The following is a 144,179-nucleotide window of genomic DNA, read 5'->3' as shown; positions in this document are numbered from 1 at the left end:
GAGGCTTCTATTAAAACCTCACTGTTACCTCTTTCCCTGCTGTGATAGCTTACATCTGCCTAGTTTAGTGGTGAAGGAGTACGGTAGTTCTTTTTTTGTGGCAGTCTGTTAGTGTCTTCTCTAGGAGTTATCTACATGGTTTGGTTGTGTAAACATATTGACCGTAGAGTTATTAAACTGTGCTCTCAAATAACTATTCCCAAATAATCAGAGTGGGACCACAGAATATTGCACATTATCCATATCTCATATCTCAAAACTGCGTCAGTGGAACTCAGGGCGAGAAATCCCACCATCATAAATCCCACCAGACAAAACCGCAGATCATTGCATCTACCGTGAAACTAACACCTCTGTCACATCTGAAACATCACACGAGGTGATGAGCAATCTGCTCGGTACATATTACCTGAATGAACCCGCTGCTCCCCTGCCTCGTGGCACGCTTCGCTGCACCTTGACTACCTCGACGCGCGTTTCGCATCTGTTTCCTCCTGGGAGGTTTTGTCTGGTGGGATTTTTGATGGTGGGATTTCTTGCCCTGAGTTCCATTGACGCAGTTTTGAGATTATGAGATATGGATAATGTGCAATATTCTGTGGTTCCACTCTGATTATTTGGGAAAGGGATCGGATTTGGGTTTTGGGTATATCCCCTCTTGTTTTGGTTAATGATCTGTTTTTTGACTGTTTACAAATAATTTTGTCAGCACACCTGTAGGGAATCTGATCCAGCGGGAAGCATTTTTGTAGTGCCATTCATTGACTTATGATTGATCATTTTTGCACTGTCACTTTAAAACTTTGAGCATTTACCGTAGGAAATTCATAGGGGTATTTGATGTTTATGTACCCTTTAAGAGCATTTACGGGTATATATGCAGCAGCAATTTTGCAAATGTCACTGGAGAATTGTGGTATTGGCTGCAAGGGAATTCTCTTCTGGTGACTATTAAAATTTTAATAAATAGCACAAATCCTGAATAATTATATTTGGATACCTGAGGCTCCTTCCGCTTACCTTGTTATGAAAGTTTGATCTGATTTTGAGGCACTGTTTTTAATGTTTTGTATTGTTTATATGTGAATAAATGTTTCTTTTTAGTATTAAACACTTCGTGACTGAGTACAGTTTAATAACTCTACGGTCAATATCAGGGGCGGACCTACCGCCGGTTCAACCGGTGCAGTCACACCGGGGCCCGGAGGTGGAGGAGGGCCCTTGCAGGCAGGGGCATACAGGGCCCCGGCTTTCTGCTGCTGCTGTAGATCGGTGCTGGCCCCGCACTGTATTAGCAGTTTACAAGTGCCGACCGGCATCCTCCTATTGCAGACACAGCAGGCTGTGTGTCTGCTGATCTGATGTCACCTGCGCGCCTGTTTCACTCTGCCGGAGGCCTGGAGAGGAGAGATGAAGTTAGTAGAGAACCATGGGGTCCCGGGGCAGGAAGTATGTGATGGGCTTCATCTCATTCCTGTTTTCTTATCTGTACTGTGAGATTTATTGCACCATCTTAAACTTACAGACAGATAAGGTCCTGGCTCCAGCGTCACCCGATCTGCATGTAAGCTGAAGCTGCAGCAATAAGTCACAGTGATCCTCACCCTTCACTGTGTGACCCTGAGCCCGGCTCCAGGACATCCCACATTATATATCAGATCAGATATATATTATAATGTGAGTTCCTGCAGCCTGGTCAGTGCTCAGTGCGTGTAACACTATACATGTGCACATAGTACAGTACAGTGGTGCCAATATACAGTATGGAGCATCATGTGCGGTCATTATACAGTATGGAGCATCATGTGCGGTCATTATACAGTATGGAGCATCTTGTGCAGCCAATATACAGTATGGAGCATCATGTGCGGTCATTATACAGTATGGAGCATCATGTGCAGCCAATATACAGTATGGAGCATCATTTGCAGCCATTATACAGTATGGAGCATCATGTGCGGTCATTATACAGTATGGAGCATCATGTGTGGTCATTATACAGTATGGAGCAACATATGCGGTCATTATACAGTATGGAGCATCTTGTGCGGTCATTATACAGTACGGAGCATCTTGTGCAGCCAATATACAGTATGGAGCATCATGTGCGGTCATTATACAGTATGGAGCATCATGTGCAGCCAATATACAGTATGGAGCATCATGTGCAGTCATTATACAGTATGGAGCATCATGTGCAGTCATTATACAGTATGGAGCATCATGTGTGGTCAATATACAGTATGGAGCATCATGTGCATCTAATATACAGTATGGAGCATCATGTGCAGCCAATATATACGGTATGGAGCATTTATACAGTATGGAGCATCATGTGGGGCCATTATACAGTATGGAGCACTATGTGGCCTTTATACAGTATTGAGCATCATATGGGGCCATTATACAGTATGGAGCATTGTGTGGCCATATTTTTTTGTTTATAATTATTATTTATGAAACAGTGTGATCAGCAGTGCTAAATGGGTGTGGTTGGGACGTGGATATGGGTGTGACTAGTTATGAATAGGTGTGACCAGAGGCGTGGCCTAAAATTTGCCGCGGCGCGCGTTGCACGCCACAAACTTTGGCCCTGTTTCCCATCTTCAACAGTTGGGAGGTATGATGCTGGGCAGGGAGGGGGGCCCAGACACATTTCTTGCACAAGGGCCCAAAGCTGGCAGTGTCCGCCACTGGTTGGAAGGCTGCTGAGTGAAAGGTGAGAAAAGTGGCTATATTGGTCACTAATTTGGGGGGGTTTGTTTTTGCATGTCAGAAATGTTTATTTCTAAATTTTGTGCAGTTATATTGGTTTACCTGGTGAAAATAAACAAGTGAGATGGGAATATATTTGGTTCTTATTAAGTTACCTAATAATTCTGCACAGTAATAGTTACCTGCACAAACAGATATCCTCCTAAGATAGCCAAATCTAAAAAAAAACACTCCTACTTCCAAAAATATTAAACTTTGATATTTATGAGTCTTTTGGGTTGATTGAGAACATAGATGTTGTAATCCCAACACTATTAACTATCTAATGCCCTGTGTAGTGCAAGCTATGTTCATATACCCGGTGGATAGACCTTCCTCATTCCCAGGGATGGCCTTCAGGCAAAGCCTAAAGGAGAACCGAACACAACACCGGCCATATGAATATAATCATGCCTTTTATCACATTCAAGAACATGTTAAAACAGTAAGCCACATCTTACAACCTCTAGCTGCTACGACGTATTCATCGACCTTCCACCTCCCTACTCTCTCAGAAAATAGAGACGCAAAAACAGTTCTTTCTTTCTATGAATTAGTTTTTATTGTGTAAAAGCAGCAAAACACAAAAAAATTATATAGATGTGGTATCGCTGTAATCGTACTAACCCAAAAGATAAAGCTGCCTTTTACTTTTACCATATGATGAGCAACATTAAAAAAAACAATTCCTGAATTACTGTTTTTTGTTTATTGTGCCTCCCAAAAATCAGAATAGAAAGCAACCAAAAATTGTTGTACCTGAAAATGGAAATAGTACCAAAAAATGTCAACTTATCCCGCAAAAAACAAGCTCTCACATGACTCATGAAATATAGAAAAATTATAACTTTCATAATATGGTAATGCAAAAACTTCTTTCTGCAAAAATAGGGTCTTTTGACAATGTTAGGCCTCATGTGGCTGAAGTGTGTCAATAGTTGCTTCATGATGAAGGCATTGATGCTATGAACTGGCCAGCCAGTTTCCCAGGCCTGAATCCAATCGAGCACATTTGGGACATTATGTTTTGTTGCACCACAGCCTGTCCAGGAGCTGACTGATGCTTTAACACAGGTCTGGGAGGAGATCCCTGAGAAGAACATCTGCCACATCATCAGGAGCATGCCCAGGTCTTTTAGGGAGGTTATACAGGCATGTGGAAGCCACACACACTACTGAGCATCATTTCCTTGTTTTGATGTATCTCCATCGAAGTTGGATCGGCCTGTAATTTTATTTTCCTCTATGATTTTGAGTATCATCCCAAATCCAGACCTCCATGGGAAATTAATTTTGATTTACATTGACCATTTTTTTATATTTTATTGTTCTCAACGTATTCCACTATGTAATGAATAAAGATTTGCAACTGGAATATTTTATTCAGGGATATCTAGGATGTGGTATTTTAGTGTTGCCTTTATTTTTTTGAAGTGTATGTAAGATAATTGTAGAGGTAGGCCTCCTACACATCCTATAAAAATTATGAAGGAGGGCATCATACACACCTTGGAAAAATTAAGAGCGAGGACAGCATGATGACCCTTTAATAATTTAGAGGGAGAACCGCATGATCACTGTGGTGAAGTTGACAGGATCAAGCCTTGCCGTCAGAAGATCCAAGTGATGCTGGAAAGGCTATATTAAAGATGACACCGGTTTTGTGATTGGAAAGAATTGGTGGTTATCTGTGGGCTGGACATCTTGCCGTCATCTGAGCCCAAGATGCCCACGGAATCAACTTAAGGTGGGAGAGAGGGATCAGTGACTGCAGCCTGCGAGATTCAGATTTGGCTCAAGTCTGTGACCCATAAAAATAAAACTGCCCTTATAGAATAGATGAAAGGCCCAAATGTATCTCTTGAGTCGGAAGCCAGAAGATCCTTGTTGTGCCAGTTGTACCCTGAGTAGCCTTCGAATTCAGAACTCCTTGTTGCTAGGCACAGATGGTCCAAAAGTTTGTTTTGCCCTTTTGTAAGAGGATGTGACAAAAACAATGATAATCCTCAGCACTGTGCGGTATTTGTGCATGAGTTCTGACATCTATTGTCCAAATGGGACCCTGCAGAACTGACCGGAAGAGAGAGCGTTTCAGGAGGGAAAGGTTTTGATAAAGCACCGGGTCTGATGACCTTGATAAAGCAGTTCCCTGGTATAAAAATGTAGCATGCCAAAACGGGAGGAAATTTGGTACCAAGACAAGGGACGGTTAGGACATGTGTCGAGGATGACACTGAGGCTGGTGTGATTGGCCGCGATAGTAAGACAGAACAAGAGGGTTGGGGTGAGCCTGGAAGGAGAATCCAAGTGGCGCCAGACATGTTCCATAATCCAGACACCACCGATTAAGACCCAAAGATCTGCGCTGGTCAAGATCCGGAGCCCAAACTACTCCAGTCAAGAGCCAAGGCCCAGCCCTCATTCTACCAGGGTACGAGAGACACCTGTGGTTGGTCAAACACTGAAGATCCATGGTAAATCCACGCTTGAGGGTGAACATATCATTGGTGCAACCCGTACGGCTGCACAGGGGCCCAAGAGGTTAAGGGGCCCCTTTCTACTTCCAAAGTAAAGCATACACACTATGTGCAAGGACAGCCAAAAATTGGAAGGAGCTACTGCAATACACTATGAAAGAGACATAGAGGAGAGCCTGAGAACATAATTTTTCACCATTTAGAAAGAGTGGGACTCCTAGACTGTTAAAGCCAATGCACTATATGCAAGGGCTGAAAAACATTTAACCCTGTGTGGTATACACATTTATGTAAGAGGAAGTGTGAGAAAGGCGTTTAAAAATTATAAAGTAGGGATATCATACACACTATCACAATTTTACCACGACAGAGAGGGGCCAGAAGACAGTGGTGTCTTATTTCATATACTTATGCACTAATTAGAAGTACTTCACCACCATAATAAACAGTGCTAGCAGTGCAGGGGTTTATCTGTTCAGCTGAGAGCTCCTGGAGCTTTCCTGCTTTGATGGTTTTAGCTGTTCAGTTTTGGCCACTCCCCTCTGCTATATACTCATCTCTGGTAATCAGGGATTGCCAGTGTCAATTTCATACTGCCTGGTTGTGTAGTTGGATGTTTGGTTGTTTGAGGAGGCGTTTGGATTGTTCTTCAGAAGACTGTTGCTTGGAGATTTGTCTGTGTGCTTATCCTCATTCCTTCCTATTTGTTTTCTCCTTCTTTTACTTCCCAGTGTGCCACTCGGTTATTTGTGAGTGCATATTTGTATGGTTGGTATTTTCATTTACAGTGGGTATGGAAAGTATTCAGACCCCTTTAAATTTTTCACTCTTTGTTTCATTGCAGCCATTTGGTAAATTAAAAAAGATCATTTTTTTCTCATTAATGTACACTCTGCACCCCATCTTGTCTGAAAAAAAATGTTGTAATTTGTGCAAATTTATTAAAAAAGAAAAACTGAAATATCACATGGTCATAAGAATTCAGACCCTTTGCTCAGTATTGAGTAGAAGCACCCTTTTGAGCTAGTACAGCCATCTTCTTGGGAATGATGCAGTAAGTTTTTCACACCTGGATTTGGGGACCCTCTGCCATTCTTCCTTGCAGATCCTCTCCAGTTCCATCAGATTGGATGGTGAACGGTGGTGGACAGCCATTTTCAGGTCTCTCCAGAGATGCTCAATTGGGTTTAGGTCAGGGCTCTGGCTGGGCTAGTCAAGAATGGTGACAGAATTGTTCTGAAGCCACTCCTTAGGGGTATGTGCACACGTTGCGGATTAGCCTTAGGAATTTCTGCTGCAGATTCTTCCCTCTCTTGCCAGAAAATGCAGGCGAGGTTTTGTCGCGTTTTTGCTGCTTTTTTTTTATGCGGATTTGTATGCGCTTTTGAAAGCTAAATAAAGATCTAGTATTGACAAAAAAAAAAAAGATTTGTGATGTCATTTCTTGTCCAACCTCCTCTTTTACATTTGTCCAACCCACACTCCATTACACACAGATAGACAGACAGATAGATAGAAAGAATGAGATAGATAGATAGATAGATAGATAGATAGATAGATAGATAGATAGATAGAAAGAAAGAAGGAATGAGGCTGGCGTCACACTAGAGAGTTTTACGGACGTATGAGAGGCGCAATAACAACGCATTGCACACTGACCAATGATTCTCTATGGGGCAGCTCCTATCTGCCGTATATTTCACAGCCGCTTTTTACTGGTGTAGAAAATCGCAGCATGCTGTGTTTGTCAGCGTATTGCGCAAAAATTCTGCCAATGAAAGTCTTGCCAACCTTGCCAACAGATTACATACAGAACACTGTTTTGAGAACATTTCTGCGTATTACGCCAGTAAAAAACGGACCGTATTTTCCAACGCCAAGTGTGACGCCAGCCTGAGATAGATAGATAGATAGATAGATAGATAGATAGATAGATAGATAGATAGATAGATAGAAGGAATGAGATGGATAGATGTAGATAGATATATGGATAGTTAGACTACTTTCAAACATCAGTTTCTTTCCGTCAGGCAGGATCCGCCGAATTTAAAAAAAAACGGATCTGTTGCAAATAGTGAAAAACTGATGCAACTGATCCATTTAAAAAAAAAAGAGAGAGAACGGAAAATGTGCATGATTTTAATGGAAACATGCATGAAAAAAAGGATTCGGAGGCCGGATTCAAAATTTAAAATCCCAGTTTCATACGTTTTACGCCGGATCTGTCGCTGTGCATTTTTTCGCCGGACAGAAAAAACATTCCTCTGTATGTGTTTTCCGTCTGGCGGAAACAGCTTTTTTGACGGATCCGGCAAAAAACGGATGAAACGTGTGGCCATCAGGTGCAATCCGGCGCTAATACAACTCTATGAGAAAAACGGATCCAGCAGAAAAAAAACTGATCGTTTTTTTTCAAAACTCACCAGATTGTGCCTGACGGCAAAAACCTGATGTGTGAAATTAGCCATAAACATCTATGTATCTACTATATAATTCTTTCTGTCTGTCTGTCACGGATATTCATTGGTCGCGGCCTCTGTCTGTCATGGAAATCCAAGTCGCTGATTGGTCGCGGCAAAACAGCCATGACCAATCAGCGACGGGCACAGTCCGGAAGAAAATGGCCGCTCCTTACTCCCCGCAATCAGTGCCCGGCGCCCGCATACACCCCTCCGGTCACCGCTCACACAGGGTTAATGCCGGCGGTAACGGACCGCGTTACCGCCGCTATTAACCCTGTGTGACCAAGTTTTTACTATTGATGCTGCCTATGCAGCGTCAATAGTAAAAGGATCTAATGTTAAAAATAATTAAAAAAAATAAAAAATCATTATATACTCACCTTCCGCCGCCTTTCCCGCTCCTCGCCATGCTCCGGTAACCGTTCCATGCAAGCGGCAGGTTCCGGTGGCAAGGATGGTATGCGACAAGGACCTGCCATGACGACACGGTCGTGACGATGGAAGGTGAGTATATAACTATTTTTTTTTTTTTTTTTAGACGGGGATATGGTGCCCACGCTGCTACATGGTACTTGGGCTGTGTTATATACTACGTGGCTGCTACATACTACGTGGGCTGTGTTATATACTACGTGGGCAGTGTTATATACTATGTGGGCTGCGTTATACACTGCATGGGCTGTGCTACTGTATATACTGCGTGGGCAGTGTTATATACTGCGTGAGCTGTGTTATACACTGCATGGGCTGTGCTATATACTATGTGGGCAGTGTTATATACTATGTGGGCAGTGTTATATACTATGTGGGCAGTGTTACTGTATATACTGCGTGGGCAGTGTTATATATTAGGTGACTGTGTTATATACTATGTGGGCAGTGTTATATACTGCATGGGCTGTATTATATACTGCGTGGGCTGTGCTGTATACTGCGTGGGCAGTGTTATATACTGTGTGGGCTGTGTTATATACTACGTGGGCAGTGTTATATACTACGTGGGCTGTGCTGTATATTACGTGGGCTGTTATATACTACGCAGCTGTGCTATATATTACGTGGTCAGTGTTATATACTAAGTGGCTGCTATATACTAAGTGGCTGTTATATACTACGTGACTATGCTATATACTACGTGGCTGTGCTATATACTACATGGCTGTGCTATATACTACGTGGCTGTGCTATATACTACGTGGCTGTGCTATATACTACGTGGCTGTGCTATATACTACGTGGCTGCTATATACTACGTGGCTGTTATTTACTACATGGCTGTATTATATACTACGTGGCTGTGCTATATATTACGTGGCTGTGCTATATACTACATGGCTGTGCTATATACTACGTGGCTGTGCTATATACTACGTGACTATGCTATATACTACGTGGCTGTCTGTGTTACGTGGGCTGTGCTATATGCTATGTGGCTGCCATATACATACATACATATTCTAGAATACCCGATGCGTTAGAATCGGGCCACCATCTAGTCCATAGATATATCTATAAAGCCGACGGCCGGGGGCCAATATTTGTAGCCTGGGAAGGGGTTAATACCCATGGCCCCTTTCCAGGCTATGAATATCAGCCCACAGCTGTCTGCGTAGCCTTTATTGGCTATTAAAATAGGGGGACCCCCAAAAAAATTACGTGGGGTCCCCCTATATTTTATAGCCAGAAAGGCTACGCAGACAGCTGCGGGCTGATATTCATAGCCTAGAGAGGGGCCATGGTTATTGCCCCCCCCCCCCGGCTACAAATACCAGTCCGCAGCTGCCCCAGAAATGGCGCATCTGTAAGATGTGCCAATTCTGGCACTTAGTCCCTCTCTTCCCACTCCCAAGTAGCGGTGGGATATGGAGTAATAAGGGGTTAATGTCACCTTGCTATTGTAAGGTGACATTAAGCCGGGTTAATAATGGAGAGGCGTCAATAAGACGCCTATCCATTATTAATCCTAGAGTAGTGAAAGGGTAAAAAAAATAAAGACACAGCCAGAAAAAAGTATTTTATTATTCTTAATTTAACCATACTTACCATGCTCCAGTGCCTGCAAAAAACGTAAAATAATAAACCGTATACTCCCTGTCCGACGCAGTCCAATTAATAACGAGTGTCCCACGACGATCTCCCCTATAGAACAGTGACTACTGTCCCATCATTGACTAATGTGTCAATCACTGTCACTGTTGCAGGCATAGCCCGATGGGACTTGCAGTGCCTGCACGCACACACACCCCCAAGGACCTCCACAACCCGGCACAGACCCTCGACAGCCCGGCGCAGACCCCCCAAAGCCCGGCGCTGACTCCCCACAGCCTGGCACAGACCCCCCAAAGCCCGGCCAGACCCCCGACAGCCCGGCGCAGACCCCCCACAGCCCAGCACAGACCCCCCACCGCCCGGTGCAGACCCCCCACAGCCCGGTGCAGACCCCCCACAGCCCGGCGCAGACCCCCAAACAGCCCGGCACAGACCCCCCCACAGCCCGGCACAGACCCCCCAAAGCCCGGCGCTGACTCCCCACAGCCTGGCACAGACCCCCCCACAGCCCGGCGCAGACCCCCCAAAGCCCGGCCAGACCCCCGACAGCCCGGCGCAGACCCCCCACAGCCCAGCACAGACCCCCCACCGCCCAGTGCAGACCCCCCACAGCCCGGCGCAGACCCCCCACAGCCCAGCGCAGACCCCCCACAGCCGGCGCAGACCCCCCACAGCCCGGTGCAGACCCCCCACAGCCCGGCGCAGACCCCCAAACAGCCCGGCACAGACCCCCCACAGCCCGGCGCAGACCCCCCACAGCCCGGTGCAGACCCCCCACAGCCCGGCGCAGACCCCCAAACAGCCCGGCACAGACCCCCCACAGCCCGGTGCAGACCCCCCACAGCCTGGCGCAGACCCCCAAACAGCCCGGCACAGACCCCCCACAGCCCGGCGCAGACCCCCCACAGCCAGGCACAGACCCCCCACAGCCGCGCACAGACCCCCCACAGCCCACCACAGACCCCCGAAAGCCCACCGCAGACCCCCGACAGCCCGTCGCAGACCCCCAGCAGCCCCGTGATCTCCGCAGACGCTCGCGGTCGCCGCACACAGACACGCACATCTTCCCCGCACATACACAGTCTCCACCCATGCACAGCCCACACTCCGCCCATGCACTATTCCCCCCTCCCGATCGGCAGCGTTTCTCACAGCAAAACCGCAGATCTTATTTAGATCTGCGGTTTTGCTGCGGATGTGCCCGACGCAATGGAATTCAATGGGTGCAGAAACGCTGCAGATTCGCACAAATAAATGACGTGCTCCTTCTTTTAACCCGCAGCGTTTTCAGTGCGGAGTTTTCCGCACCATTAGCACAGCATTTTTTTTTCCATTGATTTACATTGTACTGTAAATCACTTGCGGATCTGCAGCGTTTCTGCACGGTAAAAAAACGCTGCGGATCCGCAGGAAATCCGCAACATGTGCACAAAGCCTTATTATTTTAGCTGTGTGCTTAGGGTCATTGTTTTGTTGGAAGGTGAACCTGTGGCCAAGTCTGAGGTCCAGAGCACTCTGGAAGAGGTTTTCATCCAGGATATCTCTGTACTTGGCCGCATTAATGTTTCCTTCAATGACCACCAGTTGTCCTGTCCCTGCAGCTGAGAAACACCGCCATAGCATGATGCTACCACTACTATGTTTCACTGTTGGGATTGTATTGGGCAGGTGATGAGCAGTGCCTGGTTTTCTCCACACATACCGCTTAGAATTATCACCAAAAAGGTCTATCTTTGTCTCATCAGACCAAAGAATCTTATTTCTCATAGTCTGGGAGTTCTTCGTGTGTTTTTTTTAGCAAACTCTATGTGGGCTTTCATATGTCCTGCACTGAGGAGAGGCTTCTGTCGGGCCACTCTGCCTTAAAGGCCCGACTGGTGGAGGGCTGCAGTGATAATTGACTTTGTGGAACTTTCTCCCATCTCCCTACTGCATCTTTGGAGCTCAGTGATCTTGGGGTTCTTCTTTACCTCTCTCACCAAGGATCTTCTCCCATGATTGCTCAGTTTGGCTGAACGGCTAGATTTAGAAGACTTCTGGTGGTCCCAAACTTCTTCCATTTAAGAATTATGGAGTCCACTGTGCTCTTAGGAACCTTGAGTATTGCAGAAATTATGTTGCAACCTTGGCCAGATCTGTACCTTGCCACAATTCTGTCTCTGAGCCCCTTGGCCAGTTCCTTTGACCTCATGATTCTCATTTGGTCTGACATGCACTGTGAGCTGTGAGGTCTTATATAGACAGGTGTGTGCCTTTCCAAATCAAGTCCTATCAGTTAAATTAAACACATCTGGACTCCAAAGAAGGAGTAGAACCATCTCAAGGAGGATCACAAGGAAATGCACAGCATGTGACTTAAATATGAGTGTCTGAGCTAAGGGTCTGAATACTTATGACCATGTGATATTTCAGTTTTTCTTTTTATTAAATTTCCAAACATTTCTACATTTATGTTTTTCTCTTTCAGTCAAGATGGGGTACAGAGTGTACATTAATGTAAAAAAAATGACCTTTTTTAAATTTACCAAAAGACTGCAATAAAACAAAGAGTGAAAACTTTAAAAGAGTGTGAATACTTTCCGTACCCACTGTAAATTAAAATACCAACCATACAAATATGCACTCACAAATAACAGAGTGGCACACTGGGAAGTAAAAGAAGGAAAAACCAAATAGGAGAGAATCCATACAGAATAATACATTCCCCATATTCCTCCATATAGTATAATACACTCCTCAGTCACCCATCTATATATATATATATATATATATTGTAGGGGTTCCACTCACTCAGCTGCGACGGCTGACACTCAGGAGGCGTGTTCCTTTAAAGTTCACTGGGTTTATTCCTTCATAAACCATGTGGCAAAACAACAGAAAGCAAATAGCCTTTGGTTCAGGCAAAGAAAAAACAAGTGTCCAGTTCATCCGGCTCAGTCCTGAAGCCGTAACACACTCAGGAGGGTTCCACCTCCACACATATCTGCTGTGTAAAGCATTAGCCAGTCTTATATAGAGCTAACCACACCCAGTAACCCATCACATGATTAGCCATGTGGTCTGACATCACCACAGGTCCTGAAATACATATATATATACAAGATTATGTGCAAGAAAGAAATACTCCGGGCTACATTATAGCAACAAGGCACTTATGTGGCACATACCTCCCATCGACTACACACCCTTTAGCCATGCTACAATATATATATATATATATATATATATAAAGCTGAGTGTATGTGTGTGTGTATGTATCAAGCCACGCCCACTCCACATAGCCCTATCAGTGCGTGGCAGGCACAGGCCACATCTAGCCCCGTTGTGTCTAGAAAGGAGTTGCTCCTGTGCGGCATGACATCAAGGGCAAGGGAGGAGCTTCATTGATTACACTGCTGTGCTCATAACAGGAAGTTGCTGTGCACATGTGAGGGGAAGAGAGGAGTGAGGTGAAAATGAATGGAGTGAGGTGAAAATGAGAGAAGTGAGGTGAAAATGACAGGTATGAGGGAGAAAATGAGAGGAGTGAGGGGGAAAATGAGAGGTGTGAGGTGAAAATGACAGGTATAAGGGGGGGAAATGACAGGTGAGAGGGAGAAAATTATAGGTGTGAGGGGGAAAATGAGAGGAGGGGTAAAATGAGAGGTGTGATAGTAAAATGAGAGAAGTGAGGTGCTGCTGCAGTGTGAAGCTGTGTATAGAGAAGAGTGAGGCACTGCAGGTGGAGGCTGTGTATACGGCCACATTCACACATTCAGTATTTGGTCAGTATTTTGCCTCAGTATTTATTAGGCTACGTTCAGACTAGCGTTGTGCTAAACATAGGGGCGACGCAGCGGCGACGCACGCGTCATGCGCCCCTATGTTTAACATGGGGGACGCATGCGTTTTTGTTTGTTGCGTTTTGCGACAAATGCGTCTTTTTTGCCGCAAGCGTCAGACTAAGAAAACGCAACAAGTTGCATTTTTCTTGCGTCCGATTTTCGGCAAAAAACGACGCACGCGTCGCAAAACGCAGCGTTTTTGCGTGCGTTTTGCCGCGTTTTTGCGTGCGTTGTGCGTTGCGTCGCCGACGCAGCGGCGCACAACGCTAGTCTGAACGTAGCCTAAGCTAAAACCATGAGTGGGAGAAAAAAGTGATGACGTGTTTCTAATATACTTTTCCTCTGATTGTTTTACTCCAAGTTTTAGCTTACAAATACTGAGGTCAAAATACTGACCAAATAATGTGTGAACAAGGTCTAAAGGAGAAAATTGTGGTGCTGCAGAAGAAGTAGGCTGTGTATACGATACGCTTTATTGCAATTAGTGCAATTTCTCTCGGGATTGAGGCCATGTTCACACAGTGCGTTTTTTACTGCGGAACCGCAGCGGTTTTGCCGCTGCGGTTCCGCAGCTGTTTTCCATGCAGGGTTCATAACAATGTAACCCTATGGAAAACAGTCACTGCTGTGCACATGATCCGTAATTTCGTTTAAAAAGCCGCGCAGAATAGCTGCGGCAAAAAAGAAGGAGCATGTCACTTCTTTTTCCTGAACCGCAGCGGTTCTGCACCCATAGACCTCCATTGTGAGGTCAAAATCGCAGTAAAACCCGCAGATCAAAAATATATCTGCGGGTTTTACTGCGATTTGATGTGCAGAACCGCTGCAGCAGGAAGTGCGGGGGAGCGGGCGGAAGTGCGTGGGCGGAGTGTGGCTGCCCCCCCGTGCTCCGATCCCGCCCCCCGTGCTCCGATGCCCCCCCCCGTGCTCCGATGCCCCCCCCAGTGCTCCGATGCCCCCCCCCCGTGCCCTAATCTCCCCCCCTTATACTTACCCGGCGTCCCGGTGTCCGTCCGGCCGTCTTCTCCCTGGGCGCCGCCATCTTGCAAAATGGCGGGCGCATGCGCAGTGCGCCCGCCGAATCTGCCGGCCGGCAGATTCGCTCCAAAGTGCATTTTGATCACTGAGATATAACCTATCTCAGTGATCAAAATAAAAAAATAGTAAATGACACCCCCCCCACTTTGTCACCCCCATTGGTAGGGACAATAAAAAAATTAAGATTTTTTTTTTTTTTTTTCACTAAGGTTAGAATAGGGGTAGGGGTAGGGTTAGGGGTAGGGTTAGGGGTAGGGTTAGGGGTAGGGTTAGGGTTAGGGTTAGGGGTAGGGTTAGGGGTAGGGTTAGGGGTAGGGTTAGGGTTAGGGTTAGGGGTAGGGTTAGGGGTAGGGTTAGGGTTAGGGGTAGGGTTAGGGTATTTTCAGCCATTTTAGCCCTAAAAAGCTTCCTAGGAAACACACAGTCTCTGCATAGAAAACTGCATAAAAAAAGGATAAAAAAAGGCATCAAAAAAGGACAAAAAAAGGACCTGCGTTTTCTGCCAAGAGCTGCAGTTTTTTAAAAAAACTGTCCTGAAAAAAAAAGGATGGAAATCCTGAACGTGTGAACATACCCTGAGTGTTTCCAATTGTATATGGAAGAGGACGTGAGGTGCTGCTGGAGGAGGCGACTATAAAGGAGAAAATCTGTGCTGCAGAAAAACGCTGTGCATAAACGAGGAGCGTGAGAGGCAGGAGGAGGCTGTATAAAAAGAAGGAGCATGAGGTGCAGGAGGAATAAGGCCTCTTAACTGCCGCCATTAAAAGTCGTATCGGCAGTCGTTAAGGGGTTAATATTGTGTTAAAAATAACCTTTTGCTTCTACAAAATGGCACCAGTTGTGTTCCGTGTACCAATGCGGGAGCGTTGCTATGTTCAACAGCAACATGTTCAACAGTTCATCTTGAAAATCTGTTCATCTTTGCACTGGAAGGAAAAACCAAAAATGTTGTTTATTTAAAGGTTCTTGAATGAGTTGAAAATAAAATACTATCAATACTTGGGCAATCATTTAGTTAATTTGTGTTGCAAATCTGTAGTGTTGAATATGTGATGTGAAATGCTTTATGTGCAATATAATCATTATAATTTGTTATAACTAACCACAGTTAGTTACTATGCCCGGGAAACGCCGGGCTATTCAGCTAGTCCTCATTCCTCCATATAATATAATACACTCCTCATAGTCCTTCATATAGTATAATACACTCCTCATATTCTTCCATATATTAAAATACTCTTCAGTCCTCCAAATATTATAATACACTCTGCATAGTAATCCATATAGTATAATACACTCCGAGACATAGTCCTCCATATATTAAAATACACTCTTCAGTCCTCCATATAGTATAATACACTCCTCAGTCCTCTAGATAGTATAATACACGCCTCATGGTCCTCCGTATAGTATAATGCACCCCCATAGTCATCCATGTATTACTATTCACTTCCCATAGTTTAATGCACCTCATAATTCTTCATATAGTATAATGTATTCCCAATATTCCTCAATACAGTATACTGTAACCTCCATATAGTATAATGCAGCCACCCCATGGAGTAAAATGCAGCCACCCCACAGAGTATAATATAGCCCCCTCACAGAGTATAATGCAGTCCCCCATAGAATATAATGTAGCTCCGTCACAGAGTATAATGCAGTAAATGCACATATGGGTATCGGTGTGCTCAGGAGAAATTGCACAACAACTTTTGAGGTCCATTTTCTTCTGTTACTCTTGTGAAAGTAAAAAGCAATGGGTCTAAAGGAATATTTTTGTGAAAAAAAAAGTTAAATGTTTATTTTTTCCTTCCACATTCCATTAATTACTGTGAAGCACCTGAAGGGTTGATAAGCTTCTTGAGTTTGGTTTTGAGCGAGCCCCTTGAGGGGTGCAGTTTTTACAGGGGTGTCACTTTTGGGTATTTTCTGTCATATAGGTCCCTCAAAATCACTTTAAATGTGATGTGGTGTCATGTCAGACGCTATTCACACTAGGGCGTCCGACAGACAGCAGTAATTCCACATTTGTCCACTATACGCTCAGTGGCGTCGGCTAGATATTATCCAGGTTATCCAGGGTTAATCTGGCTGGTAATCTGGTTGGAGGCTGGGTCACGCCCGTGGCCTTTAAATAGTCATTCTGGACTTTGGGCGTCGCCGATTATAGCTTGTGTCTTGTGCCTGGTGATCTCGGTCTGGAGTGGTGGTCTAGGAGTTGAAGTATCATATCTGGTGGTGTATTATCCTTTGTCATATTTCTCCTTCCTATATTTGTGTTTATTTTTGCCCTGTGCACATTATAGTGTTTTCCTGTGTGTCTTCGGCGTGGTGCGTTTTCAGTTTTCCCTGTCTGTACTTTCTGTGTAGGTTGGTGTGTGGTCTTATCACTGGGTGGCGGGTGGAGGTTTCAGCAGAGGGCTGAAACAGGAGTTAGGGTCAGGCCTGGCGGCCCAGAGAAGCACACCATCAGTGTAAATTCTGGGAGAGGGACAGACAGGGTTTTCCCTAGTCTGAGGGATATCGCAGGGGCCCGGGTAATCAGCTTTAGTCTACCCAATACCCCCGTGACATGTGGTCAATAAAAAAATGGTTTTGTAAATTTTGTTGGAAAAATTAGAAATTGCTGGTCAACTTTGAACCCTTATAACTTCCTAACAAAAAACTATGTTATCAAAATTGTGCTGATGTAAAGTAGATATGTGGAAATGTTATTTATTAACTGTTTTGTGTGATATGACTTTCTAATTAAGGGCAAAAAATTTGAAAATTGCAACATTTTCAAACATTTTTATTTTTTTCACAAATAAATGTAAGTCATATGAAAGAAATATTACCACTATCATGAATTACAATGAAGTACAATATGTCACAAAAAAAGATGTCAGAATCAATGGGATCCGTTGAAGTGTTTCAGAGTTATTACCTCTTAAAATTACACTACTCAGAATTGAAAAAATTGGCCTGGTCACGAAGGTGATAACAGGCTTCAGGGTGAAAGGGTTAAAGAAAAAACAGGTTTGTGAGATCCAGAATTCTTGCTGGTTTATAGGTGATCATATACTTATTTCATACAATGCATACGTACATACAATTTTATTATGTAAAAATCATACAATATGATTTTCTGTTATTTATTTTTAGATTCTGTCTCTCAGGGTATGTGCACACGTCAGGATTTCAAAAACCAGAAATTTCTGCCAGAAATCCGCATGCGTTTTTACCGCGATTTACCTCGATTTTGATGCGTTTTTGACGCGTTTTTGGTGCGTTTTTTCCCAAATGCATAGAATTGCGGGAAAAACGCAGAAAATCCGCAAAAATAATGAACATGCTCATTTTTTTTACCGCGATGCGTTTTTTTCGCGGAAAAAAACGCATCCATGTGCACAAAACATGCAGAATGCATTCTAAATGATAGAATGCATAATGTATGCATTTTTAATGAGTTTTTATAGCGTTTTTAGCGCAAAAAACGTGAAAAAAACGCGAAAAACCTGTACGTGTGCACATAGCCTCATAGTTGAAGTGTACCTATGATAAAATTGCAGATCTCTCCATTCTTTGTAATTGGAAAACTTGCAAAATCGTCAGTGTATCAAATACTTATTTTTCCCACTGTATGTAAACCTATGCCTTTATACAATAATTATGCTCCCACTGTGAGTCCCTAAACATACATTTAGCTCCCTTTTGTGCCCTCATACAATAATTATGTTCTCCTTTGCTTCTGTATAAGAATAATGCCCCCAGTTTGTTCCCTCATACATATGATTATGCCACCATACAATTATTTTACCTCTTTTTGTACCTACATACCTACATATTTTCTGCTTCCATAGAACTGTTATGTCCCACTTTATGATTATGAACAATAATTTTGCTCCCTTCCTTAATGTCTTGCTTTGTGTCTCCTTTACAACAATGTCCCAAATTGTTCCTTACATGCTCCAATTTTCAATAAAAAAACAAACAAAATAAAGTCAATCTCATCTCTTCTTATCACGACTCTGTTGTCAGGTGTCCCTGGGACCAGGGCTCATTCCCCATCCCTAATACTAGGGGGCATCCTAGCTCGTCCTGCTCCCTGGATTACTTCTCATGGTGAAGACGCCGGGGCCACGTACTTTGCATTAGCTCCCGAATCCGCCTTCAGTCTGTACCCTTCCCCCACCCAGGAAAGAGGGGAGTAGTAGTGTACCGTACTACACCAAGCAGACTTAACAAGGTAATACGAACAGGTGTAAATGAAAATACCAAACTAACAAATATATTCACACATACAACACAGGAATGTCCCAGGGAGTGGAGGATGGGGTTAAACCAAAGTAGTAGAAGGGAAATATCACACACTCAAAACCAATCAACAGTTATATATAAATCCACCAACCGCCTACTCAAGTAACCGCCAACAACTTCCAAGCCATGGAGCAAAAACGACTTTGACAATGAGTGTTAGGCTGGTTTCACACTTGTGTTTTAAAACGCATGCGTTTAAAAAAAAAAAACGCATGGTGAAAAAACGCATGTAAACGCGTGCAAACACTGCATTTTTAGACGCATGCGTTTTTGCATGTGGTGAAAAATATGCGGTGTTTTGACGCGTTTACATGCGTTTTTTCATGCGTTTGCATTTTTTAAACGCATGATGAGAAGTGTGTGACAGCTGCCAATCATCAAAATCAAGTAAAAACCCCCACTATAAACAGAAATAGCTAGGGTTAGGGTTAGGGTTAGGGGTAGGGATCCTAACCCTACCCCTAACCCTAACCCTAGGGATCCTAACCCTAACCCTACCCCTAACCCTAAAGGGATCCTAACTCTAACCCTTAGGGTTAGGGTTAGGGGTAGGGTTAGGGTTAGGATCCCTAAGGTTAGGGATAGGGTTAGGGTTAGGATCCCTTTAGGGTTAGGATCCCTTTAGGGTTAGGGTTAGGATCCCTTTATCACCTTTATAGTGGGGGGTGGCATATCAGTGTGTTTTCTGTTTTTTTTTCTATAAAAACGCATGCGTTTTTAACGCAACCAAACGCATGTGCTTAAAAACGCATGCGTTTACATAGACAGCAATAGGTTTTTTGCCGCAAAAAAACGCCGCTAAAAATTAACTACATGTTGCATTTCTGCAACACAACGCATGCATAGAAAAGACGCATGTGGCTGCAAAAAGGGGCCAAACGCATGCAAAAAAACGCATGCCTTTTTAATGTTAAGTATAGGAAAAAAACGCATGCTTTTTTTGCGCAAAAACACAGCGACAAAAAAGGCAAATGTGAAACCAGCCTTAGTGCAGCGCCCCAGAGACCTGGTCGTTGCAGTATGACGCTCTGCCGCTAAGGGGAGTGATGGTACGTCTGATGGCACTAAAGGAGTTCTTCTGACCAGGTATCGCCAGCACACATTACACTTCACACTCCGGCCACTAGGGGGAGAAAAAGGCTTTATTTATTGGGCCACTCCTCACACTGGTAAAACTAGGGGTTGGATAGGAAGTCAGCCAGAAGCTGATTGGGTTGGATTCAGGCAACATCCCGTGGCAGGGGGTGTTGCAGGGAGAAGATTCATGGGGGGTCCCTGTCAGGCTTGGGAACCTGGCAAGTACCTAGCAACCAGAATAGAACGTTACGGAACCGCGCCTGCACACCCCGCGGCGGTATCCTAAGAAAGAGACACGAAGCGAAGGATATTGTGGAACAGTGAGAAACAAGATCAAGCACAAAGGAGAGCCAGTAGGAGTCATGCCCCGAGAACGGCAACATCCTACTGAGGCGCGTAGCCGGTGGCCGGAACACCGAGGAAGTAACTGACTCTATGCCTTACTTCAAACTCCGCAGGATAGTTAATTATAGGTTGGCTGTCTACCTTAAATTTCCTACGCAGACATAGGGGGCAATGCGTGGAGTGGGGCGTCTCTAGGGTCCCGGAAGAGCTCCGAGCCTTCCCGTCATATGGGTGCGTCCTAGCCATAACATACCTGGCGGACGAGAAACTAGAAACATCTGGAACGAAAGAGAAAGAATTAGAAAGAACTAGAAAGAACGAACGAGAACAGAAGTTGTGAGGACTATTCAGAATGCTCAGCAGGGTAGCACTACAACACACAGGCGCTAGTGGTAGGCAACGATTTCCACCTGCAAAGGGAACTCTGGATGTGCCATTGGACCGGCCGGTCTCAGACAGCCCTGTTAACTGTGCTCTGGATCCTGAAGTCTTCAGTAAAGAGGTAGAGACTGCAACCTTGTGTCCTCGTTATTGTCTGCACCTCACACCATCACCATCCACCTTACTGGGAAGCCCTGGGGACATACTTCACCTGTGGAAAGGTATACCATCTAGCTGCCATCACATCACCCCAGTGGACCCCTAAGCAGCGTCGGTCACCCTGACCGAACACCACAGGCGGCGTCACAAAACCTTGACAGACTCCCATAACCTTTCATTGGACGCCCCTTAGCAGGGTCACGGACCGGGTCCAGCCACCGTGACAACCCCAGAACTGAGACAGAAAGGACCGATACCGAGTAACCTGTGGCCCTGTGTCTGGGGGCGCTCCAACTTGGCGTCACGAACAGGATCGTACTTAAGCCTGAAGAAATGGGTCATGTGTGCCTTGGAACTGTGATTGAATTGTTTGAACCGTGATTTATTGCAAGGACTGTGAATTGCTGATTGCCGCAAGATTCCCGCCAAAACCGCCGACATTACAGCGCCACGAGGAGCGCAGGAGAAGAAGGGCGTGGAAATGGGCGTGAGCAAGCAGACCATGAAAGTTAATGGCCGCCCAGTCCAAGTATTGCTGTATCCATGTCCGTCAGCAACTGAGGTCCGCCTTCTCATCCTCTATGGGGGGTGGAGACGGGGCCGCCCCCGAGAAAGAGCCCGGGAATAAGATCCGGAGGAAGAGACAAAGATGGCGACTTCCAGGACCCCGCATGGGGACGTCCCGGCCCGGCGCAGGGCTGTATCACCCGTAGCAGCCCCGGAATCACCGACGCTGCAGGGATGGACTGGCGTGGAGCTGATTGGAGGGAAACCCGGCGGTCGGATGCCTGAAGGCTGAGTTCCCGATTGGGCCACCCGACGGAGATTCGCCTCTCGCCCTTGTCTCCTCCTCCACCCGCTCCGACCGTGGTGGACCCCCGAACCCGGCCAGGGGATGGTGCACCGCAAGAGCCGGACCTGAGGATCCTGCCGTTGACGGAGCATCAGCGGCGCCTGGTGGCAGCCTGGAGGAAGCAGCCCCGACCTGTGACCATGATTGACCTCACAGAGGAAGTGAAGGTCTCGCCCTTGCACTGGGGAGTGGTGGTCCTCTTCAACGCCAAGGAAGAAAGGGGAATTATACAGGAGATCGGGGAGCCCCTACAGGTCCATGTCACCCAGAGCGAAGTGGAGCCCTGTTATGGAACGGTCGATGAAGATCGTGACTTGAAACCTGGGGATGCTGTGACCTACACCCGATGGCAGAGGGGGACCGGCTGGATGGCCAGGGGCGTCCAGCGGTGCGCAGTCTTTCAGTTGGCAGCTGAAATTCCAGAGGGTGAGGTCCCCGCTACAGACCATCAGACTGACCAGGCCCCTCGTGTGACTGTGGGTCCCACCCGTTCCCGGCCGAGAGGGGTGGTCTGCGAGGTAAGACTGCAACCTTCGCCGCAATAAACCTCGGAGGCCCGATGACTGTAAATAGTTAACTGTTTCCTGTTTTGCTGCTTTAAACCCGTCCAGGGTTATTTCTTAAAGGGATCCCTTTGTTGACCCGGGATCCCTATTGTTTTACATCTTTTCTATTTTTCTACAAGTTCATCAGTGTTCTAAAAGACTGCCGGATCATGAACAGTGAATGATTCCAAAACTGTGTTGTATATAGTTCGCGTCTTATTAAAGGCGCCCTCTACTGGTTTTACCTTGAAAGAAGGCTTTGCGAACAGACTGCTTTTGAACACAGCGCAGAAGGTCTTGCTTTCAACAGACTTGCAGACAGAGAGAATCTGCACTACCTCAAAGAGACTTGGTTCCCTCTTAAAGGGAATGTTCACATGTTGCACTGAAGTTATAATGTTACTTTAGGAAAGTTAGAATTGTAATAATGTTGAGATTTAGAAACTGTTGATAATGTTACTAGAGATTGAGTACAGGAAAGATTGAGAGTGAACCCGTAGGGGTTAGAGAGAGAGTCCTCCTGAGAACCGTAGAACGATAGTTGGTTGCTGATAGAAAGACAATGACAGTAGGCCCAGCCCAGGAGCTAGGCGGTTCTGCATTGGTGAAGTTAGAAAGAGAAGAAAAGTTGAGATTGTATTGTAGTACTTTATAGTAGGCCTTTAGTGGGTTCAGCTTATAAGCCCTTAAAGGATAAGTTAAATTATTGTTCAGAATTTGCACTTAGTAGAATACCCGGCAGGGTACCAGAAGTTATTTATAGTCAGAATCAGGGCCGGCTCCAGGTTTTTGAGGGCCCCAGGCGAAAGAGTCTCAGTGGGCCCCCCCTTTAACACATACCCCGATTCATGATCGCATATAAACACAGCCATGTAGTATATAACACTGCCCACGTAGTATATAGCAGCCCATGTAGTATATAGCAGCCCACGTAGCATATAGCAGCCCATGTAGCATATAGCACAGCCCACATAGTATATAGCAGCGCAGCCCACGTAGTATATAGCAGCGCAGCCCACGTAGTATATAGCAGCGCAGCCCACGTAGTATATGGCAGCGCAGCCCACGTAGTATATGGCAGCGCAGCCCACGTAGTATATAGCAGCGCAGCCCACGTAGTATATAGCAGCGCAGCCCACGTAGTATATAGCAGCGCAGCCCACATAGTATATAGCAGCGCCACTCACTCAGGCACTGGTAGGACTAGGAGCTCCTCCTGAATCTGCCTCATAAGTTCAGCAGCACGGCAGCCAGCCAGGGGCGGAGATCAGAGCAGAGAACGTGCTCTCTCCGCCCACAAACAATGTCACATTGGCTGCCTTCTCTTAACCCCTATGTGTGCCTGCCTGGCTGCACTGACTGAGTGAGAAGATGCTTGTGTCAGAGCTGGCACATAGGGGTTAAGAGAACGCAGCCAGCAGTGACTTTGTGGGCGGAGAGAGCATGTTATCTCCTGCTCTGCTCTCCCAGCTGTATCTATGACAGCATGAGTGGGCCCCCCTCTCTCCCCAGGGCCCCGGCATTTGCCCAGGTGCGCCGGGTGCTGACGCCGGCCCTGGTCAGGATGTTATTTAAAATATTTAACCTTGTTTTTGTTTGTAACGTTCAAGTGTCCTCACCTCCCATAAAGGAAAGCCTTGTTATATTTACTTGTTTCAAGCATTCCAAAATTTTGAATGTCTTTTGCTGATATATGTTGTTGTTCTTCTTCCCAGTCCAGGAGTACTGGATTTAACCGGGGGGGAGTGCAGCGCCCCAGAGACCTGGTCATTGCAGTATGACGCTCTGCCGCTGAGGGGAGTGATGGTACTTCTGATGGCACTAAAGGAGTTCTTCTGACCAGGTATCACCAGCACACATTACACTTCACACTCTGGCCACTAGGGGGATAAAAAGGCTTTATTTATTGGGCCACTCCTCACACTGGTAAAACTAGGGGTTGGATAGGAAGTTAGCCAGAAGCTGACTGGGTTGGATTCAGGCAACTGTTGTGAATTCAGCTTTTGGGCTCCCTCCGGTGGTTGTAGAGGGTAATGCAGTTGTGCCTGGATTGCAGGAGTGGACATGTGTATCTACTAATTGCAGGACTGACTGGGGTATATAGCTTTGCAGGATCCTTTAGTCAGTGCCAGTTGTCCATTGTTCTTGAAGGATTCACTTCCCTGCTTGTCTCTCCAGTTTGCTGTGTTTTTCTACAAAGATAAGTCCTGGCTTTGTTTTTGCTGTCCACCTGCAGTGGACCTTATAGTTCTGTGCATTTTCATGTTTTTGTCTTGTCCAGCTTGGTCTGTGAAGGATTTTTTGCAGCCTAGCTATTTCTCTGGAGATGCAGATATACCCCCCATGTCTTTAGTCAGATGTGGTGATCCGTATTTTCTGCGGTGGATATTTTCTAGTGTTTTTATACTGACCACATAGTACTCTGTTATATCCTTCCTTTTTAGCTAGTATGGCCTCCTATGCTAAAATCTGATTTCATATCTGCGTATGTTATTTCCCTCTCCTCTCACAGTCAATATTTGTGGGGGGCTATCTATCCTTTGGGGATTTTCTCTGAGGCAAGATAGGTTTCCTGTTTCTGTCTTTAGGGGTAGTTAGATCTTAGGCTGTGCCGAGGGGTCTAGGGAGTGTTAGGTACCCCCCACGGCTACTTTTAGTTGCGCTGCTAGGTTCAGGGTTTGCGGTCAGTACAGGGACCACCTTCTCCAGAGTACGTCTCATGCTGCTCCAAGGCAACCAGATCATAACAGTACAACTGGCCAACAATGAGTTAATTGCATCTCAGAAGAAGGGTGGAAAGATTTTGAGCCATTTTTTTTCCTTAGCCTGTTTGGTCTGTTCCTCCCTCTTTACCTCTGGGTGGCTACGGAGTCTTGTATTAACATGAATGTTCAGGAGTTAGTTTCTCGGGTGGATCAGCTTGCTGCTAGGGTACAGGGTATTTCAGATTATATTGTTCAAACTCCTGCATTAGAACCTTAGATTCCCACTCCTGATTTATTCTTTGGTGACAGATCCAAATTTTTGAGTTTCAAAAATAACTGTAAACTGTTTTTTGCATTAAGACCCCGGTCTTCTGGTGATCCTATTCAGCAGGTTAAAATCATCATATCTCTGCTGCATGGTGACCTACAGGATTGGGCATTTTCCCTGGAAATTGGCAATCCTGCTTTGCTTGATGTTGATTTGTTCTTTCAGGCATTAGGGTTGTTGTATGATGAGCCTAATTCTGTGGATCAGGCTGAGAAAATTTTGTTAGCCCTGTGTCAAGGTCAAGAAGCGGCAGAATCGTATTGCCAGAAATTTAGAAAATGGTCTATACTGACTAAATGGAATGAGGATGCCTTGGCGGCAATTTTCAGAAAGGGTCTTTCTGAATCCGTTAAAGACGTTATGGTGGGGTTCCCCACGCCTGCTGGTCTGAGTGATTCTATGTCTCTGGCCATTCAGATTGATCGGCGTTTGCGTGAGCGCAGAATTGTGCACACTGTGGCGTTGTCCTCTGAGCGGAGCCCTGAGCCTATGCAGTGTGATAGGATTTTGTCTAGAGCTGAACGTCAAACATTCAGGCGTCAGAATAGGTTGTGTTTTTACTGCGGCGATTCTGCTCATGTTATTTCTGATTGCCCTAAGCGTACTAAGAGAATCGCTAGTTCTGTTGCCATCAGTACTATACAACCTAAATTTCTGTTATCTGTGACCTTGATCTGCTCATTATCATCATTTTCTGTCATGGCATTTGTGGATTCAGGCGCTGCTCTGAACTTAATGGACTTAGAATTTGCCAGACGTTGTGGTTTTCCCTTGCAGCCTTTGCAGAACCCTATTCCTTTGAGGGGCATTGATGCTACACCGTTGGCTAAAAATAAACCTCAGTTTTGGACACAGCTGACCATGCGCATGGCGCCAGCCCATCAGGAAGATTGTCGTTTTCTGGTGTTGCATAATTTGCATGATGATATTGTGCTGGGTTTTCCATGGTTACAGCTACATAATCCGGTGTTAGACTGGAAATCCATGTCTGTGACTAGTTGGGGTTGTCAGGGGGTTCATGATCAGGTTCCTTTGATGTCAATTTCCTCTTCCCCCTCTTCTGAAGTTCCTGAGTTTTTGTCAGACTTTCAGGATGTATTCGATGAGCCCAGGTCCAGTTCCCTTCCACCGCATAGGGACTGTGATTGTGCTATTGACTTGATTCCAGGTTGTAAGTTCCCTAAGGGTCGACTTCTCAACCTGTCTGTGTCTGAACATGCCGCCATGCGGAGCTATATTAAGGAGTCTTTGGAGAAAGGGCATATTCGGCCATCTTCTTCACCGTTGGGAGCGGGGTTCTTTTATGTTGCCAAGAAGGATGGATCCTTGAGACCCTGTATTGATTATCGCCTCTTGAATAAGATCACGGTTACATTCCAATACCCCTTGCCTTTGCTTACTGATTTGTTTGCTAGGATTAAGGGGTCTAGCTGGTTTACTAAGATTGACCTTCGAGGGGCATATAATCTTATTCGTATCAAGCAGGGTGACGAATGGAAAACTGCATTTAATACGCCCGAAGGCCATTTTGAATACCTTGTGATGCCATTCGGACTCTCTAATGCCCCATCTGTGTTCCAATCCTTCATGCATGATATCTTTCGGAGTTATCTTGATAAATTCATGGTTGTATATTTGGATGATATTTTGATTTTTTCCAATGATTGGGAGTCTCATGTGAAACAGGTCAGGATGGTATTTCAGATCCTCCGTAATAATGCTTTGTTTGTGAAGGGGTCAAAGTGCCTCTTTGGAGTGCAGAAGGTTTCTTTTTTGGGTTTCATTTTTTCTCCCTCATCTATAAAAATGGATCCGGTTAAGGTTCAGGCCATTCATGATTGGATTCAGCCCACATCTGTGAAGAGCCTTCAGAAATTCTTGGGCTTTGCTAATTTTTATCGTCGTTTCATTGCCAGCTTCTCCAGTGTGGTTAAACCTCTAACCGATTTGACCAAGAAAGGCGCTGATGTGACGAATTGGTCCTCCGCGGCTGTTTCTGCCTTTCAGGAGCTTAAACGCCGATTTACTTCTGCCCCTGTGTTGCGTCAGCCAGATGTTTCTCTTCCATTTCAGGTTGAGGTTGACGCGTCTGAGATTGGGGCAGGGGCCGTTTTGTCTCAGAGGAATTCTGATGGTTCCTTGATGAAACCGTGTGCCTTCTTTTCTCGGAAGTTTTTGCCTGCGGAATGCAATTATGATGTCGGCAATCGGGAGTTGTTGGCTATGAAGTGGGCATTTGAGGAGTGGCGACATTGGCTTGAGGGGGCCAAGCACCGTATTGTGGTCCTGACCGATCATTAGAATCTGATTTACCTCGAGTCTGCCAAACGGCTGAATTGTAGACAGGCTCGATGGTCCCTGTTTTTCTCCCGTTTTGATTTTGTGGTCTCGTACATTCCTGGTACTAAGAATGTTAAGGTGGATGCCCTCTCTAGGAGTTTTTTTCCTGATTCCCCTGGGGTTCTTGAGCCGGTTGGCAGTTTGAAGGAAGGGGGGATTCTTTCTGCCATCTCCCCTGATTTGCGACGGGTTCTTCAGGAATTTCAGGCTGATAAGCCTGACCGCTGTCCTGTGGGGAAACTGTTTGTTCCTGATAGATGGACTAGTAAAGTGATTTCTGAGGTTCATTGTTCTGTGTTGGCTGGCCATCCTGGGATTTTTGGTACCAGAGATTTGGTTAGTAGGTCCTTTTGGTGGCCTTCTTTGTCGCGGGATGTGCTTTCTTTTGTGCAGTCCTGTGGGATTTGTGCGCGGGCTAATCCTTGCTGTTCCCGCGCTAGTGGGTTGCTTTTGCCATTACCGGTCCCCGAGAGGCCCTGGACACATATTTCTATGGATTTTATTTCCGATCTTCCTGTTTCCCAAAGAATGTCGGTTATCTAGGTTGTCTGTGACCGATTTTCTAAGATGGTTCATTTGGTGTCTTTGCCTAAATTACCTTCTTCTTCTGATTTGGTTCCGTTGTTTTTTCAGCATGTGGTGCGTTTGCATGGTATTCCGGAGAATATTGTGTCCGACAGACGTTCCCAGTTCGTTTCTAGGTTTTGGCGGGCCTTTTGTGCCAAGCTGGGCATTGATTTGTCTTTTTCTTCTGCATTTCATCCTCAGACAAATGGCCAGACTGAGCGAACTAATCAGACCTTGGAGACCTATTTGAGATGCTTTGTGTCTGCTGATCAGGATGATTGGGTGGCTTTTTTGCCATTGGCCGAGTTTGCCCTTAATAATCGGGCCAGTTCGGCTACTTTGGTTTCGCCTTTTTTTTTGTAATTTTGGTTTTCATCCTCGTTTTTCTTCTGGGCAGGTTGAGCCTTCTGACCTTCCTGGTGTGGATTCTGTGGTCGACAGGTTGCAGCAGATTTGGGCTTATGTGGTGGACAATTTGGTGCTGTCTCAGGAGGAGGCTCAACGTTTTGCTAATCGTCGTCGGTGTGTTGGTTCCCGGCTTCGGATTGGGGATCTGGTTTGGTTATCTTCCCGTCATGTTCCTATGAAGGTTTCTTCCCCTAAGTTTAAACCTCGATTTATTGGTCCTTATAGGATTTCTGAGATTATTAATCCGGTGTCCTTTCGCCTGGCGCTTCCGGCCTCGTTTGCTATTCATAATGTCTTCCATAAATCTTTGTTGCGGAAATATGTGGAGCCCATTGTTCCCTCTGTTGATCCTCCGGCCCCTGTATTGGTCGATGGGGAGTTGGAATATGTTGTTGAGAAGATTTTGGATTCTCGTTTTTCGAGGCGGAAGCTTCAGTACCTTGTCAAGTGGAAGGGTTATGGCCAGGAGGATAATTCTTGGGTTTCTGCCTCTGATGTCCATGCCGTTGATTTGGTTCGTGCCTTATATCGGGCTCATCCTGATCAGCCTGGGGGCTCTGGTGAGGGTTCGGTGACCCCTCCTCAAGGGGGGGGGGGGGGTACTGTTGTGAATTCAGCTTTTGGGCTCCCTCCGGTGATTGTAGAGGGTAATGCAGTTGTGCCTGGATTGCAGGAGTGGACATGTGTATCTACTAATTGCAGGACTGACTGGGGTATATAGCTTTGCAGGATCCTTTAGTCAGTGCCAGTTGTCCATTGTTCTTGAAGGATTCACTTCCCTGCTGGTCTCTCCAGTTTGCTGTGTTTTTCTACAAAGATAAGTCCTGGCTTTGTTTTTGCTGTCCACCTGCAGTGGACCTTATAGTTCTGTGCATTTTCATGTTTTTGTCTTGTCCAGCTTGGTCTGTGAAGGATTTTTTGCAGCCTAGCTATTTCTCTGGAGATGCAGATATACCCCCCATGTCTTTAGTCAGATGTGGTGATCCGTATTTTCTGCGGTGGATATTTTCTAGTGTTTTTATACTGACCGCATAGTACTCTGTTCTATCCTTCCTTTTTAGCTAGTATGGCCTCCTATGCTAAAATCTGATTTCATATCTGCGTATGTTATTTCCCTCTCCTCTCACAGTCAATATTTGTGGGGGGCTATCTATCCTTTGGGGATTTTCTCTGAGGCAAGATAGGTTTCCTGTTTCTGTCTTTAGGGGTAGTTAGATCTTAGGCTGTGCCGAGGGGTCTAGGGAGTGTTAGGAACCCCCCACGGCTACTTTTAGTTGCGCTGCTAGGTTCAGGGTTTGCGGTCAGTACAGGGACCACCTTCTCCAGAGTACGTCTCATGCTGCTCCAAGGCCACCAGATCATAACAGGCAACATCCCATGGTAGGGGATGTTGCAGGGAGAAGATTCAGGGGGGTCCCTGTCAGGCGTGGGAACCTGGCAGGTACCTAGCAACCAGAATAGAACGTTACAGAACCGCGCCTGCACACGGCGGTATCCTAAGAAAGAGACACGAAGCGAAGGATATTGTGAAACAGTGAGAAACGAGATCAAGCACAAAGGAGAGCCAGTAGGAGTCGTGCCCCGAGAACGGCAACATCCTACTGAGGCGCGTAGCCGGTGGCCGGAACACCGAGGAAGTAACTGACTCTATGCCTTACTTCAAACTCCGCAGGACAGTTAATTATAGGTTGGCTGTCTTCCTTAAATTTCCTATGCAGACATAGGGGGCAACGCGTGGAGAGGGGCGTCTCTAGGGTCCCGGAAGAGCTCCGAGCCTTCCCGTCATACGGGTGCGTCCTAGCCATAACATACCTGGGGGACGAGAAACTAGAAACATCTGGAACGAAAGAGAAAGAATTAGAAAGAACTAGAAAGAATGAACGAACGAGAACAGAAGTTGTGAGGACTATTCCGAATGCTCAGCAGGGTAGCACTACAACACACAGGCGCTAGTGGTAGGCAACGATTTCCACCTGCAAAGGGAACTCTGGATGTGCCATCGGACCGGCCGGTCTCAGACAGCCCTGTTAACTGTGCTCTGGATTGTGGATCCTGAAGTCTTCAGTAAAGAGGTAAAGAGACTGCAACCTTGTGTCCTCGTTATTGTCTGCACCTCACACCATCACCATCCACCTTACTGGGAAGCCCTGGGGACATACTTCACCTGTGGGAAGGTATACCATCTAGCTGCCATCACATCACCCCAGTGGACCCCTAAGCAGCGTCGGTCACCCTGACCGAACACCACAGGCGGCGTCACAAAACCTTGACAGACTCCCATCACCTTTCATTGGACGCCCCTTAGCAGGGTCACGGACCGGGTCCAGCCACCGTGACAACCCCAGAACTGAGACAGAAAGGACCAGTACCGAGTAACCTGTGGCCCTGTGTCTGGGGGCGCTCCATTAGCAAGGACCCAGATTATATAGGAGATGTGAGTGGTTAACATTGTACAACTGAGAGCCTTTATCTTTCTCAGACACTGAGCTTACACTTGTGAGGATGCCCACATTCTAGGGTCCATGGTATGTGCACTCAGCCAAATACATTGACTTGATTGTTATTTTATTATTTATGGCTGGATTGTTATAATAATAATTTTTATTTATATAGCGCCAACATATTCCGCAGCACTTTACAATTAAGCGGGGACATGCACAGACAAATTCAGTACAAGTTAAGACAATTTAAACAGTGACATTAGGGGTGAGGTCCCTGCTCGCAAGCTTACAATCTTGTTATTTCAGGTCTGGCAATTATAATAAATAGGGATTTTCATATAAAGCTGCTTGATCCGGTCATCAGCCCGTGTGTTTAAGTGCAATAGTCAAGTATCAAGTGCAGTTATCGTGTGCATGGACGGTGTGGAGACAGATGAATAGTAGGGTGCAGATTCACATGCAGATAATATTTGGAAGGAGGGAACAGGACAAAGTTAGTTTACTGAGTAGTTGATGTGGTAGGCTTGTTTGAAGAGATGGGTTTTTAAAGCACGCTTGAATAGGTCGGGGCTAGGTATCAGTCTGATCGTCTGGGGAAGTGCATTCCAGAGAGCTGGCGCAGCACGAGAGAAGTCTTGGAGACGGAGGTGCGAGGTTCGGATTACGGGGGATGTTAGTCTTAGGTCAATTGTAGAACGGAGGGCACGTGTAGGGCGATAGACGGAGATGAGAGAGGAGATATAAGGCGGTGCAGAACTGTGGAGAGCTTTGTGGGTGAGAGAGATGAGTTTATACTGGACGCTGTAGTGAATGGGTAGCCAGTGTAATGACTGGCACAAGATGGAGGCATCGGTGAAGCGGCTGGACAGAAATATGACCCTGGCTGCCGCATTCAAGATGGATTGGAGAAGAGAAAGTTTGGAAAGAGGGAGACCGATCAGAAGAGAGTTGCAGTAGTCCAGACAAGAATGAATAAGAGCGACAGTAAGAGTCTTAGCAGTTTCAAATGTGAGAAAAGTTCGGATTCTGGAGATGTTTTTAAGATGCAGGTGACAGGAGCGAGTGAGTGATCAGATATAGGGAGTTAAGGAAAGTTTGTGTCGAATATGACCCCAAGACAGCGGCCATGCTGCTTGGGAGTTATGGTTGAACCCTCCAGGGTAATTTCGATGTTGGGTAGAGTGAGGTTAGTAGAAGGGAGAAACACAAGTAGTTCAGTTTTGGAGAGATTTAGTTTCAGATAGAGGGAGGACATGATGTTAGAGACAGCAGACAGACAATCCTTGGTATTTTGAATTAGAGTGGGGGTGATGTCAAGGGAAGAAGTGTATAATTGGGTGTCGTTAGCATAGAGATGGTACTGGAACTCAAATCTGCTGATTGTTTGTCCAATAGGGGCAGTGTATAGAGAAAAAAGGAGGGGGCCCAGGACTGGGCCCTGCGGAACCCCGTTAGTAAGGGGATGAGGAGAGGAAGTGGAGCCGGCAAAAGATACAGTGAAGGAGCGATCAGAGAGGTAGGAGGAGAACCAGGAGAGGGCTGTATCCTTGAGGCCTATGCAGCGGAGCATAGTGAGAAGGAGCTGGTGATCCACAGTATCAAATGCGGCAGATAGATCCAGGAGAATCAGCAGAGAGCAATGACCTTTGGATTTAGCTGTTATTAGATCATTAGAGACTTTAGTGAGGACAGTTTCAGTGGAGTGTAAAGAGCGGAAACCAGATTGTAAGGGGTTGAGAAGGGAGTTATCCGAGAGATAGCGGATTAGACGGGAGTGGACCAAGTGTTCCAGGAGTTTAGAGATGTAGGAAAGGTTAGAGACAGGTCTGTAGTTAGCCATGCAGTTCTGGTCCAAGAATGGCTTTTTAAGTAAAGGGGTAATGATGGCATGTTTAAATGAGGAGGGAAAGATACCTGAAGAAAGAGAGAGGTTAAATATTTTAGTCAGGTGAGTGGTGACGACAACTGGTGAGAGAGACTGCAGGAGAGGTGAAGGAATGGGGTCACTATTGCACGTTGTAGGCCGAGCAGAAGTGAGGAGCTTGGAAACTTCTTCTTCTGAAACAGGCTCAAAGATGTCTAATGAGCTTGAGGTGCGGCAGGGAAGGGGATCCAGGCACTGAGGAGATTGGGCTGAGATATCCTGATGGATGTGGTTGATTTTTTTCTAGGAAATAAGTGGCCAGATCCTCACCACTGAGATTGGAGATGGGGGCCTGTACTTTAGGTTTCAGGAGGGAGTTTAAGGTTTCAAAAAGTCGATTTGGGTTGTTGGATAGTGAGGTGATGAGGGTGGTGAAGTAGGATTGTTTGGCCAGAGAAAGGGCAGAGTTATAGGTTTTGAGCATGAACTTATAGTGGATGAAGTCTTCTGCTAAGAGAGATTTTCTCCACTGCCACTCTGCACACCTTGAGCAATGCTGAAGAAAGCGTGTTTGTATAGTGTGCCAGGGCTTGCGTTGTCTGTGTCGGGTCTTTCTGCGTGTAGAAGGTGCTGCTTCATGCAGGGCATTCTTCAGTGTAATATTGAAGTGTGACAATGCTAAGTCTGGACAGGAGAGGGAGGAGATGGGGGCTAAAGATGTGTGGAGGTTGTCCATAAGCTGCTGGGTATTAATGGTACGTGTATTCCGATAAGTGTGGTATGTGGGGGTGTCCTGGGTGAGGAGACAATTCTTGACAGAGAAGGAAAGAAGGTTGTGGTCCGAGAACGGGAGAGTGGAGTTAATAAAGTTGTGCAGCGATCCTGGACAGGAGAAAACCAGGTCCAGAGTATTCCCGTCCTCATGTGTAGGAGAATTAGTAAACTGTGAGAGGTTGAATGAAGAAGTTAGAAAGAGAAGATGAGAGGCAGATTGGGAGAGGGGATCATTGATGGGGATGGTAAAGTCTCCCATGATGAGGGTGGGGATGTCACAGGACAGAAAGTGAGTAAGCCAGGTGGCAAAGTGGTCTAGAAACAGGCGGGAGGAGCCTGGAGGGCGATAAACAACCGCCACCCGCAAGGAGAAGGGCTTAAAGAGTCTGATGGCATGGACTTCAAAGGAAGGAAATGTAAGTGAGGGAACCGGGGGGATGACCTGGAAAGCACATTGTGATGAAAGGAGCAAACCAACACCTCCACCCTGTCTGTTCTCAGGTCTGGTGGTATGTGAAAATTTCAGCCCACCAAACGAGAGAGCGGCAGCAGCGGTGGTGGATCCAGGTTTCTGTAATAGCCAGAAGTTTAAGGGAATTAGAGAGCAAAAGATCGTGAATGTAAGTTAGTTTGTTACACACAGACCGTGCATTCCAGAGAGCACAGTGGAAAGCAATAGGAGAAGGCATGCACTGAATGTTAACAAGATTAGCAGGGTTTCTATATGAAGCTGGAGGAGAGTAATGTATGCTGGTGGAGGGAGGTCCAGGGTTTGGGGAGATGTGACCTGCAACTAGTAGAAGGAGAAAAAACAGAAAGAGCAGGTGGTGGGATGATTTGTATGAACATTTTGAGTGCTGCATGGTGGTAGTGGCTGGTTTGGAGTGTGTAAGAAATGTCAGTAGAGCCTCAGTTATACATGGGAAAGGGGAGAAGGGAGGGGTGAATATAGAGAGAGTGGCCAGAATGTGTTAAAGGGTGGGCGAGTTGTGAGAAAGCAGAAGTCAAAGCAAGTAAGAAGCAAATTGATATGATCAATGCCTAATGGCATAATGTAGTATGGCTGACCAAGAAGCATGAATGTTTGAAAACTTATGCACCTTACCTGTCTCCTGCCCTGTCCAACTGCCATTGTATAACTGCCAAGCACTTTATACTGTTGCACTTAATATCTGTTGCACACGCGAACCCGCACGCGTCCTATCCCAGCCAGACTAAGGCTATGTGCACATGTTGCGGATTAGGCTTAGGAATTTCTGGAGCGGATTCTGCCTCACCTGGCAGAAAACGCACCTGCGGTTCCGCAGCGTTTTTTGTTCGGTTCTGCAGCGTTTTTTGTGCATTTTTGCTGCGGTTTTCTTGCGGATTTGCTGCGGTTTTTAGCCCTTCGGTTTTCTATAATGGAATGGGTACAAAAACGCTGCAGATTCACAAAAAAAAGTGACATGCTACTTCTTTTAAACCGCAGCGTTTCTGCAAAGTGTGCACAACATTTTTTTCTCATTGATTTACATTGTACTGTACATCAATTGCGGATCTACAGCATTTCTGCACCTCAAAAAACGCTGCGGATCCGCAGAGAATCCACAACGTGTGCACATACCCTAAAATATATATGAAATGAAATGACTGCTAGTTTCAGGAACCAAATGGCCACAATCAGCAATTAACCAGTTAGCATAGGGCCCTAGCAGGCGTTACTATGCAGGGTAACCAACCAATGCTGAACAAGGCCATAAAACAGTGGGAAAGAGGAAGAAAGAAAAAAAAAAAAAGCTTTGAACACTTTAAATCAGAAACCAAAAACAGAGGGAAAAAACAACAACACAGGAGTGATGGATTAAAATACCCTGAGCAAAGTTTGCTAGATATGAATCTGTTCACACTTGCAGTCAGCACGCAAATGGATGATGGATTAAAATACCCTGAGCAAAGCTTGCTAGATATGAATCTGTTCATAGAGCGCCCCCAGACACAGGGCCACGAGTTCTTGGTACCGGGCCTCTCTGGTTCGGTTCTGAGGCTGTCACGGTGGCTAGACCCGGTCCGCGACCCTGCTAAGGGGCGTCCAATAAAGGTGGTACAGTCTGTCAGGGATTCGTGACGCCACCTGTGGTGTTCGGTCAGGGTGACCGACGCTGCTGTGGAGTCTGCTGGGGTGATGGAATGGCAGCTGGATGGTATACCTTCCCACAGGTGAAGTATGTCCCCAGGGCTTCCCAGTAAGGCTGGAGTCACACTAGTGAGTTTTACGGACGTATGAGTGCAGAAAATAAGTCAGTAAAACTCACCTAACAAACGTCCCAATGATTCTCTATGCCCCTGCTCCTATCTGCCGTATTTTACTGATCAGTATTATACGGCTTTCTACGGCCGTAGAAAATCGCAGCATGCTGCGTTTGTCACCGTATTGCGCAAAAAAACGCCAATGAAAGTCTATGGAAGCCAGAAAAATACGGATTACACACGGACAAGCAGTGTGACTTGCGAGAAATACGCAGCGGTGTTAGAGAGAAAAGCCGGCAATTCACTGCGGTGTACAGTAAAATCACACTGACAGCTTACAGTAGAATAGGTGGAATAAATGTGTACACATAGAATAGTTATATATATATATATATATATATATATATATATATGTCAGTGAGACACATATATGTATATATATTATTACTTCATACAGCGCTAGATAGCTTTAAAGCCGGTAATTCAATTGCCGGCTTTTGCTATCTCCTTCCTAAACCCGACATGCTATGAGACCAGTAAACCATCTCATGTCACCTTTTTTTTTGCATATTCCACACTACTAATGTTATTAGTGTGTATATGCAAAATTTGGCCGTTCTAGCTATTAAATTAAAGGGTTAAATGGCGGAAAAAATTGGTGTGGGCTCCCGCTCAATTTTCTCCGCCAGAGTAGTAAAGCCAGTGACTGAGGGCAGATATTAATAGCCTGGAGAGGGTCCACGGTTATTGCCCTTCCCCCCTGGCTAAAAACATCTGCCTCTCCATTATTAATTTGGCTTAATGTCACCTTACAATAGCAAGGTGGCATTAACCCTTCATTACCCCATATCCCACCGCTACACGGGAATGGGAAGAGAGTGGCCAAGTGCCAGAATAGGCGCATCTTCCAGATGTGCCTTTTCTGGGGTGGCTGGGGGCAGGTGTTTTTAGCCATGAGGGGGCCAATAACCATGGACCCTCTCCAGGCTATTAATATCTGCCCTCAGTCACTGGCTTTACTACTCTGGTGGAGAAAATTGAGCGGGAGCCTACGCCAATTTTTTCCGCCATTTAACCCTTTAATTTAATAGCTAGAACGGCCAAATTTTGCATATACACACTGCTAACATTAGTAGTGTGGATTATGCAAAAAAAAATGGTGTTATAAGATGGTTTACTGTATGTAAACCATGTCTCATATCATGTCGGGTTTAGAAAGGAGATAGCAAAAGCCGGCAATTGAATTACCGGCTTTAAAGCTATCTAGCGCTGTATGAAGTAATAATATATATACATATATGTGTCTACTGACAGTATATATGTTTTGTTTTGTTTTTACACATGGATCCCTTGTATAGCCGTATGTTGGTTTTGCAAGCCTGCGAGAAAAACGCGCAGTACGGATGCCATACGGATTACATACGGAGGATGCCATGCACAAAATACGTTGACACACCCTGCCTATGGAGGAGCTACGGACCACTTTTTTGGGGACTTTTCAGCGTATTACGGCCGTAATATACGGACCGTATTGTCTTACGCTGAGTGTGACTCAAGCCTAAGGTGGATGGTGATGGTGTGAGGTGCAGTCAATAACGAGGACACAAGGTTGCAGTCTCTTTACCTCTTTACTGAAGACTTCAGGATCCTCAATCCAGAGCACGCTTAACAGGGCTATCTGAGACCAGCCGGTCCGATGGGCACATCCAGAGTTCCCTTTGCAGGTGGAAATCAGTGCCTACCACTAGCGCCTGTGTGTTGTAGTGCTACTTTGCTGAGCATTCGGAATAGTCCTCACAACTTCTGTTCTCGTTCGTTCGTTCGTTCTTTCTAATTCTCTCTCGCTTGTTCCAGATGTTACTAGTTTCTCGTCCCCCAGGTATGTTATGGCTAGGACGCACCCGTATGACGGGAAGGCTCGGAGCTCTTCTGGGACCCTAGAGACGCCCCTCTCCACACTTTGCCCCCTATGTCTTTGCGCGCCTCAGTAGGATGTTGCCTCGGTCTCACTGCACGACTCCTACTGGCTCTCCTTTGTGCTTGATCTCGTTTCTCACTGTTCCACAATATCCTTCCCTTCGTGTCACTTTCTTAGGATACCGCCGCGGGGTGTGCAGGCACGGTTCCGTAACGTTCTGCTCTGTTCGCTAGGCACCTGCCAGGTTCCCATGCCCGACAGAGACCCCCCTGTGTCTTCTCCCTGCAACACCCCCTGCCACGGGATGTTGCCTGAATCCAACCCAGTCAGCTTCTGACTAACTTCCTATCCAACCCCTAGTTTTACCAGTGTGAGGAGTGGCCCAATAAATAAAGCCTTTTTCTCCCCCTAGTGGCCGGAGTTTTTGTGAATGAGAATGACGTCGCGGCTTCTGATTGGTCGCGTGCCGGTCACATGGAAGTGACCTGGCTAGCCGGCGCCTGCTGAGAGCAGGCGCTGGAAGCCAGCTAAGCTGCCTGTGCTATGCACAGTGTCAGATCAACGATCTGATCTAATACAGTGATGTCCCACCCTGGGACAATATTAGAAAGTAAAAAAAAAAAAAAATAGAATGTGTAAAAAAAAATAAAAAAAAATACCCAAATTAAAAAAAAAAAAACATTTCCCAATAAATCCATTTATTTATGTAAAAAAAAAAAAATAAATAAATGTACACATATTTGGTATCGCCGCGCGTCCGTAACGACCCGCTCTATAAAACTATCCCACTAGTTAACCCCTTCAGTGAACACCGCAAAAAAAAAAAAAAAAAAACAAGGCAAAAAACAACGCTTTATTATCATACAGGCGAACAAAAAGTGGAATAACACGCGATCAAAACGACGGATATAAATAACCATGGTACCGCTGAAAACGTCATCTTGTCCCGCAAAAAAAAAGCCGCCATACAGCATCATCAGCAGAAAAATAAAAAAGTTATAGCTCTCAGAATAATGCGATGCAAAAACAATTATTTTTTTATATAAAATAGTTTTTGTGTAAAAGCGCCAAAACATAAAAAAAATTACATAAATGAGGTATCGCTGTAATCGTACTGACCTGAAGAATAAAACTGCTTTATCTATTTTACCACACGTGGAACGGTATAAACGCCCCCCCTAAAAGAAATTCAGGAATTGCTGGTTTTTGTTCATTCCGCCTCCCAAAAATCGGAATAAAAAGCGATCAAAAAATGTCATCTGCCCGAAAATGTTACCAATAAAAACATCAACTCGTCCCGCAAAAAACAAGACCTCATATGACTCTGTGGGCCAAAATATGGATAAATTATAGCTCTCAAAATGTGGTGATGCAAAAACTATTTTTTGCAATAAAAAGCGTCTTTTAGTGTGTGACAGCTGCCAATCATAAAAATCCGCCAAAAAAACGCTATAAAAGTAAATCAAACCCCCCTTCATCACCCCCTTAGTTAGGGAAAAATAATAAAATGTAAAAAAATGTATTTATTTCCATTTTCCCATTAGTGCTAGTGTTAGGGCTAGGGTTAGGGTTAGGGTTAGGGTTGGGGTTAGGGTTTCAGTTATAATTGGGGGTTTCCACTGTTTAGGCACATCAGGGGCTCTCCAAACGCGACATGGCGTCCGATCTCAATTCCAGCCAATTTTGCTTTGAAAAAGTAAAACAGTGCTCCTTCCCTTCCGAGTTCTCCTGTGTGCCCAAACAGTGGTTCCCCCCAACATATGGGGTATCAGCGTTCTCAGGACAAGTTGGACAACAACTTTTGGGGTCCAATTTGTCCTGTTACCCTTGGGAAAATAAAAACATAGGGGATAAAATATCATTTTCGTGGAAAAAAAAATATTTTTTATTTTCACGGCTCTGCGTTATAAACTGTAGTGAAACACTTGTTGGTTCAAAGCTCTCACAACACATCTAGATAAGTTCCTTTGGGGGTCTAGTTTCCAATATGGGGTCACTTGTGGGGGGTTTCTACTGTTTAGGTACATCAGGGGCTCTGCAAATGCAACATGACACCTGCAGTCCATTCCATCTAAGTCTGCATTTCAAACGGTGCTCCTTCCCTTCCGAGCTCTGCCATGCACTCAAACGGTGGTTCCCCCCCACATGTGGGGTATCAGCGTACTCAGGACAAATTGGACAATAACTTTTGTGGTCCAATTTCTCCTGTTACCCTTGGTAAAAAAAATTGCGGGCTAAAACATCATTTTGTGGAAAGAAAAAATGATTTTTTAATTTTCACAATGCTACATTCTAAACTTTAGTGAAACAATTGGGGGTTAAAAGTGCTCACCACACATCTAGATAAGTTCCTTAGGGGGTCTTCTTTCCAAAATGGGGTCACTTGTGGGGGGTTTCCACTGTTAAGGCACGTCAGGGGCTCTCCAAATGCGACATGGCGTCCGATCTCAATTCCAGCCAATTTTGCATTGAAAAGTCAAATGGCACTCCTTCCCTTCCGAGCTCTGCCATGCGCTCAAACAGTGGTTTATCCCCATATATGAAGTATCAACGTACTCAGGACAAATTGCACAACAACTTTTGTGGTCCAATTTATCCTTTTACCCTTGGGAAAATAAAAAATTTGGGGCAAAAAGATCATTTTTTGTGAAAATTAATAAAAAAATTTTTTTTACGGCTCTACATTATAAACTTCTGTGAAGCACTTGGAGGTTCAAAGTGCTCACCACACATCTAGATTAGTTCCTTACGGGGTCTACTTTCCAAAATGGTGTCACCTGTGGGGGTTTCCACTGTTTAGGCACATCAGGGGCTCTCCAATCGTGACATGGGCTCCGATCTCAATTCCAGCAAATCTTGCATTGAAAAGTCAAATAGCGCTCCTTCCCTTCCGAGCTCTGCCATGTGCCCAAACAGTGGTTTACCCCCACATATGGGGTATCGGCGTACTCAGGACAAATTGTACAACGACTTTTGTGGTCCAATTTCTCCTGTTACCCTTGGTAAAATGAAACAAATTGGACCTGAAGTAAAAATTTTGTGAAAAAAAAGTTAAATGTTCAATTTTTTTAAACATTCAAAAAATTCCTGTGAAGCACCTGAAGGGTTAATAAACTTTTTGAATGTGGTTTTGAGTACCTTGAGGGGTGCAGTTTTTAGAATGGTGTCACTTTTGGGCATTTTCTGTCATATAGACCCCTCAAAGTCACTTCAAGTGTGAGGTGGTCCGTAAAAAAATGGTTTTGCAAATTTTGTTGCAAAAATGAGAAATCGCTGGTCAACTTTTAACCCTTATAACATCCTAACAAAAAAAAATTATGTTTCCAAAATTGTGCTGATGTAAAGCAGACATGTGGGAAATGTTGTTTATTAACTATATTATGTGATATAACTCTCTAATTTAAGGGCATAAAAACTAAGAGTTTGAAAATTGCTAAATTTTCATAATTTCCGACAAATTTTTGTTTTTTTCACAAATAAATGCAAGTCATATCGAAGAAGTTTTACCACTATCATGAAGTACAATATGTCACGAGAAAACAGTGTCAGAATCACCAGGATCTGTTGAAGCGTTTCAGAGTTATAACCTCATAAAGTGACAGTGGTCAGAATTGTAAAAATTGGCCCTGTCACTTAGGTGAAAACAGGCTTTGGGGTGAAGGGGTTAATTGTTTTTAACAGTATTTTGTAAGAGAGTGAAGCGCCAGGTGAGGCGGAGGGGATTGATGACGGGGGGGGGGGAGGGATCTCATCTCCGTGGTTGTATTTCCTCTGCCTCCCTAGACGCTCACTCACTGACCCGTAGAAGCGCCAGGAGGGCGTGAAACGGCCGTCGTCAGGCTTGCCGCACTGTTTGTTCAGTACCCCCGGCTGTGATGGCTTTTTAAGCAATAAAGTAACCGCTCGGAATGGATCTGTGAGTGCCGCCTTTCCTTTCTTCTTCGTTGTTTGATATTGGACTTGTTCAGTGGCTGGAGCACCTCAGATCTGGCGGTCAGGACTCCCATCACAGGTGAGCAGGCACAAGTTATTTCCCTAGTACGGTGGTGCTGTCAGCTGAGTTTCTTCTGGATTGACTTTGGTTGTCATCTCTGTTTGCAGTATCTTGCTTTCCGGCAGGGCCTTGCTTTCTGGCTTCGGAGCGCTGGAACTTCTTTCTTGCTCCGGACCAGACGAGGCTGCCGACAGACGTCTGGTGAGGCCCCCGATGACTGTCTCCTTCCACCCGGCCTCAGTGCTCAGCTGCGTCCACCGGAGTTGATCGCTGAGCTCGTCCACTCCGGCCTGCAGGAAGTCGGGACCAACAGGTGACGCCTGGCCGCGGTATCTCTCTGGGTAGCTGGGGGAGTCCTCGGCTCCGACCCCACGCTCCGATCCCGGTCGGCTGGCCATGGCGTCTCCCACGTGGTTCACGTCTTCTCCCTCCTTGTCCTTTTCCCGCTCTCTCCTTCGTGGGCGGTTTCGCTTCCTTTGTCTCCGCCCTCCACTGAGGATCAGGAGGCAGATCTCGGCCGCTGACGGACACGTCCTCAAGGTGCAGAAATATTTAGACTGGGCGGCCATTACTTTTCGCACTCTTCAGCTTGTTCACGCCCACTTCCATGCCCTTCTTCTCCTCCTGCGCTCCTCGTGGCACTGCAATGGCGGCGGTTTTGGCGGCAATCTTGGCGGCAAATAGCAATACGCAGTCTTTGCAATAAATCACAGTCCAAACACGTTTCAATCACATTTCCAAGGCACACATGACCTGCTTCTCAGGCTTAAGTACGATCCTGTTCGTGACACTAAGTTAGAGCGCCCCTAGACACAGGGCCACGAGTTCTCGGTACCGGGCCTCTCTGGTTCGGTTCTGAGGCTGTCACGGTGGCTAGACTCGGTCCGTGACCCTACTAAGGGGCGTCCAATAAAGGTGGTACAGTCTGTCAGGGATTCGTGACGCCACCTGTGGTGTTCGGTCTGGGTGACCGACGCTGCTGTGGGGTCCGCTGGGGTGATGGAATGGCAGCTGGATGGTATACCTTCCCACAGGTGAAGTATGTCCCCAGGGCTTCCCAGTAAGGTGGATGGTGATGGTGTGAGGTGCAGTCAATAACGAGGACACAAGGTTGCAGTCTCTTTACCTCTTTACTGAAGACTTCCGGATCCTCAATCCAGAGCACGCTTAACAGGGCTATCTGAGACCGGCCGGTCCGATGGGCACATCCAGAGTTCCCTTTGCAGGTGGAAATCAGTGCCTACCACTAGCGCCTTTCTCGTCCCCCAGGTATGTTATGGCTAGGACGCACCCGTATGACGGGAAGGCTCGGAGCTCTTCCGGGACCCTAGAGACGCCCCTCTCCACGCGTTGCCCCCTATGTCTTCGTAGGAAATTTAAGGTAGACAGCCAACCTATAATTAACTGTCCTGCGGAGTTCGAAGTAAGGCCTAGAGTCAGTTACTCCTGCGGTGTTCCGGCCACCGGCTACGCGTCTCAGTAGGATGTTGCCTCGGTCTCACGGCACGACTCCTACTGGCTCTCCGTTGTGCTTGATCTCGTTTCTCACTGTTCCACAATATCCTTCCCTTCGTGTCACTTTCTTAGGATACCGCCGCGGGGTGTGCAGGCGCGGTTCCGTAACGTTCTGCTCTGTTCGCTAGGCACCTGCCAGGTTCCCATGCCCGACAGGGACCCCCCTGTCTTCTCCCTGCAACACCCCCTGCCGCGGGATGTTGCCTGAATCCAACCCAGTCAGCTTCTGACTAACTTCCTATCCAACCCCTAGTTTTACCAGTGTGAGGAGTGGCCCAATAAATAAAGCCTTTTTCTCCCCCTAGTGGCCGGAGTGTGAAGTGTAATGTGTGCTGGTGATACCTGGTCAGTAGAATTCCTTCAGTGCCATCAGACGTACCATCACTCCCCTTAGCGGCAGAGTGTCATACTGCAACGACCAGATCTCTGGGGCGCTGCATTCACACTTGCCGTCAGCACACAAATTGTTATGACCTTATGATAACTTTTTGGTGTTTGTCTACATTATTCATGCATATTGAACTTCCATTATGAGTGCCTATCTTGCTATGGTATCATGTCCTAGGGTCACATAGATGTATTATTGTACATGGATGGGGGTGTTATTGTTTTTAAATGTTTTTAATCATGTTTTTGCTTAAGGTGATGATAAAGTAGTTTTTGATATTTTTTGTACTTCGGGTGGGCACTTATTTCAAATAAAGGACTTTATACTGGCCACAGTGATCTTGGGGTTCTTCTTTACCTCTCTGACCATGGCTCTTCTCCCATGATTGCTCAGTTTGGCTGGATGGCCAGGTCTAGGAAGACCTCTGGTGGTCCCAAACTTCTTCCATTTAAAGATTATGGAGGCCACTGTGCTCTTAGGAACCTTGAGTACTGCAGAAATTCTGTTGTAACCTTGGCCAGATCTGTGCCTTGCCACAATTCTGTCTCTGAGCTCCTTGGCCAGTTCCTTTGACCTCATGATTCTCATTTGGTCTGACATGCACTGTGAGCTGTGAGGTCTTATATACAGGCTCGGACTGGCCCACCGGGGAACCGGAGGATCCTCCGGTGGGCCCTGGCACTGACACCTACTGGCAGGGCCCCCACTGCTCCAGGGCCCACCCCCGCTCCAGGGCCCCCCCCCCGCTCCAGGGCCCCCCCGCCGCCCGCCTTGAATACTCACCCTGTTCCAGCGATGGTCTCGGCGTCTGCACTGCAGCTCGTCCTGAACGAGCGGTCACGTGGCACCGCTCATTAAGATCATGAATATGCGCACATTCATGATCTTAATGAACGGTGTCACATGACCGCTCAAGCAGGAAGAAGCTGCTGCGCCGGCGCCGCCGCCTGGAGTCGGGACAGAGCGCGAGGGATGTCGGCACGGCCGTGCAGTGGAACAGGTGAGTATAAGGGACGGAGGGGATGAAGGAGGACATAAGCCGGCGCGCCGAGCAGGAGCAGGAGCTGGTGCTGGTGCAGAGAGATAAGCCGCCATGCAGGGGGGAATATAAGCCATGCAGGGGGAAATATGAGCCATGCAGGGGGGAATATAAGCCATACAGGGGGGAATATAAGCCATACAGGGGGGAATATAAGCCATACAGGGGGGAATATAAGCCATGCAGGGGGGAATATAAGCCATGCATACGGGGGAATATGAGCCATACAGGGGGGAATATAAGCCATGCAGGGGGGAATATAAGCCATACAGGGGGGAATGAGCCATGCATACAGGGGGGAATATGAGCCATACAGGGGGGAATATAAGCCATACAGGGGGGAATATAAGCCATACAGGGGGGAATATGAGCCATGCAGGGGGAATATAAGCCATGCATACAGGAGGGGGGTAATATGAGCTATGTATATGGGATAGGAGTGGGATGAGCCATACATACAGGAGGGGGGTCATTATACAGTATTTAGCATCATGTGTGGCCGTTATACAGTATGGAGCATCATGTGTGGCCGTTATACAGTATGGAGCATCATGTGTGGCCAATGGACATAATACAGTATGGAGCATCATGTGTGGCCGTTATACAGTATGGAGCATCATGTGTGGCCAATGGACATAATACAGTATGGAGCATCATGTGTGGCCGTTATACAGTATGGAGCATCATGTGTGGCCAATGGACATAATACAGTATGGAGCATCATGTGTGGCCGTTATACAGTATGGAGCATCATTTGTGGCCATTATACAGTATTGAGCATTATGTGGGATCATTATACAGTATGGAGCACTGTCTGGCCATTATACAGTATGGAGCAATGTGTGGCCATTATACACTATGGAGCATCATGTGTGGCCATTATACAGTATGAAGAACTGTGTGTGGCCATTATACAGTATGCAGCATCATGTGTGGCCATTATACAGTATGGAGCATCATGTGTGGTGGCCGTTATACAGTATTGAGCATCATGTGTGGCCATTATACAGTATGGAGCACTGTGTGGCCATATTTTTGTTTAATATACAATAATTATAAGCAAACAGTGTGATAAGCAGTGCTAAACGGCTGCGGTTGGGACGTGGATATGGGTGTGACTAGTTGTGAAATGGGTCTGGTCAGAGGCGTGGCCTAAAATTTGCCGCGGCGCACTACGCGCGCCGCAAACGTTATACCTCCTTCCCTTCTTCAAAAGTTGGGAGGTATGGTACCACATTTGCCAGATCACGGCAAGTGCCGCAAATCCCATAGGGAATGAATGAGGCCGAACGCAGTGTTGCCGTAAGTAATCCGTTACGCGGCAGATGCAGAAAAACTGTAGGATCTGCTGCAAAAGGCGACTTTCACAACAGCGATTCTTGCCAAAGTCTATGCCGATAGTGTCATACTCACCAAAGGGGGAGGCGGCACTAAAAGTGCCTAGGGCAGCAGAAACTCTAAATACGGCCCTGGGGGGCTACATTATATTCTGTGGGGGGACTGCATTATACTCAAGGTACTACATAATATTATGGGGGCTACATCATACTATATGAGGGGGCTACAGTATACTCTATGGGGGGGCTGCATTATATTCTGTGGTGGAACTGCATTCTCTCGGGACTACATTATATTCTGTGGTGGGTGGCATTATACTATATGGGGGGCTGCATTATACCCTATGTGGTGCTACATTATATTCTATGGTGGGGACTGCGTCATACCTGAGAGGGTTGCATTATATTTTGTGGGGTGCTGCATTATATTCTATGAGAGGGGACTGCATTATATTTTATGAGGGGGCTACATTATATTCTGTGAGGGGGCTACCCCAACCCTTGCTACATTATTAAGACGTGAACTACCTTATATTATACCCTGATATTAGCGCTTTTTACCGCACAATTGGTGGTCTTGTATCTATTTCTATGTAGCTACATAGTGGGCCCCAAGAATGATTTTCTCTGGTGGGCCCAAGGTGCTCCAGTCCGACGCTGCTTATATAGACAGGTGTTGCCTTTCCAATTCAACTCCTATCAGTTTAATTAAACACAGCTGGACTCCAATGAAGTAGAACCATCTCAAGGAGGATCACAAGGAAATGGACAGCATGTGACTTAAATATGAGTGTCTGAGCAAAGGATTTTTAAAAATTTGAAAAAAGTTCTACATTTCTGGGGGGGGGGGAGGTTCAGTCAAGAAGGGGTGCAGAGTGTACATTAATATGAAAAAAAAATGAACTTTTTAGAATTTACCAAATGGCTGCAATGAAACAAAGAGTGAAAAATTTAAAAGGGTATGCAAACTTTCCGTACCCACTGTATTTAATAGGTTAAATAATGCTAAACACCCTGTAGTGCCACATGAAAGGCAATAAAAGGTCCTGTGAAGAAACCGTGTTATATCTTAATTACCCAGACTATTTTTAGCAAACCAAGATGAATATGCTCTTATCTATACTTTTGTTTGTGTAAGCCTGTATTAGTAAGCTGACTGAACAGCAATCTAGTCTGAACTGGTGCATAACCAAAAAAGACTTGTATAGCAAATAGATCAATGGCTGCACTCAATTTTACTGTACTAAAGCAAGGAAATGTGCAATACATGAAATGTGAATAGAATAATGGCTAGTGAAATCTATGAAAAAACACATGAGATGCTTAGCACAAGATTTGGCCAAAAATTGTGAGCCCATCCACCAAACGTCAAGGTAATCTCAGATCGGATGGGTACCTGACCTTACTGCCTAGTGTGAACACTTACCTATGGCTAATAACATGGTAAAGCCTGCATTTATAGGAAGGTCGGAACCAACTGTGTTTGGATGTAATTAAAATCACAGCATGGTGAAGGGCGGGGCGTTCAAGTCAGAAAAAATAGTACATAGTAAATATAGGAAAACTGACTGAACAGCAATCTAGTCTGAACTGGTGCATGCACCAGTGGGCTCACAATTTTTGGCCAAATCTTGTGCTAAGCATCTCATGTGTTTTTTCATAGATTTCACAAGCCATTATTCTATTCACATTTCATGTATTGCACATTTCCTTGCTTTAGTACAGTAAAATTGAGTGCAGCCATTGATCTATTTGCTGTATTAGTAAGCTGATATTTCATATGACATAGTGTGCTCTTATCTTTGATGACTAGTGATGTTTGCCGATTTGCTAATTATGCATTGTATTATGGAGCCAGTTTGTTGACTTATACAGCAGAGAAGGAAAAACTATGCAACTAGAGTAAATAATCAAGTAATGCTACTTGATCTCATCACTATTGTTTCCTTTATCTTGATGCTGGACAGAAGGACACTTGTTAAATCTAAAAATAGGTTACATGCCTCGGGTATAAAGAGACTCAGAGACAGGGAGACTGAGAGAGAGACAGCTAAAGATTCTGCCAAGACATGTACATCCAAAGGACCATAGACAGGTCAGCATCCAATATCATGGTACCATCACGAGGGACACGGATCAATCATTTTACAGGAAGCCACCTAGGGATTTTTCAGCCCCAGTTGGAAGAATACAGATCTGCTCCATTGTCCATCACTGGACCATGGATACGTTTGGAGAAAGCCAGGATTGGGAACCGCTGGTCGCCTGGCTCCATAGAGATGTTCGGATAAACCAGGTTGTAACTCTAGTGTCAACTGGACTTGTACCTTGTATGGACTCAATGGACTGTCATCTACCTCCTCCCTTTGTGTGTGGGGTAGCTTACCTTGGGAGCTCTGACATAACATCTGCCGTTATCCCAGTGGGTTAGCGAAAGGGTGAGACTCTGTAATGTGCACCATCCTGGGGTATTTTGCTGGGACTGTTCTACGTGTTAGCTCTCTGTTTTGTGGTTCAATAAAGCATTGCCACACTGTTTTACCCTCACCCTGTGTTTTCTGAGTAGCGTTGTAACCATGTTAAAGGGAGAGCGGGCATTAACCGAGATGATCCCTGGTCCATGCGGTGCCGGCTAGCGGATCGAGGCGCCCGCCGACCACCCGTGTCTCCACAGGTGCTAGCTTATTATATGTAGGTGGCTTGTGACATTAAATATCCACAGGACATCTGTTTTGCGTTGTAATTATGATTTAAAAAGAGAAAGCACAGAAGTATGACAACAAATGGCTTCACCCAACCACTAACCATGAGTGGAGAAAAAGTTTTGGTGTTATCATTCATATTCTCTGAAAAAGGCCAAGAAAGCAAAAATTCTGCTAGAGTATGTAAACTTTTGAGCACTGTATCTATTCTAGATATCTATCTATTCTATCAGTATTAGTGATGAGGCGCCGAAAACGAAATCTCCGAGGAGCATACTCGGGGAGACCCGAGCAAGAATGCCATTTGTTCATTACTAATCAGTGTATCTATTCTATCTATTCTGACAGTTCGGGCTTTGAACTTACTTTACGTGGCTGATGAAATGTAGGCTTTCCTATGAGATGTGTGCTTAAAAATCGGATGTCACATGCATAGTCCGTGTGCCGTGCAATATTTTTCTCACACCGATTGACTTGCATTGGCGAGTGCGATCCAATTCTAGCAGACAATTGCAGCATGCTCCGATATTTTCCTCAGTCGAATTAGAGCTGAAAAAAACTTGCAGATGGGCACCGGCTCATTTACTAGCATTGGTCTGAGTGCAATGTGATGTTTTCTTGCATTGCACTCAACCAATTTATACGCCACTGTGAGTGAGCCCTTAGGAAGAGTGAACGTTGCAGAGGTTGGGTACCCAGTTCACATTAAAGAATGCCATATCCAAATACGCCATTTATTAAGGAATATTTTTTAAGACACTGATATTAACACCAGCGTTAATTTACTACTTAAGATGGAGTAGTATCTACTATTCCTTTCCATTCAGTCTTTCAGTGAGATCTTGTCTTGTGGCCAGAATATTCGGTTTCAGCAACCTAGACACAATCCAGTACTTTTAATCCCCTTTAGTAAAGGAAAAGTGTAACAAGAATATACCTTTTTATTTAAGTTTTTAAATTAAGTAAATATTCACTGCTCAAAAGAAATAAAGGTAAAACTTAAACAGCAGAATATAACTCCAAGTAAGTCAAACTTCTGTGAAATCAAACTGTCCACTCAGGAAGCAACATTGTTTGACAATCAATTTCACATGCTGTTGTGCAAATGGAATAGAGAACAGATGAAAATTATTGGCAATTATCAAGACACACTCAATAAAGGAGTGGTTCTGCAGGTGGGGACAACAGACCACATCTCAGTACCAATGCTTTCTGGCTGATGTTTTGGTCACTTTTGAATGTTGGTTGTGCTTTCACACTCGTGGTAGCATGAGACGGACTCTACAACCCACACAAGTGGCTCAGATAGTGCAGCTCATCCAGGATGGCACATCAATGCGAGCTGTGGCAAGAAGTTTTGCTGTGTCTGTCAGTGTAGTGTCCAGAGGCTGAAGGCGCTACCAGGAGACAGGCCAGTACACCAGGAGACGTGGAGGGGACCGTAGAAAGGCAACAACCCAGCAGCAGACCCGCTACCTCAGCCTTTGTGCAAGGAGGAACAGGAGGAGCACTGCCAGAGCCCTGCAAAATGACCTCCAGCAGGTTCGAAAATGTGCATGTGTCTGCACAAAGGGTTAGAAACCGACTCCATGAGGGTGGTCTGAGTGCCCGACGTCCACAGATGAGGGTTGTGCTCACAGCCCAACACCGTGCAGGATGCTTGGCATTTGCCACAGAACACCAGGATTGGCAAATTTGCCACTGACGCCCTGTGCTTTTCACAGATGAAAGCAGGTTCACACTGAGCACATGTGACAGACGTGACAGAGTCTGAAGACGCCGTGGAGAGCGATCTGCTGCCTGAAAAATCCTGTGTGTGGGGTGGCATTTCTTTGGAGGGCTGCACAGCTACCTCCATGTGCTCGCCAGATCCTTACACCCCTTGTGAGACCATATGTTGGTGGAGCGCCCCCACGTCAGGGCAGCGGGGTACTCGGATCCGGGCCCTTCTGTAGTCAATGGGGATGTCACAGTGGCTAGACCCGGTCCGTGACCCTTTGAGGGGCGTCCAATAAAAGGACAACAGTTTATAGGATAATGTTCGTGATGCCACCTGTGGTATTCGGTCAGGGTGACTGACGCTGCTTAGGGGTCCACTGGGGTGATGTTATGGCAGCTAGATGGTATACCTTCCCACAGGTCAAGTATGTCCCCAGGGCTTCCCAGAGTGTAGATGGTGGATGGTGGATGATGTAAGGCGCAGGGAATAACGAGGACACAAGGTTGCAGTCTCTTTACCTTTACTGAAGGCTTCAGCATCCACAGTCCAGGGTAGGGACCACAGGGTAGGCAGAGTCCGGCCGGTCTGATGGCAAATCCAGAGTCCCCTTATCCAGGTGGAAATCAATAGCCTTCCCCTAGCGCACAGTAATACAGCAGGTCCCTACTTGCATAAGCTCCAATAAGGTCCTCACTGTTGTTACTCCTCTTACTGTTCCCCGTGGTTGGATAGAACAAAACACGTATGACCGGTGGCCTGAGGCTTTTTATAGGGACCCTAGAGAGGCCCCGGCCCCCACAAGTTGCCACCGTGCCTCCTGTGTAAATGGTCAGGCAGCTAACGTGGAATTAACAGTCCTGCCAGTCTCTGAAGTAACGGCATAGAGCTCTTTACTCCCTCGGTGTTCTGGCTACCGGTCCTGCACTTCAGAAGGAAGCAGCCTGCTTCTAGCTGGTTCCCCTCTGATATTTCACTCCTGTTGCTATGACTTCGTTGCTCACTCACTGCAACACACTTCCTTTCGTGTCTTTTCCTAGGATACTGCCGCATAGGATGCAGGCGCAGCTCCGTGTACCTTCGTCCTCCTCAGACCGCAGTCTAGATCTGACTGGAGATCTCTCCAGCCAGCTCGACCTGGAGACCTTTCCGTCTCGGTCCCCAGCCTGGAACTCTGACTCACTTTCCTCCAACTACCAGTTTTACCCAAGTGTGAGGAGTGGCCTGATAGAACCTTTGCTCCCCCTGGCGGACTGGAGTGTGAAGTGTATGTGGTGGTTGTGATACCTGGACAGAAGATCTCCTTCATTGCCTTCAGACATAACATCACTCTCTCTGGTGGAATAACATTACTGCAACGAACCAGGACTCTGGGGCGCTGCATTGGTGCGGTTGGCCCTGAGTTCCTCCTGATGCAGGACAATGCCAGACCTCATGTGGCTGGAGTATGTCATCAGTATGAAGGCTTTGAAGCTGTAGACTGGCCCACCCGTTCCCCAGATCTGAATCCGATTGAACACATCTGGAACATCATGTCTCGCACCAACCACCAACGTCACGTTGCATCACAGACTGTCCAGGAGTTGGCGGATGCTCTAGTCCAGGTCTGGGAGGAGATCCCTCAGGAAATCATCCGCCACCTCATCAGGAGCATGCACAGGCATTGTAGGGAGGTCATACAGGCACATGGAGGCCACACATACAACTGAACATCATTTCCTTGTCTTGAGGCATTTCCACTAAAGTTGGATCAGCCTGTAATTTGATTTTCCACTTTGATTTTGAGTATCATTCCAAATCCAGACCTCTATGGGATATTCATTTTGATTTACATTGATCATTTTTATGTTTTATTTTTCTCAACACATTCCACTATGTAATGAATAAAGATTTACAACTGGAATATTTCATTCAGTGATATCTATGAGGCGGCATTTTAGTGTTCCCTTTATTTTTTTTGAACAGTGTATATATATACCATATATACTCGAGTATAATGAGAATTATGAAAAGTCTTCTGCAATGAACAAAAAAAATAAGTCTACAATAACCCTAGTGGCTATTGTGAAAATTGTAAGAATTTATTTTTCCTTTTAATTCAGATTGCAATATAGTTTCAATAGTTTTAAAGTTGAATGTAGACTTAAAGAGAGTCTGTCAGCAGGTTTTTGCTACCTCAATCTACAAATAAGAACCAGAAAATCACAGTGTATGTGCAGCGCCCCAGAGACCTGGTCGTTGCAGTATGGCACTCTGCCACTAAGGGGAGTAGCGGTAAGTCTGATGGCACTAAGGAGTTCTCCTGACCAGGTATCACCAGAACACATTACACTTCACACTCCGGCCACTAGGGGGAGAAAAAGGCTTTATTTATTGGGCCACTCCTCACACTGGTAAAACTAGGAGCTGGGGAGGAAGTTAGTCAGAAGCTGACTGGGTTGGAACCAGGCAACATCCCGTGGCAGGGGGTGTTGCAGGGAGAAGGCACAGGGGGGCCCCTGTCGGGCGTGGGAACCTGGCAGGTGCCTAGCGAACAGAACAGAACGTAACGGAACCGCGCCTGCACACCCTGCGGCGGTATCCTAAGAAAGAGACACGAAGGGAAGGATATTGTGGAACCGTGTAAACAAGATCAAGCACAAAGGAGAGCCAGTAAGGGTATGTGTCCACGTTCAGGATTGCATCAGGATTTGGTCAGGATTTTTCATCAGTATTTGTAAGCCAAAACCAGGAGTGGAACAATTAGAGGAAAAGTATAATAGAAACATATGCTCCACTTTTGCATTTATCACCCACTCCTGGTTTTGGCTTACAAATACTGATGAAAAATCCTGACCAAATCCTGATGCAATTCTGAACATGGACACATACCCTAAGAGTCGTGCCGAGAGAGAGAGAGGCAACATCTTACTGAGGCGCGTATTCGGTGGCTGGAACACCGTAGGAGTAACTGACTTCAGGCCTTACTTCAAACTCTGCTGGACAGCTAGTCATAGGTTGGCTGTCTACCTTACTACACCTACGAAGACATAGGGGGCAACATTGGGAGAGGGGCGTCTCTAGGGTCCCAGAAGACCTCTAAGCCTTCCCGTCATACGGGTGGCGTCCTAGCCATAACATATCTGGGGGACGTTAGAAACTAGTAACATCTGGAACCAAAGAACGAGAGAGAGAGCTGTAGAGAACGAACGAACGAGAACAGCAGTTGTGAGGACTATTCCAAATGCTCAGCAGGATAGGACTACAACACAGAGGCGCTATTGGTAGACAACGATTTCCATCTGTGAAGGAAACTCTGGATGTGCCCATCGGACCGGCCGGTCTCTGAGAGCCCGGTTAAACGTACTCTGGATAGAGGATCCTGAAGTCTTCAGTAAAGAGGAAAAAGAGACTGCAACCTTGTGTCCTCATTATTGACTGCACCTCACACCATCGCCACCTACACCACTGGGAAGCCCTGGGGACATACTTCACCTGTGGGAAGTTACACCATCCGGCTGCCATTCCATCACCCCAGTGGACCCCATAGCAGCGTCGATCACCCTGACCGAACACCACAGGTGGCGTCACGAACCCCTGACAGACTGCTTAACTGCTTCCATTGGACGCCCCTTAGCAGGGTCGCAGACCGGGTCTAGCTACCGTGACAGCCTCAGAACCGAACCAGAGAGACCCGGTACCGAACCGCGTGGTCTTGTGTCTGGGGGCGATCCATATGATTTTTAAATAATTAAATTGCATTTTATTGCATGAAATAAGTATTTGATCACCTACCAACCAGCAGGAATTCTGGCTCTCACAGTCGCTCTCTGTCACTGGTGATGACTGGTTACAGTCAGATATGCCTGAATAACCTGTGTCAGTCGTTGTCCCTGCTATTTCCCCAGGACATTTCATAACTCTAACCTGTCCTTCAAACCACACATCCAAGCTCTTTCCACCTCCTGTCGCCTCCAGCTCAAAAATATCTCCAGGATCCGTCCTTTCCTCAACCCCCAATCTACTAAAATGCTTGTGCACGCCCTCATCATTTCCCGCCTTGACTACTGCAACATCCTTTTCTGTGGCCTCCCTGCTAACACCCTTGCACCTCTCCAGTCCATCCTTAACTCTGCTGCCCGACTAATCCATCTCTCTCCTCGCTACTCCTCCGCTTCCCCCCTCTGCAAATCTCTTCACTGGCTCCCATTCCCTCAGCGTATCCAGTTCAAATTGCTAATACTGACCTACAAAGCCATCCACAACCTGTCTCCTCCATATATCTCTGAACTAATCTCTCGATATCTTCCCTCACGTGACCTCCGGTCCTCCCAAGACCTCCTTCTCTCCTCCACACTTATTCGCTCCTCATCCAATCGCCTCCAAGACTTCTCCCGAATATCCCCCATCCTCTGGAACTCTCTGCCCCAACACGTCCGACTATCAACCACAGTCGGATCCTTCAGACGGAACCTGAAAACTCATCTCTTCAGGAAAGCCTACAGCCTGCACTGACACCGCTGCTGCCTCATCACCAACGAAGCTACCGCCTCACCAACATCGGAGCTACCGCCTCACCAACACCGGAGCTACCGCCTCACCAACACCGGAGCTCCTGCAACCCTCAACCTACTGTCTCCTTCCCCATAATCCTGTAGAATGTAAGCCCGCAAGGGCAGGGTCCTTGACCCTCTGTATCAGTCCGTCATTGTTAGTTTGTTTACTGTATGTGATATTTGTAACTTGTATGTAACCCCTTCTCATGTACAGCACCATGGAATCAATGGTGCTATATAAATAAATAATAATAATAATAATAATAACTCTAGGACGGATATATCACTCTCCGTGTCCTAAATATTTCTATAAAATATTCCTTAGTGACATATAATGACATAATTACGCTGCTATTCAAAGGGAACATTGAAGTAATTATATTAATTCTGGATTAAGGCACTTGTAATTTAATTTTAGAAAGTGGCTGGAATGTGCCGCCCATACCTGCGGACTATAACCCAATCACCAGGGAAAGCCTGTGTAGTGGCACAAGAGTGTAAACCAGTCAACAAATGGAAGTCATTGGGCAACAAGGGCTCTGCTTCTCCAATATAGAAAGGCTTTTCTATTACACGTCCATCCAACTTGTGAAAATGGACATACAGTGGATATACAAAGTCTACACACCCCTGCTAAAAAGCAAGGTTTTATTTATCATGATAGGGTGTATGCAAATCACATACTTGCGATCACGCACCCTCCTCTCCTAGCACCGGAGAATCCTCACAGTATGTATGGTTCGCATTGTGAACATTCACTAGTCTGCAGTCGCATAGAGTTTAAATTTAATTTTTCCAATTGAAAAAGTGAAAAATGAAAAAAACCATATTCAGTATCACTGCATCCGCAGCAGTCCATACTATAAAAATATGGAATTAATACACCCAAATTGGTAGAAGGCGTCAACCACAGCGTCTCCCAAAAAATGCAAAAAGCGATGAAAACCTTTGTATGTACCCCAAAATGGCGATAAAAATGATATCTCGCCATAGGAAAAAACACGCCATCTCACAAAACACGCTGTCTCACTGATGAAAACAAGAAAATCATGGATCACAGAAAATGGTGGCACAAAGACTTTTATTAAAAACTAGATGGTGGCCCGATTCTAACGTATCGGGTATTCTAGAATATGCATGTCCATGTAGTATATTACACAGCCCACGTAGTATATTACCCAGCCACGTAGTATATTGCCCAGTCACATAGTATATTGCCCAGCTACGTAGTATATTGCCCAGCCATGTAGTATATTGCCCAGCCACGTAGTATATTGCCCAGTCACGTAGTATATTGGCCAGCCACGTAGAATATATTGCCCAGCCACGTAGTATATTGCCCAGTCACGTAGTACATTGCCCAGCCACGTAGTATATTGCACAGCCCATGTAGTATATTGCCAAGCCACGGAGTATATTGCACAGCAACGTAGTATATTGCCCAGTCACGTAGTATATTGCCCAGTCACGTAGTATATTGCCCAGCCACGTAGTATATTGCCCAGCCACGTAGTATATTGCCCAGTGACGTAGTATATTGCCCAGTCATGTAGTATATTGCCCAGTCACCTAGTATATTGCACAGCCCACGTAGTATATTGCCCAGTGACGTAGTATATTGCCCAGTCATGTAGTACAGGTCCTTCTCAAAAAATTAGCATATAGTGTTAAATTTCATTATTTACCATAATGTAATGATTACAATTAAACTTTCATATATTATAGATTCATTATCCACCAACTGAAATTTGTCAGGTCTTTTATTATTTCAATACTGATGATTTTGGCATACAACTCCTGATAACCCAAAAAACCTGTCTCAATAAATTAGCATATTTCACCCATCCAATCAAATAAGTGTTTTTTAATAACAAACAAAAAAACCAACAAATAATAATGTTCAGTTATGCACTCAATACTTGGTCGGGAATCCTTTGGCAGAAATGACTGCTTCAATGCGGCGTGGCATGGAGGCAATCAGCCTGTGACACTGCTGAGATGTTATGGAGGCCCAGGATGCTTCAATAGCGGCCTTAAGCTCATCCAGAGTGTTGGGTCTTGCGTCTCTCAACTTTCTCTTCACAATATCCCACAGATTCTCTATGGGGTTCAGGTCAGGAGAGTTGGCAGGCCAATTGAGCACAGTAATACCATGGTCAGTAAACCATTTACCAGTGGTTTTGGCACTGTGAGCAGGTGCCAGGTCGTGCTGAAAAATGAAATCTTCATCTCCATAAAGCATTTCAGCCGATGGAAGCATGAAGTGCTCCAAAATCTCCTGATAGCTAGCTGCATTGACCCTGCCCTTGATGAAACACAGTGGACCAACACCATCACTGACTGTGGGTACTTGACACTGGACTTCAGGCATTTTGGCATTTCCTTCTCCCCAGTCTTCCTCCAGACTCTGGCACCTTGATTTCCGAATGACATGCAAAATTTGCTTTCATCAGAAAAAAGTACTTGGGACCACTTAGCAACAGTCCAGTGCTGCTTCTCTGTAGCCCAGGTCAGGCGCCTCTGCCGCTGTTTATGGTTCAAAAGTGGCTTTACCTAGGGAATGCGGCACCTGTAGCCCATTTCCTGCACACGCCTGTGCACGGTGGCTCTGGATGTTTCCACACCAGACTCAGTCCACTGCTTCCTCAGGTTCCCCAAGGTCTGGAATCGGTCCTTCTCCACAATCTTCCTCAGGGTCCGGTCTCCTCTTCTCGTTGTACAGCGTTTTCTGCCACATTGTTTCCTTCCAACAGACTTACCATTGAGGTGCCTGATACAGCACTCTGGGAACAGCCTATTTGTTGAGAAATTTCTTTCTGGGTCTTACCCTCTTGCTTGAGGGTGTCAATGATGGCCTTCTTGACATCTGTCAGGTCGCTAGTCTTACCCATGATGGGGGTTTTGAGTAATGAACCAGGCAGGGAGTTTATAAAAGCCTCAGGTATCTTTTGCATGTGTTTAGAGTTAATTAGTTGATTCAGAAGATTAGGGTAATAGGTCGTTTAGCGAACCTTTTCTTGATATGCTAATTTATTGAGACAGGTTTTTTGGGTTATCAGGAGTTGTATGCCAAAATTATTAGTATTAAAACAATAAAAGACCTGACAAATTTCAGTTGGTGGATAATGAATCTATAATATATGAAAGTTTAATTGTAATCATTACATTATGGTAAATAATGAAATTTAACACTATATGCTAATTTTTTGAGAAGGGCCTGTATATTGCCCAGTGACGTAGTATATTGCCCAGTCACGTAGTATATTGCCCAGTGACGTAGTAGATTGCCCAGTGACGTAGTATAGAGCACAGAGCCACGTAGTATATTGCACAGCGACGTAGTATACAGCACAGAGCCACATAGTATATTGCACAGCGACGTAGTATACAGCCCAGAGCCACGTAGTATATTGGCCAGTCACAGAGTATATTGCCCAGCCACGTATGTCACAGGTTAAAAAATAAAAAATAAACATATACTCACCTTCCGAGGGCCCCTTGTAGTTCGGTCACATGACCGTGATGTCATGGCAGGTCCTTCTTACGCAGGCGCGCATGACCTGTGATGACATCGCGGTCACATGACCGTGACGTCGTGGCAGGTCCTTCTCGCGCAGGGCCTGTGATAACGTCGCGGTCACATGACCGTGACATCATGAAAGGTCCTTCTCCCATACCATTCTTGGCATCGGAACCTGCCGCTTGCATGAAGCGGTCACCGGAGCGTCGCGAAAGGTGAGTATATAATGATTTTTTATTTTTTTTATATTATTTTTAACATTAAATGTTTTTACTATTGACGCTGCATAGGCAGCATCAATAGTAAAAACTTGGTCACACAGGGTTAATAGCGGCGGTAATGGAGTGAGTTACCCGCGGCATAACGCGGTCCGTTACCGCTGCCATTAACCCTGTGTGAGCGGTGACTGCGGGGAGTATGGAGCGGGCGCCGACTGCAGGGGAGGGACTAATCAGACTGTGGCCGTCGCTGATTGGTCGCGGCAGCCATAACAGGCAGCTGGCGAGACCAATCAGCGACTTGGATTCCATGACAGGCAGAGGCCGCGACCAATGAATATCCGTGACAGACAGAAAGACAGAAGTGACCCTTAGACAATTATATAGTCGATAAATTTGGAATTTTTTTTTTGACCACTAATATAAAAAAAACTATACATTTGGTATCGGGATAATCGGACTGACCCAGAAACCTATATCACCAGGTCATCGCTACCGCACAATGAACTCTGTAAAAAGGAACCTCAAAAAACCAATGGAGGAATTGCATTTTTTTTAACATTCCATCTTTCAACATATTATATTGTAAAATGGATAACTCTGAAAGTGAAGAAGAGGGATCAAAGTGCAAAAATGAGTCCTGCAGGGGTTAAAGCTCCTTTTCTGACCATTATTCTGGACAGTTCCAGGTGGCAGAGACTGGCAGCCCTGGATACAGAGAAGGCCACTCTCCGTGTTGTGCTGTGATGAGGTGGTCCCCGATTCCCCAGGACCACGCAGGACTCTGCTCTGCCTCTGAAGTGACAGCCCCGAAGTGACGGTCACGATCCTGTGTCACACCTCCTCCCACACAGGTCTCTGTAGTCTACCCTCCCTGCTTGGCACTGCGCATGCGCCGCACTCTGAGATTTAAAAGTGCAGCAGAGTTGGGCAGAGAAGGTGCAGAGCTGTCCCCAGGACACGCACGGGGGGCGCAGGTGCAGCCGAGGGGGCGGCCGTCAGCCAGGTGAGACATTTCATTGTAGAGTGCGCCATTCTCTGTGCCAGCCCCTCTATTGAAGTCCTGAGACCCCCAACCCGCGGCAGAGGTGTCCTGTCACATCCCCCATCCTCCCCATCACTGCTCTGTGTGACTGGAGCACCTTCACTGCTCAGCATGGTGATGTTTCCATGTGGCAGCCCCCCAGTGCCCACCCCGTATTTTCTATTTCCCTCTATTCCTATTTTTGCTCCGTTTTCCCTCTCATCTTCCGGATAAGAATTGTGACTCACATCAGATGAATACTTAGGATGCGATTTTGTCATTTTTTTTCCACCTCCTGAAACTGAACTTCCCTGTTCCCAAATTAACTCTTCCCTGTCACTGACCTCTTTCTAAGCGCATGTTAAACTGAAATATTAAATATTTATGGTTTTTTGTTTCCATATAATCTTATTGTATCAGAAATTTTAAAGAATGGATCGGATATGATTTTTTCTCACCTTTTTATTTCATTTTACCTGTGCTCCCATTTTTTGTATACGGGAAATATATGTATTTTTTGTTGTAGGGGACAGAGTTACAATTTGGTTTGGTCTAGTGGTATCGTATTTTTACTTTGTTTAATTTATTTAGGAATTTATGTAAATTTTTTATTGCACACTTACCCAGCTTTGGGGGCATTTTAGCAGATTTTTTTTGTATTGCCAATTTTTCCTATAACTGGGTATCAGAAGTAATTCATCCTCGCGGTTGCTCCGTCCTCTTCCTCCATCCCGTGGGGAGTCGTGTCGCCCCCTGATCTGTGTATATGGTGCTCATTATCAGAAAGGCATAGAAAGTAATAAGTGGCTCCTCCATTTCTCCCAGTAGCTCTCCATCCCTGCAGGTGGGGACCCACCTAGGACACTCGGAAGTGTCATTCATGGACCTGCCAGAAGTTATAAGACATTCCAGAAGTAGTTAAAGTGTAGGTCATCAATAGATTAATGGGGTGTCCAGCCCCTGGCACCCCCAACAATCAGCTGGTGCAGACCAGATGTAATCAGGACAGTGTTCACTGGGTAGTGGCCATTACAAAGAACGGTGGCTCAGCTACTGTTCAGTTGAATAGGAGATAAATTGCAGTTCTCGGCAGGGACCAATACTCATTCCACGTTATTTCTTTTTCCTGAGACCTCAGATGCTTTGTGAAAGAATAATGTAGCTTGGTGGAAACCTGACTCACCCATTATAAGGTGCAGACGACTATAATAATCGGAGGAGTGCTATCCATCGTTCTGATGGCTAGCTCCATCCCCATGTTATTGTTTGGGGCCCAGCACATGTCTAATTTGTTTCCAGTGCCAGTCCTGGAAAAAAAAAATCACTGCGTGCTTGAGATGGATTTGATATTCGGATCACACTGAGTGTGTAGAAAACATCGGACTGCACTCGGATAACATCTGAGTGCAGTCTGATTTCCGCAGACTGACAGAATGGAGAAGATGGAGATTTAGATTTTTTTTTCTCCATCTTCTCCCTGTTGGAGAGACTCGGATCACACTATGCTTAAACTCGGATCTGATTAGCATAATTGACCAAATTTTCTCGGATGAGAAAAATTACTGTCATCTGCACTTAGCCTAAGTCAGTGGAATAAAAGGGGGAAAAAAATCAAACTAGAAGTGTTATTTTGGAGAACACAGCAGGTGTACGGCCATAATTGTAGCTCAAGAGGGGTTGTTGCAATACTACTCGAATCCTGAATGTCAAGGATGACTAAATATGTAGTGATACTGCAGTAAGGGTGCATTTCTGCTTTAAGAGGCATTTTCCCAACAGTTGGAGCACTAATTACCATAATGGGGAACTCTATTATTTCATTATTTTCCATTATTTTGATGACCACTGCGATGGAAGGAAAATCAATGGAATAAACATTAAAGGGGTTAAAGGCTGACATTGCCTTAAACAAATCATTCCCTTGCTACCATTCCAAACACTTTTCAGGTCTCCCACTGGCCTCTACTTCTTATTCCCTCTCGACACAGAGAATATGATTGCAGAGCCAATGATTGGCTGCAGCGGTCAGCCACTACACCACTGATTGGCTGCGGCAGTCCCTCCATTATCGTTGCTGCATAAAGTATATAACCTGGTGGGAGACTGATAACATCGGGACAGCAGCAGGGGGATGTTGAGGGGAGTATTGCCTCATTTATATATTTATTTATAGTGGCTTATTTTTTATTTATGCATAACAATAAAGGTCCCTTATTTTTTAACCCAATCTGAACCTTTGGGGAAAAAAAAAAGTTTTACCTGCCAGAAAAGAAACTAGTGTTTTGTTGTGTTGCACGTCATACCGTGCATAGATCCCTAATGCCTGGCATTGTAACTTGTAGATCAAATATCCTGTAATTCTAACTATATACCGGTAGCTAATGAATACTTCACAAGCTCGCTGTATAGTCCTTTCACTTCTTATCTCAAAGGAAATCACAATTCCTGCAGTGCGTGAAAGGCGTAATAAACAGCACATCCTTTATATTTGCATATGTGTTGCTACCTATGGAAACAGACTGGCGACCCTTGTGTCCTATTAGATGCCATCTTACTACACTCGTGAAATTGCTGCAGGCTTGTAGCGCAGATACGTCGGCTGGCAAGTAGCGATAACAGCCATGTTGCATGAAGGTGGGGTTCCTGGCTGGGGGGTGGACTTGTCCTGTGATGGCGCTATGCCCTTGCAGGCTGCATGTAGCTGATGATGTTAGTTGGCCAAGAACTGAGGTTTGACAGTTCAATGAGGGAGACGTCCAGTCAAAAATAGACCTTTTAACTCAACAATATCTTGATGGCGAATATACACAGTAAATAGCGAACACAAAACTTGATGAGCGAATACAGATAATCTTCACACACACTTTCAATTCCTTCTTCTTTACTCGCGTTTCCTCTATCTTCAATGTTCCTCTCTAAGTCACCACAACCCAGCTCAGTACTACAGTCCAGTTTGTAGAGTTCTATGTTTATTTATTTTTCTCACTTATATAACGCCATTAGTTTCACAGCGCTTTATAGACATTATCGGCACTGTCCCCATTGGGGCTCCCAATGTTCCATGTCTTCTTCCCCTCTAGGGAACTATATTGCCAGTATGGCCAGTACTTATATCTTTTGTCTCTGAACTCCCTCCCAGGGCACTGTCTTCATCTTATGTACTCTGCCCCATTTAGGTCTGTTACCTCTGTGAATTATAAACTATAGGCGGTACTGTTAGGTCTCCTGACTCTGGACGCGTCTCTGATCGATCACCCTGTTCCTTCAGTGACTTCCTTCTACTTCTCTGTTCAGATTCTTGCTATCCTGTGTCTCCTCTCCCCTTAGGGACACCCACGTCATTCAGCACTGTTCAAGATAGATCTTAGGTCCCTTCTCTACCCACACTAGACCCTTTCTGCTGTTCTGAGAAGAAACTGTCTCTCTCCCTTCAGCGTAGCCCCTCCCACTCTGGGCTAGTCCCAACCATTAACTCTCCCTGCTGTCAAACTACACACATCATTAACTCCATTAACATATAGCACAATTCACATTACACATCATAACATCACTTGTACTTCAAGGGGGGAGATGTGGGCAATATGTGCATCTCATTACACAGACATGTCTTTTAAAATTACAATGATTATATCGATGTTGCTTTACTAATCAAGCATTATCATATGAAAATGCAGTGACCTCTGTAGCTTACCTCATCAATGCTGTCACGATTCACACCGTGACTGTCACCCCTACGTCACGGATCGGGGTGACTTTAGGCCAACAGACAGCTATCACATATGCAGGGGGGCTTATCTTAGTTATCCCTCCACTGCTACAATGTGATGAAAACACACACAAGGTTATTGGCCTATCAGTTTACAGCAGGGGCTTATTTTAGTTATCCCACTGCTCTACAATATACCTTGAACTGCAGGGATTTATGTATATCCCGCTGTACAGTTCCGCTTGAGAACGTGCAGCTCTCTGGCGCCCCCCTTACCCTCAGGTCACACTAGGTACTGCACCTAGGGTAATTAGTCGCCAGAAAGGCTGCCTGCTATGTACTGGCTATTGGGCACCCTGCAGCGAGGCGATATAACTACTCCCACTCAGGCAGGAACAATAATTATCAACGCCGCCGTCACTACAATGACTCCCACAGGCACAGAACAAGGTATGCCGCCACCAACTTCGATTAACGGGCCGAAGCTAACCCAAAACAGTAGCGTAATTCCCTTCAGAAGACTTAGGGTACGTTTTAGAGCAGGAGAACGAAAACTAGTAATTTAAATATTTTACTCCGAAAGATTAGGCAGTGTTTATAAAAATATTACAAGGATGTTACAATAAGAGACAATTGAAAGTATGTGCAAAGTAATTATAAAATAACAGGGATTAAATGAGAAATTAACACTTACATGTGTTCAGATAATTTCAGGCAAAACCAGGCTAGTGGGCGGAGATCCAAATATCCCAGTTCATCAGGGCTGGCAGTAAGAGCTCCTCAGGTAAGACTGAAGGCTGGGTGAAGGGTAGTGACTTATACCTGGTCAGCTGTGACATCACTAAAAAGGGCTGATTCACCTAGACTGTCCCCTTTCCTCAGACTACAACTTTTAACAGCAATTCTTATAATTCTTGTATTTTCGCTCCCGAACATGTCAGAATCACAGCACACCTGTCATTCATCTTCTTTTACAATTGGCTTTCTATTGGTACCAAATTTGAGCTAGTTGGGACACACAGTTACGGAGAAATCCGTACTTTGTACCTGTTGGGATTAGAGGCTCGCGCTTACAGTGTTTGGCAGATCTACCGATGGAAGTTAGCAATATGTACTTATTATTTTTCTAGCCCAAATCGGTGGCCCAATATCTTACTATAACAGAACAAAGAACCGCATGTCTTGAGAGAGCTATCAGACCAGTTTTAGCTGGTACAATTGTCTATTGCAGCTACAGCGGTCGTAAAAAATTCTTTTGGTAGTAGGGAATGAGTAAGTTGCCCAGAACCTGGAATTTGCAGCTACAAGCAATAAAACCTCTTCTACACACACATTTCAGCAAGCAGAAACACAGAGAGAAGGGGGGGGGGTTAAGCCCAGAGCATGGGTGCTAACAGGCAAAGCTACAAGATCATATTACATTTCATACATTATCGTGACAAATGCATTCCACTGCTTATCTCACATCTTATATCATTGTCCAGGGTCACATCCACAGATCTGCAGAGTTCACAGCAGTACTTGCTTACTTTCAGTGCCAAGCTTTGACATGCTGCTTATTTTAAAAGCAATTGGCCTCCTGTTTTTGCTATGTTATCCGAGAAATACATGATGTACAGTGGGGAAAAAAGTATTTAGTCAGCGACCAATTGTGCAAATTCTCCCACTTAAAAAGATGAGAGAGGCCTGTAATTGACATCATAGGTAGACCACAACTATGAGAGTCAAAATTGAGAAAACAAATCCGGAAAATCACCTTGTCTGATTTGGCAAGATTTATTTTGCAAATTATGGTGGAAAATAAGTATTAGGTCATTAACAAAAGTTCATTTCAATATTTTGTTTTATATCCTTTGTTGGCAATGACAGAGGTCAAACGTTTTCTGTAAGTCTTCACAAGGTTGGTACACACTGCTGACGGTATGTTGGCCCATTCCCATCCATGCAGATCTCCTCTAGAGCAGTGATGTTTTGGGTCTGTCGCTGGGCAACATGGACTTTCAACTCCATCCAAAGGTTTTCTATGGGGTTGAGATCAGCTCTGAGAGAGGGTCGTGAGCCATATTTAGCTCTGAGAGAGGGTCGTCAGCCTCATAAAGCTCTGAGAGAGGGTCGTGAGCCTCATAAAGCTCTGAGAGAGGGTCGTGAGCCATGTTGAGCTCTGAGAGAGGGTCGTGAGCCACATTCAGCTCTGAGAGAGGGTCATGAGCAGCATTCATCTTTGAGAGACGGTCGTGAGCCACATTCAGCTCTGAGAGAGGGTTGTGACTCACAGTCAGGTCTGAGAGAGGGTCGGGAGTCGCATTCAGCTCTGAGAGAAGGAAGTGAGCCACATTCAGCTCTGAGAGAGGTTCATGAGCCACTTTCATCTTTGAGAGAGGGTCGTGATCCACATTCAGCTCTGAGAGAGGGTTGTGAGCCACATACAGCTTTGAGAGAGGGTCGTGAGCCACATTCAGCTCTGAGAGGGGGTTGTGACTCACTTTCAGCTTTGAGATAGGGTCGTGAGCCGCATTCAGCTCCGAGAGAGGGTCTTGAGCCACATTCAGCTCTCAGAGAGGGTTGTGAGCCACATACACCTTTGAGAAAGAGTCGCGAGCCACATTCAGCTCTGAGAGAGGGTCGCGAGCCACATTCAGCTCTGAGAGAGAGCCATTGCCACATTCCGCTCTGAGAGAGGGGCGTGAGCCACATTCATCTTTGAGAGAGAGTCGTGAGCCAGATTCAGCTCTGAGAGAGGGTCGTGAGTCACATTCAGCTCCTAGAGAGGGCCATGAGCCACATTCAGCTCTGAGAGAGGGTCGTGACTCACGTTCAGCTCTGAAAGAGGGTCTTGAGCCACATTCACCTCTAAGAGAGGGTTGTGAGCCGCATTCCGCTCTGAGATAGGGTTGTGAGCCATATTCAGCTCTGAAAGAGGGTTGTGAGTCACATAAAGCTCTGAGAGAGAGTCGTGAGCCACATTCAGTTCTGAGAGTGGTTCATGAGCCACATTTTTCTTTGAGAGGGTCGTGATCCACATTGAGCTCTGAGAGAGTGTTGTGAGCCACATACAGCTTCGAGAGAGGGTCGTGAGCCAGATTCAGCTCTGAGAGAGCGTCGTGAGTCACATTCAGCTCTTAGAGAGGGTCGTGACTCACATTAAGCTCTGAGAGAGGGTAGTGACTCACATCCAGCTCTGAGAGAGGGTCTTAAGCCACATTCAGCTCTGAGAGAGGGTTGTGAGCTGCATTCCGCTCTGAGAGAGGGTCGTGAGCCACATTCAGCTCAGAGAGGGTTGTGAGCCGCATTCTGCTCTGAGAGAGGGTTGTGAGCCGCATTCCACTCTGAGACAGGGTTGTGAGCCTCATTCAGCTCTGAGAGAGGGTCGTGAGCCACATTTAGCTCTGAGAGAGGGTCATGAACTGCATTCAGCTCTGAGAGAGGGTCATGTGCCGCATTCTGCTCAGAGAGAGGGTCCTAAGCCACATTCAGCTCTGAGAGTGGGTCGTGAACCATATTCAGCTCTGAGAGAGAGTCCTGAGCCACATTCAGCTCTGAGAGAGGGCCGTGAACCACATTCAGCTCTGAGAGAGGGTCCTAAGCCACATTCAGCTCTGAGAGAGGGTCCTAATCCACATTCCGCTCTGAGAGAGGGTCGTGAACCACATTCAGCTCTGAGAGAGGGTTGTGAACCACATTCAGCTCTGAGAGAGGGCCGTGAACCACATTCAGCTCTGAGAGAGGGTCCTGAGCCACATTCAGCTCTGAGAGAGGGTCGTGAACCACATTCAGCTCTGAGAGAGGGTTGTGAGCCGCATTCCGCTCTGAGAGAGGGTCGTGAGCCACATTTAGCTCGAAGAGAGGGTCAGAAACTGCATTCTGCTCTGAGAGAGGGTCATGAGCCACATTCAGCTCCGAGAGAGGGTCCTTAGCCACATTCAGCTCTGAGAGAGGGTCCTAAGCCACATTCAGCTCCGAGACAGATTCCTGAGCCACATTCAGCTCTGAGAGAGGGTTGTGAACCACATTCAGCTCTGAGAGAGGTTCCTGAGGCACATTCTGCTCTGAGAGATGGTCCTAAGCCACATTTAGCTCTGAGAGAGGGTCGTGAACCACATTCAGCTCTGAGAAAGGGTTGTGAGCCCCATTCAGTTTCCGCCCCACCTCACAGCAATGGCAGCCGAAGAAGTATACCAAAATTTAGAGGTTCCCACAATACCCTATTTACTATTCTCCCATCAATCAGTCCCACCACACCGTATCATACAGCTTCAAGCACCTCCTCTGACAGAATAAGACCAGAATATGTGCGTCCAGATCTGCTCTTCGGTGTAGGGCTACTCACGATATTCATCATTTTGAGATGTGCTCTTCATACCTGTTTGCTAGACCTGGAGCTATTGCACCAAGCAGGCAGACAGACGCAAGCCACAATTCATGGGACCGTTTGGGACCCCTGCACTAGATAATACCTGTTATGTGAAACTAAGGAATAAACTCCTTGTTGAGTGATGCGTGACGCATGAAGGGATAAAGTGCATATTCCATCTGATGCTGTAACGTAAGGAGAAGAATGAAATACTATCAGTTAAAAAAAGGAACTTGTGTTTATGAAATCAATAAAATGTGGCATGTGAAATTCTGCCTCTTATCTACAGATATTACAATTTGTGACATCACTGAAAAGGGAGAATGTAATGTTATTGGTGGACAACTGTACTCACCCTACTTGCTAGTTATAAATGTCAGGGGACAGGGTTTTCTTTCACGGCAAGGACCATGTGTTATTTGGTACATGTACAGTTAGGTCCATATATATTTGGACAGAGACAACATTTTTCTAATTTTGGTTATAGACATTACCACAATGAATTTTAAACAAAACAATTCAGATGCAGTTGAAGTACAGACTTTTAGCTTTCATTTGAGGGTATCCACATTAAAATTGGATGAAGGGTTTAGGAGTTTCAGCTCCTTAACACGTGCCACCCTGTTTTTAAAGGGACCAAAAGTAATTGGACAATTGACTCCAAGGCTATTTTATGGACAGGTGTGGGCAATCCCTTCGTTATGTCATTCTCAATTAAGCAGATAAAAGGCCTGGAGTTGATTTGAGGTGTGGTGCTTGCATTTGGAAGGTTTTGCTGTGAAGTAAACATGAGGTCAAAGGAGCTCTCCGTATAGGTGAAACAAGCCATCCTTAAGCTGCGAAAACAGAAAAAACCCATCCGAGAAATTGCTACAATATTAGGAGTGGAAAAATCTACAATTTGGTACATCCTGAAAAAGAAAGAAAGCACTGGAGAACTCATCAATGCAAAAAGACCTGAGCGCCCACGGAAGACAACAGTGGTGGATGATCGCAGAATAATCTCCATGGTGAAGAGAAACCCCTTCACAACAGCCAACCAAGTGAACAACACTCTCCAGGAGGTCGGCGTATCAATATCCAAATCTACAATAAAGAGAAGACTGCATGAAAGTAAATACAGATGGTTCACTGCACAGTGCAAGCCACTCATAAGCATCAAGAATAAAAACTCTAGACTGGACTTTGCTAAAAAACATCTAAGAAAGCCAGCACAGTTCTGGAAGAACATTCTTTGGACAGATGAAACCAAGGTCAACCTCTACCACAATGGTGGAAAGAGAAAAGTATGGCGAAGGCGTGGTACAGCTCATGATCCAAAGCATACCACATCATCTGTAAAACACGGTGGAGGCAGTATGATGGCTTGGGCATGCATGGCTGCCAGTGGCACTGGGTCACTAGTGTTTATTGATGATGTGACACAGGACAGAAGCAGCCGAATTAATTCTGAGATATTCAGAAACATACTGTGTGCTGAGATCCAGCCAAATGCAGCCAAACTGATTGGTCATCGTTTCCTACTACAGATGGACAATTACCCAAAACATAAAGCCAAAGCAACCCAGGAGTTTATTAAAGCAAAGAAGTGGAATATTCTTGAATGGCCAAGTCAGTCATCTGATCTCAACCCAATTGAGCTTGCATTTCACTTGTTAAAGACTAAACTTCAGACAGAAAGTCCCACAAACAAACAGCAACTGCAAACCACCGCAGTGAAGGCCTGGCAGAGCATCAAACAGGAGGAATCACATCGTCTGGTGATGTCCATGAGTTCAAGACTTCGGGCAGTCATTGCCAACAAAGGGTTTTCAACCAAGTACTAAAAATGAACATTTTATTTAAAATTATTGAATCTGTCCAATTACTTTTGGTCCCTTTAAAAACAGGGGTGGCACATGTTAAGGAGCTGAAACTCCTAAACCCTTGATCCAATTTTAATGTGGATACCCTCAAATGAAAGATGAAAGTCTGTACTTCAACTGCATCTGAATTGTTTTGTTTAAAATTCATTGTGTTAATGTCTATAACCAAAATTAGAAAAATGTTGTCTCTGTCCAAATATATATGGACCTAACTGTATAACCTTGAGAGAAAGGTGGAAGACATCAAACATCTCCAACCAGAGCCGAGAATAGAAATGTAATGCTTGATGTCTACAGAGTAATCGTCATTTTAATTTGTATTTCATAAATCAGTAGTAAACATGAAAATAAGTAACTTTATACTATATCTTATTAGAGAAATCTGCTTCTTTCTCTGCCAGAATTGATCGGTCATTATCAAAATGCTCAATTCTGAGGTTAACTCTGTATTCAATAAAGACAGACTTTTCCATTATGTAGATAGGAGATGGCAGTTGGTGCTGATAAGATTCTGTGTAGATGGAAGGAGGGAGTAGATACAGACAGAGGTCCTCCTCCCCCTTCTATCTGTATAGAATCTTATCAGCACCAGCTGCCATCTCTTATCTCAGTAATGGGAGAGTCCTTCTTCACTGAATACAGATTTTACCTCAAAATTGAGAATTTTTTATAATGACTGATTCTGGCAGAGAAATAAGCAAATCATGTGTACTATAGATTTACTAAATGAAAATTTCAATGACTATTAGGCTAGGGTCACACTGCATTATGGTGGTACGTTTAACGGACTACGTTACACCGCGGCATAACGTGGTGTAACATAGTCTGTTAACGCCGCCATTGCTTGTAATGGCGAACGCCCACATTGGGCGTGCGCTAGCGATGTGCCGTCATTTGAGTGACGGACAGCGTTCGCGGTCCGTTCCTCGCTAGCGCAGATCGGGGATCTGCGCTAGCGGGATCGGCTAACGCGATCCCTTTTGGGACATTGCGTTAACGCACTCCGTAGCGCTATGCGCTAAACGGACTGCCCTAACGCAATGTGACCCTAGCCTTACACTTTAAACAGTCACCCACTCCGAATGCCTCATATAAACCTCTCTTTAGTGGACACTTCATTTTTTTAATTTTTTTACTGACAGTAAATGTGACCGAGTTTTTTACAAACAGTCAGCAATTTCTGGAGAGTTGGTAACCCTGCACTAGAGTTGCCTGTGCTCATGGATAGTGTTGGGCAAAATCCGAAATTGCATCACAAAAAAACATTAGATGGGACTTATCACTAGATTTTTGCAGAAAACGCCAACACCATTGTGTTAGAATGCGTCATGGTGTTCTGGTTGTAAGTACACCCATTCTTCTTTGACATCCCATTAGGCAGAGCCAGGTGACTTCACATGCACAATGGGTTATTACTTAAACAGGATCTGTCATCAGATGAAAAGTGACCAGTGTTTGCTCTTATTTTATTCCTGCTTCTCCCTGATTACTCTATTTTTTTTAATCCAGAGATATGGACTTTTTTTCATAAAGTGCTAATTTTTGTGGTCCTACAGGAGGGCGGAGCTCACAGGATCCTCTGGGGTGTGTCTGTAAACTGCTCTGCATAATTACTTTGTAAGCCACACCCACTTTGGAAAGACCGTAAAAATTAGACCTACGGTAATTAATTAGGCCCATATTTCTGGAACTGTAAGGCAGAATTAAAAAAAAAAAAATAGAAAGAAACACGAAAACCAGTAAACTCAGGGGAGCTGTGGTAATAAAATAACAGCACTCTTTAAAAGGAGCTGTCTTTAGTGAAGGGGTGGTCATCATCAGACAATGCCTTTTAGTGGATGTCTGAATAAAGGCAGCAGATGTGAAGATAAGTAGCAATATACTGCGATACTGTAGCATCGTCACTGGGCTGATTTAGACTCGGACTATACTTTTTAGTTTTCTGTCTCTCTATAGGAGCAGAACAACCGAAAATGACAGCGAGCCGGATCTATCACAGGGCAGACCTCAAAAGCGCTGGTCGGTACAGTCATAGTGTCTATCATTTTACCAGATCTCAAACGTAGATACGAACACAGGTTTATAAATGTATATGAAATACCGTAAGTAGTGTTACAAAAAGGGTTGTTACACCATGTGTCTTGTTAAAACTCCAATGCAAATAGACATGTGAAAATACAGGACCTAAAGCAGAGGTCCACAACCTATGGGCTGGGAGCCACATGTGGCTCACAACCCAAGATGTATGGCTTTCGGCTGTCTGCCAGCTTGGTGGATTAGCACCAAGACTAGGAAGCGGCTATAACGAGCAGGTCTCCAGATGGTAACTTTTGTAAGTAGTTGTGTACAGAAGAGCAGATCTGGATGCACATTCACTGGTGGGAAAGGGTGTGATCAATATGGTAAGCTGGAATTGAGATGATACTGCCCAATTAGGGCTCACTCACACGAGCATATACATCGGACGAGGGCTATCCAGTGTTTTATCGGATAGCACTCGGATCAATGTCATTCTATGGGGCAGTGCTAATCAGCGTTTTATTTCTCATACCGATTCGGCATGAGAATTTTGCAGCATGCTGCGATTTGCAGCACAAATTGGATGGCACGCACCAATTCATGCAAGTCTATGGGTGCATTGAAATCATCAGACTGCACTCGGATGACAGACTACAGTCTGCGGCCTCACACAATGGAGAAGATGAAAAAATCCTGTGTTACAATTCACATTAAGCTGACACTCACATCAGAGTTTGATCGGAGTGTCATTAATTTAATGCTCTAGCATGAGAGAATCTAAGACCCAAGCTGGCCTTGGAGGGGTACTTAAATGTGGATGTAATAGTGTGGAGGGAGTGCTTGAATCCAGAATACTGGATAGGGTTAAAGTTGGGACCCCTGAATATAAGTATACCGGGCTGGGAGTGAGGGGCAGAAGGGATCGCTGTGCCTTTTGTGGGGTGCTGTTATACTGGTAATGGGGGACGCTGGATGTCACTACTGAGAGGAAGAGTGTGTGGGGGGGTGGGGGTGCTGAATGTGGCTGCCAACCAACTCTCAGAGATATATGTGGCTCTTAGAAAGGTTGGGGACCACTGTGCTACAATAATCTTTATTATACAATATTAACTTAACATCTGCAGTGTATAATCCTGTTATGTTTGTTCACCCATGATGTATGTATAAACCCTCTGAGGGGGGATCTCTTAAATAATTTACACCGGTTTTCTATACTGAGAAATATTCATAAAGTTTTGCTGCACTTTATATTAATGCTAAATATGACGTACAAAGAGTGGGTGAGAAAAGTTAGAGGGGTTTGCTAAAAAGCAACCAAATGGCAAGCGCTAAAATAACTAGCAGGTAACCATCTCCTGTAGGTTCGGAACTACTTATCATACTCAAACTACTTATTGGACAGTCACTTTAAAAACTCTTTAGTGTGGTTCATCTCATTCACGAGAGTAGAGGAATAGAACCTTTGTGAGCGCTCATCACCAAGATGAATGGAAGATTAAAAATGTGAAGAACATTGCAGCAGATTAATTTTTTTGGCAGTCAAAAAGATAATAATGTCAGGCTTACACTCCAATTCTCCACTACAAACACATTTTTTTAAACAGTTTAATTATGCAATCCATAACAATACAATCTCCGACCCACAGATCATTGAGTCACACAGAAAGCTTGACAATTGTTGTTACAGTAACTGAAATACCGTGACATAAAAAAAACAACAGTGAAAACTTGTATCAATGCAACAATGGATGTCAAATGTCTACACACCCTTACTGAAAATGGAAGTGTTAATGACATCAAGTAAAAATCAGTCAAGGTTGACATTTTATATAGTGAAAGTAATCTGTTTAAAAAAACAGGAGGCAACAAGTATTTCTTGAAAAGACAAACCTACAGTATTTTGCTTGCATAAGTATGTGTATCTAAGGCATTGTCACACCACATTTTGGAGTAAATGTTTAACCCCTTTACTCCCCAAGTCTGTTTTCACCTTCATGCTCTGGCTAAATTTTACAATTCTGACTAGTAGAGTTGAGCGACTTTTACTTTTTTAGGATCGAGTCGGGTTTTGCAAAACCCGACTTTGTCAAAAGTCGGGTTGGGTGAAATCGGCCGATTATTGCGAAAAGTCGGGGGCCAACCGAAACACGAAACCCAATGCAAGTCAATGGGGAATCAAAGTCGGCAGTGAGTGGAGGACAGGAAAACACCTACAGTGCCCATTTTAATGCCAAAAACATCAATTCTTATTTCTTAAGCTCGTGAATCTTAATTTGCTATATAATAATAGTTAGGCATTGAAAACAGGGGGTCATTTGGCTAAAGTTGTGGGGGGGTAGGGCTGGCTCAAGATTTTCGTGGGCCCAGGAAACGTGGAATACGTCACGGCGGTGAAGCAGGGAGAGGTAAGTATTTCAACTTTGCAAGTGCTGTGATCCTGAGCAAGCAGGGGGGCCCACTCGTTGACAGTGGCACAGGGCCCCTCATAGTACGGCGGTGTGTTTGACGGCGGGTGGTGCCTCCCATTGCTAGAGACACTTTTGCATACTATGAGGGGCCCTGTGCCAGTGACATTGCCAACGAGTATGCCCCCCCTCACCTGATGAAGGAACCTGCACTTTCATCTGCACCTTCCTCTTTGTCCCCGTGTAAGGTGGTATAGTATGCGGGAAGGGGAACCTGACTTTCAGCAGGGTCAGATTCAGGCTGTGTAGAGTGCAAGGGGAATGTAGTGGTCTGGGTCAGTGTACCAGAAGACTCATCTAGCAGTGGCTGGGCAATGGGTAGGATGAGGAGGAAACACAGATATAGGCCCAAATAATAAAGTAGGCTAAATGCAGTTCAAAATTGGTAACAGGACTAAACAGGTGGCATTGCTTTGTTCAGTGGAGGACAACTGTAATGAGTGGCGCAGACACAGTTTGTAGGCCCACAATAAAAAAGTAGGCTAAATGCAGTTCAAAATTGGTAAGAGGACTAAACAGGCGGCATTGCTTTGTTCAGTGGAGGACAACTGTAATGAGTGGCGCAGACACAGTTTGTGGGCCCACAATAAAAATGTAGGCTAAATGCAGTTCATTTGCATAGCTAGGTACTGGGGTGGGCTCTAAATGGAGGCCAGGGCCCCTGTATATTTTAACTATCATGTATCATTTCAACAAATTTGTATTGGCAGTGCCATTGAAGGATTTAACAGCACAGACTACACAGTGGTGGAGCAGGGAGAGGTAAGTATTGCAAGTGGTAGAGCACTGTTCGAGCTGGGGGGAACACTCTCTCGTGGGCGGCGGTACTGGTACAGGGCCCCTCATATTACGATGGTGTGTCTGATGTTGGTTGTGCAGCACCACTATCAGAGACACTTCATTGTACTATGAAGGACCCTGTGCCAGTGCCGTCGCCCAAGAGTGGGCGCACCCATCTGTGCAGGCAAACGGCACTCGCACGGGTGCTTGCGCCAGGTGGTGACCACGGCCCTGTGGGGGGAGTTAGCCCATTTAGGGAAAAATGGCCTATGGTGGATATTCAGCAGCTGCAAATGGCGGAATTGGAGAAGTCAGTAAGAGGAGTCCAAAAGCAAGACATTTTTCAGGCAAGCTATGTGTCAGCAGGAGAAGGTGGGGCAAAATAATTTGAAATCCATGATTGGTTCATTTTAATGAAGGTTAGATCATCAACATTCTGGGTAGCCAGACATGTCCTTTTTTCGGTCAGTATTGAACCAGCAGCACTGAAGACTCTTTCTGATTGCACACTAGAAGCAGGGCAAGCGAGATCCTGTAATGCATATTCTGCCAATTCAGGCTAGGTGTCTATTTTAGATGCCCAGTAATCAAAGGGGAATGACCTGTGAGGGAGAACATCGATAAGGGAGGAAAAGTAGTTCGTAACCATACTGGACAAATGCTGTCTCCTGTCACTTTGAATCAATGCAGTGGCAGAAAGTGGCTGGAAGATATATGAAAAAAATACAAGGACTGTAGTACAATTTTAATCTCCCTACAATGATCTCAGGAAAAGTATGGCAGCAATAAAAAGGACTACTGCACACAAAAGTGTGGACAAATAAACAAGATAACTGTGCAGAAAGGAGCAACAGGATTTTTGCTTTTAAAAAAGCAGTTGGTTTGCACAGCAGCGTGCAAACAGCAATGCAGCTATCAGGGAGCCTTATAAGGCAGCCTAATAAGCTACAGACCTGATGCACAAAAATCTAGCCTCCACTGTCCCTGCAAACAAATGGTGGTGTTGGACAGTGGAAATCGCTACAGCACAAGCAGTTTCGGGGCTTAATCTTCCCTCCCTAACTATATCCCTTCTTCTGATGAAGCTGCGGCAACCTCTCCCTATGCTACGATCGGCAGAAGTAAGATGGCGGTCGGCGTGCACGCCCATTTATAGCCCCTGTGACGCCACAGAAAGCAAGCCAATCACTGTCATGCCCTTCTCTAAGATGGTGGAGACCGAGACCTATGTCATCACGCTGCCCACACTGCGTCCTCCTTCATTGGCTGAAAAATGGCGCTGAAAGCGTCATATGAAACGCGACTTTGGCGCGAAGATCGCTGACCTCATGGCCGATCCCACACTAGGGTCGGGTTTCATGAAATCCGACTTTGCCGAAAGTCGGCGATTTTTGAATTTGTCCGATCCGTTTTGCTCAACCCTACTGACTAGTGTCACTTTATGTGGTATTACCTCTAGAACGCTTCAACGGATTCCACTGATTCTGAGATTATTTATTCATGACATATTGTCCTTCATAATAGTGGCAAAATTTCTTCATTATGACTTGCATTTGTGAAAAAAATTAAATTTGGCGAAAATTTTGGAAAGTTTGTAATTTTCAAACTTTTCATTTTTATGCCATTATACAGTTGTGGCCAAAAGTATTGACACCCCTGCAATTCTGTCAGATAATACTCAGTTTCTTCCTGAAAATGATTGCAAACACAAATTCTTTGGTATTATTATCTTCATTTAATTTGTCTTAAATGAAAAAAACACAAAAAGAATTGCCCTAATTGGATCTAATTCCACACCAAACATAAAAAAGGGGGTGGACAAAAGTATTGGCACTGTTCGAAAAATCATGTGATGCTTCTCTAGTTTGTGTAATTAACAGCACCTGTAACTTACCTGTGGCACCTAACAGGTGTTGGCAATAACTAAATCACACTTGCAGCCAATTGACATGGATTAAAGTTGACTCAACCTCTGTCCTGTGTCCTTGTGTGTACCGCATTGAGCATGGAGAAAAGAAAGAAGACCAAAGAACTGTCTGAGGACTTGAGAAACCAAATTGTGAGGAAGCATGAGCAATCACAAGGCTACAAGTCCATCTCCAAAGACCTGAATGTTCCTGTGTCTACCGTGCGCAATGTCATCAAGAAGTTTAAAGCTCATGGCACTGTGGCTAACCTCCCTAGATGTGGACGGAAAAGAAAAATTGACAAGAGATTTCAACGTAAGATTGTGCGGATGTTGGATAAAGAACCTTGACTAACATCCAAACAAGTTCAAGCTGCCCTGCAGTCCGAGGGTACAACAGTGTGAACCCGTACTATCCGTCGGCATCTGAATGAAAAGGGACTGTATGGTAGGAGACCCAGGAAGACCCCACTTCTTACCCCGAGACATAAAAAAGCCAGACTGGAGTTTGCCAAAACTTACCTGAAAAAGCCTAAAACGTTTTGGAAGAATGTTCTCTGGTCAGATGAGACAAAAGTAGAGCTTTCTGGGCAAAGGCATCAACATAACATAGTAACATAGTAACATAGTTAGTAAGGCCGAAAAAAGACATTTGTCCATCCAGTTCAGCCTATATTCCATCATAATAAATCCCCAGATCTACGTCCTTCTACAGAACCTAATAATTGTATGATACAATATTGTTCTGCTCCAGGAAGACATCCAGGCCTCTCTTGAACCCCTCGACTGAGTTCGCCATCACCACCTCCTCAGGCAAGCAATTCCAGATTCTCACTGCCCTAACAGTAAAGAATCCTCTTCTATGTTGGTGGAAAAACCTTCTCTCCTCCAGACGCAAAGAATGCCCCCTTGTGCCCGTCACCTTCCTTGGTATAAACAGATCCTCAGCGAGATATTTGTATTGTCCCCTTATATACTTATACATGGTTATTAGATCGCCCCTCAGTCGTCTTTTTTCTAGACTAAATAATCCTAATTTCGCTAATCTATCTGGGTATTGTAGTTCTCCCATCCCCTTTATTAATTTTGTTGCCCTCCTTTGTACTCTCTCTAGTTCCATTATATCCTTCCTGAGCACCGGTGCCCAAAACTGGACACAGTACTCCATGTGCGGTCTAACTAGGGATTTGTACAGAGGCAGTATAATGCTCTCATCATGTGTATCCAGACCTCTTTTAATGCACCCCATGATCCTGTTTGCCTTGGCAGCTGCTGCCTGGCACTGGCTGCTCCAGGTAAGTTTATCATTAACTAGGATCCCCAAGTCCTTCTCCCTGTCAGATTTACCCAGTGGTTTCCCATTCAGTGTGTAATGGTGATATTGATTCCCTCTTCCCATGTGTATAACCTTACATTTATCATTGTTAAACCTCATCTGCCACCTTTCAGCCCAAGTTTCCAACTTATCCAGATCCATCTGTAGCAGAATACTATCTTCTCTTGTATTAACTGCTTTACATAGTTTTGTATCATCTGCAAATATCGATATTTTACTGTGTAAACCTTCTACCAGATCATTAATGAATATGTTGAAGAGAACAGGTCCCAATACTGACCCCTGCGGTACCCCACTGGTCACAGCGACCCAGTTAGAGACTATACCATTTATAACCACCCTCTGCTTTCTATCACTAAGCCAGTTACTAACCCATTTACACACATTTTCCCCCAGACCAAGCATTCTCATTTTGTGTACCAACCTCTTGTGCGGCACGGTATCAAACGCTTTGGAAAAATCGAGATATACCACGTCCAATGACTCACCGTGGTCCAGTCTATAGCTTACCTCTTCATAAAAACTGATTAGATTGGTTTGACAGGAGCGATTTCTCATAAACCCATGCTGATATGAAGTTAAACAGTTATTCTCATTGAGATAATCCAGAATAACATCCCTCAGAAACCCTTCAAATATTTTACCAACAATAGAGGTTAGACTTACTGGCCTATAATTTCCAGGTTCACTTTTAGAGCCCTTTTTGAATATTGGCACCACATTTGCTATGCGCCAGTCCTGCGGAACAAACCCTGTCGCTATAGAGTCACTAAAAATAAGAAATAATGGTTTATCTATTACATTACTTAGTTCTCTTAGTACTCGTGGGTGTATGCCATCCGGACCCGGAGATTTATCTATTTTAATCTTATTTAGCCGGTTTCGCACCTCTTCTTGGGTTAGATTGGTGACCCTTAATATAGGGTTTTCATTGTTTCTTGGGATTTCACCTAGCATTTCATTTTCCACCGTGAATACCGTGGAGAAGAAGGTGTTTAATATGTTAGCTTTTTCCTCGTCATCTACAACCATTCTTTCCTCACTATTTTTTAAGGGGCCTACATTTTCAGTTTTTATTCTTTTACTATTGATATAGTTGAAGAACAGTTTGGGATTAGTTTTACTCTCCTTAGCAATGTGCTTCTCTGTTTCCTTTTTGGCAGCTTTAATTAGTTTTTTAGATAAAGTATTTTTCTCCCTATAGTTTTTTAGAGCTTCAATGGTGCCATCCTGCTTTAGTAGTGCAAATGCTTTCTTTTTACTGTTAATTGCCTGTCTTACTTCTTTGTTTAGCCACATTGGGTTTTTCCTATTTCTATTCCTTTTATTCCCACAAGGTATAAACCGCTTACACTGCCTATTTAGGATGTTCTTAAACATTTCCCATTTATTATCTGTATTCTCATTTCTGAGGATATTGTCCCAGTCTACCAGATTAAGGGCATCTCTAAGCTGTTCAAACTTTGCCTTCCTAAAGTTCAATGTTTTTGTGACTCCCTGACAAGTCCCCCTAGTGAAAGACAGGTGAAACTGCACAATATTGTGGTCGCTATTTCCTAAATGCCCAACCACCTGCAGATTTGTTATTCTGTCAGGTCTATTAGATAGTATTAGGTCTAAAAGTGCTGCTCCTCTGGTTGGATTCTGCACCAATTGTGAAAGATAATTTTTCTTGGTTATTAGCAGAAACCTGTTGCCTTTATGGGTTTCACAGGTTTCTGTTTCCCAGTTAATATCCGGGTAGTTAAAGTCCCCCATAACCAGGACCTCATTATGGGTTGCAGCTTCATCTATCTGCTTTAGAAGTAGACTTTCCATGCTTTCTGTTATATTTGGGGGTTTGTAACAGACCCCAATGAGAATTTTGTTACCATTTTTCCCTCCATGAATTTCAACCCATATGGACTCGACATCCTCATTCCCTTCGCTAATATCCTCCCTTAAAGTGGACTTTAGACAAGACTTTACATAGAGACAAACCCCTCCTCCTCTCCGATTTTTACGATCCTTTCTAAACAGACTGTAACCCTGTAAGTTAACTGCCCAGTCATAGCTTTCATCTAACCATGTCTCGGTTATTCCCACTATGTCAAAGTTACCTGTAGATATTTCTGCTTCTAGTTCTTCCATCTTGTTTGTCAGGCTTCTGGCGTTTGCGAGCATGCAGTTTAGAGGATTTTGTTTTGTTCCAATCTCCTCACTGTGGATTGTTTTAGAAATGTTCTTACCTCCCTTCTGAGTATGTTTTCCTGGGTCGTCTTTGTTCGAGTCTAATGTTTTTCTTCCCGTCCCCTCTTCTTCTAGTTTAACGCCCTCCTGATGAGTGTAGCGAGTCTTCTGGCGAATGTGTGTTTCCCAGGTTTGTTGAGGTGTAGTCCGTCTCTGGCGAGGAGTCCATCATACCAGTAATTCACACCGTGGTCCAGGAATCCAAATCCTTGTTGTCTGCACCATCGTCTTAGCCAGTTGTTTGCATCAAGGATCCTGTTCCATCTCCTGGTGCCATGCCCGTCTACTGGAAGGATAGAAGAAAAAACTACCTGTGCATCCAGTTCCTTTACTTTCTTCCCCAACTCTTCAAAGTCCTTGCAGATTGTCGGTAGGTCCTTCCTTGCCGTGTCATTGGTGCCAACATGTATCAGAAGAAATGGGTGGACGTCCTTGGAGCTGAAGAGCTTTGGTATCCTATCGGTCACATCCTTGATCATCGCACCTGGAAGGCAGCATACTTCTCTTGCAGTTATGTCCGGTCTGCAGATGGCTGCTTCGGTGCCTCTCAGTAGTGAGTCTCCCACCACCACCACTCTTCGTTGCTTCTTGGCTGTACTTTTTGCTGTCACTTGTTGCTGTGTGCCCTTTTCTTTTTTGCTTGCTGGTATTGCTTCATTCTTAGGTGTGCCATCTTCATCCTCTACAAAGATTTGATATCGGTTCTTCAGTTGTGTGGTTGGTGATTTCTCCATGGTCTTCTTGCTTCTTTTGGTCACATGCTTCCACTCATCTGCTTTTGGAGGTTCTCTGACACTTTTTGCACCTTCTGTGACCAGTAGAGATGCTTCTGTTCTGTCTAGAAAGTCTTCATTCTCTTTGATGAGTTTCAAAGTTGCTATTCTTTCTTCCAGACCCCGCACCTTTTCTTCTAAAAGGGCCACTAGTCTACACTTCTGACAGGTGAAATTGGATTCTTCTTCTGGTCGATCTGTGAACATGTAGCACATGCTGCAGCTCACCATGTAGGTTGTCACATCTGCCATGTTGCTCCTAGATCCTGCTGACTTGCTGTGTGTTTTCCTTCTTGTGTAATCTACTCAGCCAAGCTCTCTTGCAATAATGTCCTACAGGCAAAAATTCGAAGCAGCTGGTCCCGGCTGTACCCAACGATCTTCTAGCTTAGGGAGACTTCGCTTCTCCCAGAAGGCACCTGGAATATGCAAATTAGCCTCCTGAAGCTTGAATCCCTGGTTTGGTGATGCTTTCGAAGCAGCTGGTCCCGGCTGTACCCAACGATCTTCTAGCTTAGGGAGACTTCGCTTCTCCCAGAAGGCACCTGGAATATGCAAATTAGCCTCCTGAAGCTTGAATCCCTGGTTTGGTGATGCTTTCGAAGCAGCTGGTCCCGGCTGTACCCAACGATCTTCTAGCTTAGGGAGACTTCGCTTCTCCCAGAAGGCACCTGGAATATGCAAATTAGCCTCCTGAAGCTTGAATCCCTGGTTTGGTGATGCTTTCGAAGCAGCTGGTCCCGGCTGTACCCAACGATCTTCTAGCTTAGGGAGACTTCGCTTCTCCCAGAAGGCACCTGGAATATGCAAATTAGCCTCCTGAAGCTTGAATCCCTGGTTTGGTGATGCTTTCGAAGCAGCTGGTCCCGGCTGTACCCAACGATCTTCTAGCTTAGGGAGACTTCGCTTCTCCCAGAAGGCACCTGGAATATGCAAATTAGCCTCCTGAAGCTTGAATCCCTGGTTTGGTGATGCTTTCGAAGCAGCTGGTCCCGGCTGTACCCAACGATCTTCTAGCTTAGGGAGACTTCGCTTCTCCCAGAAGGCACCTGGAATATGCAAATTAGCCTCCTGAAGCTTGAATCCCTGGTTTGGTGATGCTTTCGAAGCAGCTGGTCCCGGCTGTACCCAACGATCTTCTAGCTTAGGGAGACTTCGCTTCTCCCAGAAGGCACCTGGAATATGCAAATTAGCCTCCTGAAGCTTGAATCCCTGGTTTGGTGATGCTTTCGAAGCAGCTGGTCCCGGCTGTACCCAACGATCTTCTAGCTTAGGGAGACTTCGCTTCTCCCAGAAGGCACCTGGAATATGCAAATTAGCCTCCTGAAGCTTGAATCCCTGGTTTGGTGATGCTTTCGAAGCAGCTGGTACCGGCTGTACCCAACGATCTTCTAGCTTAGGGAGACTTCGCTTCTCCCAGAAGGCACCTGGAATATGCAAATTAGCCTCCTGAAGCTTGAATCCCTGGTTTGGTGATGCTTTCGAAGCAGCTGGTCCCGGCTGTACCCAACGATCTTCTAGCTTAGGGAGACTTCGCTTCTCCCAGAAGGCACCTGGAATATGCAAATTAGCCTCCTGAAGCTTGAATCCGCGGTTTGGTGATGCTTTCGAAGCAGCTGGTCCCGGCTGTACCCAACGATCTTCTAGCTTAGGGAGACTTCGCTTCTCCCAGAAGGCACCTGGAATATGCAAATTAGCCTCCTGAAGCTTGAATCCCTGGTTTGGTGATGCTTTCGAAGCAGCTGGTCCCGGCTGTACCCAACGATCTTCTAGCTTAGGGAGACTTCGCTTCTCCCAGAAGGCACCTGGAATATGCAAATTAGCCTCCTGAAGCTTGAATCCCTGGTTTGGTGATGCTTTCGAAGCAGCTGGTCCCGGCTGTACCCAACGATCTTCTAGCTTAGGGAGACTTCGCTTCTCCCAGAAGGCACCTGGAATATGCAAATTAGCCTCCTGAAGCTTGAATCCCTGGTTTGGTGATGCTTTCGAAGCAGCTGGTCCCGGCTGTACCCAACGATCTTCTAGCTTAGGGAGACTTCGCTTCTCCCAGAAGGCACCTGGAATATGCAAATTAGCCTCCTGAAGCTTGAATCCCTGGTTTGGTGATGCTTTCGAAGCAGCTGGTCCCGGCTGTACCCAACGATCTTCTAGCTTAGGGAGACTTCGCTTCTCCCAGAAGGCACCTGGAATATGCAAATTAGCCTCCTGAAGCTTGAATCCCTGGTTTGGTGATGCTTTCGAAGCAGCTGGTCCCGGCTGTACCCAACGATCTTCTAGCTTAGGGAGACTTCGCTTCTCCCAGAAGGCACCTGGAATATGCAAATTAGCCTCCTGAAGCTTGAATCCCTGGTTTGGTGATGCTTTCGAAGCAGCTGGTCCCGGCTGTACCCAACGATCTTCTAGCTTAGGGAGACTTCGCTTCTCCCAGAAGGCACCTGGAATATGCAAATTAGCCTCCTGAAGCTTGAATCCCTGGTTTGGTGATGCTTTCGAAGCAGCTGGTCCCGGCTGTACCCAACGATCTTCTAGCTTAGGGAGACTTCGCTTCTCCCAGAAGGCACCTGGAATATGCAAATTAGCCTCCTGAAGCTTGAATCCCTGGTTTGGTGATGCTTTCGAAGCAGCTGGTCCCGGCTGTACCCAACGATCTTCTAGCTTAGGGAGACTTCGCTTCTCCCAGAAGGCACCTGGAATATGCAAATTAGCCTCCTGAAGCTTGAATCCCTGGTTTGGTGATGCTTTCGAAGCAGCTGGTCCCGGCTGTACCCAACGATCTTCTAGCTTAGGGAGACTTCGCTTCTCCCAGAAGGCACCTGGAATATGCAAATTAGCCTCCTGAAGCTTGAATCCCTGGTTTGGTGATGCTTTCGAAGCAGCTGGTCCCGGCTGTACCCAACGATCTTCTAGCTTAGGGAGACTTCGCTTCTCCCAGAAGGCACCTGGAATATGCAAATTAGCCTCCTGAAGCTTGAATCCCTGGTTTGGTGATGCTTTCGAAGCAGCTGGTCCCGGCTGTACCCAACGATCTTCTAGCTTAGGGAGACTTCGCTTCTCCCAGAAGGCACCTGGAATATGCAAATTAGCCTCCTGAAGCTTGAATCCCTGGTTTGGTGATGCTTTCGAAGCAGCTGGTCCCGGCTGTACCCAACGATCTTCTAGCTTAGGGAGACTTCGCTTCTCCCAGAAGGCACCTGGAATATGCAAATTAGCCTCCTGAAGCTTGAATCCCTGGTTTGGTGATGCTTTCGAAGCAGCTGGTCCCGGCTGTACCCAACGATCTTCTAGCTTAGGGAGACTTCGCTTCTCCCAGAAGGCACCTGGAATATGCAAATTAGCCTCCTGAAGCTTGAATCCCTGGTTTGGTGATGCTTTCGAAGCAGCTGGTCCCGGCTGTACCCAACGATCTTCTAGCTTAGGGAGACTTCGCTTCTCCCAGAAGGCACCTGGAATATGCAAATTAGCCTCCTGAAGCTTGAATCCCTGGTTTGGTGATGCTTTCGAAGCAGCTGGTCCCGGCTGTACCCAACGATCTTCTAGCTTAGGGAGACTTCGCTTCTCCCAGAAGGCACCTGGAATATGCAAATTAGCCTCCTGAAGCTTGAATCCGCGGTTTGGTGATGCTTTCGAAGCAGCTGGTCCCGGCTGTACCCAACGATCTTCTAGCTTAGGGAGACTTCGCTTCTCCCAGAAGGCACCTGGAATATGCAAATTAGCCTCCTGAAGCTTGAATCCCTGGTTTGGTGATGCTTTCGAAGCAGCTGGTCCCGGCTGTACCCAACGATCTTCTAGCTTAGGGAGACTTCGCTTCTCCCAGAAGGCACCTGGAATATGCAAATTAGCCTCCTGAAGCTTGAATCCCTGGTTTGGTGATGCTTTCGAAGCAGCTGGTCCCGGCTGTACCCAACGATCTTCTAGCTTAGGGAGACTTCGCTTCTCCCAGAAGGCACCTGGAATATGCAAATTAGCCTCCTGAAGCTTGAATCCCTGGTTTGGTGATGCTTTCGAAGCAGCTGGTCCCGGCTGCATAGAGTTTACAGGAGAAAAAAAGAGGCATTCAAAGAAAAGAAAACGGTCCCTACAGTCAAACATGGCAGAGGTTCCCTGATGTTTTGGGGTTGCTTTGCTGCCTAGACTGCTTGACCGTGTGCATGGCATTATGAAGTCTGAGGACTACCAACAAATTTTGCAGCATAATGTAGGGCCCAGTGTGAGAAAGCTGGGTCTGCCTCAGAGGTCATGGGTCTTCCATCAGGACAATGACCCAAAACACTCTTCAAAAAGCACTAGAAAATGGTTTGAGAGAAAGCACTGGAGACTTCTAAGGTGGCCAGCAATGAGTCCAGACCTGAATCCCATAGACCACCTGTGGAGAGATCAAAAAATGGCAGTTTGGAGAAGGCACCCTTTAAATATCAGGGACCTGGAGCAGTTTGCCAAAGAAGAATGGTCTAGAATTCCAGCAGAGCATTGTAAGAAACTCATTGATGGTTACCGGAAGCGGTTGGTCGCAGTTATTTTGGCTAAAGGTTGTGCTACCAAGTATTAGGCTGAGGGTGCCAATGCTTGTGTCTGGCCCATTTTTGGAGTTTTGTGTCAAATGATCAATGTTTTGCTTTTTGCTTCATTCTCTTTTGTGTTTTTTCATTTAAAGGGAACCTGTCACCCCGCTTTTTCAGTAGGAGATAAAAATACCGTTAAATAGGGCCTGAGCTGTGCTTTACAATAGGGTATATTTTGTCCCTTGATTCCCTACCTATGCTGCCGAAATACCTTACAAAAGTGGCCTTTTTCGCCTGTCAATCAGGCTGGTCAGGTCGGATGGGCGTGGTCACAGCGCTGTTTCTTCCCCCAGATCTTGCTTATGTTCCCGTTGGTGGCGTAGTGCTTCTTGCATGCGCAAGTGCCGAATGCACTGCGCAGCTGTAGAAAAAGAGCGCGCTCGCCGCTATTCAGCGGTTTCTCGGTGGGCGTTGCCATCTTCCTGAGGCCGCGCGTGCGCAGATGGAGTCTCCTGCTTCCCGGAGCTTCAGGAAAATGGCCGCGGGATGCCACGCGTGCGCAGATGGACATTGCGGCGGCCATTTTCCTGAAGCCGAGTTCGAATCTCGAAAGTGTGGTTTTGTGCCAGAAATTGGTTGGTGAACAAACTTGTTTTGGCCACCATGAGGTTTACAAAATCCTCAGTGAAAAAGTCAATTTATGTGAGGCCTGTGGTGTCAAATTTGATTTCTGATTGTACCACAAAATCAGGAAACAGTGACTCATAATCTTTGGGTGGTGAGGTCCATACGGAGTCAGTAACGGTTGGGAGATGGTTCAGTTTCTGTCCTGGGGCATCTGAATGGCGGTTCAGCATCACTTGAGGAGGAGGAAGAGGAGAAAAAATAAAGGAAGGTGGGATCCTCTCCCTCACTATCAGTGTTGAAGGCAAGGAAGGCGTAGAGTATGCCTCCTCCGCTGAATACCGGGTTTCATGACTTTTTTTAACATATGGTGTTTGTGTGAGTACCATATTTTATTCAGGGGTGTGTGTTTAGTTCTTGGTGTAAACTTTTTTTATTTAGAAAAGAAAGAAAAAGATAAAGGAAAAAAAGCAACTAATGGAGGTTGATCACTGATGTGTGTCAGTAATCAGCACTCGATGGCTGCAGGATGGACGCACAAATGTTCATAGCCAATCACAGCGATTGTAGATGCGAGGTGGGGGGAGGGAACATTACTACCCCCGGGACGACGACTCTGTGGCCTGTGGTAAGATGGTGCTGGAACTTTAGGGTATGTGCACACGCTGCGGAATGGTGTGCGGATTTTTCTGCACTGATTTTGGTAAACCCGCAGGAAAACCGCATTGCGGAATTACCGCGGATTTTACCGTGGTTTTTCCGCGGTTTTTGTGCGGATTCCACCTGCGGTTTTTCACCTGCAGATTCCTATTGAGGAGCAGGTGTAAACCGCTGCGGAATCCACACAAAGAATTGACATGCTGTGGAATATAAACCACTGCATTTCCACGTGTTTTTTTCTGCAGCATGTGCACTGCGGATTTTGTTTTCCATAGGTTTACATGGTACTGTAAACTCATGGAAAACTGCTGCAGATCCGCAGCATCAAATTCGCTGCGGTTCCACAGCAAAATCTGCAGCGTGTGCACATACCCTTAGTGCGGATTCCACAGCTCTTTACACCTGCTCCTCAATAGGATTCCGCAGGTGTAAAACCGCAGGTGGAATCCGTACAAAAAAACGTGGCAAAACCGCTGTAAATCCGCGGTAATTCTGCAGTAAATCCGCAGTGCGGTTTTCCTGCGGATTTACCAAAATCAGTGCAGAAAAATCCACACTCCATTCCGCAGCGTGTGCACATACCCTTATGCGATTAACTCGACTGCGGTAGCGGTGCCGCATTAAAGATATGACGTGTCCATATGTCTACGGTCATTAAGTACCAGGCTACCTGGACATATGGGTATGTCCAAGGTCATAAAGGGGTTAAAGAGTAACCGTTATTTTAATTTATATTTCATAAATCAATAGTACTCATGAAAAAAAAGCAACTTTGCAATATATTTTATCTGAGGAATATGCTTCTTTGTCCTCCTGGATTGATCTTTCACTTGCAATTCATAGCTAAAATCTGGAAAAATCTTTATTCAATAAAGACAGATTTTCCCATTACGGAGATAGAAGATGTCAGTTGGTGCTTTTAAAATTCGATGGGGGGAGCTTTAATAACATATATTGCAAAGCTTGTTATTTTTATGTGTACTATTGATTTAGAAAAAAAAATAAAAAGACAATAACTCTAAAGGTACCATCACACTGAACGATATCGCTAGCGATCCGTGATGTTGCAGCGTCCTGGCTAGCGATATCGTTCAGTTTGACAGGCAGCAGCGATCAGGATCCTGCTGTGCCATCGTTGGTCGGAGCAGAAAGTCCAGAACTTTATTTCGTCGCTGGATCTCCCGCAGACATCGCTGAATCGGCGTGTGTGACGCCGATTCAGCGATGTCTTCACTGGTAACCAGGGTAAACATCGGGTTACTAAGCGCAGGGCCGCGCTTAGTAACCCGATGTTTACCCTGGTTACCAGCGTAAACGTAAAAAAACCCTGAACACTACAAACTTACATTCCGGTGTCTGTCCCCCGACTCTGTGCTTCTCTGCACTGTGTAAGCGCCGGCCGGAAAGCAGAGCACAGCGGTGACGTCACCGCTGTGCTTTCCGGCCGGCGCTCACAGTCAGTGCAGAGAAGCACAGCGCCGGGGGACAGACACCGGAATGTAAGTATGTAGTGTTTGTTTTTTTTTACGTTTACGCTGGTAACCAGGGTAAACATCGGGTTACTAAGCGCGGCCCTGCGCTTAGTAACCCGATGTTTACCCTGGTTACCAGGGGACTTCGGCATCGTTGGTCGCTGGAGAGCTGTCTGTGTGACAGCTCTCCAGCGACCACACAGCGACGCGGCAGCGATCGGGATCGTTGTCTAGATCGCTGCAGCGTCGCTAAATGTGACGGTACCTTTAACCCCTTTCTGCCATTAGACGTACTATTGCGTCCATGTGGGGTGGGCTTTACTTCCCAAGGACGCAATAGTACGTCATATGCGATCGGCAGCGCTCACGGGGGGAGCGCCGCCGATCGCGGCCGGGTGTCAGCTGTTTATCGCAGCTGACATCCGGCACTATGTGCCAGGAGTGGTCACGGACCGCCCCCGGCACATTAACCCCCGGCACACCGCGATCAAAGATGATCGCGATGTGCCGGCGGTACAGGGAAGCACCGCGCAGGGAGGGGGCTCCCTGCGGGCTTCCCTGAGCCCCCCGCAGCAACGCGATGTGATCGCATTGCTGCGAGGGTCTCACCTCCCTCCCTGCTCCCTCCAGCCCCGGATCCAAGATGGCCGCGGATCCGGGTCCTGCAGGGAGGGAGGTGGCTTCACAGAGCCTGCTCAGAGCAGGCACTGTGAAGGCTGCAGCGCTGCATGTCAGATCAGTGATCTGACAGAGTGCTGTGCAAACTGTCAGATCACTGATCTGTGATGTCCCCCCCCCTGGGACAAAGTAAAAAAGTAAAAAAAAAAAATTTCAAAAAAAATAAAAATATTATTCCCATAAATACATTTCTTTATCTAAATAAAAAAAAAAAAACAATAAAAGTACACATATTTAGTATCGCCGCGTCCGTAACGGCCCGACCTATAAAACTGGCCCACTAGTTAACCCCTTCAGTAAACACCGTAAGAAAAAAAAAAAAAGAGGCAAAAAACAACGCTTTATTATCATACCGCCGAACAAAAAGTGGAATAACACGCGATCAAAAAGACAGATATAACTAACCATGGTACCGCTGAAAACGTCATCTTGTCCCGCAAAAAACGAGCTGCCATACAGCATCATCAGCAAAAAAATAAAAAAGTTATAGTCCTGAGAATAAAGCGATGCAAAAATAATTATTTTTTCTATAAAATAGTTTTTATCGTATAAAAGCGCCAAAACATAAAAAAATGATATAAATGAGGTGTCGCTGTAATCGTACTCAATATACAAAAAACTCCGGCACACTAAGAGTCCAAAAAGAATTTAACTAATTCATATATTTTTTATTATTCAAAATGGGATTTCCAAAAGTAAAGAAGATCGTTCTGTACACTTGAATAGGACATATATAATTTTTCAACGTTTCGGCTAACAAGCCTTTCTCAAGAAATGTCCGTTTGCTAGTACGCAGAACTAGGCAGGGAAATCCACTTGTCAGCGTGTCACCAATGAATATCACACCTGATGTAGATGACCGAGGAACCGTGACCGCTATGTGAAAGGCACGAGTGTCTTTCAGATAGCGGTCACGGTTCCTCGGTCATCTACATCAGGTGTGATATTCATTGGTGACACGCTGACAAGTGGATTTCCCTGCCTAGTTCTGCGTACTAGCAAACGGACATTTCTTGAGAAAGGCTTGTTAGCCGAAACGTTGAAAAATTATATATGTCCTATTCAAGTGTACAGAACGATCTTCTTTACTTTTGGAAATCCCATTTTGAATAATAAAAAATATATGAATTAGTTAAATTCTTTTTGGACTCTTAGTGTGCCGGAGTTTTTTGTATATTGAATTGTTTCTTCTCCAGAGCACCTCCTATTAGTGAAGCACCTTCCTCATCGCTGTAATCGTACTGACCCGAAGAATAAAACTGCTTCATCAATTTTACCAAACGCGGAACGGTATAAACGCCTCCCCCAAAAGAAATTCATGAATAGCTGGTTTTTGGTCATTCTGCCTCACAAAAATCGGAATAAAAAGCGATCAAAAAATGTCACGTGCCCGAAAATGTTACCAATAAAAACATCAACTCGTCCCGCAAAAAACAAGACCTCACATGACTCTGTGGACCAAAATATAGAAAAATTATAGCTCTCAAAATGTGGTAACGCAAAAAATATTTTTTGCAATAAAAAGCGTCTTTCAGTGTGTGACGGCTGCCAATCATAAAAATCCGCTAAAAAACCCGCTATAAAAGTAAATCAAACCCCCCTTCATCACCCCCTTAGTTAGGGAAAAATTAAAAAAATGTATTTATTTCCATTTTCCCATTAGGGCTAGGGTTAGGGCTAGGGTTAGGGCTAGGGTTAGGGCTAGGGTTAGGGCTAGGGTTAGGGCTAGGGTTAGGGCTAGGGTTAGGGCTAGGGTTAGGGCTAGGGTTAGGGCTAGGGCTAGGGTTAGGGCTAGGGTTAGGGTTAGGGCTAGGGTTAGGATTAGGGTTAGGGCTAGGGTTAGGGCTAGGGCTACAGTTTGGGTTGGGGCTAAAGTTACAGTTAGGGTTTAGATTACATTTACGGTTGGGAATAGGGTTGGGATTAGGGTTAGGGGTGTGTCAGGGTTAGAGGTGTGGTTAGGGTTACTGTTGGGATTAGGGTTAGGGATATGTTTGGATTAGGGTTTCAGTTATAATTGGGGGGTTTCCACTGTTTAGGCACATCAGGGGCTCTCCAAACGCGACATGGCGTCCGATCTCAATTCCAGCCAATTCTGCGTTGAAAAAGTAAAACAGTGCTTCTTCCCTTCCGAGCTCTCCCGTGTGCCCAAACAGGGGTTTACCCCAACATATGGGGTATCAGCGTACTCAGGACAAATAGGACAACAACTTTTGGGGTCCAATTTCTCCTGCTACCCTTGGGAAAATACAAAACTCGGGGCTAAAACATATTTTTTGTGGGAAAAAAAAAGATTTTTTATTTTCACGGCTCTGCGTTATAAACTGTAGTGAAACACTTGGGGGTTCAAAGTTCTCACAACACATCTAGATTAGTTCCCTGGGGGGTCTAGTTTCCAATATGGGGTCACTTGTGGGGGGTTTCTACTGTTTAGGTACATTAGGGGTTCTGCAAACGCAATGTGACGTCTGCAGACCATTCCATCTAAGTCTGCATTCCAAATGGCGCTCCTTCCCTTCCGAGCTCTGCCATGCGCTCAAACGTTGGTTTCCCCCCACATATGGGGTATCAGCGTACTCAGGACAAATTGGACAACAACTTTTGGGGTCGAATTTCTCCTCTTACCCTCGGGAAAATACAAAACTGGGGGCTAAAAAATAATTTTGGGGGGAAAGATTTTTTTTTTTAATTTTCACGGCTCTGCGTTACAAACTGTAGTGAAACACTTGGGGGTTCAAAGCTATCACAACACATCTAGATGAGTTCCTTAGGGGGTCTAGTTTCCAAAATGGTGTCACTTGTGGGAGGTTTCTACTGTTTAGGTACATTAGGGGCTCTGCAAATGCAATGTGACACCTGCAGACCATTCCATCTAAGTCCTCATTCCAAATGGAGCTCCTTCACTTCCGAGCCCTCCCATGCGCCCAAACAGTGGTTCCCCCCCACATATGGGGTATCAGCGCACTCAGGACAAATTGGACAACAAATTGTGGGGTCGAATTTCTCCTGTTACCCTCGGGAAAATACAAAACTGGGGGCTAAAAAATAATTTTTGTGGGAAAAAATTTTTGTTTTATTTTTACGGCTCTCCATTATAAACTTCTGTGAAGCCCTTGGTGGGTCAAAGCGCTCAGCACACATCTAGATAAGTTCCTAAGGGGGTCTACTTTCCAAAATGGTGTCACTTGTGGGGGGTTTCTACTGTTTAGGTACATTAGGGGCTCTGCAAACGCAATGTGACACCTGCAGACCATTCCATCTAAGTCTGCATTCAAATGGCACTCCTTCCCTTCTGAGCCCTCCCATGTGCCCAAACAGTGGTTCCCCCCACATATGGTGTATCATTGCACTCAGGACAAATTGGGCAACAAATTTTGGGGTCCAATTTCTCCTGTTACCCTCAGGAAAATACAAAACTGGGGGCTAAAAAAATAATTTTTGTGGGAAAAAAATTTTGTTTTATTTTTACGGCTCTGCATTATAAACTTCTGTGAAGCACTTGGTGGGTCAAAGTGCTCACCACACCTCTAGATAAGTTCCTTAGGGGGTCTACTTTCCAAAATGGTGTCACTTGTGGGGGGTTTCAATGTGTAGGCACATCAGTGGCTCTTCAAACGCAACATGACGTCCCATCTCAATTCCTGTCAATTTTGCATTGAAAAGTCAAACGGCGCTCCTTCCCTTCCGAGCTCTCCCATCCGCCCAAACAGTGGTTTACCCCCACATATGGGCTATCAGCGTACTCAGGACAAATTGTACAACAACTTTTGGGGTCCAATTTCTTCTCTTACCCTTGGGAAAATAAAAAATTGGGGGCGAAAAGATAATTTTTGTGAAAAAATATGATTTTTTATTTTTACGGTTCTACATTATAAACTTCTGTGAAGCACTTGTTGGGTCAAAGTGCTCACCACACCTCTAGATAAGTTCCTTAGGGGGTCTACTTTCCAAAATGGTGTCACTTGTGGGGGGTTTCAATGTTTAGCCACATCAGGGGCTCTCCAAACGAAACATGGCGTCCCATCTCAATTCCAGTCAATTTTGCATTGAAAAGTCAAATGGCACTCCTTCGCTTCCGAGCTCTGCCATGCGCCCAAACAGTGGTTTACCCCCACATGTGGGGTATTGGCATACTCAGGACAAATTGTACAACAATGTTTGGGGTCCATTTTCTCCTGTTACCCTTGGTAAAATAAAACAAATTGGAGCTGAATTAAATTTTTTGTGAAAAAAAGTTAAATGTTCATTTTTATTTAAACATTCAAAAAATTCCTGTGAAGCACCAGAAGGGTTAATAAACTTCTTGAATATGGTTTTGAGCACCTTGAGGGGTGTAGTTTTTAGAATGGTGTCACACTTGGGTATTTTCTATCATATAGACCCCTCAAAATGACTTCAAATGAGATGTGGTCCCTAAAATAAAATGGTGTTGTAGAAATGAGAAATTGCTAGTCAACTTTTAACCCTTATAACTCCCTAACAAAAAAAAATTTTGGTTCCAAAATTGTGCTGATGTAAAGTAGACATGTGGGAAATGTTACTTATTAAGTATTTTGTGTGACATATCTCTGTGATTTAATTGCATAAAAATTCAAAGTTGGAAAATTGCGAAATTTTCATAATTTTCGCCAAATTTCCATTTTTTTCACAAATAAACGCAGCTACTATCAAATAATTTTTACCATTGTCATGAAGTACAATATGTCACGAGAAAACAATGTCAGAATCACCAGGATCCATTGAAGCGTTCCAGAGTTATAACCTCATAAAGGGACAGTGGTCAGAATTGTAAAAATTGGCCCGGTCATTAACGTGCAAACCACCCTTGGGGGTAAAGGGGTTAAACTTGATCTTAAAGCTGAGAAATAAAGTATATGATGTAAAAGATATGCAAACGAAATGTAAATGGTCAGCCAAAATAAAGTTACTCTTTTGTGCCTTTTAATGACGTTAACAGGAGAACGCCTGTCCAGGTGCACATGAATTGCTGTCATGGTGGTGCCTTTTAGTATGGTGGCATCTCTTAGTATGCACCTGTTTACACCTGGACTTTGTTTAGAAGTGACAATAAGTGTTTGTTACTTGTATACATAGGCTCTCTCACCAAGCACCCCACCCATCAACCTCTGGTTGTTTTAATCGACGTAGGATCCTACCTACCCATATAATATATATGTAGGTTATCAGCTCAGGAGTGGAATCACATTAGGTTAGGCTCCCAGCAAAGAGGGTCACCCTGTTGTTGGCTGTTGGGCACACATGTATTGGACAGCTTATGCTCTAAGTATCTTTGTTTTTTTATTTTCTAGATCAGTAATGTAGTATAGTGCTGCAGAGTGCAATTTGTTAGGTATACGGTATATGATGGTGGTGCTTTGAGCCTGTGCCCTATGGCAGCCACTATGGCTGCTTTTGTAGTATATATGGACTTGATCTTAAATATTATTTTTTTCTAAAAGTATGAGTGTAGAAATATATCAGGCTCCGTAGCCAGGTACAATATTTTATAATCGGGAAACAACATCACTGCAAAAAATAAACCCATAATAGCATATCTAATAAGAGATATAATAGATTGTAGTGCGCAAAGTAATTCACATTACTTTAGACCCGGATGATCTGTCTGAAAAAAGCGAGAAAAAGGGACAGAGAATGGCAGCGCTCAAAGCTACATAATGATAAAGCAGGCAAGAGAAACGGTGATGTACGTGGAGGAAGAAATGTAGCTAAGATCTACCAAATTGTTGGGTTACATCTTATCAGAAAGTTTTAAACAAGACTAGAATGACTGTAAGGAAATAGCAAATAAAGTCTTAAGAGAGAATTTTCTTACTCTGATACAAAAGGTTTCATTGAATGGTAAGGAAATGCCTCCATATGGACAAAGGAGCCTTTTAGCACACCTCTACATGACTATAAGACAGATCAAGTGTTACATGAAGAACAGCATTCCTGTCCACCCCATCTTCACCTGTTCTTTCTTAAGACAAGCTCCCTGAGCACTATCAACACACTTCCGGAATACAAAGAAAACAGGTGTCTATAGCAGTATTTTATTGGCCCGTACTACTAATAGTTGTGGTCTCGTTCTAGTTAAGGACAAGGGGACGTCATTAAACAAGGAAATCCCTAATTATATGCTTTGTAATGCTTTCTAATGCTGCAGTTTAGTAAATAGTATTCTCGCATGCACAGTTGCCTGTGGATAATTACCGTTTAAAACGCCAGTGTGACGCTGGCCTAAGAGGGATAGTTGGTATGTACATTGTGTAGTGGCCAGGAGTAGTTCTACAAGCTCTCGTCCTTACAAGTGGGTGGGAGAGAGCTTGCAGTTCCATTCATGGCCACTTCACAATGTATAAAGCTGGTAAACTTCTGATGCCACACGGGACCTCTTTAATCAGCTAGTTGTAGGGCACCAAAAGTTGTTTAATCCACAATATTGATTATCTATCCAAGTAATAAGTTTTTAAAGTTAGCCTGTTATCAAATTCATGTTGTGGAACCATGAGTAGCATGAATCAGGCACTGGCTATTCGATGGCAACCAAGTACAATAAGGCTGGGTTCAAATTGCGTTAAACAGCAGCCCGTTCAACACATACGTGAACGGGTTGCTGACGCAAGTGCCGACATTCTCCATCACGCTAGCGCAGATAGAGCATCTGCTAGCTCTATCTGCGCTAGCAGTGACGGACCCGGAAATGCTGCAGCCCACGTCTCAGGGTCCGTCACTCAATGACGGCACATCCCTAGCGAACTCCCATTGTGGGCGTGCGCTAGCAATGCATCCGACATAGGAGTTAATGGCGATGTTAACGGACTACGTTACACCGCGGTGTAACGTAGTGCGTCTAGCGGACGCCACTAACATAATGTGAACCCAGCCAGTTTTAGGCTATGTGCACATGTTCAGGAATGTGTGCAGAATTTTCCTGAGAAAAACCTGACACCACTTTCAGGAAATCTGCATGCGGTTTTTATGCGTGGTTTTTTTTGTGCGCTTTCCTATGCAATTTTTTTGCTTTTTTTTTTTTTTTCATTTTTAACCACGCATAAAGTTGGTTTAAAAAAAAAAAAAAAAAATTCTACCATGAGGTCATTTCCTGGTCCAACCCCTCGTCTCCATTTTGCTTTCTTGTTGGATTCAACATGCCGCACGTTCAGCCCCAGTGGCGTCTTACCCCAGAACAGAATCAGCTTTTGTCCTGAAGGTGCTATGCACTGGCAATACTTCTGTGCCGGTGTTGAGCAGCCTGAATAGCAGAAATCTCATGCCTAAACCCAAGCAATCAAGTCCCCAGCTTGTACGGCAGAGATGATAACAGCAGAGAACATATGAAGCCCTTACCCAATCTACCAAGTCCCGTTTTTATTCATCTATGGCAAACAAAATAATTGTTAATAAATAAAAAATTTGATTTATGAAAATGTCATCTCCATGAATTTTATACTGATTTTCACTGACACTTTATCAGATCCCATTACCCACTCTTAACATACTGTAATTAGGCATATATGTTTTTAATAATAAATAATCACAGAGTTGTTGCAAAAAACCTTTTTTAACCCCTTCACCCCAAAGCCTGTTTTCACCTAAGTGACAGGGCCAATTTTTACAATTCTGACCACTGTCACTTTATGAGGTCATAACTCTGAAACGCTTCAACGGATCCTGGTGATTCTGACATTGTTTTCTCGTGACATATTGTACTTCATGATAGTGGTAAAACTTCTTCGATATGACTTGCATTTATTTGTGAAAAAAACAAAAATTTGTCGGAAATTATGAAAATTTAGCAATTTTCAAACTCTTAGTTTTTATGCCCTTAAATTAGAGAGTTATATCACATAATATAGTTAATAAACAACATTTCCCACATGTCTGCTTTACATCAGCACAATTTTGGAAACATAATTTTTTTTTGTTAGGGAGTTATAAGGGTTAAAAGTTGACCAGCGATTTCTCATTTTTGCAACAAAATTTGCAAAACCATTTTTTTACGGACCACCTCACACTTGAAGTGACTTTGAGGGGTCTATATGACAGAAAATGCCCAAAAATGACACCATTCTAAAAACTGCACCCCTCAAGGTACTCAAAACCACATTCAAAAAGTTTATTAACCCTTCAGGTGCTTCACAGGAATTTTTTGAATGTTTAAAAAAATTCAACATTTAACTTTTTTTTCACAAAATTTTTACTTCAGGTCCAATTTGTTTCATTTTACCAAGGGTAACAGGAGAAATTGGACCACAAAAGTCGTTGTACAATTTGTCCTGAGTACGCCGATACCCCATATGTGGGGTTAAACCACTGTTTGGGCACATGGCAGAGCTCGGAAGGGAAGGAGCGCCATTTGACTTTTCAATGCAAGATTTGCTGGAATTGAGATCGGAGCCCATGTCACGATTGGAGAGCCCCTGATGTGCCTAAACCGTGTAAATCCCCACAAGTGACACCATTTTGGAAAGTAGACCCCCTAAGGAACTAATCTAGATGTGTGGTGAGCACTTTGAACCTCCAAGTGCTTCACAGAAGTTTATAATGTAGAGCCGTAAAAAAAATGTCATATTAATTTTCACAAAAAATGATCTTTTTGCCCCAAATTTTTTATTTTCCCAAGGGTAACAGGATAAATTGGACCCCACAAGTTGTTGTGCAATTTGTCCTGAGTACGCCGATACTTCATATATGGGGATAAACCACTGTTTGAGCGCATGGCAGAGCTCGGAAGGGAAGGAGTGCCATTTGACTTTTCAATGCAAAATTGGCTGGAATTGAGATCGGACGCCATGTCGCATTTGGAGAGCCCCTGACGTGCCTTAACAGTGGAAACCCCCCACAAGTGACCCCATTTTGGAAAGAAGACCCCCTAAGGAACTTATCTAGATGTGTGGTGAGCACTTTTAACCCCCAATTGTTTCACTAAAGTTTAGAATGTAGCATTGTGAAAATTAAAAAATCATTTTTTCTTTCCACAAAATGATGTTTTAGCCCGCAATTTTTTTTTCCCAAGGGTAACAGGAGAAATTGGACCACAAATGTTATTGTCCAATTTGTCCTGAGTACGCTGATATCCCACATGTGGGGGGGAACCACCGTTTGAGTGCATGGCAGAGCTCGGAAGGGAAGGAGCACCGTTTGAAATGCAGACTTAGATGGAATGGACTGCAGGTGTCATGTTGCATTTGCAGAGCCCCTGATGTACCTAAACAGTAGAAACCCACCACAAGTGACCCCATATTGGAAACTAGACCCCCCAAGGAACTTATCTAGATGTGTTGTGAGAGCTTTGAACCAACAAGTGTTTCACTACAGTTTATAACGCAGAGCCGTGAAAATAAAAAATATTTTTTTTCCACGAAAATGATATTTTATCCCCTATGTTTTTATTTTCCCAAGGGTAACAGGACAAATTAGACCCCAAAAGTTGTTGTCCAACTTGTCCTGAGAACGCTGATACCCCATATGTTGGGGGGAACCACTGTTTGGGTGCACGGCAGAGCTCGGAAGGGAAGGAGCGCCATTTGAAATGCAGACTTAGATGGATTGGTCTGCAGGCGTCATGTTGCATTTGCAGAGCCCCTGATGTACCTAAACAGTAGAAACCCCCCACAAGTGACCCCATATTGGAAACTAGACCCCCCACTAGGGGAACCACTGTTTGGGCGCACAGGAGAACTCGGAAGGGAAGGAGCACTGTTTTACTTTTTCAAAGCAGAATTGGCTGGAATTGAGATCGGACGCCATGTCGCGTTTGGAGAGCCCCTGATGTGCCTAAACAGTGGAAACCCCCAATTATAACTGAAACCCTAACCCTAGCCCTAGCCCTAACCCTAGCCCTAACCCTAGCCCTAATGGGAAAATGGAAATAAATACATTTTTTTACATTTTATTATTTTTCCCTAACTAAGGGGGTGATGAAGGGGGGTTTGATTTACTTTTATAGCGTTTTTTTGGCGGATTTTTAGGGTTGGCAGCTGTCACACACTAAAAGACGCTTTTTATTGCAAAAAATAGTTTTTGCATCACCACATTTTGAGAGCTATAATTTATCCATATTTTGGCCCACAGAGTCATGTGAGATCTTGTTTTTTGCGGGACGAGTTGACGTTTTTATTGGTAACATTTTCGGGCAGATGACATTTTTTGATCGCTTTTTATTCCGATTTTTTGGGAGGCGGAATGAACAAAAACCAGCAATTCCTGAATTTCTTTTAGGGGGGGCGTTTATACCGTTCCACGTGTGGTAAAATGGATAAAGCAGTTTTATTCTTCAGGTCAGTACGATTACAGCGATACCTCATTTATGTAATTTTTTTTATGTTTTGGCGCTTTTACACAATAAAAACTATTTTATATAAAAAAATAATTGTTTTTGCATCGCATTATTCTGAGAGCTATAACTTTTTTATTTTTCTGCTGATGATGCTGTATGGCGGCTTTTTTTTTGCGGGACAAGATGATGTTTTCAGCGGTGCCATGGTTATTTATATCCGTCGTTTTGATCGCGTGTTATTCCACTTTTTGTTCGCCTGTATGATAATAAAGCAATGTTTTTTGCCTTGTTTTTTATTTATTTTTTTTGCGGTGTTCACTGAAGGGGTTAACTAGTGGGATAGTTTTATAGAGCGGGTCGTTATGGACGCGGCGATACCAAATATGTGTACATTTATTGTTTTTTTTTTAATTTACATAAATAAATGGATTTATTGGGAAATGTTTTTTTGTTTTGTTTTTTTTTGGGGGGATTTTTTTTTTTTAACCTTTCTACCATTGTCCCATGGTGGGACATCTCTGTATTAGATCAGATCGTTGATCTGACACTGTGCATAGCACAGTGTCAGATCAACGATCTGACAGGCAGTTTAGCTGGCTTTCCGGCGCCTGCTCTCAGCAACTCTTAGCAGGCGCCGGCTAGCCAGGTCATTTCATGACCCGGAAGGAGTCCGGCGGCCATCTTGGATCCGGGGACTCCTTCCGGGTCACCGGAGCAACGCGATCTCATTGCGTTGCTCCGGTGGGAGAGCGCAGGGAGCCCCCGTCCCTGGGCGATCCCCCTCTATGCCGCTGTCACTACTGACAGCGGCATCAGAGGGGTTAAATGCCCGCGATCGGCGATAGCGCCGATCGTGGGCATTGCTGCGGGGTGTCAGCTGTCATATACAGCTGACACCCGCACCCGATCACCGCGCCGCTCAGCGCGAGACCGCGGTGATCGGTGCGCCGTACTAGTACTGCTGCTGGCACAAATGCAGTTCCGGCAGCGCAGTACTAGTACGGCGCGTGGCGCGAAGGGGTTAATAAACTTGAATATATTTTTAGTAAATATAACAAACTTTTTCATATAACTTTGGACAAACATTGTCCAAATGTCCATGACAAAAGTACGTTGCAACATCCTGTCAACGGGACAGTAGAGGTGGCTTGCGACGGCCGGCATGGATTGTCAAACAAAACTCAAAACTGATGATACTCTGGGTCTTATCCATAACCCAGAAACAAGTCTTGTTGGGAGGAGAGATTTGGTGTACTTGTACGATGGCCAGTTGTTGGAGGTACTGGTGGACTGCCAGAAGTGTAGGCATCAGCAGTGTCGGGCCTGTATGGTGCCGCCTGCCCAAAACGCTGCAATGCAGCTGCTGGTGGTGGTGGAGGCACAATGGGGTTATTAAATATATTGAAAATACCCATCATTATAGATTGTGCCGGGGTAGGGTGGATGTGACATCAATAGCCGTTAATAGACAATTGGCTGCGGTCATATATATTTGCTGCTTGTCCCGTGGCTAGGTTCCCATTGCGTTAATGGGAACGCGCTAACGGACAGCGTCCGTTAGTGCGCCCATTCACGGCAATGGGAACGCGCAGCACTAGCGCGTGCCATGTTCGGCACGCGACGCGCTAGCGACGCGCCGGTGTTTTGTGGCGCGCCGCGGACGCTGCTTGCAGCGTCCGAGGTGCGCCCGCGGTCCGTTCCCCGCTCTCGCAGATCGGGGATCTGCGAGAGCGGGGACGTTACCGCGAACCCGGAACGCGGCCCCGGTAAAAACATTCCGTTAGCGCAATCTGCTAGCGGTAAACGGATTGCACTAACGCAATGTGACCCTAGCCTTAGGCAGTCAGCCAAAAGTGCCCCAAATTTGTCTTGCTCATCTTGCTTGACAGAATTGTTGAGCAGATTGAGGGTTCTACTTGTTAGATTTCCAATAATTTGAGCGTTTTTGGCCTTCTTGGGTGCCGCCCTTCTGAATGCCATGGGACGGGCAGAAGCAGCCCCCATCCCCATGTGCCTCGATGCGCCACCAGCAGAGCTGGACACAGCGCCTGAGGCAGGAGCAGCATCATTGGAATCCGACACCACTTCGCCCATAGTAGCCAAAATGGCCATTACGCCAGAGGAAGCTGTTACATCTTCTGACATTGCAGACGAAGACCTGTTCACCGGAGAATCTTGTGAGGTGACCAGCCTGCAATCTTCAACCTCCTCTCCTATATCGTGCTTCGGGGTGTCTTCTTCATGGGTCGGTGGTGTTTGGCCGCGGATATTGCCTTCAGTTCTATAGACCGAATAAAAAACCCATGTTAAGAAAGGACGATTTGAAATCATGAAGTAAACAAAAAAACTTTGCATATATAATCTACCTCCGCAAATTCCGGCTAGTCAATATGAACTGCAGCTGGTCTGCATATGCCGCCCTCTTCCTTGGTGGAGAGCTGCCACTTGGAGTCTTTTGTGATTTCATGAACTGGTCTGTCACCGACCGCCATCTTTTCTTTACATCATCCACTGAAAGGAAACAATATAAAATAAAAATGCATTTTAAAAAACTTTTTTTCTTAAAATTTCACCAAATTCAGATAATAAATACTTACAAATAATTTTTTTCCCCTGCTTTGGTAGATTTGGCAACTGAGAATATAGCTTGGTAACAATGTCTGGCCAGGCATCACGCTTCGACCCCTTGTATTCCTCACTTGCGCGGTCCCAGACCTCAGGGTGTTTTTCAATCTAAAATGTATCAGATTACAAGGAACAATATTTTTTAAAATTAATTGTGGACTATTAGAAATATTATAGCGATATCTAGACTAGCACAAAGACACACACTCACACAAACCCCCTACACGGCTCATTCAACATAATCTAAGGTACAAATTGTGAAGAAAATGTCCTAACATAACGGTGAAATATAGAAACACAAAAGCATCACATAATGGACAGAAACATTGAAAAACTACCCATTCAAACTCATAACCTAACCACAACACACCCCTAACCCAACACACAACCCTAACCCTAGACATAACCCTAACCCTAGACATAACCCTAACCCTAGACATAACCCTAACCCTAGACATAACCCTACCCCTAGACATAACCCTAACTCTAGACATAACCCTAACGCTAGACCTAACCCTAAACCTAACCCTAGACATAACCCTAACCCTAGACATAACCCTTACCTTGTAAAAAAAATGGCGTGGGCTCCCGTGCAATTTTCTCCGCCAGAGAGGGAAAGCCAGTGACTGAGGGCAGATATGCCTAGAGAGGGACCATGGTTTTTGGCCCCCCTGGCTAAAAACATCTGCCCCCAGCCACCCCAGAAAAGGCGCATCTGTAAGATGCGCCTATTCTGGCACTTAACCTCTCTCTTCCCACTCCTGAGTAGCGGTGGAATATGGGGTAATAAGGGGTTAATGTTACCTTGCTATTGTAAGGTGACATTAACCTGGGTTAATAATGGAGAGGCGTCAGTATGACACCTATCCATTATTAACCCAGCAATAGTTAGCTAAAAAATAATACACACACATTATGAGTAGGCTAGTTTCACAGTAGCTCTTTCCTGAGCTGCGGACTTCCTCCGTGAAGCCCCGGCCGCACCTCTGCCGCTCAGCTCCGTCTACGTCCGCATGCGGCCTGCGTACCTATCTTTTACATTAGGTACACAGGTCGTGCGAATGTATGCGGATGCTTCCGCATGTGTCGTTTTGACGATGCGGAGAAAAAAATAAATTCCAACCATCTGCTTTAGAACATCGTTAAAGCGACGCATGCGGAGGCATCTGCATACATCCGCACGACCTGTGTACCTAATGTAAAAGATAGGTACTCAGGCTGCATGCGGACGTAGATGGAGCTGAGCGGCGGAGGTGCGGCCGGGGCTTCACGGATGAAGTGTGCAGCTCAGGAAAGCGCTACTAGGAAAGTAGCCAAAGAAATTTTTATTCAAAAATTATTTTTTTACCACCATCTTAAAAAAAAAAAAAATACATACCTCTCCGTAGTTCAGTCCAGTCCCACGCAGTAATCCATCAAAGGGTTAACAAGTTTACAATGGGGACCGGTGCTAATGCACCAGCCCAGCTGTACACCATTGATTTTATCTCTGCTCAGCTTCCCCGGCTGAACGGAGATGAACTGATAAGCGTGGGAAAATTTCCCACGCTCCCGAGTTCACCTCCGGTCAGCCGGGGAGTCCGCGCAGGCGCAGTCATTGCTGCACGAGTTCACCTGAACAGCGTGAGCTGCTTTCGTCTGAATTTGTTATACAATTAATGGTGTCACTTTAAGGCCCCTTTCATTGTATCGGCGGCCGTGGTTTAGAGCAGTCACATGCTATGTGGCTGCTCTAAACTTTAGATCAAAGTGGGACACTCGTTTTAATTGGATGCTGCGGAGGGTAGGTATATATTGTGGTTTGTTTTTTTACTTTTTTTTGGACGAGGGCTTCGTGGAATTGGGTGTGTAGGTGAGTATGTTTTTTTTTACATTTATTTTAGGTGGTGATCAGCGGGGACAGGTATAATTTATTTCCACAGGTAACCACTGGCCACCAATGAAAATGAATTTTTTGGACAAATTTTATTAGGGACATGACATGGGGCTACATTTATTTATAACCACTGGCCACCAATGAAAATTATTTTTGTGGACTAATTTTATTATAATTAGGGACATGGCATGGGGCTACATTTATTTATAACCACTGGCCACCAATGAAAATTATTTTTGTGGACTAATTTTATTATAATTAGGCATGGGGCTACATTTATTTATAACCACTGGCCACCAATGAAAATAATTTTTTGTGGACTAATTTTATTATAATTAGGGACATGGCATGGGGCTAAATTAAGTTATAACCACTAGCCACCAATGATAATTGTTTTTTTTGGAGACTAATTAAATATTTAATAAATAATTAATGGGGCAACTTTAGGGACATGGGCCAGGACCAGTTAGTAACCACTGGTCACCAATGAAAATTATTAATAGGGTACAATTTTTTGGGGAAATTTTCGGAAATTTATTACAAAAATAGGGCGGGAGGGGGGGGGGGGGGCGCCGATGAAATCGGTTACGGACATAAAAATAAAAAAAAGTGATTTCACAGCAGGGACAGTTTGATGGGAAATACTGCTCCCATCGAGCTGAGCCTGCTGTCACGACTTGGAGGGAACAGACATAGGCCGATGGGAGTAGTAGTCTCATCGGCCTACGTCCGACAACACATACACACACACACACACACATATACACACACACACATACTTACCACATTGATCATCATCGGCACATCCAGGCTCATCCGGTCATACCACTCCATGTCGGCAGCCATAATCCAGGAAGACGGGAATGATCTGGGAGTCTTCCTGGATTATGGGATGCGCATGCATGGCATGATGGGATGGCCATTATGAGATGGATATGATGTTATTTCCTGTTTGCTGCGTTTTTTACCGCAGCAAATACGCTTGAAATCCGCAAATATTTTTATGTTTGCGGATTTCAAGAGTTCCAATACAAGTCTATGGTTGCAGAAAATAAGCGTTTCCGCAAAATAAATGAACATGCTGCTTTTTTTTCCACGATGCGTTTTTTTCGCGGAAAAAAACGCAACATTTGCACAACATATGCGGAATACATAGAAAATAATGGGATGCTTATGTAAGAGTTTTATCGCTTTTTTATAGTGAAAAAAAACGTGAAAAATACTGAACATGTGCACATAGCCTAACTCTTGTATGTTGCTTTGTTACAACATACTTTAAAATAATTATAGTTTTCATATTCCGCAGCACTTTACAATTGCAGGCTTACAATTTATGAGGAAATGGAGGGGACACAAAAAGAAAAAATATGTATGTTGCAGCCATCATTATAATAAATTGGGGCATACTAATACCGCTGAATGAGCCGGTCTCCAGACAGTATCTGTACAAGGTGCTATTAAGCGCATGGAAGGGAGAACAGAGAATAATTAGTTAGATTAGTGAGGTGAGGTTATAGGACAATCTAAAGAAATGTGTTTTTATGGTATGCTTGAAACTGCGATTAATGGAAATTAACCAGGTTGTCTGGGGTAGCGCATTTCAGAAAACTGGCACAGCACAAGAGAATTCCTGGAGACAGGAATGGAAGGTTTGGATCATAGAGAATGTTAGTCTTAGCTTATTAGCAGAACAGAGAGAACAGGTGGGATGGTAGACAAAAATGAGGGAGGAGATGTAGGGCGATGCAGAACTGTGGAGATCCTTGTGGGTTAAGAGTTTATATTGGACTCTGTAGCGAATGGGCAAGCAGTACAAAGGTTGGCACAAAGTGGCAGCATCAGCATTAGCCAATCAGGGACTGTATGTCTTGGTTGACCAATCCGAAGTTATGTCTCTGGCCAGCTTCTTCCCAGTCTGCTTCGGTTGATTGACAGTTCGCTTCCTATCTATAAAATAAACAGATACCTGTCAGTCAAAGGCATCGTGGCAGGGAAAAGTTGGCCGGAGACCACATTGGACTGGTCATCCAAGACACATAGTCCAAGGCTGACATTTTAAAGTATGTTTTTTTTTTCAGAAACGTTGCGCATTTCAAAGTAATACGTACCTGTATGCAAGGGTCTGATTCATATACATATTAGTCATTGAACATACTAAGGTCACACTCCGATATCACAGTACTTCATTAAACCCTCCATAGTAACGGAAGGAAAAGGAATGTATAAATAATGTTTTTATTAATTACAAAAATTCATACGATAATTCAGCAATAATAATGAAAGGATGCCTCATGTCATGAAGACAGGCACAACTGCACTACCCAATCGTGGTTTAATATTTAAAAAAAAAAAAACAAATCTAGATGGTTCCATAGATTGCTAAATCTTACTAGGTAGTAAAATCATTTCATTGACTATTTATTCACAACACTGCTTAAGAGCGTATATTGATATGTTAAATCCTTAGTAAAGTACCCCAGTGCAAAAAGTAGGTATATATAAGGTGGAAACTAGATAATGTAAACAATGACCGCTAGAAAATTTCCTAGGAAGTGCCTCAGTGCATGTAAACAATATTGCAGGTTTAAATAAGCATGAAACCAAATGAAAAAATTTAAAAAGAAAAAGGTTCATATAGATTTCTTTACCTTAGTGGAAAGCCAAAATGCCCTGTCTCCCACCCCAACGCACGTTTCGACGTTTTCTTCTTCGGGTGGGAGCATTGCGGCTTAACATGTCACTCTCCGCAAGGAGAAACGATACTTCTTGGATTCATGACATGAGGCATCCTTTTATTATTATTATTATTATTATTATTAAATTATTGTATGAATTTTTGTAATTAATAAAAACAATGATTATTTATACATTCCTTTTCCTTCCTTTACTATGGGTTTGTTTGAAGTGCCTGATTCATGTAGCCTGTTGTTTGGGCAGCATGAATATGATGACAGTTTCCTTTTAATGATAAAATCTTAGAATCACTTAAAATCATTAACATTATCCATTTCAAATTATCTTTCAGTTCAAACAGATTGATCAGGTAATGCCAAATGGCTTACGTATTTATTGATTTCTAAAATTCCAAATCAGGTCTATCTGATTGCAGGAAAGAACCCGCATATGCCGTAAAAATTCATGAGTCGAGGTGAAAGGTAAAAGGAAGTGAAAAGCAAAGCTGTAAGTGTAAGCAATAATCCTAACTGATTCATAGGCTGAGAAGAATGCCTTTATAGATTGTATAGAGCTGTGACAACTTTTATTATTCCCCTTGCCATATTCTAGCTTTCCTGCAATGGCAATTTAGTGAGCAGAATTTCTCAATTACGTCTGAATATATTTCAGGATCAAAATTACCCAACATTTATATAACCTTTATAAAAAAGTGACTGCTCTTTAACATCAGTATATGATGTAAAGGGTTATTCACAAGTTGTTTAATGGCTACATTTGTAAAAACAGGCAACTTTGTAATTTATCTCCTAATACAAATTCTCTTTATCCACACAACACAGGTATTTCTACTTTTAAGGCTAGGGTCACAAGTGCGTAAATTCTCTCATCTGGGAGAATTGGATCAATTATGTGAATCAGACTCTGATCAAACTTTGATCAAAGTGTGAGCAAATTGTGATCTGTTTCTCTCGGTTGACGAGAAGACAGGGAATTAGAATTCTCCATCTTCTCCATTCTGTCAGTCCGTGGAAATCGAACTGCACTCTAATGTGATCCGAGTTCAGTCCAATGTTCTGGCATGCAGCGATTCTTTCCCTACGAGGAAAAAAATGGGCCATGTGTACGGCCTCATAGAATGACTTGGGTCGAGTGCAATCCGTCAAAACAGTAGATAGCATTTGTTCAATTATTACAGTTGTCTGCACGAGACCTAATGCACTTTGGTACCTGCCATAGGTCAAGTCTATCAGCAGTGGCCGGTCTCCCAGGCAAGGAGCGCAATGCTTACAAGCTCTTTGCTAAAGCTGACTTGATTACTGAATTTTGCCAGCTTTAGAGCCCTTGATGCAGAAGAAGCAGACTGGAGAGGGCACAGTTCTGACCTGTGACACCAGTATGCCGAAGGTCTGAACTGTCAGTAAACCAGCAGTGCACCACCCACCAGCAATCAGAAAGTCGGGATGCTGGGAGCGCTTCTGATTGTGACCTAGAGCCAATCCCTAATCATTGCAACTGAACATCTCTATGTTTTTGACAGGGGTTTTCCCATATTTTTAAAGGAATTTAAAGAGATTATCTAACTTATAAATGTTGTTTAAAAACAGCTTCATTTGTCATAAAACATCTTCCCCAGGGCTCCTTTTCTTTTTTTTAAATGCAGCCAGCACATGAACTCTGGGGCCACTACCGACATTACTGCTCAGCAGGTGCTGGGGTTGCAATCGCACCCGGGCTCAGGAGTCTAGGTGGCCCTAAAAGTCCCCTTGGCCTATAGAAAAAGACTATTGCTATTAAAGATTTAAAATATTTGGGGGCCCCGTTGGCGCTTTCGCATCGGGGCCCATGAGTTTCAAGTTACGCCACTGCTAGTTCTCAGTAATTGGAGCCATGATGCCAGTAATACGCCACGTGACAAATTCAGGCATAGATTGGCTCCAGACCTCACGTGATGACCCATTGTATACAAAGACGGTGAGCGCCACACTAGGGTCAGAGCTAGATCGCCCAAGGAAAGAATTGGTGGAGGCTTTTTTTTTTTGTTGTCTTGCAAATCGATATCAGTTTGTTGTTGTAATGTATGGACAGATTTTCCATTCCTGTGATCGTATGGAAATGCTCCTGTTTGCATTAAGAAATGGATTGCCTTCAGATATGTAAAGAAGAACTAATGTCACATTCATATAAGAAAATAAACTCTTTGAGTTTTCTTTCTAGTAGTTGAGCAATAATACTAGAATTCTAGCGAATGAGCAGGTGAAAGCTCAGTCATTGTTGTGTAGCACACCCTGTGTGTAAATAAGACCTTCCAGGATGTTGTGTCCTTTCTCATTGTTTCTTTGGACACAGATTACTTGTCTCACCAAACTCACTTACTTAAGTGTATAATCTTGTATTCTGTATTATTACTTTATCTTATCATAAGTCTCCACTAAATTGTGTATTTTGTGTATCCTGTATACATGGAGTAGGAATAGGAGAGTACACAAAGTAAAAGGCTTCTCTCACGCAGCTGTCATGGGTCCATTTTAGCATCCCGGAACATGACTGTAATACTTGAGTCATCCCTGAATCAATCGTAGATCACCATAGATGTGTTCACAAAAATGTAAGGAGTAAGGAAAAGCCCATATTTCTGACACCTTTTCAGTATTTTGTGATGAGTATTACACCCACTGATCTATTGCAGTGCTTTGTTGTCACGGGGCTACCACAACGGAGCGGAGCCAGAAGACCGCAGCATCTGGCTGCTCCTACTCCGCCACTGAGAAGAAGCACTTCTCCGGTTTATTAAATGTGTTTATTTCTTCCAGCAGAACAGGGGTTAATCAGCCATGTTGGAAATTCCCGTGTTTAACTGTGCTCGGTTAGCCACTCCTTTTCCCTATATAATCTGGGCTCTATTACTAATCCTTGTCAGAGTTAGCTCTGCTTTATGGCAATAGGAGGGAGGGAAGTTGGCTTTAAAAGGAGTGCTGGAGAAGTTATAAGCGACTGTTTGGTTTGTACGCTTGGTAATTCCTTATCCTTTCCTGTTTTACTTCCCCTTTCAGCACACCCTGGTGAATACCTCTGTTATATGTGAGTGAATATTTTGTGTGTGTGGAGTTTTCAGTTTACCCTTGTCTTTGTTGCCCTGTTTGTTGGATTGGTGTACTGCGGTGCACAGTTGCGCCCCTGCTTTCCTAGTTGGGGGAAGGGGACAGACGAAGGGCTAACTTAAAAGATAAGGCAAGGGCAGAGGCCCCAGCATCTTTGCCATCTGATGTATCCCAGGAACAGGGCAAACTAGGGCGCTCCCTAGTGTTAAGGTACCTTCACACATAACGATATCGTTAACGATATCGTTGCTTTTTGTGACGTAGCAACGATATCGTTAAGGAAATCGTTATGTGTGACAGCGACCAATGATCAGGCCCCTGCTGGGAGATCGTTGGTCGCTGAACAAAGTCCAGAACTTTATTTCGTCGCTGTATCTCCCGTGGACATCGCTGGATCAGCGTGTGTGACACCGATCCAGCGATGTCTTCACTGGTAACCAGGGTAAACATCGGGTAACTAAGCGCAGGGCCGCGCTTAGTAACCCGATGTTTACCCTGGTTACCAGCGTAAAAGTAAAAAAACAAACACTACATACTTACCTACCGCTGTCTGTCCCCGGCGCTGTGCTCTGCAGTCCTCCTGTACTGGCTGTGAGCGTCGGTCAGCCGGAAAGCAGAGCGGTGACGTCACCGCTCTGCTTTCCGGCCGCTGTGCTCACAGTCAGTGCAGGAGGAGTGCAGAGAAGCAGAGCGCCGGGGACAGACAGCGGTAGGTAAGTATGTAGTGTTTTTTTTTTTTTACTTTTACGCTGGTAACCAGGGTAAACATCGGGTTACTAAGCGCGGCCCTGCACTTAGTAACCCGATGTTTACCCTGGTTACCCGGGGACTTCGGGATCGTTGGTCGCTGGAGAGCTGTCTGTGTGACAGCTCTCCAGCGACCAAACAGCGACGCTGCAGCGATCGACATCGTTGTCGGTATCGCTGCAGCGTCGCTTAATGTGAAGGGGCCTTTAGGGCCAGGAAAGGAGCCCCTGGTCCCATGTCACTCGACAGTTGTGTTGTTACGTTTGGATATCTGATTGACACATGCACTGGAGCACATTACCATTTGGTGACAGCATTCCTGATTACATCTTTAGCTGAGTATTAACTTCTAATATGTGCTCCTGATGAAGCTATTGTTGAGAAACGCGTCGAGTCTTAGCACGCTGATATGCCTTAAGATTCAGCATATTGTGACTTTAGTACACTATTTTGAAACAGAGCACATAGTCTTGTGTGTAGTATACTGTTGGTTTTTGCATACTATTTTGGAAAAGAGCATATTACCCTTACTGGAGAAAATATTTTCTTTCCCTAGATATGCTGCCTATGAAATATATTAACAAAATTGTGTGTGGATAATTATCCTAATATTACATTGGCTGGCTTGGATTTTAGCTGCACTATGGCTACTATGTGTGGGCTCAACCTAGAGATGACCATAAATGCTATGGTCAGTCAGATGCTCATTTGGTGGCTGTTAGCTCTTTCTCTTGACGTCTTTCCTAATGAGGAGTCTTACTAAGCTGCTGCCAGACATCTCTGACATCGGATTATTTCCCGACTGCCTGATCCTTCCTTTCCCTGACACCTCCCATCAGGGTAGAGTAGGGAGCCCCTATTGCATAATACTTCCTTAGTCAGTCCCACCGAAATTGGTGGGTTTGGCTGACATTGACGTGATGTGTACGGCTAGCTTTATTCACAGCATTTTATTTTCTCTTTTCACACGGCTTGTCATCTCTGAATTTTTTTGTATCCGGTAGTTGTGAACTTTGCTTCAGTAAACAAGTGGTGATAAGGCATAAGCAAAAAAAAAAAGCAATGAGTGGAGAAATCAGATTATTGTGAGGAGTGACTATTCATATAATTTGATGATTTGCCAAAATATAGTTGAATATCATGGATATAAATGTTGAGGTTAAATTACAGTAAAATATTACTTTTTTAATTTTGAAATTATTAAAAAGTCCAAACGTAAAAATGTAAACTGCTGTGATGTTGTGTACATGCCCCCTCACTCCTTCACTCTCAATACAGTGTGGTGCCCCCTTATGGCTGTGTTATGAGCTGTCATATCTTTAATACATAAAACTGTATACAGTTCTGACTACACTATATGGTATATATTTTATAGGACCACTGAGACCACATGGCAAGTGTGTTTTTTCTATCTATTGCTTGATGCTGGTGTTGTGTGGCAGCCATTGTTGTTGTGCCGCTGTGCCTATGGAGTGGTGTGACCTGGAGTTGTGGGAGCTTTGCCTTGCCACATGGGTCAGGTGTTGTAGAGCACTTGGGTCGTTCCTCCTGCTGGTGTGGTATCACTTCGATGGTTGTCCTTTAATATTCGGGACTCACCAGGAGGTTTGTCATGACGTGGCAGCGGGCTTCAAATATTTTGATCATAATGTGAACTTGGAACCTCATGTTCAGTTTTTACATTTTTGTCTAGAAGCAGTAGCTGAATGTGTAAGCTTTGGATGTGCGGTGCATGCTGGTTTGTCTACAATTATGATAGACTAGGGATTGACAAAAAGCATTTTTTTATGGTCACCTTGTGATGTTGTTAAACCACGCTACATTATTTAAGCTGGTGAACTGTCTCTGTCTGAATCTTTATTGTGGTTTCCCTGAAGATGAGATGCGTAGAGCCGCGAAATGCGTTGGGAATAAACTACACTCTATTTCTATTCATCTGAATCCTGCTAATTCTTCACCAGCAGCGCAGCCCACTCGCATTTCTCCTTTTTTAGTGTATTGTTGTCTACTGTAATTACATCTTATGAGCTGCACATCAATTGTGTAATTAAATCTTATGAGCTGCACATCAATTTATTCTGCGTAAAACACCCCAAAATTCTGGGTTTGTTTAGATTCACCATGCTGTTTGTGTGCAGCGATCGAACATTTAATCATTAGTGATATGTTCTCTTGCTCCAGTCATTGATAATGATGTCGGTGCAACTTGTTGAGAACCATTGTGTAAAACGCTAGATGAACGGGGTGCAGTTATTCTGGTATAAGGAGCAGTGGTGAAACTGCTGTCAGGGACCTAGGAATCGGAAAATTCCAAATGTCTGTCTCTGTAATGCAGATGCTGTTTTTCTGGCTATGACTTGGTTACACAGCTGACAAGTATACAAGGTAGAGGAATGTAGAAATACCTGCTGCTCACAGGATCAGATACTACTCCCTCCCACTATAGTGTCAGGTGCCTTGTCACTTACACACACTAACTGGCAGATGACATGCCCCGAGTCTGTTCCCCTGAAGTAAGTGTGCATTTGTTAAAATTAAGAAAATCTATTCATGTTGTGTACAGAAGCAAGTACTGGGTCATCCAGATAGATAAATCTGAGTACTCAAAGGTAGTCCAAGCAGAATTATGTTTAAGTCACAACCGAACATACAAAATGCCAACGTTTCGGCTCATAAGGCCTTTATCAGGGCAAATTATCTGTATGTAGGTGGGACGAAACAGGAGAGGAGGATCGCAGCGGAACGGGCACACCGCAATGGAGGAAGGCATTTTGTATGTTCAGTTGTGACTTAAATAAAACATAATTCTGCTTGGACTACCTTTGAGTACTCAGATTTATCTATCTGGATTTACTTACGTTATTTTTCTGAGAACTCCGTATTAATTCATAATAGATCCCCCTGATCTTTTCCAAGTACTGGGTCATAGGAGACATTTATTTTACTTGTGGTCCGATCACACGCTCGGCCCCAGTGTTCTGTAAAACAGTAGAGTGGCAGTCTCCTCTGATGGCGGCTTATCTCAGGGAGAACAAAAGGACTGGCAGGCCAAATTCAAACATGTTGGACACGTCTGTCCCATAAATCATCTGTCAAGTGTAGAGTCAGGATATTGGCGGTCCGATCACACGCTCTGCCCCAGTGTTCTCTACCACAGTAGAGCTGTCAATCTTCTCTGGTGGCGGCTTATCTTAGGGAGAACAAAAGGACTAGCAGGCCAAATTCAAACATGTTGGATACGTCTGTCCCATAAATTATCTGTCAGGTGTAGAGTCAGGATATCGGACAGTCCGATCACACGCTCGGCCCCAATGTTCTCTACTACAGTAGAGCTGCCAATCTTCTCTGGTAGCAGCTTATCTTAGGGAGAACAAAAGGACTGGCAAGCCAAATTCACACATGTTGGATACTTCTGTTCCATAAATTATCTGTCAGGTGTAGAGTCAGGATATCAGACAGTCCGATCACACGCTCGGCTCAGTGTTCTCTACTACAGAAGACCTGCCAGTCTCCTCTGGTGGCGGCTTATCTCAGGGAGAACAAAAGGATTGGAAATTCAAACATGTTGGATACGTCTGTTCCATAAATCATCTGTCAGGTGTAGAGTCAGGATATCGGATGGTCCGATCACATGCTCGGCCCCAATGTTCTCTACTACAGTAGAGCTGCCAGTCTCCTCTGGTGGTGGATTATCTCAGGGAGAACAAAAAGACTGGCAGGCCAAATTCAAACATGTCTGATATGTCTGTCCCCTTAACCATGGGTCAGATGTAGAGTCAGGTTATCTGACAGTCCGATCACACGCTCGGCCCCAGTGTTCTCTACTACAGTAGAGCTGCCAATCTTCTCTGGTGGCGGCTTATCTCAGGGAGAACAAAAGGATTGGCAGGCCAAATTCAAACACGTTGGATACGTCTGTTCCATAAATCATCTGTCAGGTGTAGAGTCAGGATATCGGACGGTCCGATCACATGCTCAGCCCCAGTGTTCTCTACTACAGTAGCGCTGCCAATCTTCTCTGGTGGCGGCTTATCTCAGGGAGAACAAAAGGATTGGCAGGCCAAATCAAACACGTTGGATACGTCTGTTCCATAAATCATCTGTCAGGTATAGAGTCAGGATATTGGACGGTCCGATCACATGCTCGGCCCCAGTGTTCTCTACTACAGTAGAGCTGCCAGTCTCCTCTGGTGGCTTATCTCAGGGAGAACAAAAAGACTGGCAGGCCAAATTCAAACATGTCTGATATGTCTGTCCCCTTAACCATGGGTCAGATGTAGAGTCAGGATATCGGACGGTCCGATCACATGCTCGGCCCCAGTGTTCTCTACTACAGTAGAGCTGCCAATCTTCTCTGGTGGTGGCTTATCTCAGGGAGAACAAAAGGATTGGCAGGCCAAATTCAAACACATTGGATACGTCTGTTCCATAAATCATCTGTCAGGTGTAGAGTCAGGATATCAGACGGTCTGATCACATGCTCGGCCCCAGTGTTCTCTACTAAAGTAGAGCTGCCAATCTTCTCTGGTGGCGGCTTATCTTAGGGAGAACAAAAGGACTGTCAGGGCAAATTCAAACATGTTGGATACGTCTGTCCCCTAAAACATTGGTCGGGTTGAGAGTCAGGAGGCCTCCATATACATTAGACTGTCGGCTGATCTCGTTGATATTGGTGGGCTCGCTTCACGTTAGTCTAACATGTATGTTCTTACAGGAAAAATCTTTAGTGGGCTTTCAACTACATTTCAACCCAAAAAATAAGTTAACATCATCTGTTTTCATTAACTTCACACTAATGATATGGTACCTAGCTTCATTTTTATCAAGTCACTTCCCTGTAGTTTTCCTTATAAATTAGCAACTGCAGAAAAAATGGAACAAAGCAGGTTTGCAAAGCGTGGAGTGATTCTGCACGGCCTCTGAACTACCGTACGCATGTTGTAATGTACACGGAAATGTCCTTTGTACCTCTGAGAATAGTGGATTATAGGTCTGTTTACAGAGAACAAGTGCACACATAGAGAACAGTAAGATTGCATGTAATAACCCCTTGATCAAGTACTCTACCCGAAAATTTCTAATAAAACTACAAAACGGGCAGACAATAGCATTTCACTTTAGGGTATCTAATCCGTCTCTAGTAATGGTATTCCAAACATGGTTGATTTTCTGCCAAATTACCAGTGTACTTAGTTATGTGCACTTTTTGTATTGACTAAATCCACCAATGAAAGCATAACCAAATATTTGCACTAGTTGTAATATATGAAAGATTCATATTGATGAAGATGTGAAATGTAACATTGTTCAAAGAAAGCACCCAAGCACCAACTGATTCTTTTTAAGCGACGGTGACCACTGAAAGCAATCTTCTTATGGTATTTTTGTCTCTTTTCTATTCCTTTGCTGCATTTAATTTTTTTATATGAAGTTTATTTGTACCTGTTATTGTCTTCTGCCCATTGTCTCCTGTCTATCACATCCATTCTCCTTCTTAGTATATATTCACATTAGACATTTTCTAGTTTATTGTGTTTCCATGTCTCAACTGTTTACTACCTCCCCTATCTCTGCTCTTTCATGTCCTCATATTTTCTGCAATATTTGTTTCTTTGGTTTCCTCAGACGTTCAAACCTGGTGCCCCCATCTCATCTTTTAAATCCCTTTTAAAGATTCAGCCTTTTTTGTGTCTTCCCTACCTTAGAAAATAAATCTGTCAGCAGGTTTTTGCTACCTTATCTGAGAAAGTGTGCCAGGAACAAGTACAATCATGTCTTAATAAAACTAATTTTATTCAATAAATTTGAAAATGATAAAAATGATTAAGCAAAAATCCAAATAGCAGGCACAAACAACAAAGAAAATTGGTGGGTGAGCTAATCAAAAACCCCTGACAAAGCTGTGGTGAAACACGTGTTGGGTCTCTTGATGGGTAAGCTAATCGAAAAACCCTGATGAAGCTGTGGTGAAACGTGTGGTGGGTGAGCTGATCCTACCTATGTATCACTGATTTTGCTGTCTGTACACTGGATGTAATGCCCTATTGTACTTCTCATTTATCATTATTACCCTACTGTTACTGATATCGTTTTTTTGAAGGAGATTCACTTGACAACTCTGCTATACCGAAATAATCTGCTATACTCCAAGCTATCTGTGCATGCTTAAAGGCAACATTGGATTAGCCAGTCGATATGTGATGTTACCCAATGCTGATTTGTATCTGGTACACCCATATTTACATAGATTCATGAATTATGTCAATTCACCTTTTCTATTAGCTCCCCCAGCTTTTTCTTTTTGGTTGTAAACTTACTCCTGTGCCATATGGGGGACTTCACTAAAAAACTGGAATGAACCGGTAGGTGAAAAAACTGGAGGCTGACAGGATCGGCGTGGATTATCAGTGAAGACGATAACAGGTAAGTATAAGACTGAATACAGGGACCTTAGTTTAGAAGCACCATTCCAGTAATGCAATAAAAATGCTGGAGTGGTGCTTTCATTTAAAATAAACCTGTCAGAAACTCCTACCACCACCCAAACTATTTACAGTATATGATAGTGTGGTCATTGAAAAGTGATCCAGTCACTCCCTCCATGACCCTAAAGTGCTTCTGGGGCAACATGAACTCACAATATAAAGTTTAGTAAACATCAGTCTGTAAGTGCTTTAGGCCATGACAGTGCTCTTCCAGCTACTTAATGTCATTGTCAGGATTCCTGTTGCCCTTCTACAGTTTGACCACTAATGGCTGCTATTGTTCACCTTGATAATTATGCTGCAATTCCACTCCTTACCACAGGAGGCTGTTGTTGTTTTCTGTAATTGCTCTTTACTAAGATGGCAGATTGTGATTCTGAGGAATCTATCTTGTTTCCTGTTTGGGCCTACTTAAAGCCCCATGTATCCCTCACTCGTTGCTTGAATATTGTGTCTAGCTGTTAGCCTACTTCAAGCCTCCAGCTTCTGAACTGTCTTACTCAGACTTTCTCGTTCATCTCTGGATTGTTTCTTTAAACCCTTTGCAATCTCTGAGAACATCTATTACCACTTGATGTTCCTGCTCGTGCTCCTTCGGCAGCGTCGGACTCGAGCACCTTGGGCCCACCAGAGAAAATCATTCTTGGAGCCTACTGTGTAGCTACATAGAAATAAATACAAGACCACCAATTGTGTGGTAAAAACCCTAATATCATGGTATAATATAAAGTAGTACATGTCTTAATTATGTAGCAGGGGTTGGGGTAGCCCCCCTCATAGAATATAAAGTAGCCCCCTCATAGGGTACAATGTATCCCCCTCATAGTATGTAAAGTAGCCCCCTCATATAGTATAATGTAGCCCCTCATAACAAATAATGCAGTCCCACATAGAATATAATGTAGCCCCCATAGAATATAATGCAACCAGCCTCAGAGTATAATGTAGCCCCCATAGGGTATAATGAAGCCCCCTTAGAGTATAGTGCAACCCCCTCATAAGGTATAATACAGCCCCCCATAGAAATATAATGTAGTCCCCTCATAGGGTATAATGCAGCCCCCTTCAAATAGTATAATACAGCCCCCCACAGAATATAATGTATAATGCAGCCCCCTCATAAGGTATAATGCAGCCCATTCATGGAATATAATGCAGCCCCCCACACAATATAATGTAGCCACCTAATAGGGTATTATGCTGCCTCCCCTCATAGGGTATTGTGCTGCCCCCTCATAAGGTATCATGCTCACCCTCATAGGATATCATGCTTCCCCCCCTCATAGGGTATTATGCTGCCCCCCTCGTAGGGTATCACGCTGCCCCCCCCATAGGGTATCACACTGCTCACCCCATAGGATATCATGCAGCTCCCCCCTATAAGGTATCATGCAGCTCCCCCCCCCATAGGGTATCATTTAGCTCCCCCCATAGAGTATCATGCAGCTCCCCCATAGGGTATCATGCAGCTCACCCCTCATAGGGTATCATGCAGTTCACTCCCCTCATAGGGTATCATGCAGCTCACCCCCTCCATGGGGTATCATTTAGCTCACCCCCCATAGGGTATCATGCAGCTCACCCCCCATAGGGTATCATGCAGCTCACCCCCATAGAACATCATGCAGCTCACCCCCCATAGGGTATCATGCAGCTCACCCCCCATAGGGTATCATGCAGCTCACCCCCCATTAGGGTATCATGCAGCTCACCCTCCCCATAGGGTATCATGCAGCTCACCCCCATAGGGCATCATGCAGCTCACCCTCCCCATAGGGTATCATGCAGCTCACCCCCCCTTAGGGCATCATGCAGTTCACCCTCCCCATAGCGTATTATGCAGCTCCCCCCCATACAACGAGGACTCACTGATATTAAAAAATATTAAAACACAATACTCACCTCTCCTCCTCACTCCCACCCTGATTCCGGCAGCGGCTCTGCTTCGATGTCAGGAGTGATGTAATCGTGCACCCGCTGTGTGCCAGAGGCGAGGGGAATTAACGCGCACTGGGGGCGGTGCTGGTTCCGGGACCCCTGGCTTACGGTCCCATAGCGGACGCTGGGGCCCTGGTCTGCAGGCCTTGATAGCGGGCAGTGTTTAGCTGCAGCTTGCGTCAAACACTGCCCGCTATTAACCCCTTAGTGACCGAGCCAAATTTTTGAAATCTGACCAGTGTCACTTTATGTGGTAATAACTCTGCAATGCTTCAACAAATCCCAGTGATTTTGAGATTGTTTTTTCGTGACACATTATACTTTATGATAATGGTAAATTTAGGTCAATATGTTTTGTGTTTATTTATAAAAAAATATCAAAAATTTGAGAAAAATTTTAAAAAAATTAGCAATTTTTAAAGTTTGAATGATTATCCCTTTAATCCAGATGGTTATACCACAGCAAACCATTAACAAATAACATTTCCCACATGTCTGCTTTACATCAGCACCATTTGTAAAATGTTATTTTATTTTGTTAGCATTTTAGGAGGTTTAAAAATGTAGCAGCAATTTTTCATTTTTTCAAGGAAATTTACAACATTTATTTTTTTAGGGACCTATCCATGTTTGAATTGACTTTAGGGGTCTCATATATTGGGAAACCCCCAAACGTGATACCATTTTAAAAACAGCACCCCCTGATGTATTGAAAACTGCTGTCAGGTAGTTTATTAACTCTTCAGATGCTTTACAGGAATTAATGCAGAGTGGTATGAGAGAAATGAAAATGTGTATTTTTACCACCTAAATGTCGGTAACTTCTGAACAGGTTACAACAGCAGTCAGACTCTAAGGCCGATATTTGGTCATGAATTGCCATTGCAAAAATCAGGACCACACAATCATGATCAGAGGGCACCATTTGGGATAAAGAGGAAGCCCCCACACTCTGTTAACCATTTATAATGATGTAGTCACTATTGACAGCAGCATCTAAGGGGTTAAACAGATATGTTCGGTGCCAACACTGATCGTCCCTGATACAGCAAGTTATCAGCTATAGTGTACAGCTGACAGCTGCTGGATTGTCACCTGTATGGGGATACTATTCTCTTATATCTCAGGTCAGTTAAAAGACGTATTGGCTGTCATTAAGGGGTTAAAGTGAAGTAAAGTCACTCCTCTCCACGCCCATGGGGGCATTAGGAAGCGTGAATATTCATTTCACTTTAGCAGCGGGAACAGGCTTAGATTTCCTGTCACCCACTGCTGCTCCGCTGGCATCAGGGGCCCCATAGAAGCTGCGTGGTGTGCTGCTATTAGCGACACGCCACTGGTTGGGGGCCCTTGGAGAAGCGGGGGCCCTAGGCAGCTGCTGGCACTATATGCCAGCAGGTGTCAGGGCCTGGGCCCACCGGAGAATCCTCCGGTTCTCCGGTGGTGCAGTTTGTCCCTGTCCTTCGGCCACTGATTTCCAGCAGTGCTACACCAGTACTGTAACATTTATGCTGTATTACCTGCTTTGCACCACCTTTCTCTGATTGCCACGTCTTTGGCCGTGTTCCAGATCAAACAACCCGTAAATTAACCAAAGGCAGGGAATTCAGGATGGCAGGATGACCATGAACTGCTGGAAGTCACAGCCCAAAACACTCAATAATATTTGCATAGTGAACATCAAAATGCAATTTGTCCCTGCTGGAGGAGCATCGTTTTGGGGTCATATGGGGATCAACTGGCTTATCTGTTATAGGCTATCTGTCAGTAGGATCAACCCTCCTAAGTCGTCTATATGGGCCCCATATGCCCTTGTTCAATATTCCTGTATTCTGTGGTTTCATGGTCTCACTTATATCATATCTAATTTAGAGGGTTTTTTGTTTTTATTGTTTTTATTGAGAGTTTTTGCGCTTTTAATATTAATAAAAGTAATTTTTTAAGGGGTCTAACTTCTCTATGGTTCCAATGATATTGAGTCCCTGCATCTTATCAAATATTTGTGTTTTTTTTCTTAATCTGAATATCTCTAGAGTTGTTTCTTAAGAACAATCTACCCTACATTACAAACTTCCATTGCTCACGCAGGAGTTTCTGGTCCATCCGGTTTATCTAGATTTTACTTCTTTGGCAACGCTGCTCCCAATCTCATATAATAGAAAGTAGATGCGCCTTTTTGATGTAGGATTGTTTCATTGCTACATTAGGGTACGTTCACATTTGCGGTTTGCGCCGCAGCGTCGCCGCCGCAACAAAACGCATGCGTCGTGCGGCCCTATCTTTAACATTGGCGCCGCATGGGGCCGCATGTGCATGCGTTGTGTTGCGTTTTACGCCGCATGCGGCGTTAGGGCGCACCTGTCTGGGCGCGGCAAACGCAACATGTTGGATTTTTTGTGCGGCGCCGACCTTTTAAAAAACGCATGCGTCGTGCGGCCCTATCTTTAACATTGGCGCCGCATGGGGCCGCATGTGCATGCGTTTTGCTGCGTTTTTGTTTGCGTTGTGCGTTGCGGCGACGACGCTGCGGCGCACAACGCAAATGTGAACTTAGACTTAGTCATCTTCTTTGGCAAATGAAGCAGAAGCCTCACTGATCATATACGGTCACTGATTTGCTATTTAACCAATTCTTTTATGTTTTCTGATAATTAAAAAACAAAAACTGAAGGATTATCTTCCATAAGGTATGTGCACAACTGTTTTGTTATGTAAAAAAGACTTTTCCAGCATTGTGTCTGAGTTCTTGCTTGAAATAGTTTTCTTCGTTATTGAGTAAAAAAAAATCCAAACAATTCCAGTAAAAACAAGCCTTAAAAATGCTGGAAAAATGCTCATGAAAACCACCGTCAACAAAAATGTTAATGCAGCGCTCAGGAAATGACCAAAAACCACTAAAAAAGTGGGGGAAAAACCCCGCCGGCTTTCCCCAAAGTGTTTTCCTTGTGATAAAGGTGACGGGTTCACCCGCCTGGAAAAGATGTTTTGTGGTCATACACCTGTTGAGGCTTTCTTGCCTTGGTGTAGATGTTGAAGCCATCCAATAAGCTTTTGTGACACGTTTTAGCAGCTTATAATATAGATTTTTTTTTCAATTCGCAGTCAGCTCTGTATGAGATTTATTAGGCTAATTACTCCAGTTTTTAGATAGAAAAAAAAATCATAAATTCAAAATGTCAAAATGTGTTACTTTTTTAGATTCTAACCCACTGTCTTCACTTTACTAAAAAAAAAAAGAGCAGGTCTTAGTGTTAGGGTCCACAGGTTTAGGGAGAACCTGTCATAAGATCAAAAGTGGCCAGTTTTTAGTCTTTTTTTATTTTTGCAGCTCCCATGGTATCCTGTTTTTTCTTCTTCTTTTTTTTATAGAGATATAGGCCTTTTTATTCTGTGTCCAGTTTTGGGCACCACATTTTAAAAAAGACATCAACAAACTGGAGCAAGTTCAGAGAAGAGCGACCAGAATGGTGACCGGTTTGCAAACCATGTCCTATGAGGAACGTTTACAGGGTTTGGGAATGTTTAGCTTCCAAAAAAGAAGGCTAAGAGGAGAATTAATAGCTGTCTACAAATATCTCAAGGGCTGTCACAGTGTAGAAGGATCATCTTTATTCTCATTTGTACAAGGAAAGACTAGAAGCGATGGGATGAAACTGAATGGGAGGAGACATAGATTAGATATCAGAAAAACCTTTTTGACAGTGAGGGTGATCAATGAGTGGAACAGGCTGCCACAAGATGTGGTGAGTTCTCCTTCAATGGAAATCTTCAAACAGAGGCTGGACAGACATCTGTCTGGGATGATTTAGTGAATCCTGCTTTCAGCAGGGGGTTGGACCAGATGACCCAGGAGGTCCCTTCTAACTCTACCATTCTATGATTCTATTCAGCGCTAATTTTTAAGGTCTTTACCAAGGAAAGACACACTCCTAAATAATCCGGGAGCCAAAACTCTTTAGTAAAGTCCATAACAATTGGCACTAAACAAAAAAGCTGATATTCCCGGAAATATATGTCAGACTAAAAGAAATAAACAAAAAGCAGAATACTCAGGGGAGCAGAAGAAGTAAAATTCAGACCTACTGTCTCTCTTATACCCCATTAAACAATGTAGATTTTAAGGCCATAATGGAACATATCCAGTAAGTAACAAAAAATGCCTTAAACATTCTCCATCTCTCATTATTCTGGCATTTGGCAAATATTAATAATTATGGTAATCCTACTTGACCTAAAAGGTTTATTCTGATTTCATGTCAGAATATGCATGCATATGTGTCTTTTTATATAGTGTATGGAAATTTCTGGTTTCAACTGTATCTAAGCCCTTTTCATATCTTAAGTACCTTGGAATTAATGGTGCTTTAAAAATAAATAATAAAATAAGAGGAAAATCTAGCACCTTTTAACCTGGTGACAGGTTGTCTTTAAAGGGAATTTGTCAGGAAGGTTTTTGCTATGTCATCTGAAGATAGCAGGAGGTAGAGGTTAAAACACTGAATTCAATGATGTATCAGGTGTCAATCTTTGGGCTGTTGCTTACTTAGACTGAAGGTTTAATCACCTGGTGATTATTATTACTGTGCCTAATTGGCATGTGCTTCCAAGTCAAATAAGTTACACAATAAGTAACGTGAATATGGATAAATAATAAGACCCAAGTTTGATATTTTATGTAGACGATCTTATCTTCAGTTAAAGGGGTTGTCCACGAGTATGACAACTCCTTCTTGAACTAAATGTTTAGCCCCAATAAAATAAAAAAAACTATATTCATCTCATGTGCCAATGCCTTTCCAGCAGTGTCAGCACTCTTGGTGCCAGGGCTCTTGCGCGGTGCTGTGACACGTGGTTGTCGGCTCTCAATCAGCACGGTCATCACTGTCTCCGCCTTTGTATGGATTGAACACGAAGATGCAGCTGATCCCTACCCTAGTATTGGACAACCCCTTTAAGACCATACACTCTTATTTCTTGAAAGAAACACTCACACAGCTTCACAATATAGTAGCAAATGTACACAGCTTCAGGATCCTGCTGTAAGAACAAGAAAGTTTTAACCAAAGCAAAGATGTATTGAGAGCTTTTTTTAATGAACTTGAAAAATCTCAAGTAGTATACTGATGACGTACTTTTATGCTGAAAACATAGGAAGTGTAAATCTAAAACACCGTTCCGCAAACTTTGAAACAATCGTGGCTTTAATTCTTTGATAATATTTTTCTCCAAGGCTATTTGTCAAATAATGCATTGTATGCCATTTATGCTAAGAGGTTTACTTTGCGCAGTGTGAGAGTGGGAGTAATTACTATCTGAAATTGATGGACGCATTGCCATTTTGTTGCAATATGTTGTGAGATAGCGCTCCCTGAGTGCGTTCGGGGACACTCGCTTGGCAACGGGATTAAAGCACTCAGGCACGGTTTCTGACAAAAACAGTCTATTCCAGTTTATTTAGACTCTTAAACAGTTCATTATATACATCAATGGAACACATTAACCACCAACAGTCTCTGCCCACAACCCCATTTATCTGGAGTTACCTTACAGGAGCTCTTGCTCCTCACACTGACTCCTGTTAGTCGTGGTTCCCAGGGTACCTGCCGAACTGGGATCACTGTCCTTGTGACCAGAGCACTTCAGATAGTCCAGACCCGCAGACGGAACTGTAGCTTCCCCAACACAGTAGCCATCACAGGCTCTGCAGATATGGCCTCTCCATGCGCTATTCAGGAAGTCCAGTTCCAGGCACTTCCAACACACAGGCCCTCAGTCCATGGCCTCACCATGTGCTTCCAGGAATCCGTCCACTCAAGGACATTCCAACACAGACCATCCAGGACTTCACACTCTGACCATTCAGGTCCATACACTCTCAACATGTGTCCCAAACTCTGGTCACATTATGTACCTGTAACCACCCTCATAGGTAGAAAGTGTGTGTGGTTAGCCAGTCCTACCCAGCTCTCCGACTAACCCTGCAAGCCTCCCTTTTAACTATACAAATACTTGTGGGACTACAGGTCACAGAACAATAATACTACAGGCTTACAGCGCAGACTCCCTCTGCAACACATTTTATGTGATATACCAAAACAAAGTAGCATTATTTGTGCAGTGTAAAGGAAATTATACATGGTTTTCTAAATATATATATATATATATATACTGTATATACACACTGTTCAAAAAAATAAAGGGAGCAGTTAAACAGAATATAACTACAAGTAAATAAAACTTCTGTGAAATCAAACTGTCCGCTTAGGAAGCAACTCTGTTTGACAATCAATTTCACATACTGTTGTGCAAATGGAATAGACAACAGATGGAAATTATTGGCAATTATGAAGACACACTCAATAAAGGAGTCGTTCTGCAGGTGGGGACCACAGATCACATCTCAGTACCAATGCTTTCTGGCTGATGTTTTGGTCACTTTTGAATCTTGATTGTGTTTTCACATTCGTGTTAGCATGAAACAGACTCTACAACCCACACAAGTGGCTCAGGTAGTGCAGCTCATCCAGGATGGCACATCAATGCGAGCTGTGGCAAGAAGGTTTGCTATGTCTGTCAGCATAGTGTCCAGAGGATGGAGGTGCTACCGGGAGACAGGCCAGTACACCACGAGATGTGGAGGGGGCCGTAGGAGGGCAACAACCCATTAGCAGGACCGCTACCTCAGGCTTTGTGCAAGGAGGAACAGGAGAGGAGCAGCACTGCCAGAGCCCTGCAAAATGACCTCCAGCAGGCCACAAATGTGCATGTGTCTGCACAAACGGTTAGAAACCGACTCCATAAGGATGGTATGAGTTCCCGACGTCCACAGATGGGGGTTGTGCTTACAGCCCAACACCATGCAGGATGCTTGGCATTTGCCACAGAACTCCAGGATTTTCAAATTCGCCACTGGCGCCCTGTGCTCTTCACAGATGAAAGCAGGTTCACATTGAGCACATGTGACAGAGTCTGGAGACGCCGTGGAGAGCGATCTACTGCCTGCAATATCCTTCAGCATGACCGGTTTGGCAGTGGGTCAGTAATGGTGTGGGGTGGCATTTTTTTGGAGGGCCGCACAGCTACCTCTATGTGCTCGCCACAGGTAGCCTGAGGGTATGTGCACACGTCAGTATTTCTTTCAGAAATTTTCCTGACAAAAACCGGACATTTCTGCCAGAAATCCGCATGCGTTTTTTTCGCGTTTGACGCGTTTTTTGTGTGTTTTTTTCCAAATGCATAGAATTGCGGGAAAAACGCAGAAAATCCGCAAAAATAATGAACATGCTCATTTTTTTTACCACGATGCGTTTTTTTCAGCGAAAAAAACGCATCCATGTGCACAAAAAAACGCGAAAAAACACAAAAAAACCTGAACGTGTGCACATAGCCTGACTGTCATTAGGTACCGAGATGAGATCCTCAGACCCCTTGTGAGACCATATGCTGGTTCGGTTGGCCCTGGGTTCCTCCTAACGCAAGCCAATGCCAGACCTCATGTGGCTGGAGTGTGTCAGCAGTTCCTGCAAGATGAAGGCATTGAAGCTATGGAATGGCCCGCCCGTTCCCCAGACCTGAATCCGATTGAACACATCTGGGACATCATGTCGCACCATCCACCAATGTCACGTTGCACTACAGACTGTCCAGGAGTTGACGGATGCTTTAGTCCAGGTCTGGGAGGAGATCCCTCAGGCGGCCATCTGCCGCCTCATCAGGAGCATGCCCTGGCATTGTGAGGAGGTCATACAGGCACATGGAGGCCACACACACTACTGAGCATCATTTACTTGTCTTGAGGTATTTCCACTGAAGTTGGACCAGCCTGTAATTTGATTTTCCACTTTGATTTTCAGTATCATTCCAAATCCAGACCTCCATGGTATATTAATTTTGATTTACATTGATCACTTTTATGTTTTACTGTTCTCAACACATTCCACTATGTAATGAATAAAGATTTGCAACTGAAATATTTCACTCAGTGATATCTAGGATGTGGTATTTTAGTGTTCCCTTTATCCCTTTATTTTTTTGAGCAGCGTATATATATATATATATATATATATATATATATATATGTGTATATATATATAATGTGGAAATGGTGACATATATTCATCTCCCTGTAGTCTGATATCCTCAAATAAAATCCTGACCAATTGCCTCCAGAAGTCACATAATTAGTAAATTGCATTCACTATTTAGTGAAGGCCTGGGAGGTTTGTTTGAGAGCATTAGGAATAAAAAAGCGTCATGAAAACCATGGAACACACCAGACAGGTCAGGGATAGCGTTGTGAAGAAAATCAGGGTTAGGTTATTAAAAAAAAAAAAAAAAAAATAGCCCAAGCTCTGAACATCTCACAAAGCACTGTTCAATCCATCATCCAAAAATGGAAGGAGTGTGACACAACTGCAAACCTACCAAGACACGAACATCCATCTAAACTGACATCTCAAGCATGAGAGCACTAAAGGTACCTTCGCACATAACGATATCGTTAACGATATCGTTGCTTTTTGTGACGTAGCAACGATATCGTTAAGGAAATCGTTATGTGTGACAGCGACCAACGATCAGGCCCCTGCTGGGAGATCGTTTGTCGCTGAACAAAGTCCAGAACTTTATTTCGTCGCTGGATCTCCCGTGGACATCGCTGGATCGGCGTGTGTGACACCGATCCAGCGATGTCTTCACTGGTAACCAGGGTAAACATCGGGTTACTAAGCGCAGGGCCGCACTTAGTAACCCGATGTTTACCCTGGTTACCAGCGTAAAAGTAAAAAAAAACAAACACTACATACTTACCTACCGCTGTCTGTCCCCGGCGCTGTGCTCTGCACTCCTCCTGCACTGGCTGTGAGCGTCGGTCAGCCGGAAAGCACAGAGGTGACGTCACCGCTCTGCTTTCCGGCCGCTGTGCTCACAGCCAGTGCAGGAGGAGTGCAGAGAAGCAGAGCGCCGGGGACAGACAGCGGTAGGTAAGTATGTAGTGTTTGGTTTTTTTTTTACTTTTACGCTGGTAACCAGGGTAAACATCGGGTTACTAAGCGCGGCCCTGCGCTTAGTAACCCGATGTTTACCCTGGTTACCGGCATCGTTGGTCGCTGGAGAGCTGTCTGTGTGACAGCTCTCCAGCGACCAAACAGCGACGCTGCAGCGATCCGGATCGTTGTCGGTATCGCTGCAGCGTTGCTTAATGTGAAGGGGCCTTAATTAGAGAAGCAGCCAAGAAGCCCATAGTTAGTCACTCTGGTGGAGCTGCAGAGATCCACAGCTCAGGTGGGAGAATCTGTCCACAGCATATTAGTTGTATGCTCCACAAATCTGGCCTTTATTGAAGAGTCGCAAGAAGAAAGTCTTTTTTTAACTCAAGCAATACAACGTCTCTTTTGCTGTTTGCAAAAAGCTATGTATGGGACAAAGCTAACACGTGGAAGAAGGTGATCTGATCAGATGAGATCAAAGTACAAATTCTGGGCTAAATGCAAAATGCTATGTGTAGCGGAAATCGAACACTATACATCACCCTGAAAGCACCATCCTCACCTTCAAACATGGTGGTCGCAGCAACATGCTGTGGGGATGCTTTTCTTCTGCAGACACAGGGAAGCTAGTCAGAGTTGATGGGAAGAAGAATGGATCTAAGTGTAGGGCAATCCAGGAGGAAAACTTGTTAGGCTGCATGTCTACGATGATGAATAGCAGCGTTTTGGATGCAGAACATTTTCACTGCATCCAACCGCTGCATTCTACATTAGAAGCACAGTGGATGGGATTTATAGAAATCCCATGCCCTAAGTGGCAGCTCCGTGACCCGTCATTGACACCTACTCTGATTTTACAAATGTTGAGGAACACGCTTAAATTTACACCGTTTATATCTTATTGGGAAATGGCGTTGAAAATTATGCATAGATCCTATATCTCGCCAAGGCGCAACTTTCTTATGGGTAATATACCGAGTCCGATCTGTTCCAGGTGTGGAGAGGCCGAGGCAGACATGTTCCACTGTTTATGGGCTTGCTCACAAATCCAACAATTTTGGCAATGCATACTTGTATTTACTCATACGCATACACCATATAGAGTAGCTCTCACCCCAGCCTGGGCTCTTTTCGGGTACATTACTAATGAAGGGGCTATTCATGGTAGAAAATTCTTGTACATGATTTCGGCCTCGGCCCGGAAAACGATTTTACAAACCTGGCTGGCACCTAATGTGCCCACCCTGAGGATCTTCCTGGACAAACTCTCCTTCCTATTTAGGATGGATTGGGTGGAAGCATCCCTTCAGAAGGAACTAAAAACCCAAAATTTTTTTGAACTATGGCAGCCACTTATACCCATCCTTCCAATGCATATACAACAGAGGCTCAAACAATGCTTCTGTACAACTACATGGTTTCTGGAACAGGCGGTAGCGGGCCGAACACCCTTGTGAGCGGAGTTGTCTCCTAAATAACACATTGGGCGAAGTGCGGAGCCGTGTGTCCCACCCCCCCCCCTTCCCTCCCTTCGACTTTCCCTAGTCTGTTTGTTGACCCCTCCCCCCTCTTTTTTGTTTTTCATTTTTTCTCTAGCTATAACTTCCCCTCTCTCATCATTTGGGGTTATCTAGTTACAGAGTGGTAGTCCACTCGTATTGTATTTCCATGTTGAGTTCTATGTTTTTAGCCTTATGTTTATCTTGATTGAGAGGTACTTTGCCTTAATTTGCAAATTGGAACGCTAAAATAGTTACCGTCTTTAATAATGGGCTTCTGTAATACCGGAAAGAGGGAGGTAATTCCTTGTACCTATGTTTGCATGTTAATATACTAATGTTGAAAATGTTTAATTGAAAATGTTTAATAAAAACAGTTTGGAAAAAAAAAAAAGAAATCCCATGCCCACTGTGGTTTTATTTACTGCTGCGTAAATTCGCCCACGGTGTCACAGCATGTTAATTTCTGTAGCGTCTTCACTGCATTTTTTGCAACATGTACTGAAAAATAAGTGCAGCAGTTAGAACGCAGCGTTTTAGACGCAGCGAAAATACACTGCATCCAAAACTTTGCTATTCCTGATCGTGGAGAAGTAGCTCTAGAGGCTGCAAAGGCTTGATACTGGGGTGTAGGTGCAACTTTCACCAGGACAATGACCCTACACATACTGTCAGAACTACAATGGAACAATTTAGATCAAAGCAAATTATTGTGTTTGAATGACCCAGCTACAGTCCAGACATAAATCTCATTGAGAATCGTAGCAAGACTTGAAAATTGCTGTTCACAGATGTTCTCCATCCAATCTGACTGAGCTAGAGCTAGTTTGGAAAGATGAATGAGCAAACATTTCAGCCTCTGTGCAAAGCTGGTAGAGACATGCCTTTGGTACGGAAAGTATTCAGACCCCTTTAAATTTTTCACTCTGTTTCATTGCAGCCATTTGGTAAATTCAAAAGAGTTCATGGTTTTCACATTAATGTACACTCTGCACGACATCTTGACTGAAAGAAAACAGAAATGTAGAATTTTTTGCAAATTTAATAAAGAAAAATTGAAATATCACATAGTCATAAGTATTCAGACCCTTTGCTCAGACACTCATATTTAAGTCACATGCTGTCCATTTCCTTGTGATCCACCTTGTTATCCACCTTGAGATGGTTCTACTCCTTCATTGGAGGCCAGCTATGTTTAATTCAATTGATAGGACTTGATTTGGAAAGGCACACACCTGTCTATATAAGACCTCACAGCTCACAGTGTATGTTAGACCAAATGAGAATCATGAGGTCAAAGGAACTGGCCAAGGAGCTCAGAGACAGAATTGTGGCAAGGCACAGATCTAGCCAATGTTACAAAAGAATTGCTGCAGTACTCAAGGTTCCTAAGAGCACAGTGGCCTCCATAATCCTTAAATGGAAGAAGTTTGGGACCACAAGAAGTCTTCCTAGACCTGGCCATCCAGCCAAACTGAGCAATCGTTGGAGAAGAGCCTTGGTGAGAGAGGTAAAGAAGAACCCCAAGATCACTGTGGCTGAGCTCCAGAGATGCAGTAGGGAGATGAGAGAAAGTTCCACAAAGTCAACTATCGCTGCAGCCCTCCACCAGTCTGGCCTTTTTGGCAGAGTGGCCCGACGGAAGCCTCACCTCAGTGCAAGACATATGAAAGCCCACATAGAGTTTGCTAAAAAAAACATGAAGGACTCCCAGACTATGAGAAATAAGTTTCTCTGGTCTGACGAGACGAAGATAGACCTTTTTGATGATAATTCTAGGTGGTATGTGTGGAGAAAACCAGGCACTGCTCATCACCTATCCAATACAATCCCAACAGTGAAATGTGGTGGCAGCTTCATGCTGTGGGGGGTGTTTTTCAGCTGCAGGGACAGGACAACTGGTTATCATTGAAGAAAACATGAATGCAGCCAAGTACAGAGATATCCTGAATGAAAACCTCTTCCAGAGTGCTCTGGACCTCAGATTTGGCCGAAGGTTCACTTTCCAACAAGACAATGACCCTAAGCACACGGTTAAAATAACAAAGGAGTGGATTCAGAACAACTCTGTGACCATTCTTGACTGGCCCAGCCAGAGCCCTAATCTAAACCCAAATTAGCATTTCTGGAGAGACCTGAAAATGGCTGTCCACCAACATTCACCATCCAACCTGGCAGAACTAGAGAGGATCTGCAAGGAAGAATGGCAGAGGATCCCCAACTCCAGGTGTGAAAAACTTGTTGTGTCATTCCCAAGAAGACTCATGGCTGTACTAGCTCAAAAGGTGCTTCTACTCAATACTGAGCAAAGGCTCTGAATGCTTCTGACCATGTGATATTTCAGTTTTACGTTTTTAATAAATTTGCAAAATTTTCTACATTTCTGTTTTTTTTTTCAGTCAAGATGGGGTGCAGAGTGTACATTAATGAGAAAAAAAATGAACTTTTTTGAATTTACCAAATGGCTGCAATGAAACAAAGAGTGAAAAATTTAAAGGGGTCTGAATAATTTCCGTACCCACTGTACATATATATAAATAAAAAAAATAGTTGTTGCACAGCAAATTTGTATTCCCCAGGTAGATGTCCACCAACTCCAGAGTGTAGGGCACCTCTTTCTAGAAGTAGAGACTCTCGTGTATTCATCCTCTTCTGCAATTGTGCAACTGTGTTTCCTCTTAGTTTTCTATCCTGGGGTGATTTTTTTGTCCCTTGCCTATTAAATTCTTTTGATTTTGCAATTAATTTTGCATTAAACCTTTACATTTTGATTATGCTGTCATACTGTATACAAATGATAATTTTAAACTACGTAACTTCCAGGAATAAATGCAATTTTTGCAATTTTAGAAACAGTCGAACTATCTTTTAACAACAGTGATGCACATGAAAGTTACATTTGTGTGGTTTGTATTTGCATAGACTGATAGGTGAGGAGAGGCATTATGGCCACTCTGGATATACCGTAAGGAATCTGATTCTACATATTCATTCTATGTATATCAGATGTTAACATTTAATTTCTCTATCTGCAGGGGATGATAGCGACATGCAGGAATCAACCTCATGGACGTCACTATGCGATCCCAACTCCAGTGCTTCACTTCACTAGCGCTGGTAGAATGTGGAAGCGGCACAGTTAGGACCATCGTTTATTACTCAGACTCTATTAGTACAAATGGGCATCTGTCAGCCTAAACAGAGTGGCGGTCTTAGATTGCACCTCGTTGTAGCCCATGCATATCATTTGGTCTCAGAATAATTAAAGTGCGGCACAAATCACACCTTTCAAGATGCAGAAGGCAAGAATCAGCGAGTACCTCTACAGTCCGCGTGCACAGCTCCTCCTGGTTAATTCTGTAACTTGTGGCCTTGAAATATGTCTGGCAGCAGGGGTCACCTTTGTACCACCTCTACTTCTTGAAGCTGGCGTGGAGGAAAAATTCATGACTATGGTTCTAGGTAGGTAACTATGCAAAGTGGTGAGTGTAACTGGAATCATACCCTTTAATAACTGACTTACTGTATGTCCTGGCTATCTGGAATGGAAAACGCCACTAAGCTCTCTATTTTTCAGACCTAAGTAATGCTCTTGACATTTTAATTGCAGGCATCTGCAGAGTGACAAATCTGGATCATTTGCAATAAATTGAATGAAAAGGGGTGCACTACTTATTGGTATAAAGACAATCACAGAGGGCTGCACTACCTAGTCTATGCATAGCAATAATGAACAACAAGAAAAAAGGGTAGACTAATTACGGTATGCACAACCACAACCAACATAAAAGTAACAAAACACCTTTATTAACACCTCACAATATACATAAAAACATTTAAAACGCAGTACAAAAATCAGTACTAATGTCACACCCCAAAATCACGAGCCCCCTATGATTGCAGAATAAACATTACAAATATTGTTGTATATGTATTAAACTCCGTGTACACAAAGATACCAACCCTACATGTGATCTATGTTCGGTCCAAACCTACAGCCTATGTATCACAAGTAAATAGATGATTAGATATCCCTGTTATTAAGACCCAAGATAAATATCTTTTACGGTAAATGCAAAAAAAAAAAACCAAAAGAAGACAATGTGTGTAATCCAAGTGGATACAACCTGATCTTTCACTGATGGCAGGGTCAAAGTCCAGAGTCCCCTATTCCTGGGGTCATTGAATAAGCAGGATAGACTGTGAGAGTACACCAGAGATATATAGAAAGCAAGGCTCCAAGAAGTTGATTCCCTATAAAGGGGGAAAGCCAGGTGTAGTCCACACTATGGACGCTAGACTTACTTCCGCCACCATGCCTGTTCCGATGGCGCGGTGCCTCTCTCCCCTCCTGGTAACAGCGGTATGTGATTATTTGATTTGCTCTGATATTTAACCTGGTCACATTCACCTCCAGGCCACTTCCCCTGACGAAGCTGCTGCGGCAGCGATACGCGTGTGGGCCTGCTCTCCTCACACCCCCTTTTATTTTGAGGTTATTATACCTGGCTTTCCCTCTTGATAGGGAATCAACTTCGTGGAGCCTTGCTTTGTTTTTGCTCAACAAGTCACATTGGTTTGTAGAACAGCACTCAAATAGACACAAGTTATGTCTAAAGCGATATTTTTATTAAAGGGAATCTGTCAGCAGGTTTTTCTATGTAATTTGAAGACAGCAGGAGATAAGGGTTGAAACTCAGATTTAAATTAATTGTCAGTGTTTTGGCTGTGTGTTGCGTTTTACTTACAATTAAGGTTTATCACCTGGGAATTATCACTGTTGGACTAGGTCTCACACACCTCCAGGTCTGACTCTGTCCCCTCATTTGATAAGCAGCTCACTCTCAATGGACTATGTACATAGAGAGCCTGATATTGGCGGGGTTAGCTTTCTCAGCTCTGCTACATGCTTCACTTAAGAACACTGATTGTGTAACAACTGCTGCACCCAGTAAACTAAGTGATACATCATTGGATCAGGCTCACTTGCCCTATATTATACCACCCTCAGATTAAATAGCAAAAACAACTGCTGACAGATTCCCATTAAAGCACCACTCCAGCATTTTTTTATTTTAGTGCTAGAGTGTTGTGACTAATGTAAATTCCCTGCCCCTAGTAATATACTTACCATTCACTGGAGTGGTACTTTAACATTTTTTATTTTCCAGATCCATGCAGTTTGTGTTGAAGAAGCAATATTTCAAGTAAAAAAAAAATAATAACGTGTCATTAATGAATAGAACATGGAACAATTTTTCGATTTGGGTTCCCTGATAGTGCACCAATTACAGCTTCAGTGCTTCCTAGGCAGTTTGCACACCCCTTCATTAGTATACAATCAGGGAGACCGCACCGAAAATGTTTTCATGTCCTGTTCGCTAACTACATGCCTGATGAAGGGGCTTTTTTTTGCACGAAATACTACTTCTTTAACATTAATTATCATTCTTTGTATTTGGCGGTACCCATGGAGTAAAATAATGCAAAAACTGGCCACTTTTGATCTAGTGACAAGTCCTCTTTAAGTAATCTATTTTCTTAAATATGAGGGGTTTGTAGTTTTGAACTAGTGATGTCTTTTAGATTACGTCTTGTTTTCTTAATGTCGGCATTAACAGCATTTTTCTTCTACTTCTAGGTATTGGTCCCATTCTTGGTCTCCTCGTTGTACACCTAATAGGTTCTGCCAGCGACCGTTGGAGTGGCAGATTTGGCCGTCGGCGGCCCTTCATCTGGCTTTTAAGTTTTGGAGTAATGCTGAGCCTTATTATTATTCCTTATGCCAAACATTTAGCCAGTTTGGCAGGTCACCACCAAGCCGGCTTGGAGGTGTTCTTCCTTATATTGGGCATTGGGCTGCTAGACTCCTGCGGACAGGTTTGTTTCACTCCTCTTGAAGCGCTGCTCTCTGATCTGTTCCCAGAAGGAGAAGCCTGCAGAAAAGCCTTCTCAATGTTTGCCTTAATGGTTGGAATAGGAGCATGCATTGGATACTTATTGCCTTCCATGGACTGGAGTGGCAGCTGGTTGGCACAACTGTTAGGAGGCCAAGAACAGTGCCTTTTCACACTGCTACTTATTATATTTTCTGGATGTATCTTTTCCACATTCTTTGTTTCAGAAGAGGTCAGAATCAATACCGGACAGTTGGATATATGTTTAGAGCCAGCAGGAAAGAGATGGACTTGTGTAAGGACATGTCAACTTTGGTCTCTACCACACAGGGCCTGGCGCATGGCCTTGGCACTGCGAAGTACATGTGCTTTGGTATCACGATTCAGAACGTTTTGTCACAGAGTTCCTGTCACTCTGTGGCGCTTGTTTGTAGCCCAGCTGTGCTCTTGGATGAGTCTTATGACCTATATTCTCTTTTACACGGACTTCGTTGGAGAAGGACTTTATCATGGCGTGCCAATTGCAGAGCCGGGGTCTGAGGCTAGACTTCGATATGATGAAGGTCAGTTCCAGTGTGTATGTCAGATTATACGTTAATAGTATGTTGTCATGAAAAGTAAGCATTTTATGGAAAACACATATTACCTTCTTTCTTAGGAGTCAGGATGGGAAGCCTGGGCCTGTTCCTCCAGTCTGTGACATCAATAGTATTTTCGTTCTCCATGGATTACCTGTTGAAGAAATTTGGAACGCGACATGTTTACTTGCTAGCAGTTTCCTGCCTCCCAATCGCTGCACTAATTACTTGCTTTTCCAATAATCTAGTGATGGTCACCGCATCAGCTGCTATGACCGGCATCACATTTTCTGTTCTAGAAATTCTGCCATATACTCTTACCTCACTTTATCATCAGAACCGACAGGTAGGTTATTACACTGTTGAAGTCACTGTAGTATTTTATTGATCGGGGACAGATGAGCCTATGTATGCAAAATGATCCATTTTTGATCCAGAAAAAAGACGATGATTAATCAGTAAGCAATCATATGCCATCCATATGGACTTTTTTAACATACAGTACATATGAATTTAATAAACAATTATAGACCAACTAGTTTTATACAGCTCTGACAAAAATTAAGAGACCACTGTGCAGTTTTATAAAAATCAGCTTCTCTACATGTCTGACAGCCATTCCTTTCCAGCGTCAGCTGAATTCCAACCAGAGGACACCTCAATCTACTTAATGTGCTTCTGATTAGGTGATTACCTGAACCAAATCTTATTTAACGAGGGAAAGTATAAAAACCCTGCTGTGGTGTTCAAAATCCTCTTGACAAGCCTGATAGCAAAACAAAAACAAGTGCTAGTAATATCCCAAAAGTAATAGGAATGAAAAAATAACATTTAACCATGCCAAAGGAGTTGAAAAGAAAAGTCTTGAGGGAGGAAAAGAAGGGATCAATTCTGCTTTACTAGCAGGGGGATACAGTGATCGTCATGTTGCCTCCATCCTTAAAATTTCTAAGACAGCAGGCTATTACAACAAGGTCAAGCAGCAGACATTGGGGACAACAAAGCTTCAGACCGGCAGAGGATGAAAACGACTCTCCACTGACCGGGATGACCGTCATCTTATTCGAATGTCACTCAGCAACCGCAGGATGACATCAAGTGACCTACAAAAGGAATGGCAAATGGCAGCTGGGGTGAGGTGCACAGCAAGAACAGTTCATAACAGGCTCCTAGAGGCAGAGCTCAAGTCATGTAAAGCTAGAAAAAAGCCTTTCATCAATGAGAAGCAAAGGAGAGCCAGGCTGAAGTTTGCCAAAGACCATAAGGATTGGACCATAGAGGACTGGAGTAAGGTAATCTTCTCTGATGAGTCTAATTTCCAGCTTTGCCCAACACCTGGTCGTCTAATGGTTAGACGGAGACCTGGAAAGGCGTACAAGGCACAGTGTCTTGCACCCACTGTGAAATTTGGTGGAGGATCGGTGATGATCTGGGGATGCTTCAGAAAGGCTGGAATTTGGCAGGTTAATGTTTGCGAAGGACGTATGAATAAAGCCGCATACAAGGTTATCCTGGAAAAACAGTTGTTTCCTTCTGCTCACGCAATGTTCCCCTACTCTGAGGACTGGTTTTTCCAGCAGGACAATGTCCCATGCCACACAGCTACTGTAGGTCAATCAATGTGTGGATGAAGGACCACCACATCAAATCCCTGTCATGGCCAGCCCAATCTCCAGTCCTGAACTCCATTGAAATCCTCTGGAATGGTTAGTCACAAGCCATCAAACAAAGAAGAACTGCTTACATTTTTGTACCGGGAGTGGCATAACATCACCCAAAAGCAGTGTGAAAGACTGGTGGAGAGCATGCCAAGACGCATGAAAGCTGTGATTAAAAATCATGGTTATTCCACAAAATATTGATTTCTGAGTTAAAACATTAGTATTGTTGTTTCTAAATGATTATGAACTTTATTTGAGGTCTGCAAGCAATCTATTTTTTTGTTATTTTGAACATTTCTCATTTTCTGAAAATATATTCAAAATTTATTGCTTGGAACTTCCGAGACATGTTGTTGTCAGTAGTTTATAGAATAAAAGAGCAATTTACATTTTACTCAAAAATATACCTATAAAGAGAAAAATCAGACAAACTGAACATTTTGAGGTCGTCTCTTAATATTTGCCAGAGCTGTATGTTAATAATTGCAATGGATCCATAAATAAATGGAAGGTAACCTGTATATGATCAATTTTTTGCTCATTTATTGACTTTTATAATGGGTAAGTCTGATCAATGCTATAGTGCATGCTAGGGGTGTGGAGTTGGGAATCAGGGAAAATGAGGAGTCGAAGGTTTGACTTAACCGACTCCAAAGCTCTGGTGCATGCTGTGATTTTTTTTTTACACACGATCTATTGGTCTGTGTTTCAAAAAATTTCTTGCTGAAGTATGGCTGTCGTCACACTAGCAGTATTTGGTCAATATTTTACATCAGTATTTGCAAGCCAAAACCAGGAGTGGGTGATAACACTACTGCTAGTGTGACGGCAGCCTATGATGGAGCCAGTTTTCTTACAAACGACCACATATCATCAGTTGCTTTTCCCGACCTAGGATCCATATAAACTTTTACATACAAGGTTAGGCCAGAAATGACATAAGAAGTTACAGTTCCGCTTTTTTATTGAAGTTAATTTGGCTACAAGTTGTAAGAAACTTTTACTATTTTGTTAGGATGCAAAGTAAATTACCCAAAAATGTTTTTTATCGCTATAGTTCAAGAGGGTAAATATCAGTTTTGCTACAAAGACAATATATTTATCAGTTTTATTAAAAATTGGTCTATAACAATAGGAAGAGTTCCTATGTAATCAGATCCAAGTGAAAGCTATCTCCTCTCTATCAACAGCAACTAGTAGGAAAGTCTGTAAATGTCTGTGATAAAAAGTGGGTGAAAATCTGTCCCATCAAGACATTATTTTTTAAAGCACTCCCATCTTAATTTGTATCCTCTTATTACATTGCAATAATATTATATAGCACTGTGCACTTACAATTTCTCATTTTGAATTTCTACCCAGCTAATTCTTCTCTTTTCCATTAGGTCTATGACATCACTAGCTGAATCCTTCTAAGCTCTATGTACAAACAGGAGGTCAATTTTCCCTGTATGAGTCATGAGTCCCTGCAAAAGTCCCTGGCTGGTGTGAGGAATGGAGCAGCTGGGTCGGGATTTGAAGAAGGGAATGTGTCATACAGGGACAAGAGACTTCCTGTTTCTATGTAGAGAAGAATTAGCTGAGTAGAAATGTAAAATGAGCAATTGTAAGTACACAGTGCTATATAATATGAGGACTGCAATATATTAAGAGGCTAAAAACTTTGATGAGAGTGCTTCTTCAATGGTGAAACTTTCAGACCTTTTCTTTTCACAGTAGCGTTGTGCACGCACAAGAAATACAAACATTATGATCTCTGGAAGCCAATCCAGAGAATAAAGCGGCCATGATGCTTGTGATGCTGTGACCTCTTCACAGTGTATCTCCATCCTGTGGCGTCTCATCCCATATCCGTCTCCTGCGCTACTTTCTGGCCATAAGCACCACTGTGCAGTAAAAAACAGTGAAGCGGTTATAGTGCGGAGCTACCGCTTTTGCCCCTTCATTCTCAGAAACGGTGGCTATTCTAAAGATCAGCCCCTCACTGACCAGGAAGCCATGAAATGGGGATACCTCTTCCCTTTAAATTTATGTAGCTTGTGAGCCTTCATTAAAATATGGTGGTGGGTGTGCATTCATTTCCAAGCTACAAGACAAAGTTTTGGTGTATAATTGTGCAATACGCACCAGTTATTTTAGTCTTGTGTTACTTTGATGTAACCTAAAACCCCCGGGGACAGATTCCCTTTAAGAATTTAGGTCCTTATAGCCATGTAAGACTCGTGAAAAAAGAGGAACTTTATTTAGTTGGCTACCTTGTATTCATGAAATTACATTCTGGAGGTATTTGTTGAGTTTTTATACTCAATCTAGTAGTGATGAGCGAGCGTGCTATTATAAGGTGTTATCCGAACATGCTCGGGTGCCAGCCCAGTGTCTTCGGTGCTCTCGAAAAATTTGTTCGAGTCCCCGTGGCTGCATATCTTGCGGTTGTTCGACAGGCACAAAAACATGTAGGGATGACCTGTTTTTTTGGCAATCCTTCATGTGTGACTCATGTCGAACATCCACGAGACATGCGGTCACAGAGACTCAAACATATTTTTCGTGAACACCAAAGACACTCGGTTAGCACACGAGCATGCTCGGATAACACCTTATAAGAGAGCGCTCGCTCATCACTACTATCTACCCAATAAGATAAATAATAACTCGTGTAAGAATCTTCTACTTCCAATAATATTATTTGATTTCATTCTCTTGTTGATAGTATTTCTTCATTTTCTTGTCTCTTTATCTATTTTCTGCCTTCTGAATGGTTCTTCTTTTCTCCTTTCCTGCTTACCTTGGATGACCATCTTCTTGTGGACTATGGAAAAGGTTTCTTTTGTTCTGTAAGTTTTCCCACATCTCGCGCAGAAAGCTCAGTCATGTTACATAGACTGGATACTTATCCCGTTTTGCTACTGGTAACGCTGAAAGAATACGCCGGACACATACGGTAGTTTATGAGTAAAATGGTCCCCCATCTTCATCCTTGTCCCTTAGTGATTGACAGGCTGCTGTGCACGCAGACCACCGGGAGAGGCGGGGGATGGGAGAATCTTAGGCTGATAGATCCACTTTTTTATATGCTTATCTCCAATATTATACCTTTTCTTGCCATAAAAATTATTTTAGTATTATCTTGAATTGTTTATTTCTTAACAGGTGTTTCTCCCAAAGTATAAGGACATGGCTGAGCATGAGACACCTGAAAAAGAGCGAAAGCCTGGATTCATCAAGGAGGCACCAAATAATAATGGGGTTCCACTGTTCTCCTCACATTCCCCATCTATGTGTATTGGTCCTTCTTCTGACAACCCAGTGATGATTGGAGAACCTACTAACCCAAACAATGGGATATGTTTGGACATAGCCATACTAGACAGTGCCTGTCTGTTGTCTCAGGTGGTCCCGTCCCTTGTTATGGGCTTCATTGTACAAATAACGCAAACAGTCACGGCTTATGTTGCGTTCGCTGGTGTTTTTGGTTTGGTAGCTATATATTTCTCCAACAAAGTTGTCTTTGACAAAAGTGAAATGCTGAAGATTACCCCTCTGTAGGGTCCTGCACATTGTAATGTTGAATAACTGGTAAATTATTTTTTCATTAAAATAAACCACCGTATTTTCCAATGTAAATTTATTCCACCAATTACACTATTTTGAAACCCGTCACTGTTTTGTTGGCTGGCATTGTTTGTAGGGATTAGGCTATGTTCACATTTGCGTTGTTGTGTGTTGCGTCGGCGACGCAATGCACAACGCATGCAAAACGCATGCAAAAACGCATTGTTTTGTGACGCATGCATCCATTTTTGGCCGATTTTGGACGCAAAAAAATGCAACTTGCTGCGTCCTCTGCGCCCTGACGCTTGCGCCAAAAAAGACGCATGCGTCACAAAACGCAAGACAACGCATGTCCATGCGCCCCCATGTTAAATATAGGGGCGCATGACGCATGCGTCGCCGCGGTTGCGCTCGACGCACCGCAAATGTGAACGTAGCCTTACTTGATCTTTATTGATTTGCGTAGTTAGTTTTGGAAATGTTCTTCTCTCTACTCATTTGTGATTTCCAATTTTTTTGTCTCAAGTACATTAATGGGAATGGGTCGCCAGGTTATTGCCACTTCATCTGAGAGCAGCATAATGTAGAGACAAACACTGTGATTACAGCGGTGTGTCACTTACTGGGTTTCCTGCTGTCGTTTTGAGAACCTCCTGCTGATAAATCAGTGATTTTATCATTAAAGAACTAGTAAACCTGCTGCTATGTAGTCCTCCATATTAGTCAGCTCTGTATAACCCCGCCCCACCATTAATTACCAGCTTTCTGCCTATGCACAGTGTTCAGAGAAAGCTGCAAATCAGGGGTGTAGGCGGAGTTATACGGAGCTCAGCGCTCAGAGATCTGCAGCAGAGAAAACAGTGATTTTATCAAAACTGCAGCAAATATCCCAGTAAGTGATACATCACTGGAATCCGAGTATTTGTGCCTAAATCATGCTGATCTCAGATTGTGTAGAAAAAATTATGGTGACATATTCTCTTTCTAAGTAGCAATATTTTTCCTGATCAGTATGGACCACATCGTTACTGTGGACAGTAATTGACTACTATAAATCACTCTTGATGTATGGCTGTCATCTCTTTGGCCTAGTGGAGCTTTAGGGGGCCACTCGATAAATTGACCCTTTGTGTTATAATATAATTGAATTGCTTACTTCTCAAATGTTGAGAGTAGAATTGGTTTGAATATATTTGTACATCCCGTTTCATCAGTGATGCCAGTGGTCTTTGGCATCTAGATGGGAATACCACCTCTTACCTAGTGATATCCACAGCTCTTTTTTCGTCTGATTAGCCAGCCTGGTACGATACAAATGCTGCTAGGTAAAAAGCGAGACTCCCTCTCCCGTCCAGTGGCCGCAGTCTACTGACATGGTCGATGGAATGGGACATGGGAATCGATTCACACCAACTCTAGTTAAGACTTTCATGTCTGCAGAAGTACTCACCCACTTTTTTTGAGTTGGCATTTCCTATCAGATTGCCGTTTCATCAGTTTATGGAGTTCTCTGCAGTGAATGATATTTTTCTAGAGCTCAAAGGGTTTGATGAAAACTTTGTGTGGCTGCCGTATATCGTGTGCCAAAATAACAGGACTGGATAGCGACCTTTCTCAAACCTTTTCTTTGATTTGGACAAATCTATGTTCATAGTCAACACGGGTTGCATGACTGAGGAATGGAGATTTGAATCCCTTGGAACTGCAACCATTAGTGCCCAAGGCAGTCTCTTCATGTGTCATGGGCTTAAAGGGAGTCTCTCTTCAGGTTTGTGCTATGTAGTCTGAGAATGGCATGGTGTAGGGGCTGAGAACCTGATTACAGTGATGCATCACTTAACTGGTTGTGTGTTGCTGTTTCAATAAATCAGTGTTTTATCAGCAGATTATCACTACAGGACTAGATGTCTCGTGCCTCCTAGTCATTCTGATCTGTGTAATCATGCACTCACCAATCATTTTTTTGCCTATGCGCGGTGTACGCAGAAAGCTGCCAATCAGTGTTGTGGGCGGGGTTATACAGAGCTCAGCATTCGGAGATCTGCAGCAGAGAAGACAGTGATTGTATCAAAATGCAAATATACCTATGTACAGTGGGGCAAAAAAGTATTTAGTCAGTCAGCAATAGTGCAAGTTCCACCACTTAAAAAGATGAGAGGCGTCTGTAATTTACATCATAGGTAGACCTTAACTATGGGAGACAAACTGAGAAAAAAAAATCCAGAAAATCACATTGTCTGTTTTTTTAACAATTTATTTGCATATTATGGTGGAAAACAATTATTTGGTCAGAAACAAACAATCAAGATTTCTGGCTCTCACAGACCTGTAACTTCTTCTTTAAGAGTCTCCTCTTTCCTCCACTCATTACCTGTAGTAATGGCACCTGTTTAAACTTGTTATCAGTATAAAAAGACACCTGTGCACACCCTCAAACAGTCCGACTCCAAACTCCACTATGGTGAAGACCAAAGAGCTGTCAAAGGACACCAGAAACAAAATTGTAGCCCTGCACCAGGCTGGGAAGACTGAATCTGCAATAGCCAACCAGCTTGGAGTGAAGAAATCAACAGTGGGAGCAATAATTAGAAAATGGAAGACATACAAGACCACTGATAATCTCCCTCGATCTGGGGCTCCACGCAAAATCCCACCCCGTGGGGTCAGAATGATCACAAGAACTGTGAGCAAAAATCCCAGAACCACGCGGGGGGACCTAGTGAATGAACTGCAGAGAGCTGAGACCAATGTAACAAGGCCTACCATAAGTAACACACTACGCCACCATGGACTCAGATCCTGCAGTGCCAGACGTGTCCCACTGCTTAAGCCAGTACATGTCCGGGCCCGTCTGAAGTTTGCTAGAGAGCATTTGGATGATCCAGAGGAGTTTTGGGAGAATGTCCTATGGTCTGATGAAACCAAACTGGAACTTTTTGGTAGAAACACAACTTGTCGTGTTTGGAGGAAAAAGAATACTGAGTTGCATCCATCAAACACCATACCTACTGTAAAGCATGGTGGTGGAAACATCATGCTTTGGGGCTGTTTCTCTGCAAAGGGGCCAGGACGACTGATCCGGGTACATG

General features: G+C 44.3%; 1 protein-coding gene across 2 annotated transcripts; it reads left to right on the top strand.

Moving 5' to 3' along the window:
- The first annotated feature begins 59,704 nt into the window (after positions 1-59,704).
- SLC45A3 (solute carrier family 45 member 3) lies at positions 59,705-143,175 on the top strand. Of its 2 annotated transcripts, none has more exons than XM_069756231.1 (5): positions 59,705-59,808; positions 132,438-132,864; positions 135,044-135,862; positions 135,958-136,223; positions 140,689-143,175. In XM_069756231.1, the coding sequence occupies exons 2-5, from the start codon at positions 132,696-132,698 to the stop codon at positions 141,082-141,084; spliced, it is 1,650 nt and encodes a 549-aa protein (XP_069612332.1). In that variant the 5' UTR covers positions 59,705-59,808; positions 132,438-132,695; the 3' UTR covers positions 141,085-143,175. The 2 variants fall into 2 exon arrangements, with proteins under 2 accessions (XP_069612332.1, XP_069612333.1); XM_069756232.1 differs by lacking the exon at positions 59,705-59,808 and adding an exon at positions 115,814-115,871.
- Positions 143,176-144,179: the final 1,004 nt, after the last annotated feature.

Source organism: Ranitomeya imitator, chromosome 3 (genome assembly GCF_032444005.1).
Source record: "Ranitomeya imitator isolate aRanImi1 chromosome 3, aRanImi1.pri, whole genome shotgun sequence".
Classification (NCBI taxonomy): domain Eukaryota; kingdom Metazoa; phylum Chordata; class Amphibia; order Anura; family Dendrobatidae; genus Ranitomeya; species Ranitomeya imitator.
Note: the sequence above shows the minus strand (reverse complement) of the source record. Positions and strands in the feature narration are given on the sequence as shown.

Bases quoted from the DNA above. Each gene is read 5' to 3' on its own strand.
- SLC45A3 (XM_069756231.1), top strand. From the start codon at position 132,696: ATGCAGAAGGCAAGAATCAGCGAGTACCTCTACAGTCCGCGTGCACAG. The intron at 135,863-135,957 runs GTCAGTTCCAGT...CTTCTTTCTTAG, and splicing joins TAGACTTCGATATGATGAAG to GAGTCAGGATGGGAAGCCTG. The intron at 136,224-140,688 runs GTAGGTTATTAC...ATTTCTTAACAG, and splicing joins TTTATCATCAGAACCGACAG to GTGTTTCTCCCAAAGTATAA.